The 111,258-nt window shown below is 38.0% G+C and overlaps 6 protein-coding genes across 12 annotated transcripts; 1 reads left to right on the top strand and 5 right to left on the bottom strand.

The window, feature by feature from the left end:
• The first annotated feature begins 3,350 nt into the window (after positions 1 to 3,350).
• On the top strand, positions 3,351 to 6,473 carry LOC122844318 (claudin-7-B-like). Of its 2 annotated transcripts, XM_044139625.1 has the most exons (4): positions 3,351 to 3,934; positions 5,305 to 5,469; positions 5,551 to 5,635; positions 5,720 to 6,473. In XM_044139625.1, exons 1-4 carry the CDS (start codon positions 3,712 to 3,714, stop codon positions 5,874 to 5,876), a joined length of 630 nt encoding a protein of 209 aa, XP_043995560.1. In that variant the 5' UTR covers positions 3,351 to 3,711; the 3' UTR covers positions 5,877 to 6,473. The 2 variants fall into 2 exon arrangements, with proteins under 2 accessions (XP_043995560.1, XP_043995559.1); XM_044139624.1 differs by having other exon boundaries at positions 3,408 to 3,934; positions 5,305 to 5,635.
• Positions 6,474 to 9,074: 2,601 nt separating this feature from the next.
• On the bottom strand, positions 9,075 to 15,401 carry npm1a (nucleophosmin 1a). Its single transcript, XM_044139623.1, has 11 exons — positions 15,199 to 15,401; positions 14,033 to 14,112; positions 12,695 to 12,814; positions 12,510 to 12,603; positions 12,298 to 12,416; positions 12,163 to 12,215; positions 10,877 to 10,940; positions 10,698 to 10,793; positions 10,477 to 10,584; positions 10,311 to 10,385; positions 9,075 to 10,032 (listed from the first exon to the last, which is right to left on the bottom strand). Exons 1-11 carry the CDS (start codon positions 15,245 to 15,247, stop codon positions 9,982 to 9,984), a joined length of 909 nt encoding a protein of 302 aa, XP_043995558.1. The 5' UTR covers positions 15,248 to 15,401; the 3' UTR covers positions 9,075 to 9,981.
• A 1,195-nt stretch (positions 15,402 to 16,596) lies between these two features.
• On the bottom strand, positions 16,597 to 42,543 carry kcnip1b (Kv channel interacting protein 1 b). Of its 4 annotated transcripts, none has more exons than XM_044139618.1 (9): positions 42,314 to 42,543; positions 41,637 to 41,884; positions 23,039 to 23,163; positions 22,881 to 22,950; positions 22,689 to 22,759; positions 21,931 to 22,038; positions 21,743 to 21,847; positions 21,115 to 21,177; positions 16,597 to 20,567 (listed from the first exon to the last, which is right to left on the bottom strand). In XM_044139618.1, the coding sequence occupies exons 2-9, from the start codon at positions 41,722 to 41,724 to the stop codon at positions 20,520 to 20,522; spliced, it is 678 nt and encodes a 225-aa protein (XP_043995553.1). In that variant the 5' UTR covers positions 41,725 to 41,884; positions 42,314 to 42,543; the 3' UTR covers positions 16,597 to 20,519. The 4 variants fall into 4 exon arrangements, with proteins under 4 accessions (XP_043995553.1, XP_043995554.1, XP_043995555.1 ...); XM_044139619.1 differs by having other exon boundaries at positions 41,637 to 41,820; positions 42,314 to 42,448; XM_044139620.1 differs by having other exon boundaries at positions 41,637 to 41,817; positions 42,314 to 42,423.
• Positions 42,544 to 48,888: 6,345 nt separating this feature from the next.
• Positions 48,889 to 52,699, bottom strand: hrh2b (histamine receptor H2b). 2 transcript variants are annotated; one of them, XM_044139617.1, is made up of 3 exons: positions 52,620 to 52,699; positions 51,697 to 52,512; positions 48,889 to 50,410 (listed from the first exon to the last, which is right to left on the bottom strand). In XM_044139617.1, exons 2-3 carry the CDS (start codon positions 52,366 to 52,368, stop codon positions 49,934 to 49,936), a joined length of 1,149 nt encoding a protein of 382 aa, XP_043995552.1. In that variant the 5' UTR covers positions 52,369 to 52,512; positions 52,620 to 52,699; the 3' UTR covers positions 48,889 to 49,933. The 2 variants fall into 2 exon arrangements, 1 of the variants encoding a protein (XP_043995552.1); XR_006372863.1 differs by lacking the exons at positions 51,697 to 52,512; positions 52,620 to 52,699 and adding an exon at positions 50,879 to 50,962 and having other exon boundaries at positions 50,322 to 50,410.
• Positions 52,700 to 67,683: 14,984 nt separating this feature from the next.
• On the bottom strand, positions 67,684 to 77,159 carry LOC122844313. The gene is made up of 4 exons (XM_044139613.1): positions 76,898 to 77,159; positions 72,490 to 75,646; positions 70,820 to 70,894; positions 67,684 to 69,480 (listed from the first exon to the last, which is right to left on the bottom strand). The coding sequence occupies exons 2-4, from the start codon at positions 75,573 to 75,575 to the stop codon at positions 69,237 to 69,239; spliced, it is 3,405 nt and encodes a 1,134-aa protein (XP_043995548.1). The 5' UTR covers positions 75,576 to 75,646; positions 76,898 to 77,159; the 3' UTR covers positions 67,684 to 69,236.
• A 6,413-nt stretch (positions 77,160 to 83,572) lies between these two features.
• Positions 83,573 to 109,779, bottom strand: LOC122844314 (protocadherin alpha-C2-like). 2 transcript variants are annotated; one of them, XM_044139615.1, is made up of 4 exons: positions 106,975 to 109,779; positions 105,529 to 105,587; positions 98,470 to 98,555; positions 83,573 to 87,814 (listed from the first exon to the last, which is right to left on the bottom strand). In XM_044139615.1, the coding sequence occupies exons 1-4, from the start codon at positions 109,516 to 109,518 to the stop codon at positions 87,501 to 87,503; spliced, it is 3,003 nt and encodes a 1,000-aa protein (XP_043995550.1). In that variant the 5' UTR covers positions 109,519 to 109,779; the 3' UTR covers positions 83,573 to 87,500. The 2 variants fall into 2 exon arrangements, with proteins under 2 accessions (XP_043995550.1, XP_043995551.1); XM_044139616.1 differs by having other exon boundaries at positions 87,681 to 87,814; positions 98,417 to 98,555.
• Positions 109,780 to 111,258: the final 1,479 nt, after the last annotated feature.

Genomic DNA, 111,258 nt, shown 5'->3' with positions numbered 1-111,258 from the left:
TTCCCTAACATGCTCTGTAGTTTGATGGTACAAAATGTACATTGAGATTAAAGGATTAGTCAGAAAGGTAAGATTACGGCAGTGACAGATTATGAGGTTTAATTCAAAGCAAAGTGATGGTCTTAAAAAAGTAATTAACTGCTAATTGTACACCTCAACATATCAAAGCCAACAATTTCAAATGGGTTATGGATTCTAATGAACTTTTACAAAAATTGCCCGGATTTGGCCTCAGCAAAAATGATCAGACATAAAAAAGCCACTTTTAAAAGTCCCTGTCAACGGAGCAACTGTTCTTTTCTAGGGTGAGTCACTTTCAGAGTTCATTAAACACTAGGTCACAACTTTATTCAAATGAGCTCCAGTTGGTATTGTCGAAACGATTGGAGAGAACAGAGATAGCTGATCCAGAAACACGCCCCAGAGAGGAACAAGCATGTTTAAATTGTTCCATTCCTTGTCGTCTCTTTCACCTGAGATGACTCATGTGACAACACAGGAAACCGGCGGCAAGGAGAAAACATTTACCACATATTTCATGTGTTTGTGCTGCGTGATGAATCAGAGAGTGGCTTTAGTATCAGCCTAAAAAAAAACAAAAAAAACTGCGGTGTTATGGAAGCTGAAACCCAGCATTTTCCTTACGAAGAATGTGGAGATTATATCACAAAAGTGTTTAACATGGAACAACAACAACAAAAAATGCAATGACAAGTCAATGCCTGTTATCATTGCTAGTGCTTAGAACAGGAGATAAAAGCAGGAGGCCTATGAAACCAGTTTGACCAGTGAACTAACTGAATAAGCCTCCACTGTGACTGAGAAGTCTCTCTTCCCACACCAAACAAGTTGTTAGAGATAGAAATGTTTTTTACAGGGTTTATCTCCTCAAACTATTCTAGCCATTTGAGACGGATGCTTGTTCTGAAATAGGTGAAATTACACTGACTGAAAAAAATAACATAACACACATAACAAAATAGCAATTATTACAGAGGATTTTGAGTTACAGTAGATAACATTTGAGCAAGTATTAAGAATGGAATGTATATAGAAGTTGTTTTCTCATTTGGGATAAAATGATATGTAATTTTTTATGGTTTTATTATTGTGCCATTTGATTTTAGATGAGGACTGTACCAGATACGATCGGAAGATCAAATCAGGTCATAATAAAAAGGTTTCAGTTTACAAGACTGATTGAACACAGTTTCAGTTCAACAGCATCTGTTGATGTCCAAGAGAAGTAGGTCTTCACAGTAAAACATGATAAGAAAAAGAAAAAAAGCAAAAGAAAAAGCTGATAACATAAAAAAAATATTCAGTTTAGGGTTTAAATGTGAATTTAATTACAATACCTTTTTTACTTAACAGCCAATAAATTTGAAAACTTATGTTGAATGCATCGGCCTACAAAAAAAGTTAACGAATCATGTATATTCAAAAATGATGCATATCTAAACCCAGCAGATATTAAGATCTTGATATTTCCACTTATGAGTTACTTAGGTTCAAAGAAACAGTCTGTCCAGATTTTAACCTGTTGTTTTCCTGTAAATTTACACTACGTTTTAATTTGTTGACAAACTTGACTAAAGGCTCACTAAAATCCCACCTCTGCTGCTGTTATAATAAGAAAATGTCACAACCTTCTTCTATCGGAGATATGAACAAAAAGGTAATTCCTCTCAATCTTTTTCCACATGTTGTCACGTTACAAACACAGACCTCAATCTTTTCCATCTGAATTTCATGTGACACCCTAACACCACATAGTTGTGTAAAACAAAGTATGCATATTTTATTGTATTTCTTTACGAGAAATATCTGAAAGGTGTGGCATGCATAAGAATTCAACCCCATCCTCCCCTGACAAAACATCATGATGCACCTTGAAAGGCTCATTTCCTTTCCTGGTTTTTCACTTTAGAGGGATATCAATTGGGTCAACCTCTTTTGATTCTCATATGATGGCTTTAATGAAGAAAGATTGTTTAAAGCTTTGAATATTGTTTCAATACATGACTTTGCTTTAAACTTCTCCACAGCTGAGTAGAAAATTCTCAAAATGTTTCAACAATGATTCACAGAGAGGAGTTCTCTTTTGTCCTCTCTTCTGCTTCTTCTATATTTAATAATGCAGTGCCGAGAAGTCTCTAAAAGGGAAATGACAATTGCTCATAATCAAAACACTGTTCCACCATTCAAATGATCAGTGAGCAGAACATGTACTAGGCCAAGCTGAAATCCAAATCTAAAAGCACATTTTTTTCTGCCATAGTTTTCCTTTGGAAATGTGACATTTTATATCAATAGCAACGTTAGAGTTAATTTAACATTGCTAAATTAATTCGGCTTTAAGCGGCTTTACTACATTTGATGTCCTTCTGGGTTAGAACACCAGTTGTGTTTCAATTGTTTAACCCTAACATACAGCTTTTGACTTTAGGCTTAGTTGAAAATTGTGAGGAAGTCACCATCCTTCTTTTTTTATTTTCTTTATTTTTTTATGCAATACAATACTATCACAGGCAACGAAATATACTTGCAACATAATGTATCTGCAATTATTTTTAAGTTACTCATTCAATCATTTTGAAAATGTATGGACTATCCTCAAAAACCAGATTTGTACAGGCAAACCAACACAATTAGCAGACACATTTAGTAAGAACAATGCCAGAACTTTCTTGATAGGTACAAAATAATAGGTTTTCTGCAACTTGCTAAGATATACTGGCCTCTGTAGTAGATGAATTCCAGGACATTTATAGACATACCAAATCCTGGAATTTAAATAAACTAAATATATAAACACAAATTAAAAAGCCTTTCAGAAACTTTTTGAGTCAATGACAGCATACCTGTAAATGTATTAGTCATTTATTTAAACACGTGCATAAATCCATGTAAATGAGTCATTCAGGTTGAATTCATAGGCACACATTTGAGTCTATCACAACTATAAAAAGAAATCTTGCTATTGCGTAATATTGTAGGCGAAAGATCTACATCTAATACTTGTTTACCATCGGGCTTCCGGTGGTTTCACTTGGGAAACGTGTATCTAGTAATCACCTGACGTAATTTCATTGAACGATAGGACATAAAAACTCTTTTTTGTTTCGTATCATTAGAAGGAACGCACTGAGCAAAATTATTTTGATTTAGATCGAGACGAAATAAACATGTTGAAATTTTATTTGCATGTTTTTACTAGACATTTTCTGTTTCAAACCCATATCAAACCAAGTCTAGTATCAGTATTACTGTCCGGTGTCTTACTAGAAAACTCTTACATCACGAAACTTCAGGTGTTCCTTCCTACGCCGACGAGTCGAAACTGCGTGCGCGTCCCCGCCCACCTGCCCTAGAAACCGCCTAAAAAAGCTCGCTCCCGCCGTCCACTCCCTAGTTAAGGTGCGGAAGAGGAACAGGTGCGCAAGCATTTACCGAGAGAGTTTTTAAGCCGACATATCGCTTCTGTGTGCTACTCTTTCATTTGCAGAAAGCAAAGGACCTTTTTAATATATATATTTTTAAAAAAGGACATAACTTTGTAAGGAGCAAGTAGAGTAGGTTTTTTTTGTTGTCGTTGTTTTGCTTGTTGGATTTTAAAGGAACAGGACTTTCGCAGCAGGTGGACGTCTTTGGCTGGTTTTTTTTGTTGTTGCTGTTGTTCCCAACTTAGAAGGAAAACAAATCGTCGAAATGGCAAACAAGGGTCTTCAGATTCTGGGCTTCGCTCTGGCTCTCATTGGTGTGATTGGATTGATAATTGGCACCATTTTGCCACAGTGGAAGATGTCAGCCTTTGTTGGGTCCAACATCATCACGGCAGTGTCTATGTACGAGGGACTGTGGATGTCTTGCGCGTTTCAGAGCACAGGCCAGATCCAGTGCAAAGTGTACGACTCCATGCTGCAGCTCAACAGTAAGTAACCGTAATTATGCTTTGTTTAAAAATAAGAATAATGAACGAGGGTCAGTATGTAATCACGAGTTTTGACGGAGTTAACCTAAAAATATGACCCCCTCCCACCCCCACCCCACTCCTAGTTCTACATGGGCTTTGTGAAAGGTCACCTAGACCTTTGTTCCAAGGGAAAAAAAGTAACTACAACTCACCTGTTGCCATTTTATTGCCCCTGCTTCATGTCAGTTTTTACTTTTGCCGTCTGTGGCCTTGACAAACAGGTTCTTCTTTTGAATAAGTCCCTAGTTTGACATTACATGTCTTTTTTTTTATTATTTTTTTTATACCCAACTGGCACCTCGCCTACTACTCCGGAGGGAAACTGCTTAAAACCGTTGCTAGAAATATTTAACATTCTTTGCATTTTCCACCTGAAACGCGGGGAATCGACATAACTGCTTGGACCTTGATTCATTATTGTCCTGTAAAGCCCTCCCCCCTTTGCGGAAATAGTTTTATGTTTCTTTACACAGGAGATGTAGTTAAAGGTTAAACACCTGGGTAAGCCATTGTTTAGTAAACAGACCCTATAGAGCAGTCCAAAAGGCACTTTACCTGAAGGAAGTGCATAGCAGTGGGGAAGTCTAAAATAGTCTGAATAAAATTCAGTTTTGTTGCTCATCAAAGACAGAAACGGGAAGTTTGAGAGGTTTGACGTAGAGTGTGTGTATATATATATATATATATATATATATATATATATATATATATATATATTTATATATATATATATATATATATATATATATATATATATATATATATATATATATATATATATATATATATATATATATATATATATCATATATTTTAGTATGAAAGCCAGTTGCATTTATAAGACTGACTCCAAGAGGCTGGAATATATTTTAGTATGAAAGCCAGTTGCATTTATAAGACTGACTCCAAGAGGCTGGAAATGTATTTGGCGGCTCCAAACACCCGCAGCTGAAGTTTCTCAGAAAAGCGGGCTGTGAGTTGCTTAGAACTGGGAGTGCCCTCCATAACAAGAAATCTGAAACCTGGTCAGACCTGTTTTAGCACACCTACAAAGTCTACCACCCCCACCCCCACGCCATTTCCTGAGTTTCTGGCTGAAGCCAGTTTCGACAGTGGCAAGAGATGGCAACTGTTTTGTCCCAAATGAGTTTGTTTATAACACCTTTTCCCAAAAGGGGGCATTTACATGGATACAACCGGGCACGTTTTTTTTTTTTTTTTTTTTTTTGTGTCTTGTTTGCACCACACCTGTAGTAATGTGTCCTCCTGATAATAAGTGTTTGACATTAACTGATGGCCTAATAGAATTCTTTTGTTCCTTTAACTAGGTGCCCTTCAAGCAACACGCGCCCTCATGGTCGTGAGCATAATTGTGGTTGTTGCTGGGATGGGGGCAGCTTGTATGGGGATGAAATGCACCAACTGCGGAGGCGACGACCAGGTGAAGAAGGCCAAGATTGCTATGACTGGTGGCATTATTATCTTGATTGGAGGTAAGACGCAAATCCCTAAACTCAAACCAGGATCTTTCAAAACTAGTGGGAATGTATCAAATAATGCATGTTCTCCCACAGCTTTGTGTGCCATTGTGGCCTGCTCTTGGTATGCTAACGACATTGTCCGAGCCTTCTACGATCCCTTCACTCCTGTCAACACAAAGTGAGTTTCTCTGGATTTTTGGTTGCGCTTACTTCTGTACGTGTAGAAACAGATTTTAACTTTTTATTACTCTGCTCTCCAAAGGTACGAGTTCGGCTCTGCCATCTTCATCGGCTGGGCTGGATCTTTTTTGGGTATTATTGGAGGTGCTATGCTGGCGGCATCCTGCCCAAGAGAAAAACGTTCGCCCAACTACCCCATGTCCAGCAGGCCCCCCAGCAACAAGCAGGACTACGTTTGAAGAGGATAGGAATTGGTTATTATTTGAAAGAACATTTTAATATTCATGCTGAATCCATCTGGAGAAATGTATAAGAAAAAAAAGTATCCATGAAGTACTGACTTTATTTTATATCACCTGTTTAGTTTTTTGCAGGACTACCATTGATGTTACTGTAATATTTCACCAAATGCTTTGAAAAGTCTTTTTAAATACCGGCTGTTTACTTCAGAACACACTGGTCCTGCCCTGTCTGAAACTGTAGTCTGTGCTTTATGTGTACTTTTCAGTGTACTGCGTATATAGCTGACAGCTGTAAAGCACTAAGTCAATTATGGAGAACCTTGATGTAGGAAGCACTTGTGCGCAGTACATTTGAATGGACAATGTTGGATAACATCTGTTTTACTGTAAGGTTGTTGTTTTTTTTCCTTTTTAGACTTAAGTTTTTTTTAATGCATTAGTAATGATACCATGACTTGTACTCAAATTGCCAATTTTGCAACTTGTGATACTCTGACAGTTTAAGATCTACTTGTGTGAATGAGCTTTGCTTACATTGGCTATTTTTTCTTTTTATCTTAAGTTTTTATGTTGTAAATAAAGTGAAAGATCAAATTTCTTGCTATTGACTTAAAAGTGCTTAATATAATCAAACTTCACATAATCATGAGATGGAAAGACAGACTGGCTCTCAAATATCTAATTTAAATAACTTTCTGCTAAGAAAGAAGGCACAAATAAGTGTTCTTGAAGTAGAACTGTTATATTTTTTTTTGGGTCTGTATTTGCTCTATGATTAAATGCATACTTTCACAACAAGATTGGCGCCAGTCACAATGATAAGTCAACCACCTCTTAAAGAGGCTGCAGAATCCATGCTGCATTCTTTACTTCACTCTGTCATCCTTGAACTGTGCTGAGGGGAGCCCAGCACTGGATGGTGATTAGGTCTGTACTAAGTTTCTGTTCCAAAATGAGTGCATTATACACTGCCTCATTCTGCATCAAATATTTTTGATAACCTCACATTTAAGACTGATTAGGATATGGAGTAAAGATTTCAGTGTTGGGCAGACTAAAACAAAAGAAACACATGTCCCTCTGTGGGAAAATACATTTGTACTTAGAAAGTGAAAGACAAGTTGAAGCATGTAGCTTTTACACTGACGATTCGACAGAAAGAGCAAACTTACAGTTGATGGAAAATGCCCTGGAGTTAAAAATGGCACACTCTGGGGATTAGAATTTCAAATAGGTATGCATGAAGACCAATTATAAGTGGGAAAAACCTGCTAGTAGGTTATTTGAAATGAGAAACTACAAAAACAAGGACGTAAATGAGCCATGTGTTTCTGTACCCGTGACGATCATACTATAAAAACGGCTGGGAGGAGGAACCTATGGTTATGCTTGCTTGTGCCCCTAGAATGCAGCAGTCTGGACACTAACGTCCCTGGCTCAGCAACAACTTCTTGCATTAGCAGTTTTTCTTTTTAAGCCATAGTTTTGTCTCTCTCTGCCTGCACTTGGTCAGATTGTCATCAGTGGACAGTGCAGAGCTTTCTGAGGAAATATGCTCCCTAAAAACACACCATGACTGCTTTCTAAGCGACAAATATCAACTACACACTTTAATTCTGTGGTAGAAGGTCTTCCTGTAGGTGGACGTTCAAACTGTAGCTTGTTAAAATATAAAATGTAGTACCACCTTATGGCGGTGGGGGTCTTACTCAGTGGACAAAGCTGCATTAATCTCAATTAAACATGTAGCCCAGTTTATTACATCTGGAAGTAGCACTACTTGAGATTGACAGGATATCTGTAATCCTTTAAGCAAATTCATAATCTGAAGTATATTTCGAGAAGGTGGGGTGTTCTATTTAAATTCATACCTTGCATTGGTTCAGGTATTTCGTTCATCTTCAGAGTATGTATCGGATTTATTGATCATGTGTTGTCTTGCTCTAGTTCTACCTGCAATCTGTCCTCGTTCTGGCTGCCAGACTAATCGTTAGTGTCCCATATTATCGTATTATTAAAATAAAGTGACTTAAACCCTTAGATCAGACTGCTCCAGTTCCTCAAAAGTTCTATATCCAGTCTATTGAACATTTTTTTTTTGCATGAAGAATTAAATATCTTAAAGCAATATAAGAGCTGAGGTTGTCAACTCCTCCACTGCAATTCCTTTTCTTGGAAAAGGAAAAGATATATTTTGAAGGAATTCCTGTCTCAACAAATTTGTGATTTCCTCTAATTTAATCAGCAGAGAACGTTGCTTAGTCACACCACAGGCAACCAATCAGAGCATTGCAACACTTGATCATAAATGTATGCTCTCTAAGACTTTACTGCCTTTGTGTAAATTATATACTAATAGTTCAGGCATTTCAAAGAATGGTGCAGCTGAACCAGTGACCTAAATTAAACATCCAATTCCAGTACTTAAATCGAAAAATAGAAACGTTTTCCTTAGAGGTTACATCAAAGGAAACAGTTCCGACTCATTTGGAGTACAGATCCACAATTTTAATCACCTTAACAACATAAAGGTAGTATCAGTATCACTCCTCCCTGTAAAGGGTTTATGAAATCCAGTAAACCCCTCCTACACAAACCTCTATCTATAGTCATTACTTTGACTCCATGAAACATTCCAGTGGCTGCTTCTTTTGTCAGATAGTCAAACACATATCTGTAAAAAAACTTTATATGATCAAAGGTCAGAAAAACAGTTTTTACATTCTACTCCCAACAAGAACGCTTCCTCTAACCCACCTGACTGAGCACAATAAGCTTTAATAAACTTTTTAAAACAAGGCCAAAACACAAAATTAGAGGCCAAACCCATAACATTTAGTTTAACAAATATTCCTCTTTTTGACTTTAATCAAACAGTTCTCAATAAATTCTAAATGCCAGTGAGAGGCAAGTAGACTAAAGTCAAATTCCTCGTGAACAACCTTGGTCCATAAAGTTCATTCAGGTTTTCAAACCTTAAGAAAACCTCACCGGATATTTAATGAGGACATCAGCTATCCTCATTAAACAGCTGATAAAATTGTACAAAAGTGACCAAGAAATATTTATAATCACAAATGCTAAAAATGGATTATATTAAGGAAATGCCAATACTGTAGTTGATTTGGATAGGAAGGTGTGCATTATGGGGGAATGGGAGTGGCAAGGTAAAAGAACTACAAATGACACCAAATGTTAATTTTATTTAATTGTTGTTTTAATAAGTTGCTTCAAATAAAAAAAGGAAAAAGATCAAATACTGCAAGCATCCTGAAACCTGGGAACATTTATGACTAACGGTTAAAAAAAAAGCCATGCCTTAATGTTTTAATCAATTTTGAGACATAAACAATCAAACCAGAAGTTAAAAAACAAAAAAAGGAAATAAAAAATGAAAAAAAATTATATAACTAATGGAAACAGAATGGAATTCTCATTTACCACTCCTACACCTTCATAATCTTACTTTAGTCAAATGAGCACTGAATTTGTACCTTTGAATTGTGAGCACACACTGGATTTTCAAAGATTACACAAGTCATTTGCAGACTCCCTAAGGCATAAAACACCTTTCAACGGTACACAGCCTTACTGTTGACAGCCCTAAGGGACTCAAGTTTTAACAACTTGACAAAGCTGAAGTGCATTTTATCCAACTGGTTACTGATGAGGGAAAAAAAAACAATAAAAACCCATTAATTGGACGGTAAAACATGACAAGTTTTGAATAAGTTGATCATGGTAGCGTCAACATTCAGGAATATAGGGGTAGATTATTTCAGTCATTTAACAAGGTATGTATTTTGTATGATGTGATGCTTTTTACACCCAAGAGAACAATTCAATTTGAAACAGATATAAGCAAAAACAAATTTGCATACACTTGCATCCTAACAGTCCAGAAACTTTCATTTCCAGGAATCTTTGAAAAGGCTTCAGTTTGTCTAAAGGAGGGGGAGGGGGGCCGATACTAATATTCACGCTCTACATTCAGGAAGGCAGAGTGGTTCCAAGGAAAACTGAGGCACAGATTTAGACTTGGAGAATATGAGAGGTTATGGGGATGAATAAGTCATAAAATTGGTAAAAACTACAGAGTCAGCTACTTTTCGTCCTTCAGCGTCTGTCGCCACTTCCACAGATCCGCAATGATCTAAAGAGAAACAAAACATGTCACACCCATAGAGAAACAATCAAACAGCCTCAGGGGAAATGGGAGTATCAGAGATATGTGGATTCAGTTCTACTAATCTCAAATGTTGGAAATTTAAATATGTGGCTATAGTGCCCTCTTATGGCAAAAAAAACATGCATGAAATATGAAAAATTAGAAACATTTTTGGGTTGTTTTTGTAATGCTTCGACCAACCATATAGCCATCAAAAAATATCTGTAAGCTGATTGCTTTTCATAAAGAAGTGGCTGTTTTACCTGGGTGTCGGTCACTTTGTTGGAATGCTTCACAAAGTTCTCAAACTTGGGCTGCACTTTAGGTAACGTGATACCCTAGAAAAGGCAAATTATTCGGTTAGCACACCAAAATCAGTAACGGGCAATAAGTTAGGTCGGTTTAGGAAGTATGTGTAAGTATACCAACCTTCTTCATTGCCTCCATCAGTTTAGATTTAATCTGAGGAAAGGTTAATTCCACTCTGGGAGTTGCCGGAGTCTTTGGTGACTTCTCAACTTTCACCTTGGGGGTCTTCTAAAGTAAACAAAGGTCAACTTAAATTAGCCCTGAGCTTTCAGGAATTCATCAATGCTTTGGTAGACTCCATAAATATTTCATAGAAGACGTGTTTGTGAAAAGCGTCTAACCTGCTTTAGGGCAGGTGTGCTCTGTGCGGAGTTCTTGCCATTCTGAGCCGGGCCCTTTTGTTTGGCCGGAGTTGCTTTGGGTTGGGTTTGTTTGACCTGAGATGAAGAGATAGCCATAAGAAAGAGTACACACACACACAAAATATTTTAATGCACAAAACCTCTGAATGTTTGCTCACCTTCACTGGTGATTCCTCAGTTTCACTCTCTTCATCATCATCCTCCTCTTCATCATCATCATCCCTTGGAGAAGAAAAAGAAAAATTCAGAAAATCTGATTAGTTGAAATGCAACTCCATTCTTGACACAAAGATAAAAATGCCATGACTAAATTAAAACAGCAAAAATATCTACACAGCTCTAAAAGAAATTACAGTACTTTAGGACTGAATATGCTTACAAATTTAATGGTAATTTATAGCATTGATACGGGATTTGAATCTTGATTCTTATTTTAATCTATTTTGATTAGCTCAAAATAAGAAGAATTTCAAGACAAAACCAGCCCACTCAGACTTAATCAGAACAAAACATGTCATTTCCTACTAGGAACCAAATGGGGTCAACTGTAAACTTAAGACAACAAAAAAAATAAATAAATAGAAATAAAGCAACCTTATAAGGTTTGTAAATGTATATAAATATCAGACTGGCTGAATTCATTTTCCAACAACATAGGCAACATAACCAGGTAGGTTCTTGAACTGTGGTAGGACAGCGCCATCTAGTGGTTCTTATTAAAGTTTTGTTTTACAATCTTTTTGAAATGCAGCAACCATATAAGGCTCTTGCATCTGTAACAAGAGGAGGCCTTCATTGTTAGTAGATTTTAGAATTTGCTACAACCAAACTTGATATTTTTATTTTTTAAACAAAAATGAAGATGCGTAGAAGGTTATCCAGCAAATGGACTGCTGGGATGTTTAGAGGGCAAAACGTGTTACTGTATGGCAGTGTTCCTCAATTCTGGTCCTCACTCCCCCCTGCCTGTATGTGTTAGGCGTTTCCCTTCTGCCACACACCTGGATTGAATGATGGGATTAACAGGCTTCTGCAGCACTTGATGGTCATGCAATCATTTGAATCAGTTGTTCTGGTATAGAGGCACATCTAAGACATGGAGAGCAGGGGGCCTGAGGACTGGAATTGAGAAGCACTGCTGTATGGAAGCAATTACACTGATTCTGATAGTGGATTCCCCTTTTAACATGAGCCATAAAGACGGAACCTTGTTAGTAAAGTGTTCTACCCTTAATGCTGGGGAACCTCAGCAATAAAGCTTCACATCAGAGCTGCATTCTATTCTGCTACAGAGAGACAGTAGGAGAACCCACATATATCTGGGTTATATCTTAACCCAGATATATGTGCCATTTAAAAATAGATATATTTCTGAATTCATCTCAGAGAATATCAAATTATTGCATTCTGTAGAAAAAAGAAAAAAGTAAAGCTTGATACTCACTCATCTTCCTCATCATCATCTTCGTCATCCCCTGCTTCCATTTTAATTTTTTTCTGTAGAGATCAGATCAGGTTTGGTTCACACAGACGTCTTTCTACATGGAACCTGGTGAGGTTTGTTAAATGACAGACAAACCTGAAACTTGGCAGCAGCGAATGGGATGGATCTTTTCTTTGATGCTGGAACAGCTTCTTCCTCTTCCTCCTCTTCATCTTCATCATCTTCTTCATCAAAAGACTGGTCATTCTCCATCACTTTTGGGGAAAATATTCAGAAGTTTAACATGAGCCAGCTGTAAGTACTGGAATAATGTCAACCTTTGGGCTTATTTGCCAACAAATACTAACTGATGAGGTGTTGTCCAGTGAGGTGAACTGGACCTGAACCGGTCTTCAGACGAAACACTGTTGGGGGTGTGACTGTGAACCCACCAAGACACACCTGAAGAAGAACAACATCAACCAACAGTCATACATAATATCTAACATATCTGGTAAATATAACATCAATGACTAAGTAAATGTGGACTTACGCTGGGCAGGGTGGACGGCTTGAGTGAAACTAGCGCTGCCTTGACTTTCTGACCCTCCGAATCCTGTCCTTCAACCTCCACCACGTGGAGTTCATCCTTGGAGCTGGCGTCCACACATGCCTGCAGGGGTAAGAAAAGCGGGCAGATTTAAAAACCTCAACTTTATTCCCGGAACCTTTACTGTGACTTTCAGCTCAAATCTTTGCAGAAGCTTTCTGCAGTTCAACTGGTGACACATATTATAATACTATAGATTCCAACCAAAAGTGGCAGATAAAGAGTCTGATTGCTGTGTAAGGAGATGGATAATAAAGTTTCTCAGTGACATGGAAGTACTTCAAGTTCGCATTGACTGATGGGGTTTGTTGCCATCATGCATGATGAGCTGTTAATGAAACACACAGAGGACGCTGAGGGTAGAAAAATATGTCACCAAGTAGTTTTAAACTGCTGAATGAAGTTAGACGTGCCGTTTGCTACTTGTTCTCCCAAATAACATGTTTATATAGAAACTAAAATCTGCAACATTCAACTCCTGCTCTTAAAAACGGGCATCCTTTGTGCTTCAGATCCGTTTTTGGTCAAGCAAGAAGTCAAATTCTTGATACACCCTCAACATATCAGGTACTACAGGAGCCTGCTAATAAACCACTCAGAGGTGCTGGAAATGGAGAGCATCTAAAATCCACACAGGTTTGACAGATCAAAACTGCCTTACCCTGGTGCTGTTGACCTCAACATTGCTTAATTGTAGATCATGTCAAGATCTAAACCACACAGAATCATAATGCATACAATTAATAAATGCAAGTCATACTTTTTAATCCCTACATTTGAGGCCAAGGCTGTAATAAAGATTTTTTTTTTGTTGTTGTTTTGAAGTTGGACTCTAATTGAACAGAAGCTTATTTTTTCTGTTCATTTCCAGTACAATCTCATTATGTTTAATATGGCTTTATGTCCTACTTGCCTAAACTGCCATTCTGTGGCCTTGAAATAATCAATACAGTTACTATCTGGGTGCTGCCAGCAAAGGAGCTACAGACTGCAAGTCTGATTGCCACTGAACTGTTGTTGCAGAGGAAACGTCTTCTCTAATTTCCCCAAAGTGAGTAAAGTGTTTACAGATATTAATTCATTTAGAGGCAGCGATTACCATCCTGAGAAATATTAGGACTAAACTTGTATACAAGTCTGTACTATAGCTGTGCACCGACATTTAATTAAATAGAAGAAATTAACTGTCTAAGAAAAAAATAAGCATTATAATGTTCTGTGCATCTGTTCTGAATCTTTCTTTTTCTCCTTTTGCACATCTGAGGGACTTATGGGACTCACCATTCTCAGATCTAGTTGATGCTCCAACTCATCATCATCAGGATTGAAGACCACCTCCTTGCCGGCTTCCAGAGCACACCCTGAAAAAAATAAATAAATAAAGCAAAGGAAAAAAAGTGAATCAAAATAAAAGTGAAATGCAGCTTCAGTCTTGCAATTTTCCTAAGAAATTATTTGGGTTTCAGATAAAGTTTTGAAAGTTGACACAGGAGGGCGCTCTGGAGTCCAAAAAAATTACTCATGAAGATGAAGCACGTGCAGGAAAAGGTCAAAAAATGTTGTTCAAAATGACTTTCTGCTGGTTAAACTATCAATTTATGAACTTAGCAATCAATATATCAATTGTAGTTTATAATACACTTTATTGTTGCTTTGAAACAATTTTAAAACAAACTTTTATGTTTAAGACACATTCCAAATACAAAGTAATTCACTACGCTGAAACCAACAGATATTTTAAAAAGTTAGTACTTAAAATTCCTAAAAATCAGTACTTCGCTGAATCAAAATTTGAAACTTGAATTGAGATACATGATCTAAACAAAGGAAACTAAAATGAGGCCCTGTTGGCTACATAAAATTGGCTCCATACCAAATTAGAGTAAAGCCTATGGAACAGATCGGAGATAACCAGGTGAAATCTCCAGTCAAAATTCAGTGGCTTGTTCAATCTGCGTTGCGGTCAGCAGTGTGCGTGTCTGAAGGCACGTTGTGAAGGTTTTCTGTACCCTTCATTATAGAAAACAATGTCAATTTAACCTCTAGCTTCAAGTAAGCACGCACGGAAAATGTCGAGTAGGTTTTGAACGAGTGAACTGGTTCGTGAGTTGTAGGCTGAACATAGTTAAAATTTAAAGCAATTTAATAAAATACGGGCGCCGCCATATTGACTACAAAAAGCACGTGTGCAGAAAACTGAATCCGAAAGACTCGTTTTTTTCCCACCAGGACTCGAACAACTCTTTGTTTTATTGCTGTAAAGCGTCACCTTCAAAAGGTTTTGATGTTTTTAAATATCTCATTCTGTATCACAAAACAGACTTAATTTAAATCCCAGAGGAGCGCGTGTGACTTCAACATTGGCCTGAATGTAATAACTATCACTTTAATAGTTGTATCAATCAACAACAAAAATGCAAACTCTGGGTTTTAAAACATTATCTCACCATAAAGAAAGGACTGTGGTGTCATTGGCTCGTCGTTTAGTCCGTTCATTTTCTCGGATAGAGGTAACCCGCTGCCTGCCTTCGCTGCAAATGTAATGTGAGAGGCTTTAACAAACGTGGGTTCTTCTCTTTCTTCTTCTGCTGCTTCTTCTTCTTCTTCGTTGTATGAAAAACAAAACTGAAACACTGCCCCCACAGGATAACAGTATTATTAGTTTCGTCTTCGGCGCTTTTAAAAACGGGTGGTTGACTTGCTTTATATTAATCTACTGCTCTCGACTGGCTTCTACTTACCTTTACACTGCTGTTGCTTTCTAATATACCTTTAAACAACGCATTAATACTGCGACAGAGTTCCTCTTTCGCCAGTTTATCCGTCTCTATTTCATAATAATGTTGTTGATTTGACTTTGTTGGAGAAAAAGAAAGGAGAAAACATTTCAGATCCATATTTGGTTCAATCATATTTAGATAATAAGTACTATGGATATGTCCAAGTTTTTACAGATGCGTCTAAAAACTCAAATAGCAGTAATGGGGTATCTTTCATTGTTCCAGAATTCAGAGTTAAAAAATGTAAAAGAATTACTGATGGAGTATCAGTTTATACCGGAGAGATGATGGGAATCATTTTAGCTTTAGGATGGATTGAGGAAGTCCGTCCATTAAGAAGCATAGTTTGCTCTGATTCAAGTTCTTCATTATATTCATTGAAAAATAATCACGCTATTAGTAGACCGGATCTTTTATTAGAAATTCAGTTAATAACTTGTAGAATTCAAGCAATGGGTTTATTAGTTATATTTACATGGATACCGTCACATATAGGAATAAGAGGGAATGAGTTGGCAGATAAATATGCAAAACAAGCTTCAAAATATAGTGTTATTGATATATTAGTTCCATTTAGTAAAGAAGAAATCAAATCTATTATTAAACAAAAGGTTAAGGAAAGATGGCAGAGACAGTGGGAGGAAGATAGAACTGGTAGATGGCTATACAGTATTCAAAGAAAAGTTGGTGCAATGAGGAGAACGGGACGAAATAGAAAAGAGGAAACAGTTATATCTAGATTGCGTTTTGGACATACAAGGTTAAACAGTAATTTATTTAAAATAGGAAAACATCGAACTGGAAGTTGTGATTTTTGTGGTCAAGAAGAGACGGTAAAGCATGTTTTGTTGTTCTGTACAAAATATTCTGTTGAGAGAAGGAAATTAGTTAGTCGGTTACAAGAAAATAAATTACAGTTAAATTTACAAAATATTTTAGAAAAAATGTCTACTTCTAAAGATATAAGTTATTTAATTAATTATCTCAAGAAAACAAAATTGATAGAAAAGATATAAGTTGTTGTTTTTTTGTTTGTTTTTTTTGTTTTGTTTTGTTTTGCTTTGCTTTGAGGGGGGTGTTTAAAGTTAGCGTCCCGATCCACACTCCATTCCAGTAGATGGCGGTAATGCACATCTAAAAGTTGCTTGCCAACCGCCATAAAAAAGAAGAAGAAGAAGAAGAAGAAGAAGAATACTGCGACAGACTGGCGACCTGTCCAGGGTATACCCTGCCTCTCGCTCGGAACGTTAGCTGGAGCTAGGCACCAGCACCACTCCCGACCCCACTGGGGAAGAAGGGCGTTAGAAAATGGATGGATGGAAAACGCATTATAATTTAATTATACTTTTATATTTTTAACACTAATGTGCAGTCTGAAAACATTTTAAACAACAAATCAAATTTTTTTATTTTTTTTTTAATAAATTCTATGTACTCAATGGAAGTCTGTATGGTGGAATGTTGTGTGTCAATCGCCAGGAGATTTTGCAATGATTGTTTTTAATCTTATTTAGACTTTATGTCACTAATAAGGCTATTTACAACTAAATCACACTAAAAATAAATATCAGCAGGAAGGCCTTTTAAAACAGCAAACGGATTTTTCTACCACTTCAGAGATGAGATGGCATTTCCAATCAATTGTACAAGCTGTACCTGTACCTAAAACATCTTTATAATCTGTTCTGTCATTTTTCCAAAGTTGATCAGAATTCCTAGAAATGTTTAATTAATTACCTATGAATATTGGTTTCCTCTGGTCATAAATGTGACTTGACAGCCACCAATTTCTCTGACTCATGTTTCAAAGTGGTAAAGACAACTCAGTCTAATGGATGTGTGCTAATCTCCTTAAGTAGGGAAATAAACAGCAGTTTGAAAAAACTGGAACTGGAAGAAGGGCACATGTTTATCTTTCCACCACACACATCAAGGAGGGTGCTAAGTGTGGTAATATAATTTCTTACTCTTATAGAACTGGAGCAGCGAGTGACAAGTCTTCATAACAACCATTTATTTTAAGGCACACATCTTTGTTTGGAGTGTTCAGAACTCTGGAGGACGCCATAGCTCAAGCAAAATCAGCTGCTACTTGTGAGTGCACAAATTGTAATATTCAGAGGAAGTCTTATTTCTAAAATGTATCTGGGATTTATTTCAGACACATCCTAGTTACTGTAAATGCAGAGTTTCTGTGTGGTGTTCATCATTTATTCATTTATGCAGTGTGTGTTGCAGAACGTTGCATATTCCCTTGTCCAACACAATGATGTGAATAGCTTGAATATTTTATGATGTTCAGCTTACGCAAAGTAAAGTAAAATACAACAATCAAATAATTTAAATATTTATTTTATGGCTTTAAATGAATCTTCTGTTAATATAATATAGCAACTGTTTCAACAAAGGATACTGTACAGCGGGGGAGGGGATGTCACACAGATGAAGCACACTCTAAAGAACTGCTCCACTGACTTTAAAAAGCAAATAGTTAATATTTCAGTGATTAAAATACTGTAGGCCTGTGAGTTTTCTATTATCTTTCAAATACTGGAAAACTCACAGAAAGCAATAATAGATGTGCTGTTCTGTCAGTACTTTAGGTGTAAAATCATTGTTTTGGTCAGTGTCACTTGTTCATTAAGTCAGGACATATCATTTCAAAGCTGACATTAAATCTGACTTCTGACAACCTTCACCCTTCTATACTTAGCAAAATGAGCTATCCACTACCATCCAAATGCTGGCCTCTGAATTAATATCACAAGGATAGCCCAGACATTTTGAGGTTAGGTTATTTTAAAGATAAAATCTGTCCTCTGATCTGCAGAAGATAGCTCATCTGGAGTCTTTTAAACAGTATAAATTCAGGTAAAATGGTCCAGGAGGCTGAAGCTAATAGCTACTCCCAAATGGCCCAAGACTAAAGTGGGCCGTCATAAACAACTTCAATCTCAAAAACATCATGGTGGTTTATCTAACAGATATAGTCTGAACCTCTAAACATTGCCATATTTCTATTGGGTAAGTATGAAGAGCTAAATAGATGATTTTTTTAATGCATTAATCTTTGCTAGGAGGCAGTGTGACACTGATGGGTGTGAAACACATGCTGAGAGCTAAACATGTCAGCGTTTTCACTCAGAGTAAATATAAAAAAGTAAGGCTGTTTTGAAATCAGTCAAATATTTTTCACGTAAACTGCTATAATATTTTTGCTTTTTATGGTGCTTTACCAAACTCTGACTGGACAGAGTTTGGTGCATGATTTTCATGTACTAAACTCCGTTTTCAATACATGATTCGGAAAGGAAAATCACTGGTGCCTTACAGCGTCCATTCTACTTTGTATAAATAAGAATCTGTTTCTTGGGAAATCCGGCCCAGTCCAAACATGACAAAGGTTTAAAGGTTTGTAAGATTGTGTTCTCCTGGCCTATAAAGTTTTTGAGATTGGATAAAATATTTAGATGTTTTTGGTTTTACAAATCTTTAAATTGGTCCAACACCCTCCAACCTGGATTATTATTAAATGAAGTTGCTAACTAACTTCCACATAGTAGATAAAACTCCAATAATCTTCATAAAATATAGATTCGTAAATCTGCTACAATCCTAAAAACACCATACTGATTTTTTTTGTGAATGCTTTCTTATGTTACATGGATTTTTAACTGAAAGCATGCAGTCATTTAGAGCAGAAATGCAGAGAGATGGCTGTGTGCTCCAGTGATCTTCAGACAGTGTAATCTGTCCAAGAGAAAGGACATTTGTAAAAATTTCTAGTCAGTGTTAAACTGCAAGCAGTTTAAAGTTCATGCTCTGGCCAGAAAAACAAGTTTTTTCATAAGTACATGCTATGATAATGAGGATTGTTGGCAACACTCCACTACCTAGGCTACTTGTGTTTCTTTGGTAAATAACTCTTGCATCAGTTTAATTGTGACGAGGATTAAAATAGTTCTCACTATGACATTTATGAAAACTGGAGTAGAAGGATATAGGACTAGCCGTTAGCTTTAGCCTCAGGGGAAATGCTACTACTAACTCGACAAAAGTGTCAAAAGAGTTATCTTCAGCAGCTGAAATATTTAGAGCACATGACTATTTTATCGCAACTTAACTTTGAAAATCACAAACTATTGGTTAAATAATGTAATCCCTGGAAATTACATATATTTCTTTGCTTTGCTTTGACTTCACCTCATAAAAATGCTATCAATTAAAAATCATACACATTTGATTTTTTCGACATGAAGTCTTTTGAAATACAAAAGACATGGAACTGACACAGCATGTAAGGTCTATATAATTTACAACCTTAAACGTTTGAACTCTCTAATGCAGGCGTTTCACAGAACAACAACAAGCAAAAGACAGAGAGGTCTGAGCAGCAGCCAAGTCGACACGAATGTAGAAGCATCACTAAATCCAGAGACTCGCAAATTAAATTTTTAGATCCTTCCAACCACTGGATGTATGAGTCAATTAATGTGGATGTACTTATGGCAAACGTTTCAGGAAAAATTTGACAAGTATCAGGAAGTTAGACATTTGTTTTTCTTCCCTCAAACACATGCAAGTAAGTCTGGATAGAAAAAAGCCAGAAAAAGAAAAATAGGTCCACCTCTGGAAGGGATGTTTCTTCGAAGGTCAAAGCATCCTTTCAATGTCAGAGCATCTTTATCTATAAACGGCCAATCTGTTTGACAGAGCTCAACGCCTGTCACATTAATCACTTTGCTGTGTGGCCAAACGCGGCGGGAAGGCTGAGGGCATTCCACTTCAGTCCCCTCATTAGTGTCATCACAGGAAGCTCTGGCTGCATCCAGAGCTCAGCTGGCGAGAGCAGAAACAGGAAGATAGACTGGATGTACGGCACATGTGCACGCCAACACACATACACACACACACACACACACACACACTCACACACACACAAAGCCCTCTGGTTTGCCATGCTCCTGTCTTCTTCATTTCAAGCTGTCCTACATCACGTTTTCAAACAGCTGCATGGATCTCATCATGTTTTCATCCTGCAGAGAGATAGAAGGTGGATAGATGAGTTTTACCGTCAGCACTGCTTTAAGAAATAGAGTAGATGACCACTACTGTGTGTTGAGTAACTGAACATTTACAAATATAGGACATACTGTAAGTTGACAAAGCAAGGTCACTTAAGTCGGTCTTGGATAACAACCTGGATTGATTTTTATTGTAATCCTCTACATCAAACAGCTCCTGGTTTGGGGTCATATAGAAGTTATCTTTACATTAAGCTGCTTGTTTAAATTTTTCCACAGGTTTTCTTTAAGCACAGTGATGTCTAATGTAAAAAAAAAAAAAAAGAAGCAAATTATTGGAACTTTGACACACAAAAGAAAAATTTCAAAACTGGGCATTCATACCAGCATACATAGAACTGCTGAAGAATTGATCTTTCCCATAAAGCTGTGCAATGTATGATTATCAGAAAAATACAAATTCAAACTAAAATATAAGCAGAGATGACAGGATAGCTTTCATTATGCGTTTACTTATTGTTCTTAAGCATATGCCACACAGATGTTGGAAAACGCGTACCTCTTGGCAGGCAATAATAAACTCTTCCATAGTCACCACTCCGTCTTTGTTCTTATCCATCTTCTGTAGGGAAATAAAGGGTAATTAGTGGTAATTAAAGGTTGCTTTGAAGTTTGCTGACGTAAAACAGTGTAAAGAATTACATAAAATGCAAAGACTAAGCAAAGAATAAAGAATGTGTGCAGGGGGTTCCAGACTACTGTCAAGCAATGCAAAGATCTCATCCAGAAGCTTTGTTGAATAAGCAGCTTAAAAATAGGTTTATGAGTCCAGTTCCTCCCTCAAGAACACTGGACGTCCACACATTTCTTTCCTCATGGCTATGTCAGGCTGACAAGCTGTTTTTCTTTTTTTAGCATAGAGACTCATGTTGAACTTGGTCTTTGTTTATTCTCTTCTGATTTGTGTCATATTCAGCCCTAGAAAAGATGTACTCAGGCAGCTTAAACAAACTGAGCTATTTATTTCAGTCATTCAACAGCAAGTTTTGGCAGGAGGAAAAATCATTGAAACTGTTTTTTTTTTCTTCATTGTGAAAGAGTCAGTTTTAGCTAAAAGTCTTGCCTTGTTCAGTCACTCTAATAACAACTTGCCTCTTCTATGTTGTGGATGTATGTTGGAAACAAACCTGAAAAAAGGCGTCCACATGCTGCTGTGGGACATCTCCCTTTAAAGCAGGGTAGGTGTACTTGCCCATCATGTCGTAAATGGCTCTTACAATCTCCGTCATTTCCTGAATGAACACAATTCAAGCCGTGTTGAGAGAAACATTTTAAATTCTAATATAGCCACAATGCTCAAGTAGCGAGGTCTCACCTCTCTGTTTATGTATCCATCTCTGTTGATGTCATAAAGATGAAACGTCCACTCCAGCTTTTCCCTCAGGGTTCCTCTCAGCAGAATGGATAAGCCCACCACAAAGTCCTGCCAGCAGGACAAGCAGAAACAACAAGAATGCACAAAAAATATATATTTTTACCAATTTTGTAGGGTGTCTAAGGCTACAGAGGTAAAGTAAGTAGTAAAGCAGTAGTATTTTTTGGATCCCAAATTATCTCTTCAAAAACACTCGATGTAAATCAATATTTGTAAAGTAAAAGCATCAAACAAAATTTCCTTTAACCAAACTTGTTTTGAATGAGATTTTGCCAAGGTAGCTGTACGACATACTCTGTGTTTGAAATTAAAGGAAACCAAAGACTTTTAAGATGATCAATGCAGACTGAATACAAGGAGTTGGGAAATAACAGAAGAAAGGTATTTCTTATAAATTGCTTTTCAGCATAATGAGAAACTTTTCATTCGGTTATAATGAATTTATAAGCCCAAATGCTTCCTCTTGAACTGTTTTGTATATGAACCTGCAACTGTATTGACCATTTTGTTAATATTTTTAATGTGTTCAGTCTGAATACTAAAACTGTTAGTTCTGGGTTTGTTCTTGAGGTACAAACCCAGCCATTCAACCAGTACTGCTTAGGGAAGGAAATGTGCCTGGAAGGACGTGTGCCATGATGGAGTTGTTACAGAAAAACATTAACCCATATTATAACTGCTTTCAGTTGTAGTTTTACCTTAAATTTGATGGAGCCATTGTTTGTTGTGTCAAAAGCATTGAAAAGATAATGTGCGTACATGCTTGCATCTGCAAAAAACAATCACAAAATCAATGTTTAAGCATACAGTACATAAAAACCAACACCAAAAAAAAATGAAATGGAAAAAAAAAAAAAAAAAAAAAAAAAGCAGTGTAAACAACTTTTTACCTCCATGAGGGAAAAACTGTGCATAAATGTGCTTGAAGGTCTCCTCATTTACGACTCCACTGGGACATTCCTTTGGAGGAAAATAATATTTAATAATAATGTCAGTTGGAGGTTTGCTGGAAGGATCCATTATGTAGCAAAACAATGTGTGCAAATACATTCTTAAAGCCGCGATAGAGGATCTGCAGCTCCTGCTTGGAGAAGTTAGTTTGGGCTTCCAGTTGCTCGAGACCCTCTGGCCTGTGACACACCATGGTCATCTCAAGCTCATCATCTGATTTATCTGCAGCAAAATGTAAAAAACAAAAAACAAAACAAAAAACAACCCACAAAGATATTAATTACTCTCAAAACCTGTGCCCTGCTTATTAAACATATGGTCCTCTGAGGAAAATTAAAGCTTTTCAGACACTCAAAATGAGAAAAATCTGCAAACTTGAGGCTGTGAAGTCGGCATAAAACATCATAAATCTGATTACGCTGCAGAAAATCGTGTTTACAGAGGTAGAGAGAAGCAGAAGAAGGAGGAAAACACCAGAGATAAAGACAAAAAAAATAAAAAATGAAGGATTCATTTTTTATTGTTTTGTTGTTTTCCCTGACATGAGGAGTCAGGGAGAACAACACATGCTTGCACATGAAAAATCCGACTGCTCCCTCAGGAGTTGAAGCGTTTCATTGATGGGAAAGCGGTGCTCAGTATCGGGTGTGCCGGAGATGGATGGTGGTTAATGATGTGAGGAGATGCCGGTGCTGTGGGGTCCTGTTTGTCACTGTCGCGCTGTCTGGACGCAGGTCAGCGCTCACAGCCAAAACATCCAGCGACGGGCATCTCAGATGCGTTCACAAGGGCGAGCAAATATCCAGAACACACTTATTGGCATTTCTTGTAAAGATGTGAAAAAACCCTTTAGAAATGATCTTACAGATAATTTCATACATCTACAGTCAGAGCAATTATTAAAAAGTTTAAAACAACTGGACTGGCCTCGCTCTCCTACCTTTAAAATATGAACATGTAGATTTTGTTAAATGCTACTGGGACTTTAAATGGAGCTGTATGAAAGTACGACTACATTTTATGGCAGCAGGTTTGGTATGGGACAAAAATAGTGGATTATTTAAAACCTCACCTCATTCCCACTGTTATATACAGCATATATGATGAAGGATCGAGTAGGCTGATTACTCAAGGAACCGTATTTGAGTAAATTTCATCATTAGGTTTTTAAAAATACCAGGGGATTTGAAGATAAAAATGGAGTGAAGTGTGTGAGAAAACAGAAAACTGGTTCTTGGTGGGTCTTTTGGCCCAGTGATAGCATTTATGTCATGTACATTCTCCAATGAACCACAATATATAATCAGATAAACACAGAAGTAATTTATTAGACCCAAATTCAACTTTCCTCCATGGCCACCCCAATGTAAATTTGATAAACAAACTTTCCCATAAACAACCTTTGAGAGAGAAGAGAGCATGCATTTGGATGAAAGAATGAACAATAATGAGGGATATCAATGGGGCAGTCATTTTATATATAGATTAAAAAAAAAAACATAAATTTGAAAGTAAATCTTTCCCCACGCTGAGTAAATGTGCTTAAATGTTTGCCCTTCCAAAAATGTTTCAAAATGAAATCATAATGATGGGACACAATATCAGTTCCTCGCAACCCAAAGACTCCCTCAGTGTTATCTCCACCTCCAGCTATACTGTCCTAGAGCTTCTCGTTCTCACAGAGATTGCATTTCAACGCAGCTTGCGCCTTTGCTTCTATTATGCCTGGCTGTTCGATCTCACAACACAACAAAACAACAAAGGTGTCGACGCACCTACGAACCGGCTGTCAGCGAAGCTTTGATTTACGGGAGAAGAAGCAGATGAAATGTAACGGGGTTGTGAGAAAAAAACAGGAAACAGAAGTACTGATTAGATGTCGGCTGCAGCACTACGCTGGTGAGAGAAGACAGGCGGAGGGTGAGGGATAAAACATGAGGAGTCAGGGAGAACAACACATGCTGGAATAAGAAACATGATGTCTTTGACAAGAGTAAACATGTTTATTAAAACAACAAAAAATAAGGCACTGATTTCAGAAAAAAACACTGCCCAGGGAGGCGCCTAACACCAGATCAGATCATCTTCTCCTTGTAGAGTCTCACTGTTTAATAGTGCAAAATGCAAGCAGGGAGATTATGCTAACATTTTCCCAACTTTAACTGTGTTGATTTCCAAAAAGGGATTTTTAAAATATATTAACAGTAAAACAGCTGCTTGATACATAAAGCCTCATCAGCCTCCCGTGGGACGGAAGCGCTATATGCTGGCACGATGATGATAATTAGAGGTGGATATCAATTCTGTTATGTTGTTAATGGCACACCCTGCTGGGATTTCAGGGTTTCAGGATGGTAGCATAATTTTTGCAGATCTGTGCAAATGTTTTCCACATTTAGTCACCATATTCAAGACAGAAAGAGACAAACATTTTAAGGGCCACAAGATGAAACAATATAGCTTTGATTGAATTTAAAATGAAGCAGAAATGAAAACATTAAAAAGCATTTGAATAAGATGTTGGGAGAAATAAATGGACTCCATTTATTTTCAACACCAAATGAGAGAAAATCAACAAGAGTGACTTTAGCTTACAACTCAAGCTGACGGCACATCAGCGAAACCTTCTGTGTCAAACAATACAGCATATTTAGCTAATCACCTGCATCATTCACATTTCTGGCATGTTTTGGTTAAAAATTTAATCTCACTGGAGAACTCTGAAAACTTTTATAACCCCCTATTTAAGTCGTACACATACCAAATATACCCTTACATTTCCAGTTACCTTCCACAGAAAAATCTGTGAATAGGTAAATCGGCAAATCTGAACCACAAATTGTACAATAATTTGTTATTTTCAGTTTTGTTTTGTGAGAATACTACTACCTGGTTAATAAATTGATGAGTAGGAAAAATAAAATAATTCACTATAAAATGCCCTAGTATTTGCAAAAAAGCAAAAAGAACTTTCTACAGTAGATGCTAAGAGTGTGTTTAGAACCGGAGAATGTTTCCATAAACCCATCCATTTAATCATTGACACCTGAACTAAACCACCTTCTGCTCTCTGAACCAAGCACAGACCAAAGGCAGCTACTGAAAAAGTGTCAAAGTAAAGTAGGTTTAGACACAGGAGGCAGCAGGAATGCCTGTGCTACTATAACAAACATTGTTCCAGCCTCCATGTTATTGACTTTAGCCTTCCCGTAATAGGCAGCAATTGTTCATTTTCAGCTGCACTGCGATGTGCCCTGAGCTGGTATCCCATTCTGAGCCAGCATGTGGAATCACGCTCCAGTGTAAATGAGTAAATTACTGTATGAATTCAGTAACTTCTGTAGTCAATTTTTAAGAGAATGAAGTAAGGGAAATATGTCTAAACCTAATCAACTCTTCAAAATATGTATTGCTGCCACTTTTTTCTGCTTTTTAATCTTTGGATTTGATTTGTTGGACATTGTCTTTTGTTCCCTATCACATGACTTCTTGGCTTTATCTTGACTTTTTTTTAGCTTCATTTGGTGCTGTTCTAATGAATGCCCTAGTTCCTGTTATTTACAATCTCTCAGCCACCTCTGCAGAATTTAAAGGGTTCATGCATTCATTTAGTTCAATGCAAACAATATTGAACCTTATGTTTTAGATTGCTGATCATGTGTAAGTTGTCTAGTACCTCATGGTACTGTTTGCACTTCGTCCTGGTTGCCTCTGCCTTCATTGCTAAAGTAATTGCTGATATTTTAACCTCATTTACCCAATTTTTATGGTGTGAAATTACATTCTGTGACAGGCTTTCCTAATCCTAAATATTTTCATATTAATGATTGCAAATCTTAAGATGATCACAGAGATAGAGTGTACCGGTATTAGAAAAACAAAGAATTTTTTTTTAAATATTGCAATGTGTAACATTCTTATTTTGAATATATTTGTACAAGCATATGTAGCAATATTCAGTTTCTCCTCACTTTATAAAAATAAGCACTCCACTGGAAAGAATATTTGCTCCAGGATTGTTAAACAAGGAAACTTGTCAAAGCCGAGGGAAAAGGAAAACACTGCTGGCTCTACAGTTAGCACAGATAGCTTGAGTTAGCAGCCAGACTACATGACTAATTGGCAAGCATATAGACTCTAGGGGTGTAGTGATACAATAATCTCATGATACAATATGATATATGGTATTCTGATCATGATACGAAATGTATCACGATATTTGGCAAACGATACAATCCGATACAATTCGGTGGAGTTTTATGATTTTCTGAAAGATTTTAGAAGCACAGAGGGATTTTAGTGACATTTTGTGTTCCATAGATTTGGATTTAATTAACTGAAAACTGATTAAAAGCACCAACTACTCAATACCTGACTCTGATTGGACAGAGTCTAAGAGTCTACAGCTGCACAAAATGAATCAAAGATGCAATGAGAAAATTAGTTTCTGTCATTTAATTCATGTGGATTTGACATAAAACGGTGATTTGAGTTTTATGTCAAATCACCGTTTTTGATTTGACATAAAACTCAAAGTTTTATGTCAAATCAAATACGGTGATGATTTATTACGCATCGGAAAATCCTTTAAAAAAAAGCCAAGCATTACTCGGTTTTACTTGGCCTATTAACAGAATTTAAAAACTGGTGTGTAGTCTATAATGTATACTTTAAGCACAAGTTGAAAGTGAGACTGGGGGAGGCAGAGTCTTGCTGCCTCATCCTCACAAACCAGACATTGAAAAGACGGTGCAAGCCTATGCAGGGGTCCATAGGCTTGCACCGTCTTTTAACTATCCATACTCCCGGATGAAAAATTGATACCTTCCAAGGGTGGAAAAAATTGATAAAAATCGTAGAATCGATATAATTATACAGCCGTAATAGAATCTGAGGTTAGCAATTTTTTTTTCTTTTTCTGTTTGTCCTAGAAAAAGTCGCCCGATGACTGCAGATCTTGATATTGAAGAAATCATTTAAACACTCTCTGAACATTCCTCCTGTAAAGTACACTGGCAATAACTGTTTGAGCCAATTGGCTTGTACATCAGCAATTGAAGTTCCCTTTCAAACACAAGTTGATCAGCATTAACTCAAAGAAACATTTTAGGGCCAAATGACATATTGTGATGAGGAAATAAATTGTAGACAGAGTGGGAATAATGTTTTGAGATCTGTGTTACAGTGCTATAGTTAACCCCTCACAAGTACAATGGTCCATTTACACAGACAAATGTTTGACTAGTGTTGTGGTAGCATAATGTAGGCTATGCTAATGGCAAAGTTGCTATAGCAGGATCACTATGCCCACTGGCAAAAGTAGCAACTTTAGAAACCCATGGAATTGCAATGTCTAGCTGTAATGCCGGAAGAATTTAGAGTTTCTGTCATAAATTAATAATAAATTAAGGTTGTCACAGAGAGCTTTTTTATTTCTGGGTAGGATCCCGGCTTGTTAGGTCTCCATGCCGCTGCTCTCAGACTAATAAATCGTCACATGTTTCTTGTTTTATGAGTTTATATAAAAATGGCAAAGTATTACTATTTGCCTTGGGGGTCAAAGATGCTGCGCAGTGATGCCCTTATTCAACACTCCATAAATTAGATCATTTCTTGATGTCAACTTTTGAATGTGTTCATAGGTCCCTATTTTTGCAGTTTTTCTGCCTATTTCTCAAATTTTGGACACGCAAAATAATAATAACAAGAGGAGAATTAAAAAAAGAAAAAGTTATAAAAATGGTAATGTACGTCCTTTAAATTAGTTAAATAATTTCCTTTAAAAGTGTTTAAATTGTTCTGTTGCTAAATATCTGCCAAGGTTATCAACAATACATTTATTATTATTATTATTTTATTTTATTTTATTATTATTATTATTTTTTTTACAAATTGTGTTCTGATTTCTGGCAAATTTAATACCACAGATGTATCCACCAGTTGGACTAAATGTAGACCGGCTTTATGTTTGTGTCAAGTGAGACAAACATCCGTCTGTGCCCTGTTTCCTACGCTGGCATTGACTATTTCTCATGCAGGGAAAGAAGTCTTATCTGTCTAATCTTATCTCCGACAACTCGGTAAAAGCGGACACGACACACTTTTTTAAACTGAGTACTTTAGTCAGAGAAACAACCTGACCTGGTGTGCTAGAATGTTTTTGGAAATCTCAAAACAAGATTAAAAGACATCACAAAACGAAAACCCTCTTCTTGTGAGGTTTCACATTTGCTTTTGCTCTCAGTGCCCTTCTAATCCCCCCTTATTTTAACCTAGATCAGTTCTGCGAGCGTCATTGTTGGTGGGGCTTCTGTGTTTGCACTCTCCTTTGTGCCTTTTTACAACCCAGTCTCCATGACAACTGGCTTCTCAAGCATAAGGCCAGGAAGAGGTACGATATGTGAGCTGCCTGTTAATTTGCACGCCTGAACTCTCATTTGCTCTGTGGCGCGTTTCTTCTTCGCTCGCACACACTCGCTGACACGTTTGACTGGCAGGAACACACGCAGAATCACAGAGTCGGGGAGGGGGCGTGTGTGTGTGTGTTGTGCTTGTCAAGGACATCTCGGCATCCTGTAGTCTCATCAGCACCGTCATTACCACAACTCTACATCAGTCAAAGACTTCAATCACTTTAATTGTTGCACCTCTGCAGCCAGTGTTACTCTCTGACTAGACCTTTCTTTAAACAAATAATCATATTACACAGGCTTTCTTGTGCAAAACACATGAGAATTCAATCCAGTTGTTCAACATTTTTACATAAACATATGTAAGCGGTTCTGCTGACACACAACTATGTCCGGTCTCACAACAATTCAAGCAAACACACATTAAACCAACGTGCCTAAAATGACTTCTAGGCATCTCATAGTGTCTCTCTCAGATAAGTCTTGACGTACCTCTTGATGGTCTCCTCTGTTTGGTTTGCATGGTCAAAGTGCCCACCACTGCTCCCATGTTGTCACTGTGAAAAACTGCTTGGCCGAAAAACCCCCTCAGAGTTATCAGTCCACTATATTTTATCAGCTTGTCGTCCTGTCTCTGGCTTCCTCCACAGGTTTGCTCTCCCTCACTCTCCCTCTCGCTCAGGGCTTTTACCCCACTCTCACGTCTCCTCAGAAGCTTTCACTTCTGTCTCTGGTTTGAGCGGACTCTCTTGATTTTCCTGATGCCCTCCTCCCCACCCTTGTCCCTCCATCCCACTCTTCACCAACGAGCTCGCTCCAGCCGTTCTGCGCCACTCCCTCTGTGCTGTGCTTCTACTCCACTCATCTGTCAGGCTTGCCCCCCCCTCCCTTCTTTTTAATGTTTTCTTTCCGAGCTGCATCTTCATGCACTCGCCTTATTGCAAAGCGCCAGCTGACAGGAGAGAGGTTGGTGGGTGAAAACCCCTGTCACTGTTGCTTTCATTAATTCATTTTACCTGTCCGATCAATTTTTTCTGATGGTAATAATACCTGAATGTTTGTTTGTTTTGTTTCCCTTCTGAAAAGTTGCATACTCAAACTCTGATATAAAGGCTGACTTCCATTCAGTGCTTGCTAGAGTTGACACTTTGCTCCATAAAGGAGACAGTTAACCCAATGAGGTTGCAGATATATGGTTTCTGTGAAGACTCACTTTTGTAAGTTCAGGAACTAATTATAGGTAGACAGTCGGTCTGAACAAGTAAAATAATCAACTTCAAAATAAAAATACTTGCTTCCTTTTATAACGCTTGGTTAAGAAAAGTACATAAAAAAACATTTATGTAAACAAATGTTCAGAAGTCACACATTCCAACTGGTAAAATATTTATATAAACCTTATCTGGTGTCATTTTGTTCTATTTTTTTAAACCAATATGGACCTGAATGAAAAAGTAATTGCCCTTTTAACCTAATATCTAGCTTTGCAACCCTTTGCAGCAACAACTGACATAAAGCACATTTGCAATATGAAAATTACTTCTTTTTTTTTTTTGCACCATTTGAAATGGTTTGGCTAGGTAATCGAAAAGTTTTTCAGCCAAATTCAAATCCAGACTTTGGTGGACTGGATGGTGTGTTTCAACTTTATTGGGATGAATAAACCAACTACATGTGAGTTTAAGATCAAGCAGGGTTTCTCGTTGAGAAATAAGGTTCAGGATTTTGTAGACAAGTCGTTCAGGTCTTGAAGCAGTAAAGCAACCCCAAATCATTCATGTTTAAAACAGAATCTTGTTATGAATCTCATAACAAGATTCTGTGTTAATTTTATACCACATATATCAGGACGTACAAGTTAGTTTTTTTTATTTTTTTTTATTTTTTATTCTTCTTTTGTCAGTCTAGAAAACATTTATAACAAAAGATTTCAGGATCATTAAAATATTTTTTGGCAAATGTGAGATGGGCTTTGGCGTTGCCACTTTTGCTTTGTCTCTTTCTTATCGTTGATTCTTGAAACCTGACCTTTACTGATGCCAATGACAACTGCTGTGATTTCGCTGAAGCTTATGGCTTTTTGCTTGACCTCTTTTTTTCTTCTTTTTTTTTTCCATTTGTAGATAATAGTTCTCATGGTGGTTTACTGGAGTAGGAAAGCCTTAGAAATGCCTTTGCAACACTTTATACACTCATACGAGTAAAATGTTTTGTTCTTGAACTCCCTGAAGCAGTTGCATTAAAAAAGAATTGCGAAAACGTCACTTTGTTAGAAAGTGACGATTTGTTGATTCTGCGGGTGGGGTAGTCATTAAACGTGGGCGGACTGGTAAAACAATCAATGTAATCACTCAAAACGAAACTCATAAACTTAACAGCCTCTCTGGTCTCTGCTGGACGCCACACTCGATGGGACTCAATAGGTGGGCGGCATCTTCTATTAAATTTCAGTAATGATCTTTAATTGTTATTGAAGATTACATAAACCCAAGACGCTATGTTAAAATTGGAACAGTTTTATTGTTTTTTTATATGTTAACCATCATTAATATCAGACAGTTGATACATGGATGGCAGAGTGTCCTTGCTCTGTTTGGACAATAGCATAACCTTCTCTTCAGCTACTCTATTCACTCAGAACCATTTTGTTTAAGGAGCGTGAAGCTGCATGAACACACACAGGCTGGGATGACAGTTGATTGCAGGACTGAGACACACTACCAAGAACATGCACATTTATATAATGAAAACATTATAGTGTTGTATAATTTAGTCTGTACCATACAATAGATCTTTAGCACTCATTTGATAATACCAACACCAACATTTGAATAGACATTTTAGGGTTGCTGTTTGGACACAGGTGAAAGCCAAGGCTCAACGTGGAACAGGGGAAACACAAAAGACAGCTTAAATATTCCAAATATTCCATTCAAAAATACTGCAGACTGGGAATGTTACATCCCTGCAGTGTTTCTTTTTGTGCGTTTTTGAGGATGAGTGGATGCCAGTGTGTGGGTGTCGGGGATGGCTTAAAGAGAAAAGAAAAACTCTTGGTGAAAAATGTATGCAGGGCAGTTTTTATCCAGTGGTGTTATGTTTTATCATGTTTTTGTTGAAGACTGGAAAAGAACTACTGGTGCTAGATTAAAATTTAAGGCTTAACCTTTTCGTCACTATTCCTTTAAAGGAAATGATTACACTGACTACCAGCTAATGTTTGCATTTGCATGAGTGGTTTTATTGGGGCAATCCCTTTGATTACTGAGGTGGAGCTGAGGCACAAACTTAACACGTCTGCATCAATTAAATATAAAGCTATTCATTATTCAGATATATATGGCTCTGCCACAGTGTGTCTACACATCATTTTTTCTAAGTTATATAACATCTTTTGCATTTTTTTTACATTCAAATAAAAAAATAGGCTGTCTCTCTTTTCATTCGTCCTTTGTTAACAACTTCAACTACATGCAAAAAATTACATATATTTTCAGCTGAAATATTCATTATATTTCCTTGAAGGGAAAATGACAAATTATCATAAAATATATTGATTTTTAAACCAAATTGCTCTTCTTGCTACAAAAGAATTGCAGAGGCTCAAACAGGAAAAAAAAGTTTTTTGAGATGTTATTGTTTTCTAAGTGTTTGCTTAATACTTTGTTCTGATATTACATTTATTTATTTATTTTTGGAAGACTTTGTATGTTCAAAAACACTACACAGCTGCAAATTTGATTCCAACCTGCAGGGTACGTTAAAATCTCTGATTGCTAATGCAAAGGGTTTCTTAACATTACACCTTTAGAATCATGTAATAACCTGATAGATGAAGGTTTGGAAATGAATTCCTTTCCAAGAGTATTTATAGCTGTACACTTTTTTTTACATTTTCTCATACAATGGTCCCAAGGACAACAGCTACCTGCAGAAAGCTAAAATCTGCAAATAGCTGAGAACCCCACCTAAAAATGTTTACATCTGCCCATTTTAAAAGTTCAAACACACAAGATAGGACATAAAGCAAAACAATCTTGCCACGGCTTTGCTCCTTCTCTTGACTTGAAACTGCAAATGGGATTGGCTATTGCTTTCTTTAAACTACATGAGTCATCCATCTTTCAGGACTGGAGCCACAAGGTATTATTTTTTATAAACTAACCCTTTAAACCTCAACAGGCCTAATTAAGAGACTTCTACAGGAAGTGAGATGCACTTGATATTCTATAGAAGTAACTTTTCTCATTAGTAAAAATCCAGAACCATTTATGCTTTTCATTCCACTTCTCAGTTATGCAATATCTTGTGTTAGATTATTACATAAAGTCCTAATAAAACACATGATGGTGTTAATCACATTGGGGCTTGTAGGATGTAATGAGACTGAATATATATATACATATAAATATAAATGTTTAAAGGATTTTCCGATGTGTAATAAATCATCACTGTGTTTGAATTATGCTTGGAGTAGTTTGATCTTTTCCCCCAATTTACGATCAAGCAGTGCAATTATTGCATGTTTATATCTACGACAAACAGCGGCAAGAACAAATTTAAGATGCAATAAAGATCCAAACACCAGCTGACTGTTAATTAGCACAACTAACCTCATTACACACTAGAGACAGCGGCGCGCTGTGAATGTTGCCTCAGGTTCGGACGTGTCTAAGGAGAGGAGCTCCAAAAGTGGTAAAAATGTTTTATGCCCTCTTTTGGTAACAGCTCTGCTAATTTAAAGAGATTTACAGATGCTACTGACTTCTTTAAAGATGTCAGACCTTGCAGCGTCACGGGGAAACAGGCCTCCAATACGTCTTCCACGTTTTTTCATTACCTCCTCCATTTGTCAAAGCTTAGGACAAAGTTGTCAGTACAGCTGAACTCCCTCGCTGCTATTTATATGAGATGCTGGCGTTAGCTTGCAGCAGCATGGAAGGTTTAATTAATTGTAAAAAAAAAAAAAGTTGTGAAACTCATTAAAATCCACTTTTTTATTGATAATTGTATCTTCACAGTCCTTAGACCCTGTGGAAAGCATTTACTAAAGAGCTGCAAAGTTTGTGCTGTCATATCAAACCCTATTGATTAAAAATTCTTTGCTCCCACAAGTTCAATTTTTTTTAGGACAATGGTGTCTATTTCCTGAACTGAAAATTACATAAATAAATTATTTACTCAAAGAACAAAGAGTAAATCCTGGTAAACCCTAATACTTTAAGGTGCTGTTCTTGTCTTGTTTTTTCTTTTTTTAATATTTCATCTTCTGTGTAGTTGTTGATTTGTTGTGTGGACCTCGGGAAATACAGAAAACATGAGAGTATACACAGCTCATCACGCTGCAGTGTGACAGGCTGCAAAGTGCTCCAGATATCACACATCTGTCCAGTGGATCACTCTGGCTTACTTAGAGTAATCTATGCTTAATTCCCCCTCTGCAAGAATCTCTATGTGGGTCAGTGTGTCACTACTTCGGTTCTGTAGAATAAAATAGCTGAATAAAATATTACAAAAGCAATTATTAAAAAAAGCAACCTTCTCAAAAAAAAAAAAAATTAAAAAAATTTTTTACTTTCAGGGTTTTAGTGAAGGATCTGATTTTCAGTTAGAAAAACAGTTTCTGTTATGTAGTGTTAGTTAATGAACAACAGATGGCAGCAGAATCCACCAACTGGAGATGAACCAACGTCAAATTAAATATACAAATGAGCAAGAATCTGCCAAAGACAAAAGAAAGAAAAGAAAAAAAAAACTTATTCAAAACATACAAGAAGTAAGAGGTACGACACATAACCCACTGGTCACCATTATGTGTGTGCAATAACTACACAAAGAGAAATGTTTAACATAAACAATAAGAAAGAAAACCTGGAGCTAAAGTAAAAAATCTGAAACACAGACACAGAGAGGATGCATCTGCAAGAGATATAAATAAATCTTGGAGGGGTTGGTTACATAAAAGCATGTAGAGAGGTGTTGTAAAAAATTAAAAGCGAAGTCGCTCGCTGTTAGCTGCAATCCACTGCTGTAACAGCCTAGTGGAGTGAAAAAAAAATAAATAAATAAAATAAAAAAAAGTCTTTCTGGGGGTGGACAGAGTAAGGACTGGTGAGGCTGTAGATCTGTGTTCAACATAGATCCCACCACTGATGGGTTTGTGTCGTACATCAGAATCCGTCCGCACAAATTTAAAAGTACACACTTAAAAATATTATTTAAAACTCTTTTTCCTCTGTTGAGCCCAGCATGGGCTGGCATGTGTGTCACATTGATTTTTATGATTCTTCTCTGAACTATTCTGAAAAATCCAAATTTTCTATCAGCTAAGGCTAGCGGTGTTGCCAAAGAGTGTGGATTTCTACATGATTCCAGCATGTTTTTGCCAAAAGTTACTTCACTTAACCGGGGAATGAGAACATGAGACAGCAGGTGGTGCGTGGGTGAAGGGAGGAAAAGATGTCAAATGAATATATTAAAAGGAAGAAAAAAAAGTAGTTCTTTTAAAAGCTAATGATTTTTGCTGTGATAAATAAAAAAATACGTCATCCTATTCATGTAGCTTACTCTCACTGTTAATGACTAAAATGTGGGTTAGCAGTTGCAGGGTTCAAAGAAATTCACTTCCTTTGAATGTGCTGTTACAGTCACATCCTTCTCATTTTACTCAATAGATCAATGGGACTTGGAGCACCACTGCAAAGTAGACGGGAAAGGACACAAACCCTGCTATATGGAGAATTACAAACTTCTTCTTCTTTTTCTTCTTCATGTCACACTGAAATGTTTTGGATCAATAAACAAATATTAATAACAAAGGGTAGCTTAATTTCAAAAGGTTGTCTTCAAATCCAAATTTTGTCAACCAGAAGAAAAATAACCAAAAACAAATCAACCTGTCCCAAGGCGGAAAATGTGTCTCTTGTTTCGTTAGACAGAACGAATAAACCCATCAATCAGACCAAGTCTTTTGCAAAATCAAACTCAACACAGGCGGGGGTTGATGACGCACTCATCCTTAAATGCCCCGCTCAAAACAAATGTCCACTTTGGTTCGGGTACACCCCAGAGAAAATTAAAATTTAACCAGGTTGAGATGCCGGGGGAAGATGTAAGGAATCCTGCGAGCTAATGAACGCTAAGAGCAAACATTTTGATTTGTCTACTTACAACTTCAGCATAACTTGAACTTGGAAATTACTGCGAGGAACAAACATGGCAGATTCCCCAAACCGATTAGCCGCAAGTCCATGATCTTGTTTAGCAGTTCCACAGCAAATGCTGTGATGAAATAGACAAGAAATGTAATAGGCTGTAGAAAAAAAATTGACAGACTGGAAGAAAGAATCCAAATAGATTGTAAAGATGTCTATGCAGCACCGGGAGAGAACAAATGTAATTTTTTTTGCACTCCTAGACATCTAAAGTAAACCAAAAAATGTATTTAAGGGCTACAAAAGTGCAACCATTGCAGGTAAGTTATGCTCTATTTGAAACACACACTGATAATTATCAGTAAGGCACATTTTAATTCAGTGCCTCCCTGAATTAATCTGATGTTAGGAACTCAAATCACATTTAAAAAGCCCTAAAATTGAGTGATTTTGTTTTTGGAGGGAACCAGCTTTTGCTCTTCTAGTTCAATCACAGGTTTTTCATAAAAAAAAAAAAAAATCAATTTTGAATGAACTTTTGCTTACATGAGCAAAAATATTTGCTCAAAAACGTTTGACACCAAAGTACAAAGCACAGCATATCACCGAGAAGATAACAATAACAATGCGTGCCAAGTCAGATTCAGGCCTAAGGCAAATCATCAGCCTCTGCTCCTAGCTCTGGAAAGCTCAGCTTGCTGTCTAAAGGTCTAAAGATGAATATTCATGATGGAGAACCTAGAAGCAGGGTTTCTTTTATAAAAAAAAAAAACAGATATAATGATTACAGTTTATGCATGAACAAAAAAACAAAGAAAAGAAAAGAGAAGAAATAACACACCATGGATGCAATCGTGTTTAACTAGACGTCATAGTTCTGAAAACTGAATAGAATGCTTTTGTGTGTCGTGTGTGCACGGTTTTCTTGTTTCCTCCCATGCACATGTAATCATGTGCCGTTGCTCCATTGCAGTCTGTAGAGATGAAGCTGTGCAATGTTAAAGTGAGAGCAGGCAAAAGAAGGTCAACCTCCAATTTACAAAAGCCCCAATAAAAAAACACAGCGAGATTTCAAGCCTGCATGAATCATTTAATTTAGAATATGAATATCTATCAATCTATCAGCTAAACATTTATCACTGTGCCTTGCAAAAGTATCCACATCCCTTTAATCTTTAGCATTTTTTTTATTTTTTATTTTTTACCTTACAACCACATCCTTCTATGTATTTGATTCCAGAAGTCCAAGTAGTACGTTTAGTCTAGCTGTCTGTAGTGTAATCACAAAAGAAATGCAGCTGCTTGGAGTTTAAAGTAACGTTTAGGTCATAACAGTTAGAGAGCTTCCAGAACTCTTCAGCCAAGTGGATCATGGTAACTCTGGAGGAGCTGCAAAGATAACAGCTCGCTCAGGTAGGATAAATTTGCTGTTTGGGTGACTATTAGTTAGGCACTCTGCAAATTTAACTTAAACGTTTCTTACTATAGTAAGACAATACTTTGGGGACAAATTCAGAAAGGTTGAAGAAGAGTGAAACTAGATGTGACTTTGTTGAACTTCCATGCCCACGTGAGTTATGTCTGGAGGATAATGAACACTGAACATCGTCCTGAACACACTTTCGGTACTGTGAAACTTGGTGTTGGGATTTTAATCTTCGAACAGGGGATCAGGAAAGCTGGTTTGATCTCAAATCAGAGCATTAGCATTTGATGTTCACAAATGCTTACCATCCAATCTGACTGAGCTCAAATTATTTCTCAAAGAAGTGTGACAAAAGAAAGTCAGTCTTTAGGTGTTTAATGTTGGTAGAGACATATCACAGCAAATTTAGAGCTTTAATTGTAGCAGAGGTGGTTCTGAAAAGGACAGATGCCGAAGCTCTGAATAAAAATGCATGCCGCACTTTTCAGAATTTTGTTCCCACAAAACTTCAGAAGAACCCTGTAATGTGTTTCTTCCACTTCCCAGTCCTGTACTGCCTTGTGTTGGTTTAAATCACAATAAATACAGAAAATGTGATTGCTATGAGACAAATTTCAAAAGTTACCACAGATGCCAGACCAATTTTTGCATATAGGAACCTACAGCTCACTTTAGTAAAGTTAGAGCAAGTCATACTGTGGTTTAATTAAGTCTTTATCAGAGAGATATTGACACAGCTTTAGAGCTTTACATTTTTGACCAAGGTGTGAATTTCTCTGATATCAGGGTTCCTGTTGAATACTTTTTTATATGTTCTCATAATTTTGAAAATTGGTACTGTTAAGCAAGAACTATGCTATACTTAAATAGTTCAACTGTACACATAATCATTATACATATTATCCAATATGTATGCATATTTATTAATGAATAAAATGCGGCTGTTTTAACCAAAACCAATTATTTTATCACTATGGAATAAAGTAATTGACCATTTTTTTTGCCCACTTTGTTACTATTTGTGTATTCTTCGTTTTGCCAAAAGCACTTCATTAACGCTGGAATATTTAATGATGCAGCAGCGTAATGAAAGTCTCCCTTTGCTCCTCTGTGCACAAGTTACCGTTATTCCAGAGGAGGTCGATCGCGGCTGAAACCTCAATGCACAAAACAGTGCTAAGCGCTGACACAGAGATACAGCATCATGGCAGCAGATGTTCAATATGACTGGCACTCTGTTTCATCAGCTATTCGTGCTTAAAGGACCAGGACAGGATTACTGACAAATAAAGACAGAACATCTTTCTGCAAGCTTAATCTATTTATTTATTTTTTTTAAGCTTTGCTATTTTGGATTCCATTCTGTTTCATTTAATTACTCAGTTCCAGCAGTGATGATTAAGCTCCTTAACGCAAATCCAGGTTTGGAATTGGCTCGGCGTATATGAAGCCGCTTCACCCACATAAAACCCTGAAGGTGTGAGGAGGCTGTATCCTAGCAGAAAAGTGAAGTACTTTTTCCTTTTCATCTTTAAAAAAAAAAATAAAAAATTTAGTTTCTGCATTAAAAATCGAATGTCATGGTTGACAATGCGAAGGCAGTTTGCGAACATTGCAGTCAACTCATTAGTTTTTGTTTTTTTTGCAGGAAGCGTTGTATCAGAACCCAGTTCCATTCAATGCACACCGCTATTGTTTATATGTGGAATAATCCCCAAAGCGAAGCTGGTTTTAATTATGCACTGCCTGCAGACTTGGAATGATTTAATATGCCATGTATTTACATAGGCTGAATTTAAAAGTCAGGTTGGAACAAACAGTCTTCCCCTGAAAGCGGGCAGAGCAGCATGACTCTCTGACTCATCATTTCAGTTTTTTTTCCCAATGACACTGAAAGTAACTTTTAACTACTGGATGAGATGTCACAGGAAGAAAGGGGCCATAGCTTTTAGAGTACACCACGACTTTTGCCTCAGGGACGCACGCTAATGTGACCTAGCTGTTTGGCCTGCGAAATTGTGCAGCCGACATCTAACAGACGGATCTCAGGGAGAAACATTTTGGTGGGTATAGAGCTAGACATTTTGCACACTGAAGTTGCTGCATGGCAAGTAGAAGAAAGTTAATAAGTAACTTCGTTCGCAATCTGTACATATTTTTAAGGGGGGGATCATGGCCCGAGTTGAAGTAATTTGTGGGTTTTTGTTTCATTTTTGCTTTTTCTCTCAAAGCACCTCAAAATCTCAGTTTCATCTTGATTTCACCTGGTGTACTACTTATCATATTCAGATGGCATAAGTAATCCATAATCTGAAAGTAGAGGAAAAATCATGGATGGTTTTGAAACTTTTCATTGGGGAGATTCATGATTGTGTGTTTGTATTCAGCCCCTCTGAGTAATCACTTGACCTTTCCCTGCTGGTATGCTGCCAAGTATTTTCTCAGTTTTCTGCACCTAAATTTGCTTCATTTCTTTTTTTTTTTTTTTTTTTTTTTTTTTTTTTTTTGCAAAGCACCAAGCTCAGTCAGACTGGAAGGACGTAATTCCTGGACATCAACTTTCAACTCAACGTTCAGGGCATGAGCTCACCACTAGCTTGGTCAGCCTGAACATTTTTTGTAAGTGTGGCCAAAAACTTAGAGCAAAGCTTTCTGTGTCCCATGCAAAGCAAACAATTAGGTAAGATGTAATCCTGCACTTAATACGCTTATAAAAGACACTTGAAACATTTAAAAGTAATATAGTAATATGAATTGTTTTAGTAATTTGACATTTGAGCACCTAAGCGTTGTGTTGTGTTCCAGTAGTTGCTTCAGCTAACCTTTGTCTCACCCTGTAAAACAAACCCAAAAAGTTGATCATAAAGATTGATAAGTTTGAAGTTCAGTGGTACGTAACCCGACCATGTTGTTTCCAAACGTCTTGTTACTTGGTGTTTCATTACATTGCTTGTTATTTTAAGGCATTCTCAAAGTCAGCATAATTCTGATTGTCTTTGGTCATAGTGGAGCACTGTTCTCAACCGAATCACAGTTTTATTTTTCAGAATCATCTTGCTAAAAGCTGAAACGTTGTTCTCAAGTATATTAGTATATTCAAACTGGCTGTCTTAAAGGATTTTCACAAGTTTAGCTCCATTCATCTTTGCATCGAGATTCACTAGATTTTCCAATAATGTTGAAGAAAAGCCTCCACACAGAATGATGCTGCCACTGCCATATGACACATTGGAGGGCTAAGCTGGGCTAAAAGTTTTATAACGTCCAATAAAGATAAAATTAGTAGAGATCTCGATTAATTGCTGTCCTGCTGACAGATTCTCCCTCCTGAGCTGTGGATCTCTGCGGCTTCTGAAGACAGTTCTTCTGGATTTTATTTCATTTAGGGGAATCAAATTAAAATACATGTATTCCTATGCATATCGCACTGAAATATTTTGAAAACTACAGATCCCTTTGTCTTATTTGGAGGATTAAGAGGTACTTCGGATTGGGCTATCAATCCCAAACTAAAACAAAAAACAAAAAAAACAACAACAGGTAAACAGGAGTTTCCAATTGTAAATGGTCGCAGTAAAGAGTTGTCTATGACTCACATAAAGCTTATTTTAGGATTTGATGATAATGGGAGAACATTGAATAAGACAGACTGCATACACAAAACGTTGAGAAATTTGGAAGTGCGTAAGCCAAAAGCCACCATACCTTTAGTGAGGGTTCCTGAGACCAGTCTCTGCAGGGACTGAATTAGCTTTTGCACCCCCTGCCTGCAGCGGCTGGTACAGCCAGCCATCGTGGGGGTTGAGGCAGGGGCGGACGGGGCGGGTTTACACCAAGGTATCTGAAGAAGTCAAAAATGACCCCACCGAAATGTGGCACGCGAACTCTGCTGCAAGAAGAACCAGAGTCAGGGAATCGTGGGATCATCAGGTGGGGTCAGGGGATGAGATGTCCTTTTGGAGAGAAACAGAAATACACTTTTTTTTTCTCCTCCACAGAATAAGGTTATTAATAGCAACAATAAAACATCCTGCTAGCCTGCTTAGCTTAAACCGACTGTCACACTCATAAAATGCAAGAATCACACTTGAAACACTCATGCACCTGCACGCACACAGTGTTTGGTACACTTTACAGACAGCTAAACAAATTAATGTTACAGTTGCCAAAAAGATTCAAAAATAACTCTGAGATGGCAAATGATGCACAAACGTTCGAACAAACATGAAACAAAGTGCTGAAGGAGTAAATTGTTGCAGCAGAAACTAAAGCAAAGGAGAAGTAAAATATTTAAAGAAACTCCAAAGGGAGAACATGCTGAATCCGCCTCAAAGTTTGTTCGCCAGGAGATAGAAACAGTCGTCCCATCCAGTTTTACTCACCCTGCCAGCCTTCCTCTTCTTGTTTTCTGTTCTAAATGTTTTCTCCCCCGTGCAGCTGTTATTTCCATGTGAGGATTTCCCCTGAACTGCAGAGGCAGCCCTGCAGGCTGTGAAGGTGCTCTGAGCAGAACTAAACTGCATAAAGCGCCAGCAGCCACCACCGTACCCTCTCCTTCCCTCCCTCCTTGGTGGTCCCTCCTCCCTCCTTGCGTCTGTGCTCCCTTGCTTTCAGTCTGGTTGAGGCTCCTTGAGTCTCTTTTAAAGTGCAAACGCAGCTACACGATCCGGTAAACAGTCTGGGTAAAGATTGGCATTTTATGTGGTAAGACTGCAGGTTTAAAGCTTGTGAAGTATAAAAGGTAAACTTTTATTTTTAATGTTTTTATTTTTTTTTTACATGTATTAGCTTCAAAACATTAACTAGTTTGCAATAAATAGTACAAATTACATGTTTGAGCACTAATAATAATAATAATAATAATAATAATAATAATAATAATAATAATAATAATAATAATAATAATAATAATAATAATAATAATAATAAACATCATCTTTGTTTAAATGACCATTTGAAAAATTAACAACAAAAATCTTGAAACATTTTTAAAAAATTTTTTTGTCATTTTGGTGACAAACTAAGAGACTATCATCCTTGAAGCAGTACCAAAGTCCCACTTGCGGTGGAACACAGCAGTCTACTCAGTGTTGAAGTCACTCTTAAAACAGATTATGTAAGTCTGCAGTGTGCTTTTTGGAGACAGAGCTTTTTATTTCTCACTCCAGTGAACTGGGGAAACGCTCTGGGAAAGCATGACGCAGTGCTGCCTCTGTCCATTTCCTCCCCCCTCATCTTGTCTATATTTAATGCTTATAGATTCTATTTATCCGCTCACAGCCACTCTTTCTGTTTCAGGAGGCCGCAGTCTGGCAGTGTTTTCACCCTGAATATCAGGCAGTAAAAAAAGGACACACACACAAAAAAGTAACAAAGTAAAGAATGAAAATAGAGGTAAAAACAATCAAATTCAGGTAGCTAAGTTTCAGTACATGTACCTTTTTCTGATTCAGAATAAAATATTGGGTTAAAATATTAGCACTGTTTTCATTTTCTGTACCCACATTTTCCTTCCAGGAAAGTTGGTGCAAATATTGAACATTGCTAGCAGAAACATGTACTAACTACTGAGCAGGTGAAAAGGCAGGGAACAATGAAGACTCTCTGAAGCACCATAAGAACATATGTTGTTTAGCATAACTTGGAGTTTTGAGTGCGTTGTGTTTATCTAAAAAAAAAAGAAGAAAAAAAAATATTATCATGTTTTTTTTTTTTAAAGTGATAGTTCAAGTTCACACCAGCTAAAAACTTTAAAAAATGTTGTACATTTTAGCATTAGAAAAAACACAGCAAGATATTTTGTATTTTCCATTTTCAATTTCTTTAAATATTAATAGTTTAAATCTTTGGTTTTAGACCTGTTAGTTACGGCTGTGTGATTATAATGTTAATGATTTGTAAGTCCAACCTGCACAGCATGCCTGACAGTAAAGGGCACATATTTGCATCTGTCAAGGTTGATCACTATGGTTATTTAGAACCAAATGAGTTTGTCTCAATGAAATGCTATTGAACCCGACTATGTATTACAGGTTCTACTGTACAATCCAAGTACCTCTTGGCCCATGGGAGGAATTGGTCGGCAATCTCATTTGCTCCTTGTAATCATGTCTGTTTCAGAGAAACCATTCAACAGCCAAGCAGGGTCAGCACATAGATACCAGCAGATGACTGCTTTACAATCTGAATCACTTCTGGGGTCCTCTCTGTGTTTCTGCCTCCAGGTATCCATGTAATATGTCACCCAAAGCCTTTATGGTTAATGTCAAATCATATTATGAAGAGTAAAATACTACAAAACACATGGAATGACACTCTAAAGTATAGATTACAGTAAACTCTCAAAAAATAGGTTTCTTTACTTTAAATACAACCTTCACAACTTTACAAATGTCAGCAAGGGTATAAACCAGGACAAGAAAAAAAACATTTAGTGTCCATGGTGATTAGGGGATATTTATGTGATCGGTTTTTCCAGGAGGAAAATGTTGTTGCTATAGTGAAGCACATTTCTACAATTAGAGAAAAAAAAAAAGTGATGCAATCACTTAATAAATTCAGCTTTTCATCTGAGGCTTCTTTCATTTCCTGATTTGAAGGGTCAGTTTTGTTTTTGTGTTTTTCTATCTTTAGGGTTACCTGTGTGGCATCATCAACATAAAAACAACTGCTGTCAGGTGGAAGCGGATCACTACAGCAGCATTTCAGTGCCTCCCACGCCTTCAAAACCCCCGCACTGAGCATGCTCAGACTAACCTGTTCCACGATTCTCTACACATCATCTGACCAGGGAATAATGAGAAGTAAGAGCATCAGAGAAAAACCATTCTGGTACCTGACCTAGTCAGGCAGAGCCAAAAATACAGAGGAAGAAGAAATTAGTGGTGAAAAACTTCCATAAAAGCTCCCATTTGCTCTCATAGACATTTTGCTCTGATCAAATGACAAGAAAAGGAAGAAGAGAAAAACCGTCCACATCACCCTGAACACACCACGTCAACTATGAAACATGGTGGTGGCAGCATCATACTGGTTAGAACCATAATTACACAATTACTGCAAAAGAAGAAACCCTTTGACAGACTTCATAGAGATGGATGGTTTTATGCATCCATCAGGAACAAGTATTCAAAATGAAACACAAAGCAAAGGTATGATTTAAACATGGCGCTGCTTTTATCTTTTTCCCTCCTGTTTAGACCAGATGAGAATGTATAGCTCCCACTGCAATCAGCAGAGGAAATTTCTTTAATTATCCATGGCAACCGCTCTCCTGTGGTGGTACATTAGAACATGTGCTTTTACAAACAACAACCTGCTCTCCAGTCACATCCCTCAGCTCCTCTGTAAGCTCATGCAATGTGGGCTTGAGTAGCTGTGAAGAAATCACAAACAAAATTATATTTTAAGTTTGGCTCCTCACCGCCCACCTCCCGTCCTACTCACTCGCATATTGTATGCGAAATGTAAACACTTTCCTTTTCCCTCTGCGAGAAATAAATAGCATGCAATTAAAGCCAGCTTGGCAGAGACGATTTCTAGCTTGCAGAAGGAAGCTTTTTTATTTTAAACAAACATATTGTATTACTCTATTATAGTCATAATGGCTTCTTGCATTGTAAGTTCTTCTCTCTGCTCTGCTTGATTTTCGAACTGAAAGCTTTAAGTGGAATAGACCAAAAGCTTCAATTTGTATGTCAAAAGTATGTATGCTCTCTTTTGGGAAGTTATAAATTTAATTATTTAAGCATTCTCTAATAATCAACCATAAAATTAATTAAGCTTTCAGTCTTACTGCAGTCCTTTTCTGAATAGTTCCAAATGTATCTTAGCTTTCAAAGAAAAAAAAATAAATTTTTTTATCTCGGTTATGAATTGTCTTTCATAACGTGCATTACTGAGCATCTGTCATGAAAAAACTGAATGTTGATTCATACTGCCATCTAGTGGAAGTTTATAGCATCTGTCTTCATAGTTGTGACTGTTTTTTGTAAAGGTTGTTTCTAAAACATTATTACTACACAATTTATCACGTCTGAGAATTTAAATTTTCAGTTTGAGGTGTGGTCTCAGCATTTGTATAAAACATTTTGCTCTTGTGCCACAGAAACAATTTTACTTGAGACTTAAAAAAAAAGTCTTCAGTTGCATTTTTTTTTCTCATTATTTTATCCAACTTTGAGCAAAAACAGTCTTATGGATGCTGTTCTTGGCCAACTCACAGGTCTATGATGGGATAATAGTACCCAGTTCAAAATGGAACTGTACATATAGAACTCATTTGGGTCCCGCTTTCTGTCTCATAAACCTACATAAATCACACTTTGTGTCCATTTTGTGCCACTATCCGCAGACAATCCTATCCATTTTGCACTTTTCAATCTATTTCCTACCAATATATGTCCCATTTGAAAAATTATAGTCAATTTCAAGCATGCAAAAAACTTTGTAGCTGTTCTTCTGTGCATTGTTTCTCTATTCGGTGTGCCTGAGCAGCATGTTTGACCATGGACCAATTCAAATGAATTGGCACCACTTAAAAAATCAAAATAGATCAATGAGGCAACAGTGACTGCAAAACATAAACACTCTCTATTACTTTTGTGAAAGCAAACATCCTCAGAATGTTATTGGAGATGAGTGATATATTAAAAAGTGCTGTTTTTGCCTGGCCTGAGCTGTTAACCTGTGACTCCACTCTTGTACTTAATGCAGGCTGTGTTCTCTGAGGAGATACAATAAATCCCTACTCATTAAATTCTTTCATCTCCAGTGGTAAGAAAATCTTAATATTTCACTTTAAGTAAACACAGTAATGTTGTGAGAGTTCTTGTTCCCATTAAAGGTCATGGGTTAGCATGCAGTGCTATAAAAAATGTTCACACAGATTTGTCCACCTTTTCCTTTATGTCACAGTTAAATATGAAGGACCCTCAAAGGTTTTTTTTTATTTCCTTCATTTAACCAGGTAAAATCACATTGAGATTTAGATCTCATTTTCAAGAGGGACCTGGAAATTTTAACAACAAAATAGATAAACTTAACCAAATGCAAAATGAGTTTTTTAAACTGTCCTATCTGAAAAACGTAATTAATCCCTAAACATATTAGTTAGTTGCTCCCCACTTGACTGTCACCAAGCATTTGAAATCAATTTTAAGATTTCTGGAGGAGTTTTTTTTTTTTTATCCACCTTCTAAATTGTTTTATTCAGCCACTGGAAAACCTTTAGGATGGATAACATTTTTAAGGTTAATGCCACAACATCTTAATTGGCTAATTCCAGATTTTGAAAAGACCACACCAAAATCTTTATTTTACTTTTGTTTTGAGTCATTCAGTTGCTGCTATGCAGTTTGTGAACTTAAGTTCACGAACTCATGGTCAGACACGCAGTTAAGGCGTTATCCAGGTACTGCAGCAAAGGCAAACATCCGTCATCTATCACCATGTTTGACTGTTAATATGCTATTTTTCTGATATGCCTTGTCTGTATTTTACCAGATGCAATGGGATACACATCTTCCAAAAAGTTCCAATTTTGTCTTGTCAAACCACAAAACTTTTCCCCCCAAATAGCCTAATGTTTATACTCAAAGAAAGGCTCAACACTTTGCATTTGTGGAGGATCAGGGAGGTTCTCTTTACTGAATCAAATCAAAATTATTTCGGCACTCCATTGCGTATTTACTCAGGTTATCTTTGTTTGAGATTAAAATTTGACCAATGAGCTTAAATGTTTGAAATTACGACAAAACAACTCAATTTACTCTAGTATATCGATGCTCCTAGAAGGAGGGGTCACATCATTTGGTGCTAATCTCAGAGCACCATAGTGTCTGTCTCACTTGAACAGGATTGAATTTACAAAAGTCATCCTGCAAAAACATAAATCTCTATCAAGATGTTCCTCTGCCATTTGAGAGCTGGACAAAAACTCCTGTTGAAAACTGTTTTACAAGAAACATTAAATCAACCACAGCATTAGTTTGCTCTTTTGTATCATCAAACTCGATCAAACTACATCCTGTATCTATGATGCATCTCTGTGCTGCTCAATATTGCTAGTTCGTTTCATCATTTACATTTTTCCTTGCTGAAAATCTATAAAAACTTTTTTTTTCATAATAAAAAAGATAAAAAACCCCCCATGTAAATAATTCTCTTTCTGTGACTTGAATAATTCATAGTCAAACACACCAACTTAATAACAATGCAATTATTGACATTGAGATAAAATTCCTGCTTTTCATGCAGCAGATGTGATTTTATTAATCTTTGTGCCATTGAAATGTAGCAGAGGAGAACACAAAGTACAAGTAAACAAAGATAACCTCAATGAAAATGACTAAGGATTTTAAATGACAGATATGATCTTTGCATCAGACTTTGTATAAACAATGAGACAAGTACTATATTGGATTGGCCTGATGGTGATGGGGCAATATATTTTCACCAGGCATACGATGACGCACTTTGAATGGAGCAATCGTGGTATGTTTTTCATCTTACTTGAAAAACAATGTTAAAAAAAAAATATATATATTTTGGTCCCATAAAAAACTGAAGCAACAGAGAGACTAGTCGAACAATTCTGACCTTAGAGCAGGAAACAATTATTTCCAGGTTGATGTTCCTGTTGTTTCCTCTTACAGGAGTTCAGTCTATGTTAAATGCCACCTCACTTTTTGACCTTTATTATTCACAAAGGCATAAGGACTCATACTGACAGTGACAAGTTATTAATAGGGTTTGCATTGTTTGATTTAATGTTATATATACAATTACACGTGATATTTCGGCTTGAAAACCTAACCTGTATTTTGGGTCCAACCCTGTTGGGTTAAATCAACCCAAGGGGGAATCAGTCCATATTTAACTTTGCACCAGAGAAGTTTGTTCACCTAAACTCGGTAGCATTAGCCTTTTGGATGCTAAGTAGTCAGCACAAGTTAGCACTGTCTATGAGTAGCATTCACTTCTACCAAAAGAGCTGCTTTAACAGGTAATATGAACAGACCAAGAAGAAATCTTTATGCATACTTTTTTAGCAACTGCATATCCATATTACTTGCTACAGCCATATTACTTTAATTATAAAAGATTGTGCACTGAAGCTAAATAGCTAAAATTTAGCATGATTATTGTTATTCATATGTAATCTGTAGTCTATTATGTTTTTTTTTTTCCTAACCCAGTAATTTGGAATGTAGGAATAAACTAGGCATACAGTTTACTCATTTTAATATTACTTGTCTTGTAACTCAAGATATTGATTATTTTTAACCCACTCTAGTTCTTAGCATTAGACAATAATCCATAATCCAGTTTTGGGGTTGAAAACATAAACAAGTTTGCCTGGTCAAACTCACAACCCCAACCTTGTTTCAAATCAGCTTAAACCAGGACCAGTTTAGCAAAACAACTCAAATCGGATTGTTTTCAATCCAGCAATTTGTTTTTAGACAGCTATGCTATGTGTTTACATAAACAAGATTATGAGAACAACGCTCTTCATTCCACAGTAGCTTTACATGCTAAGAAAGCATTCCTTAAAGGATTACTTTATTTACGGAAATTCTGTTAAGATGTCCAGGAAGTCCTTGAGGTCATTCTGCTCTGGTCAGGTGAAGCATAAACCGGTTATGCATATCAAATCAGGTTGTTGGTCACATATTCACTATGACTTGCAGGGTTGTAGGGAGAGAAAACAAACAGTTTGCATCCTTTAGCACCGGTGTTCCCATGCCTTTTGCAGGAACATGTCCTGGGATATATTATTTTATTAAACTCACCTAAACAGTACTTCAGATACTTCAAAACTATGTACAATAAAAACGATCCCTTGGACCTTGGATTTGGCTTCATCTTCATATATAGCCCCACATATTGAAGCACAAAATGATTATCTAAGTTGAAAAGTCACTTAAGCTGGTGCTGTGTGGTGCAGTTTAGTAGATTTATACCCACAATGTTTATACAGGCTGTCATCCAAAGAACTTTTACCCTGAATCATCTGCACCATGCCTTTCTTCACAGGGCAAAGAAAGGCTCTTCTGTCTTTCAACCATGACCGCAGCTGTGCTTTCCTTAGAGTTTTGGGAGACCCTGAATGGCTTGAAAAAGGTCAGTCGTTTGTACAGAGTCACATGAGTAAGCTGCAGTGTCCTGCGTGATGATCCTCGACAGCGAAGCAGTTCCCCATAGGCTCGACGGAAATCCCTGTTGAATGCTGGATAGAGGATGGGATTAAGGGTAGAGTTTAAATATCCTAGCCACAGAACTACAGAATGGAAGGTATTGGGAGGATTTCTCTTTTCCTTTACACCCATGCAGGTGAAGTAGCTGAAGTAGGGAAACCAACAGATGATAAATGCACCAAGTACAGCGGCTAGGGTGACTGTAGCCTTGTGCTCTCGGGCTATGGCAGCAGTCGCTGAGCGTGCAAATGAAGGAGTGGTAGCACGGATACGTCTAACCTGAAAAGATTGGTGGTAGGGTAGGGATGGAGAGGCAGAGAAAACAACAGAATTTCTTTCATTAATCCAAGGAACTGATTTCAAAAATCTACATTCAAAATCACAAAATCTGCAACAAGCATTTTTGACAAGAGACAATATGATGTGGTGCCACACGAAGTCAACAGCCCAAAACATAAAGTGCAAAAATCCCTCCACAAATATGTAAATTATTGTGAATGATTATTGTTCATGTTAATTACATTTTACATTCTGATTCCCCTGAAGTGTTAATAGCATAAAACAATGGGCTGTTTGTCTAACCACTCCACAAACTGGGACAAGAGACCACACCAATAAGGTAAGTTAAGTAGTAAATTGCTGTATGAAAACAGTGCAAAACAAAGAGTGTGAGATTAAGATTTTCAGCAGGAAAAACACCTAGTATAAAACAAGAAATAAAAATTTGGAAAAGCACCTCAAACCCACACTTATTGCTCATTCAAACGGAAATTAATTACAGTGCAGTAGTTTCCAACCCTCTCCTGCATGTTTTCGATGTATCTCTTTTCCAGAACACCTGTTTCAAATGATGGCAGGATCTCCTTTGAGATCATCAGGGGCAGCTGAAGCCTGTTAATCACCTATTCATTTAAGTCAGATGTGTGGAAGCAAGAAGGAACCTAAAACATGCATGGCAGGAGTACTTGAGGACCAGGGATGTGAATTTGTATGATTGGCTCTGTGCACAGTAATACTTGGCCATGTAAGGGAAAATATGTGACATACTTTCACAGCTTTTGAATGTTTTGTGAGTTTTAATATGATGCAAAGGACTAATCAAAACATAAATGCCTCTTTTCCCTAAGTGAAAAGAGGCATTTATGGTGAGTGCTGGACCATGTCCAGCACTAACGTGGTTCGGCATATTGTCTCACCAGGAATTAGCACTGAACCCAAATACCTAACATGGCATCATATCAGTTTTCAACAACAAATGTGATCCATGTCTATGTCTGGCATTTATTTATTTTTTGCCATCCAATCAATGTATTGTGTTGTGTGATGCTAGTAGCTCCTTCCTAACCATAGCAGATTATTGCGCTATGGAGCTCCAACTGAAAAGGGTCCAGAAATACTGCAGTACAGGTTGGTTGTTTGGGCCAATGAAAAAAGACAAAATGATGTACCAAACCATTGACCTGTGCCAAATCACTCAGGGAATATGTGCTGTTAGAACTATCTGTCTGGTTTCCAATGGTTTCAGTTTATGGATGATTTAAGATAAATCAGTAATTGACACTAACCTGTTCACGTGCCACTCTGAAAATGCAAAGATACATTCCGCACATGACCATCAGTGGTAAGTAAAACGTGCCAAAGGCATAAATAAGGACAAAGTTGTTGTTCCATTCAAACTGGCAGTAGCGTCCTTTACCAGTGCCCTCATCCCCAAATTCCCAGTCCAAGTTTTGCACCATGTAGTCTGCTGTATTCCAGCCCAGGTGGACGGGGAAAAAAGCCACGGCCAGTGACAGCAGCCAGATGAAGATTATGGCAAGTGACACCCTTCGTGGGGTGACTCTTTGAGAGTGGCTGAGGGGAGATGAAATGGCCAGGTACCTGTTCACACTGATTGCCAACAGGGTCAGGATGGAGCATGTGCACAGCATGACATCCATTGAGATGTAAATATTACACAGTGTTCCTCCAAAAGGCCATTTACTGTTGCGGAGCTCCAGCGTGGCAGACAAGGGGAGCACCAACATGCCAAGCAGGAGATCTGCAACTGCCAGCGACACCACAAAGCAGTTAGCTGTTCGCCACAAACGTCGGCTGAGCCCCACTGCCAAGCACACCAGAATGTTACCGCCGATGGTCAGAAGTATAACGAACATGAGGAACAGCCAGCGGAGAACTGTGGTCACAGTCATTTCCACCTGGTTACTGTCAATTTTAGCTAAGTTAAAATGAATCATCCACTTGGCCAGTTCAGTTATTCAAAATACGATTCTCCTTTTAGCGTCTCTTTGAGGCATCTTCAAAAGCACATCACTGCATGGAAAGGCCTTTTTCGCCATGTCTTTTCAAGCTCTGAAAGTGTTGCTGAAGTAAACAGACCCCTGGGAAAGACAGAATAAGAATGTATTACTTATAGGTTAAACATTTCATGGATTCACATTCATTGAAAGCACAACCACACTAAATCTCACTGATATATATTTTTCACCTAGATCCTTTCAAATATCCTTCATGGACATGTTAGATTTATCAAATATGGTGTCCCCAACTTTCACCAATGCATGACTGTTTTTCGGACCTTGAAAAGTCTAATTAAAAAGACGATTTGCAGATTTTTTTAGTAGAGTATATCTGAAATATTAGAAAGAAAGTGCAACTTGAGAATCTGGCTAAAATAGGCCAGTTGCGACGTAGTGCTGCCATGCTATTGGCTTGTGTTTTCAAAGCAGCCAATCCAGGAGTGAGTTTAATTTTTCTTGGTGCTGATTGGCTATACCCTCCAAGATGGAAGACCTTAGATATTATGTTCTGTGGTAGTACAAGGGTGGTTTCTACTGTGAATGCTAATGAACAGTAAGGTATGTTTGGTGTTTGAATTCTTATAACAGAAATTTATACAAGTTTTATGAGGGGGTCTCATATATTTGCTGAGGTTAGAAATTCACTGACAGTTGTGGTCCTTAACCCCCATAGATACCAGGTTCCACCATAGTTTGTAAAAATCTGCTTTTGCCTTTATCATTAGACTTCTCTTTAAATATCTTGTGCCATTGAAAGTGTCAAATTATATTGATCATGGCTTCTTTTACAAAATAATAATAATAAAAAAAATAACTTCAAATAGGGCTGCATACTTTTATAGGCATTGTATGCATGCAGTAAGTTTTTCTATCCTCCATATAGTTCCTGGTTTCCAACAAGTTACTTCCTCAGCATGGTTACTGTGTTACTTTCTAGCATTTTGTTTGTCCCATAAACTAATTATTTTTCTCATATAGATTGAAATACTGTATGTAGTGCTGTCATCTGGCTGCAGAGTAAACTAACTAATGACCATCTGGCATCATTAGCACATCTTGCAGATTCTCTTGCAGCACCACAAGCTATACCAGATTTTATTTTAGTAGATATAACAATTCATAAAGCAAATATGCATTCAGGAGTCTTCATGGGAATTTGGAAGTGAATGAAGTAGATTTATCCATTCAGTAATAGAAAAAGGGGGTGGACTTTAAAAGATCCCCAATACAAACACTATAAATTGTCAGGTTCCATGTTTTTCTGTGTATTTATTTCAAGTTTCCTGTGTGTCTGAGTCTCTGTGTTGTCCTGTCTCCCCTTGATTAGTTCCCAGGTGTGTCTCGTTCCCTGATTACCCTCTGTGTATTTAGTGTCACCTGTGTGTCTGTGTCTTTGTCGGGTCCTCGTCTGATGTCACTACAGTCCCTGTCCATTCATATTACTTGTGCTACCTGCGTCGAGCCCTGGATTCAGCTCAGCAGTGCTGCCTTGTTTGTTGGACAATTGTGGATGAATTCTTTATTAAATACACTTATTCTTCAAATCCTGGTTCTCTCAAGCATCTGCCTCACCACCTCACATCAAATTCATGACATAAATAGGTTAACCCCCCTCCAAAAAACCTCATAGATGCTGAGGTCAAAGAGTTGGTCTCTGGAGATTTATTGGAGAATGCGTAGGCAGAGCAGTAATTACTCACCAGTAGCGAGGTCACACAGCTATCTTTTCTAAACAATCATAAAACATTCAGTGTATATAGTGGTTGTATAAATATAAACTCTTTTGAAATAACTTGATGTAAGATGAACAATTTATTGTGTCCCCTCACATGGTTTGAAAATAGACTAAAGAGCTGTTTTATTTTTGTCTTTTTCTCATTTTTACATGCTAAAGTCGTGTCCTATTTGTTAATACCCATTGCCTGAATTTACAGATCTATGTTGTTCATGTCCACCTTGTCTCAAAACACAACACCTTGTGAGAAATCAAACAAACACAACGTACTAAATGCGCTCGTGATTATTTTTGTATCTTCTGTCAAGGCCCTAGCTGTCCCAACTGGTGAGGCTAAGATAATGTGGATAAATGATATTTATGACACACACAAATTATTTGGTAATCAAGAAGCTAAACTAATTTTACAGCAACATCTAATGTAATTGGATGATGTCAGGCAGTGCTTTCTTGGCATCACACACAAACACACACATGCGAGTCTTCAATCTCTGAGAGGAGAAACAGAAACAAAATACTTCATTCAATACTAACATTCATCAGCGGCTAAGGAGCAGAAAATAAGATTTAATGTTTCTCAAACCACAATGATTAATAAAGGAGCCACTGATGATGAACTAACAGGTAAAATTTCCAGCCAGTGCAATTACATTATGTCTGTTATTTATTTACTGCAATAAATTCAACTGCCACCTACAGATTTTTAGACAATTGTTGACATTAATGTAGGTTAATTCTCCTCTTTACCTTGCACTACACAAAATGGCAAACTACATATTCTGCTAAAGTTTAAACTTGTTAAAATGACAAAATAACATGTACTAAGCATGGAAACTTTATTTTTGTTGCTGGTCATGTATCTAGGTAGAAACTTCTCACGAGTTTACACAGCATCGTTACTAATCTGTCTGTAAAATAATAACACAGTGGCCCAACCAATATTAAGTGTAGTCCATGAAGAAGAGAGATAAGACATTTGCACCTCTGGCTTTATGGTGTATGTTTAACTGGACAGTCTCATTCATGTGGTGTTTGTACAGGGAATATTCAGTAGCTACCAAAGCTGAAAAAGGAAGCGCCATGTTACCTGGGCTCCACTTTGCTTTGCTTCATGGAGGTTCCTGTCAGTTTTCCTAGTAGAAGACTAATCAGAATTTTTTTTATTACATGGTTCATAAATGAATGACTGTGATAGCATCTATTTAAATTAACAACAAAAGATATGGAACATATACAAACAAAGCTTAAGTTAATTAGAACCACAGATTTAAAGTAACTCGAGCTGTTTAACCAGTCAGCTCCTTCCTGCGCTTTAAGAATCATGGTGTAGCGTGGTAAAACAGTGAGTTGACTCTAAAAGTAAACTGTCAGAATTATGTCCAGAGCTAAGATAAAGTAAATCACTTTTGTTATCATTTCGCCGTGTCCTGCTGGTGAGGTGCCAAAGGAAATTGGCAACAGGTGAAATACGACACTATCATATTATGAATGATCTGAGCTCATTTAACAAGTCATTGCATAATTTAGTTTCCTATTTCTAGCAAAGTCTGATCCAGAAGGGAGAGAAAGGCTGAGTAGGAGAAAGGAAAACATTAAGTGCTTATGGGTCTCTGGAAAACTATCATGCCTGAAATGATGAAAGGCTGCATGTGTATGCACTTAATGCATAATCACACAGACTGCATAGATGGCTGAGCCTTAGCCTGTGTTAACACTTTATGTATGACTTGCTAGATTACACCTCTGAGCGCTAATACTGTCTTGTTATTTGGCTAATACCACACGATTACTTTACTGCTTGATACCATGTTCCAAATGAGTGGCACAGTCACATGCTGATCTGCACAGCACACATGAACAAAGGCTCGTATTTCCTGTAATTAAATAGCGTAGCGTTTCGACAGCACACCTGTACATAGTAGTTTGAAAACACACTGCGTAATGAAAAAGTCATATGAATTGACAACAAGAGCGAGCTTCACATCATAAATCACTAAATTAACATGTGAAGTGGGAAATTAGCAGCAGCACAGCCCCATAAAAGACTCTAAAGGAAGTTATGCAACTTTTATTGAGTTGATTTGTTTGGGGTTTTTTTGCCGTTATTTATTAATCCACACTTCCATGTTCACTTTGTAATGGTTTTTGTTTATTTACAGTAAAATTTTTCAGAAGTTTTTGTTTTATTTAAAGTATCCTCATAATCACATTTGACATAAGTTCCCTTTAGAAAAAACACCCAGAATACATAGAAGTAGGTAAACAAAAGATTTGAACTGTTAACTTGAAATAAAGTAAACAAGCAGGAGTTTATTGCTAAGAATTTCAATGAGGTGAAAATGCTCAAATGTACAAAGTGTTCCTTTGTGTCCCTTAGATGCTAACTACCTTTTGGTGGCAACTGACCCCTTTTCTTGTTGTCCTTCCATCACATTTTTATTTTTCCATACTTTATGATCCCCTTAAGACGTACCTACATGCTGTCAATGTTTAACCACAAAAAGTGACATTTATGTATCACTAAGCAACTCACACATCGGTTCAAACTACTTATGTCAGTCCAGCTAGGTAAGCATACCAATTTTATTGTCATTTTTTTGGAAGACACTAAAATTTCATCATGGAAATTTTTAAATATGAGGAAAAAAAATGCATGCATTTCCCTTAGTTTAAAATTTGCCATTAAGAAAAACAAATAAAAATCTTATCGACTTACCATATTCGCTGCTTTTTTTCTTCTCCTAGATCACGAATGTTCTCACGTTCCTCGATCCTGCATGAGTATATTTATTACCCACTCCCTCTCTTCCTCTGTCTCCACCCCCACTCATGTTTCCTCCCATTAACATGAAAGTGCCATCACCAAATACACTTTGAACTCCTGCAGTTTAGCCTCTTAATCATTTTGTAGCATTAACTGCAGAAGTACATGATGCTCAACTCATGCACATGTCGAACCTATTTATTAGTTTTTATCTCCTTATTTTCATGTGATTTGCTACACATAAATGTTTCAAGTTGCTTTTTGATAAAACAGTTAAGGCAGTTTTTTTGTTGTTGTTGTTGTTTTGTTTTAAGGTTTTATTGGCTCTAGTGGCCTTTATTTGAAAGTAGTTTGACTGGAAACAGGGTAATGAGAGAGGGAAAGACATGCGGTAAATGTCGCCAGGCTGGGCATCGAACCTGCGACCACCGCCATGAGGACTAAGGCCTCCACTACAGCACCCCAGTTAAGGCAGTTTTTAAATTAGTATTTTATTGATGAAGAAAAAGAAAGGTTTCCAAATCTTCCATCCTCTACATGGAATAATTAATAACTAAGCCATGTCAGGCAGGTATTTGTAAACAATAACTAAGACTGAACTATAGGAATAATGTTTTCCTAATGATCAGGAGGAGTGCTGACTTGGTCATTTTGATTTCAATTACCAGTACAAATTTTGTTAATAATTGCCCTAGACAGTTTTTTTTATGGATATTTGTAGCCACATTAGGCTATGTCGTCACACAATACAGAGGTGAAGTAAAATAATTTGATGTACATCCAAGAATTTTGAACAACAAATAAATATATGTGTAAATAGTGAATCAGGCAGTAGGTGGCATTCAACTGTACACAAAAGAATGGTGCCGTTATTCGCTGGAGAATGGTGACATCTTACTTTTAGATGACAAATAATCTAAACTGAATACAAAGAGAAACTTGTAAAGGAAAAAAAATGCAAAAGCATACAAAAGAAGACTGAATTGTTGCACTAGATGAAAGGTAAAATTAGACAAATAAAACCACAGTTACTACAAAATGAAACAGATTTAATCCGAGCTCATTTTTATTCATCCACACGCCAGCCTTCCCTGCCCCTGAATCAACAAGTTAACAATTAAAGTCAGACTGCAGAATCCTGCTTGTATAAAGATTGAACAGTAACATGAATTATGAAGAATGGGTCACAGTGCTTGACTGCTGGAACACCAACTTCTCATTCTTCAAATTCTGGCCTGTTACTTGCATATATGAATGAGAAAGTGAGACAAGCACATTAACTACCAAATGAATCATCAACATTTACTGGATTAAATTAGCAATGATAGAGAAGTTGGAAAGAGTAAGAGAGCGTCAGTGGGGTACTTAAACTCCTCAGCCCATCAGTCACCCATATTACAGTCGGAAAAGAAAGGCTGGGTATCTCAGAAGGTTTTGTTTGTAAATGGCATTGTGCTGTGGTTTATAAACCCTAGTTAGGTCAAGCTGAGATGTAGACACTATCAAAATTATCCGTACGCCCTGCATATTCAGATTTAAAGTAATTATACTGATATGTTTATTCTGAAGAAGCTTTGGAATGGTGCACCTAGTCCTGACTTGAAACCTCAAAGATTTGGAGCTCATTGTGGGGGATGTGAGGCGTGTGTGGAGGCCTAACTCAGTATGTCAGTTCTCTTTTGCAAGTCTTTTCTCCCATCTGCTGGACGTTGGTGGGAAATCAGGTGAATATAAAAATACACAGGAAAAGCAGAACTGCCAACTGGACAGTCAATACGTGCTGCAGACTTGCTATGCAAACAAAAATAAGTTCGAATAACCATTCAATTTGTGCAACAACTAATATTTACTGTAGTATGTGTCAATGTGACATAAGTTTTCAGTCAGTTTTTCATTTGAGTCACATTATTTTATGAGAGCAGTCAAATAACGTGACTGCAATCAATTTAAAAACTATCTTTGCTCTGTAATATAGCGCTGTTAAGCATTAGTCCATCCTTACATGTACAGCCTTTTGATTTAAAAGAAGCTTCAAATTGGCAGTGACCTGTAATGCTTCCCAGTCACAGACGCTCCCCTCATCTTTCGTATATTTTACATCCTTGAATGTTAGGTGTTAAAAAAATAGTTCTCCAGCTCGGCTGTCAGTCGTCATCAATCACAACGCTGTGCTAATGAGATGAGCCTGAAGTGACGATTCTAACAAGCTTTTTCCCCTCACTGTTCTTGACCTGCTTTGTGTTGAATCCCTTTTAATCTCAGGCTTTCTTCTGTCATCAAAGTAAATCCCATCAAAAGCGACGCGCAGGCAGCGCCGAGGTCTAACTTTTTCAGACATCATACAGGTTTGCTAATGATTTGCTGAAGTTAATATTACTGTAGGTGGAGCTGATTTTTTTTTTCTTTTTGCTTCTAAATATCAGAGGATTTAAAGTATAGGAGACATGATGAATGTTTCTTTAATTAAATTAGGGGGAAAAAAAACCCACATGAAGCTTCATTAGGATGCATAGAGCTATGTGCTGTTGTAAACTCATTTAAATGCCAACCTACAGATTCAATATCTCTAATTCTGAGATGTCCTCTAAGTGTTAAGCTCACATTAGATTTTATAGACTCATTTAATTAACTTTACTTCTGAAAATCATATATTAGAAATGCTACAGTCCTGGTCATTAAAGCCCATCCCACAATTGTTCCAATTTTAAGAGACAGCTCTGGCCATAGAAAGCTATCACCGAAAGTGTATGATGTTTAAGATTATTTTTTTTTTTGCTATTTAATTAGCTTAGATCAGCAACTAACTGTAAAGTCAAAGAGAACTGTAGTAAACGCAAAATTGGGTTTTCAGACAGTGGAGTGATCGCTGCCAGAGCTATAGAATAATATTTTTTAAAAAATCCTTAAAAGCATGGTGCAAGCTTATTTGCTTATTTCCGAGACTTTGGGGATTGACAAGACAAAAATTGAGCACTTTGTAAGGTATGAAATGTGTCACATATGGTCTAAAACTAATACATATTTTAGAAAATGAACTATCAGATATGACAGTGACAGTGCGATGTACCAGTATGGCTTGATAGAATCATGATTTCTGCTTTCTAGCAGAAATCACTGAAGGCCAATCCAAAATAGCTCAGTGCCAACCTCTCTTCTTCTTCCTCCCGTCAAACACACAAACAGTAATGAAATGAAAATAAACATCAGTTGGTAATTTTGACGCATTTTTACTTATCGGACCGAAATCAAAATCTTAAAAAATAACTACCAACTGCCAATACTGATATTAGTGTCAATATATTCCTACTAACACCTTTACTCATTGTTTCTATATAACCCCTTAAACGTTGAGCCCAATGCATCACAGTGGAGTTTGCAAAGTGACATTATTTAGAACAAAATATATTTGCTCCCTTGTGTAAACACCCAGCTCTCTCTTCCCTCTACCATTGACCGTTCTGCTGTCATATCGCATTTCTGTCCCAGAGGAAGTCCGTCTCCCACATTTCAGTGGATTATCGCTCCTCTAAAGCCCCTCTGGAAGACACTCAGCCACGAGAGCAGGAGTAAAAGCTAAATCCTGCTCTGGTCGCTTTTGCCCCATTCGTAGACCCCAAGGAACGTTGCCACTGAGTCTCCACGTCAAAATGAGTCGTGGATCCTGCCTGTGATTCAAACCGGCAGCGGTGTTTCCATTTATAGAGAGCAGTAAGAGAGGAGCGATGAATGCTATTATTTGGTAAATAGGAAGAAAAGAAAAGTATTAACAGGCAACTGAGGTGAGGACCAGTTCACCAGAACAGACTTAGAAAACGCACATGGAAAGCCTGGGGACTTACATCAGCCGCTGTTGTTTGTCTTTCTTTAATAAGGTCAGAGTTAGAACGTACCAGCTGAAGCATGCTTAATGAGAAACAGTAGTACTCCATGCCTCAGTGCATTATGGCCACTGCTGCAACTGAAAACTGCCCTCCCAATGCATTTACTTACACGCTGATCCTCTGTTGTACCTTATCCAATAAATCCCAATGAGGTTTGAAAAGGTTTCTCGCCCGTTTTTGAAACGTCCCAAAAACAGATAACGTTTGTCTCTTGATTCGTTCAACAGCAAAAAAAAAAACAAAACAAAAAAAAAACAGATTAGAGCATGCGGCGTAATAAACTTTTCATTTCACCATTGACACACAGAGTTGAAGTTAATATTATTTAATTTAACAAAATAATAAAATATACACACTCATACATCATTTAGATTTCCACCTGAAATATTAAACAAAGGAGAGAAGTGGATAGAACTTTGTTTTCCACATTGCACTGAATTTGGCGATTATTCGCCGTCACCGTGCCGACGTTGTCAAAATTCATTTACTAACTCTAGCATGCAAATTATCACTAAAACACACACTGCAGCAAGCTGCTTATGTACAAAATAGCAATAGAAAATTTTATTTGACAATAATATTGCACAGAGAATTAATTTAATGAAGAACTTTTAGATAGCATATGCAGGGAAAAAAATATATAACTGTCACTTCTGCATGAGGTTTTAGATCGCCATACTTGTTATTTCACATCAAACTGTCCCTGGAGAGAAGCAGCACAGAGGAATGATTGATGCATGAATCTCATGGGAGAGTCACTCTCACAAGAGAGTGGCAACAGCTGAGACAATCCTTTTCTTGAAGCTTATACAAATGATACATTTTTTCTTTTGCTTAAATGTTTGTGATTTTTTTGTTGAGAAATATCCAACTAGGAGAAGGCCTTGTTTATTGCTCCTAACTAATCTGCTCTACGGCTCAGTCACATAATTTGCATATGTTGTCCTACAGGATTAAACACAACTATGAATCACTGCTGTCACATAAAGCTTGTGGTGATGCAGGGGAAAAAACACCCCTGCAAATCAACGCCAATTGCATTTAAAAGGACTGTGGATGTTTTCACGACTGTCAGCTTAGAGGGACCGAATCGTTTGGAAGAATATTTATTTATTTTTTTTCCCAACCTGTTTGGAGGTCTAAACTTTTTTTCCTGTAAGTGCAGTTAAACTTTTATTGCATCATTCTGCAGACCTGTCTCTTGTCTCAGTGCTGCTTTTGGAATACTCTCTCGAACAGGATTTATTCGTAAGTTCTGACAAACCATCACTTGTAAGGCTTGACATAAATACATATGTGATATTCCTTATGTTTAGTCCAAATCTCAAGAATCATTGAAAATCCAAGTCCCTGCAACCATATTTCACATGCCATGGCATTAAAAAGTTTTATGTCAGAGAATACCTGGGAATTATTGGATTGATTTAGATTAAAAATCCTACATCGAACTCTTGTTATTTGTGTGTCAGCTTCTTTATTCTGGAGTTTTCAGACAGGGATTGAGTTGCTGCGTGTGGCTTCCTTATGCAGAGGCTGCTCAAAGCACTAAAGCCCAACCTGATGGACCAGTGAACCAAAATAATGAGCTGAAAACCACTAAGAGGTTGCAGACAGGGTGTTACTTCTGAGTTGGGTAAATGCACTCATATTAATTTATCCCCCTTTGCCAAATCATGGCCCCATTTTGAACACATTAGTGCCAATTTGTGCCTTTCTGCTTCAATTTCTTACCATTACGCTTAACTAATGACATGTATTTCAGTTCATTTTTTTTTTAAATAAAGTAATTTTCATGAACTGTGAAGGTAATCATTGAGATGCTCAAATCTAACAGTTCATTTATTGAAAACATTTCATTTTCTGTAGACTTTACACTTTAGTATTTTGCCTGTTTGAGCCAGTTGACTCTTTTGAAACACGACCTTGAATCAAACCTAAACTCCTCCTGCTGAAGTATTTGCATTTTTTTCTGTTTGGATCGAAGTCTTGAGTTGAGCTTTGAATGCAAAAATAAAAAAATAAATAAGTAAATAAATAAAAGCAACAAGAGACCAAAATGAGTAAGAAAGTGATTTTAAAAAATTGCGTTCAAACTCAAACAAGCTCTTCATCTGCTGATCAATGGCTTAAATTTATAACTCTCGCTTCACCATGATGGCAAAAATAGGAAGACTTTCTGTCGTTTTACGAGGCAGGATTAATGAGCTGCACATTCAAGGCCTCTCGCAATGAGTCATCACTGCCGAGGTGGGGCAGAGAGAAAGTAATTTTAAATGTCATAACACTTCAAGACTCAAAACAATTTCCCTTGCTTTTAGCTTAGGTTTTCAGCTGGTTGTCTTTAAAAACAGAGACAGATCCTTGACCCAAGTGGTGGCCCCCTACTGATGAAGAATTTTCTGTATAATGGCGGACTATAAAGTCTCTACAAGGGCTGTGCCTTCTACGGTGATACAAATGTACTTGTTTGGACTTTGCAAAACAGCGTTCTACAAGCAACCCTATCGGATGGAGGAAATATTTATTTTCTGACGGGGAAAAAAAGGACAGTCCTGATGGTTTCCGGAGCTTGACGAGTAGATCCCAGCGGAGATGTTTTCATTGCTGCACAGTCGACGTGGCCTTTCCTGATTTAAGACGCTTGGTTCCACCTCATTTGAATAATGGACCTCCAGGTTGTGCTGAGGTGTCAAACTGCAGCCGGCTGCTGCAGCAGGTCTCCCTCTTGACAGAGGGGCTTTTTTAAGCGGCAATGACATGCCAAAGCAGTTCAGTGCCCATTAGCCAAAAGACTTCTTCCCATGACCATCCTGTGTAGAACCTCTTTACTAATTCCCATTGAAAACATGTATTGTATAGATGGAAAGGGAGGTACACAAAACTGGATTGGGGTCCAATACCAGGGATTTTGTGATTCCATGTTCTCCACATGGAGCCACCTTCCTACCAACCTACTGCAACCAGTGGCACCAAGCATGCCTTGAGCAGTGGGGGTTAGCCACGAGACCTTTCTTTGACAATATTTTTTTTCCTCTGTTGGGATTATTTTTGGGTTATGGTCTTAAACGTTTGATCAGCTACCTTGTGTTCATTCTAATGTCCTCCTCAAAACAATAGCAACTGTATCCTTTGATTCCCTGTTCCTGTTTCTTCATTTTGCTTTTCAATTTACAATCTGTCTACAATTCAGCAGAATGACATGTGAACCTCATATCTAGATTTCCCTTCAGTAGAATGTTAGTGGATTATTAATAGTACCTGAAATAGATGGTTGTCAAAGTGGACGTGAAATGGTAAATGGCCTGTATTTGTGTAGCGCTTTATCAAGTCCAGAAGTAGGATTGGGGCTATGTGATACTTCACACTATAGTCAGTCATTCAGGCATTCATACACTCGTATGACAGGGCATACGAGTGTATGTGTCCTTGCATGCTTGTTGTGTCCAAGCATGCAAGGACACAACAACAAAGGCAGACAGAGCAGGGGTCAAACCGGCAACCCACCACCATCATTCCATGGTATGTAACCCTTTAGAGATTATTTAGATCTCCTTTGTTGCTGGAAATCAGGGATTTTGGGATTTATTACCATTTGTTTGAACATTGATAAAAGTACCAGAAAAAGAAATCTGAAAGACTATAATTTCACCAGTGTTAAAGAAATGTCTAAAAAGCAGTAGAGTGTAGCGTACCAAGACTTTTTTAAAAAATTAGTACAGTTTTTCCACCATTGCTTAAGATTGTTTAGATTTCCTATTGAGTTCTTTCAGTTTTTCTCTTATCTAACTCCATTTCAGCACCCTACTTTAACTCCCAAAGGCTTTTTTGCCTTTTCCTAATGGTGATCTTTATTTGTTATGTCATCCACTGCTTGTTGTAGAATCCTCTTCAAACGTCCTCAGTAGTTTGCATGGTGGATGTGAAAGTGGAGGATATGAAAGTCACCATGTCCACCACGGAGTGCCAGGGACAGAAACTGTGCCTGGCAGGGGGCCAGTGTGAGCTCACTTTAGCAGCCTGTTGTCTTTTGTCTCCCGTCACCATTCACTGCTTTAAATTAAACACTTTTTCAGACTCGGTTCACAAGTAGGAAAGTGTTGCATTTTTAATGACAGACCAATGCAAAGTAGTACATTCTGAAGATGAGGTAAAATGTAAATTTTTATAAATATAAATATGAAGATTCTGTCATGCATTTGCAGTCAGCACCCAGAGTTAATACTTTCCATTAGTAAAACCACATTTAGCCACGATCATTATGGGTTACGTTTCTAAGTGATTTGCACACCCAGGTCAGAAAATTTACACCAATTCCTCCTTTAAAAATGAGTCGCATTAGACGGATAGCATCTTTCAAACTTAGTTTTCAAGTCTTGTCATAGATTCCCAAATTAATTTCGGTCTGGACTTTCACTGTATTCTTTTTTTTTTAAACACATGACATGAATATGTTTTGATGTAAACCATTTGGACACAACTCTGGATGTTTGGACTCATAACTCTGCTAGAAGATGCATTTTCTAGTCTCTTTGTCTCTTGCGACTGTCAACAATTTTTTTTCTCTTCCAAAGTATTTTTGCTCCATTCATATTTCACGAACTCAGACCAGATGCTGCCGTCACCGTGTTGGGTCTGGTCTTCCAAGGTTTTATGAAATCGCAACTTAAAATTAGGGGTATAATTGTTGGCCTTATCTCAAGCTTCATTAAAAAAAACAAAAGAAAACAAATGAATTAATAAAACATTATTAAAAAGGAGACATAACATTTTCACAATTTAAAAAAAAAAAAAAAATGGTTGACTATAATGTAGCACTTTCTTGTTGGATATGGGCAAAATCTAGAAATTTTTAAGTAAAGAGGTGCAGTAGTATAGCAGATGCGGGTTATTTCAAAATTGGGTTCACAGATGTTGTGGCCAGAACCAAAACTGTTTGCTAACATTTTTAATGAGCAAACTACATTTAGTTGTGAGCTAAATAATCTTAGCTATAAGCAGCATATAAACTATGAAAACAGTAACATGGTACAATGCTAACAAGAACAGAGAAACAAATGGAGAAATTACTATTAAATGCAGCTAAAAGTCCCACCACCATGAAAGATGCAGGCTGCTTACATGCACCTCCAATTACTCTGATTTTCTAATGTCTCATTACGTCCTAATTCTTCCCTGCAGTACAACAAATGCTGTTACTGACCAGATCATTCTTTCCAGTGTCTGTCTGCAGCTCTAGCAGACAGATTCACCTCAAGGGGAAAAAACAGATCTCCACCATCTCACTTTTGCAGTGATTGCACAACCAAAATATCTCTCTATATATGCAACTTATAGGGTAAAGTTTTAGTTGTTATTTTAGAGGAGATTATCTCACTAATCTCTAATATTTAACTAAATACATTTGTTGTTTACTGGGATATTTTCTTAATCATTTTCTTTATTTTTTTTGTCCTCTGTGATTTTTATTAAAGTAATAAAATAGGATATATTTATATATTTGCTTTATTATCCTTAGATTTTTTTTTTTACAGCATAGTTTTTGTTTGAGTATCAATTCTGCCTATTGTTTTTGCAAAGCAATAGGCAGCTTTTCAGTTTTCAGTTCTCAAAACTGAAAAATCTTTTTTTCACAAAACTGAACATGTTTCTTAAAATTAGTCTTCATATTCACTCCATACACTCTCTTAGGGGTTTAGCTTGCTGGCCGTCCAATTAGGTGACACCGTTTCCGTTGCATCAGGCACTGGCACTTCTGGCTGTGTGAGCAGATGCCAAGTCCTGCTGGAAAATGAAATCAGCGCCTCCATAGAACTTATCAGCAACTTGATAATTTGATAGCAGCAACAACTGCCATAAAGTATTTGTGATAAGTGGCGCGATGGGCTTTAACAATGTCTTTGCAGAATTGTTTTAATTCAGCCACGCTGGAGGGAACACGAGCCGCCTGTTTTAAGGTCTGAAATCTCATTCAGATTTAATCTGATTGACATGCTCCCTTCTAGGGTTCTAGATATGGAAATGCATGTGCCCCAGTGTTCCTCTGTTTTTAATCGCGCAAAGTTTTTTTTTTCTTTACCTCAGCATTGAGCTGGATTAACCCGAAATTATACCTGAAACTGGAAAAATATAACCCCTTTCTTTTAGCTTAAATGCTTAGAATTTAATTTCGTACTCAGATAACGCTTCCCTCAGAGCTTTGAATTAGTAAGTACAATGTGTGTTTTCAGTAGATAAGAGTGATTCATTTCGTGTGAGGCCGATTCGTTTCTTAGTCTTTGAGATACTTTAGTGGAGGTTATCAATCTGTTACGTTTTCTTTTATTGTGCAGGCACACAAAAGGCCTGCTGAAGACTGTGTATGATCGCTATGAGCCCATATTTCCCTCTTGTTCCATTGATATAGCAATCAATTTTCTCTCTTGTATTTCTTCTTTGGCATCTTCCTATTAAAGGACAAGGGCAACTCCTGCTTTCTGAGTTCAGGAGCTAATACCAGTGTTGTTCCTCTCCTTTGTTTCTTTCCAGTTCTCACACTAATTTCACTAGTCCTGCTGCTTTAGCTGGAATATAATGTCAGCGAGTCTTTGTCCATGCCGCTCTTCAGGAGCGTGTTCCCGCGCTCATGACCAACCCGTCTGTGACTCATGCTTCACTGCAGCCTTTGTCGCATCGTTGTTTTCCTCAGAAACCCCTTATGAACTTCAGATTGTTTGGGGATTTTGAGACCATCGCACGATTGACAGAGACATAATGGAGATCACTCTATTTTTCTGGGGCCCATGTGGCCATTTTGCATCTGCGAAAATCGTTGGACGTGCTGAATCTTTATTAGGAATCACACACCACCAGGGAGAAATCAACAGTCAGTGAAACAAATCCTGTGACGTTTATTCTAAGGGGAACAAGATAATAGGTCAACTTTCCGTCAGCTGCATTAATCTCAATAGTGCAAAGACAACAGTCATATTTAGAAAATTAGATATACTGCAGAAATCTGGGATTGTGGTTAGTCATCAAATACCACCAGGCATATTTAAATATTTACACTGAAAAGCAAAACAAAGAAATCCTTCAGCCACTTTTGAAAAGCTTTTGGAGAAAACCAGTCTTTCCCAGTTCCACCTGTTCTGTCAGGAGGAATCAACCAGACTCCCAGCAAACTGTTACGAGAAGCTCGTGGGAAACATCCCCAAAACACTTGACCAAAGTCATACACTTCAGAGGTAACACCACAAAATACTGAGGAAATCTATCTGAATTTCTGATTTCCTTTGAATACATAAAAAATTCCATCCCTGACATATTGCTTCTCTTATTATCTCAATGTCTCAATAAGCAAATGTGAATAATTTTAATAATTCTAACTGACCGAAAGAAAGAGAATATTTTTTCTGACTTAAGTTCAGACGGTGGGAAATGGTGTTTTCTCTTATTAATTTTTTTTTTTACATTTTGTTTTTCTAAGCTTCTGGTTTCAGTTGTATGTGATGACAGCATGCATCAACCAGGGATACATTGAGAACAAAAAAAAACAAAAAAAACAACCACAGTACTCTCTTGGACCGCTCTGTCTGTTAAGCCATAACGATGTTTGGTCAGCTTGTTCTGCCGTACGCTTTCAATTTTGAGATCAATACACAGTATCCTGTGGGATATGTTGCTCTGCACCAGAAAGACACATCATCTCAAAGTCTGAGGTTCTGGTCAAAGGCTGCTAATGGTTCCACAAAGACATTCTAAGACATGAGTGGAAACATTATGTAGAGTGATGACCTCATTTACACAGCCAAGCTTTCAACAGGTTTTCAACATTATTTGTATGCCGTTTTGTCCCGGAACAGTTTATTTCTACTGAGATTAAATTTCATGCATTTTAGGTGTAATTTATTACTTAGGTGATTGCTGAAGTTTTGTTGCTATAGACTTTGTTGTGGGTTTGGAGAGTAATGGGTTGTACACAAATGCACTTGTTTGGGTTAAACTTGGTTTAGGTTAATTTTTTTTTATATATAATGCTGAACTTTATCTTGCTCTGTCACATAAAATCCAAATATTATGCACTGAAGGTTGTTGCTGCAATAAGGCAGAATTTGAATTTAAAGTGATTTGAAAACTTGTATGTCTGCTCTGAATAGCCCAGTGCAGCAGCTTTTAGAACAACCTTTGATAGCATTCTGCAAAATTCCACTTTTTTTCTGTTTTACCTTTAAACTTGTCTTGTTAAGAAAACTTCTAAAAAAAAAAAAAAAAAACTAAAACAAAAAACTATGTTACAGTATCATAGCCAGTGGTACCCTAGTACTGGTTGATTAAATGATAACCCAATGACCTACTGTCTCTTAGTAATGGGTAGCTGCCAGTTTTGTGGTTAGTTTTTATTAAGATTATTCCAAACCGTAGTTCAGGGTGGACTCTTGCATGCTGGTCACATGCTGGTAACACAGAGATCTACAGTGGATGATTTTTTTCTTGGAATCCACTTGAGCAGAGTCTTACACAGTTTTTTGCTCTTCAACTTTGTCTTTGTGAGGTTCCTGGAGATTGCGTTTCGGAGGAGGCGGAGGTTCAAAGGCTCCGCCAGATGCGCGGGGAAACTGTTGCTGTCACCCGGTGAGTGATTCAGAACCTCCAAGAAGTGTCGCTCCTGCTGCCTGAAGTCATACTCAACACTGGATAGAGACATGGCAAAAATAAAGAAATTATTAATTAAACGTAGTAAAGGTTTAGTTTGTCCAAACCGAACCTCAAACTTGAGTTAAGGATTTCCAGATCATTTATATGGAGGTTGAAACATCTTTGTGGCATATGTTACTAAAGAGCTGCTACTGACAAATTGCATTGTGTGACGATAGTCTGTATGTGCAACGTCTTTCCTTATGAGATTTTACAAGTCTGTAATTACTTTGGACATGAGCACATTTTCCAGTGTGGCACCCATATTCTTCTAAAGACACGTCTCATGTAAATATGCTCATGTCTGACTTAGCCTCTTCGGGCCAATCGCCAACATGCAGCATTTAACACTTCAACATCTCTCTCTCTAAAACACAAGCAGTTTTGAAAGTAAGTAGATCAAGGGACAGGTTTTGAATATTTGAAGACGGCTTTTATTGTCAGAATGAGGAGGAGAATACTTTTAGATATAACAACCTCACTTAACCTCCTTCCTGCTTCCAATATTACTGGGGCAAATTGTTGAAGTTTTACCTTTTGTGGTGCCTATGCATGATGCAACATTTCTGCAAATGAGTGCAAACCAAGACAACGCACAGACATGGGAAGTACAACAAAAAAGAATGACAAATTCTTAAAACATTACACGAGCAACAAAAAAAGCCAACATAATTCAAAAACAATTCTGTACATTGAAGTTGAAAAAAGGGTTTTAACTCCTTCAGCAAAATGTAAAGTTTATCCTTTACAATGATGCATGAAAGAAACTTACATATGTAAATAACTTTTCTTGTCTAAATCCTGATCATACTCTAGGAGTTTGCTTAGAAATAATCACGGGAAAGAATGAAATAGCAAAATGTGGGGAAGTAATTACCGATGAAGTTCTCCTTTGGCGCATGGAGCTACTGTTTGCATTTACTGACGTTTCAGAAGATTTGTGGTGTACACACTCTCTTTCTGTATTATGAAATGAGACAAAGAAGTCTCTCTCTCTCAACTGCAGTGGCAGCTTTTCATTAGATGTGATGCAAATCCATCAAGTTTTCAGAGAAATGAAAAACAGCAGGCGTATCCATAAACTGAGTCCTTAGCCAATCCCTCTCAACAAAGTTTTTATGTTCACCCTAAGTGTTTGGGTAGATACCGCGTGTTAATCAAAGCCCATGTCTTGCTTTTCAACGTCATCTCTACTTGAGCAAACGAAACACCAAGAAGCAGCACAAATTCACTAAATTGATCACACACCAGAGGAATATGTCACCTGTAAAAAAAATAAAAATAAATAAATAAATAAATAAACATGTCAGATCAAAGATTTCGCTATCGCCTCACCTGTACACAATACAAGCAGTCTTCTGGCAGGTCGAGCAGTTTCTCAGGTCGAGTCCACTTTTATGATATCTCCGACTGAAACAAACAAAAGCAAATGACTTCCACAGCGCTCATCTTCTGAGATAAACAGCTCAATCATCTTTGCACTTATCCTCTCCTTCTGAATTCGTTCAGGCTACTGCTGGCAGTGACGAGCTGCCTGGCATGCGTTTTGTTAGACACCCGTCTCTTATTAGGAGTCTGTTATTTTGAAAGATGACCTTAGAGGCAGTCACAACTTATTAACGCACAGCAGCCAGTGAGAGTGACTGACAGAGACACTTTGCCAGAAGGGCGTTTTAATTCCCCTTATTTTTCCCAGAAGAGCCGGGTGGCTAAAATAAATCTCTGTGAGACGTGGCCCCTTGAATTGCCCAAGTAGGTTTCTGTTACACTCACACACACGCACACGCAAACACACACACAGTCTCTGACCTGTTTGCAGGCTTTTAATGATGTCGCAACCCCACATCATTGCACTAACAACCATGACTTATTATGCAATTGTCACCTAAAGTCACCTCTAAAACACATTTATGTGACCTGTTACGTAATTGTTTTTGGGGGAAGAGGGGTTTGCAATGACAATGGCAATAAACATTAAAAATTGTTGTAAATATCTAATATTTAAAGAAATCTGTGCCAGTGAGGTATGGTTCCCCTTTATATTGCCTCGGGAAACAATCTAAACTCCTGATTTACGCAGTTAACCATTTTAACCATTTTAGAGACCTGAACACACAAATAAGTTTTACACTAAGACAGAAAAATATATACATCTTTTTTGATTCTTAACTCCCAATTGGTTTCAAAAACATGCAAAAGTTGAACAGTAGTGGTTTTTGGGAGGACCATTTTGCTAGGAGTCGCTTGAACACTTGAACATCTGAAAGTGTTTTATATTGCTTATTTCCATGACCTGTCAAAGTGTGAGGCATATGTTCTGCAGGGGTGTGGTGCAATAACCAATAACCACACCCCGCAGAACATATTCAGGGTGTGGTGCATCCTGTTTAAACATGGCCGTACACGACATCTGGCCAAGGATGTAAAGTTGATTTACCTTGAGCTAAATTAAAATGATTCCATTGTTTTCCTTTTATATATATATAAAAAATGGTTTGTGATTATGCACCTCTGCTCCAAAGTCTAAAATGTTTATTAAACCCAAACTTGTTTTTTGTTTATCATTGAAAAAGATGTTCATAAGTTGCTCTTGCTATACCTGTAGTGAATAACACTTTTTGAAATCTTCACAAAGTGCAAATGCACAAAAGATGGTTTTAGATTTAAAGCTAATGGGTGACCCAAGAGAGGACAAAACCAAAGTGAACTTCTAATGATTGAAATCAACTCAGGACCAATAAAATGCTAGACTGGTTAAATCAAGCCATATTTTAATAACCTTCAAATCATTGTTCTGTTTGCATTGGGTGCTTATTTACAGAGAAACCAATGATTAGTCACACAGGGAATAGATGCAGAAAGTGGTGCTTCACCAATAATAACCTTTCTTTGGAATATATGAATTCAATTAGGTTTGTTCAGTTGAATTCAAGCCCTGTGCATGCACTATCTACATGTTGGACAAGTTATTTACCCAGCTGCCACAGTGAAGCACACAGACTTACAGGCTGTTGGGAGCATTGCATGTCTCCAGGTCCTGAATGATGTTAAGCAGGGTGGTGATCCTGTCCTTGTTGGCCGCCAGGCTGGCCTCCACAGTCTTGAGCCTCTGCTCCAGGCCTGCAGATCTGCAGCACTGTGGGGAAGGCGGCAACAGCAGTGCTGCATCGGACGGGTGGGAGTGAGACAGCCCGGTGCCCTCAGGGCCCGACTGAGGAGCAGTGGGGCTAAACTTTAAATCTGGCCTGCTTATTCCCTCCACCTCTCTGGACCGGAGGGGGAAACTCGATTTAGAGAGCATTGCAGACGGCTGTAGGTCGAACTCCCGTTCAGGGCCTGTGTGTGCTGAGAGCCCTCCTTCGTCGGTGAATGATGCTGGCACGCTGACAGAACTTTCTGGACTTGTGTGTGGTTGCCTTCGTAATGTAATATCGAAATTGGAATTTTGGCAGTCACCAGACTGGGTGATGTGTCTCACCTCTGTGTTTGTTTGCGAGATATTGGGTTCACAGTTAGTTTGTGTTGCGACTGGGGGAGATGAATAACCGAGATGCTTCTGCCCATCTGCATTGGATTCAAACGTACTATTTGCACGGCTGGCTGCTGCACCCAAGGCAAACACTTGTGCATTTGAATCGGGGTGCTTGGCTGCTTGTCCCAGTGGACTTGCTGCATTGTGTCCCTCATAGTCTGCTTGTGTGCATTCTTTATAATGTTTAAGTCTTTGTTTTTCTCTGTCCAGACAACCCTGTGGAAGAAAGGTGCTTGACTTAATTGGGGAAAAGCAATTCTGAGGGTTAGTGACCCGTGAATTCTTATGCTCTGCAGACTTGTGCACCACTACTTCATTGACAGCATGGTCGCTACATTTGTTTTTATTACATTGCAATTCCACAATGGCGCTGATGGTTGGATTAGTGTGGTGGCTTTTAGTTTCACTTCCTTCCTCAGCGGTTTCTAACATATTTGGCAACTTGACGAGCGGAGTTGCTATGGAGTTGCTCTGCTGGTTGGTAACGACACCCCAAACACGAGGTTTATTACTGTTTTGACTGCCGATGTCTGGTGCTTGTGTGCGATGAGCTTTGTTTTTGTCGTGCGCATCACTGTTGCTTAGTGCCTCAGTTGGGTCTGTTAACTGAAGCAAACATGTACCGGACGCAGCAACATTATCTCGTCTTTCTCTGCCCAGAGATGGCAGAGAACTGTTCAGGGATGTGACTTGTTTCACCTCGGTGTTGACGGTCGTATTTTTATAGACTGTGCAACGACCAGCAATGGAGTTCAAGAGAGCTGCGTGCGACTCGCCTTTTGCTTCTGGAGACTTGGAATCACTAGTTATTGTACATGCAGAGGATGCAGAAGTATGCAGCGCAGTTCCAGAGTCTGAGCAGTTAGGCTGAACCGAGTGGATTTGCGGAGCCACAGCTTTGTCTGTGCTGGCTCTACATGTAATTTGATCTGGATTAACTTTATAATTCAAAGTGATCTTCGGGACGGCGGCACTTAGGAGTGAATGCGGTGCAGGTTTCTGAAGCGGATTAGCAGACGCAGGGAATTGAGCTGCATTGTCAACGAGAGATAGTTTAGTTGACGATACGTCGGCAGCTCTTGAAGGGAGCTTTTCCTGGCATTTCTCTAAATCAGATGGGGAGCTTTCCATTGTGAGATGTGAAGAAGGGTCTGATCCAAGAATTTCCGCTTTTTGTGTTGAATGCAAGGCTTCTGGCGCTGGACTGGCATTACTATGCGGACACATCCTCTCCAAATTAAAAGTTGCCTGTGCAACTGGACAGGATGTTCTTTGAGTTCCCATGGCTACAGTGTACAAAGATAACGGTGGGCACTCGGGCACAGCATGCACAGAGACACATACATTTTGAGTAATATTATCTTGTGGGGAATGGTGAGGCGATGTCTTGAGGCGCTTAGGGGAAGTTTGAAAAGTTTTGGTTGCCGTGGCCGTTTGAGGTGTCGAGTAAAAACTTGAAAGGAGGGAAATTTTATTGTTCTGGTTGGGTTTCGCAAAAAAGTTTATAGTGGAATTCTCCTGCCTGCTTTCAATTCTTGCTTTAGCAACTGTAACAGTTTTAGTATGGAGAATGGCTTCCGGTTGGATGGATGTCACGTCGCTTGAAGCATGTGTATGATACAGAGTTCCTGGACCAACTCTCGAATGTACTGGACATGCAGGGTGGGGTGTTCGTCTATATGTTATCTCTTCATTAAGATAATACAAGTGTGGGTTACTTGCAATCTGTGTGTTTTTTACTCCACTGCTCTGAGAGTTTAGCTGGTTTTGTTTCAGAGTATGAGGAAGTTGTAAATGTGTGGCAGTAAACAGAGATGTGAGGGCTGGCTTTGATGCCTTCTCCCCAAAGACAGCTTCGGAAACGGGGCTGGTCTCCCCCGGGACGGCGCCTCTGGATATTACAGACTGCTTCCCGCCACTGTGGTTGCACGTATTTTTTGACAGGTCTGCGCACGGATGGTGCGAGACCGTTCCATTAGATTTCACTGCCTTTGAGGGCTCTGCGTCATCCTTGACTTCAATGATCCCGCCGATTGCCTCAGAATCCACTACGCTTCCGTTGATGTAACGGGTGGAAGACTTCAATCTGGATCTGCCACTGCTGGTGGTGCCTGCAGTGAGGGGATTGGTTTTAATTGCCCTGGCGTAGCAATACGTCCCACCACTTCTTTTCTGACAGCCGGCAACATCCTTTGAGTCGACACCTCCAATTGGTTTGAAAGTCACTTCCTTTTTGATCTTGGTTTCCTCAGTTTTCTGCCTTAAAATAGCCCTTTTCTCACTGTCATTCTTTACATGAAGCAATATAGCCCTGGTTTCCTTGGTGGTATATGTGTTAGATGTTTGAGTAACATTGTTTGAGACGCTAGCAGGTAGCTGAACAAGTGGTCTGCTAATCCCAGGAGACGTCTGAATGCCGATGCTGCATTGTCCCCAAGTCTGCAGCAGAACTCCTCCGCTTCTGTCTCCTCCTGTTGTCTTCCAACTCCGCACCCCTACAGAGGCGGGGACACCCAACACCGGAACCGGCGTCGTCAGGTCAGCCGCTCGCCTCCCCATCCCTTGTTTGGCTCACTTAAAGGTCTGAAAAGTCAAGGAAGGGACACTGCTTTTCGCATCATTTTGTCCGTCTGAAAGTAAAAGAGGAACACATTTACAGTGAGAGGCACTCAAAATGGTGGTGCAAAGAAAATCCACAAGCAAGCAGGATTATCTAGCACAATGCAAGAGTTAAAGCAGAGACCAAAAGCTGCTTCAATACAGCAGAAGTGATGAAAAGATTGAGCTGTCAAGGAATCAGTTGCAGACTCGAAATAAGACAGAAAGAACTGTGCACCCAGTTTTCAACATTTTTCATTGATAGCAGAAAAGAAGTAAGAAATGAGATAACTTAAATAACTCATTGAGATCCAAGGCCGGTCTCTCATTTACAGGAGAGACCCGTTTTAATAAAACAAAAACTATTTACAAACCACAACAATATAGTTAGTTAAGATTAAATAAGCTAATAAAATGAGAGGTAAAAACAAGAGCAAGTTTCATAAGAAAATGAATAGTTACTGGAATAAAAACTACAATTTATAATGGGAACATTTTAAGTCCATCCCTATGTCTGATTAATAGATTAGAGCCGGTCAAGCAAACTAAAGCGTCCAATTCCAGGTCAGCAGCCACTTTCTTGGCGCAGCACTTCTATTATTGTGTATTATTATGAATCCACACCACAAATTTAATTCAGACCAGAATTCAAACTGTGACTTCTGGGATGCAGTTCCCTTCACATCTTTTGTCACATTTTTAAAAATATTCTTATTATATTCATGTGCCAGAAATCTCATGTCATTTTTAAAAAATCTGTACCAGAGTTTGGCAACAAGGCAGCAATGTGTGGATTTTGGCAGCAAAGCAGCCTTTTTATTTATCCATGAAAAAGCATCCAGTCTAAAGTGTGTGTGCGTTTTTGCTTTCAAGTGTTGATTTATGACAAATTCTTTATGCAAACACATTCTGACATCCCTTCCCTCTTCTTCTTCTCCTTTGACGAGTTTTCTGCACACACACACACACGCACGCACCCACACACGCACACACACACCAACTTTTAAAATTGCAAGAAGATCATTTAGTCAGCTATACCAGGAGGGAGTATTATTTTGGATTGTTGTGTTTAATGTTACTTGAGCTCAGTCAAGTGACCTATGTCTTCCTGCCCAGTCTAATGATAAGTGACAACTGTCATGTTCTGTTAATACTTCATTAAATCCCCCTTTGCAGAGCTAAATAAAAGAGGCAAGAAAAAAAAAAGAAAAGAAAAAAGCCATGGAACATTTTATAACAACTGTTTACTGCAAATTTATGGTTACTCTGATTCCCACTCTTACCTGAATATTAATGCAATCCAGCTTCAAGTTTGCATTAGTCCAAGTTTCTGTAGGTTTCCAAAGATTGGAGAGACTTTATCCTTGTAATGTCAGTTCTTCGAAATTCCAAACTCAGGACTCAGTATGCAGTCAGATCGGCCAATGCATCTTAATAATAAGGTTTCCACTCCATCGCCTGAAGTCTGAACTCATCTACTGTTTATTGATCCAGCATACAGCTGAGCTGTGTCCTGTTTTGGTTGTGCTGCTCCATGCACACCCCGTTATCAGAACACAGCAATCTGCTACACTGGGCTGCAGCCCCCTTCTCTGTCCTACCCTCTGTCTTGTCCTTTGTCACCCCCGCCACTTTACTCTCTCCTTCTTTCACCCCTTTCTTTCTGCCACTACCCTCCTTCCCAGCACGCGTGCGTCCTGGTCTACAGCTGGGTGAAGAGACAGCAAAGAGAGAGAACGAAAAACAGACAGGAGAGGGAGGCAGTGACTTGCATCAGCAGAGTAGGGAGCGTCTGTAAATTACCATGCATTTTAAATGAAGCATAAAATGGAAGTGGCAATTAAAAGAAAATAAATGGAAAACAACACGTAGCACCTTGAAAGGTATGAAAAAAAAGTTACATTGGATGGACACTGTGAGGCAGTGATGATTTGTTTCCATCATGCATACAGATAAGGCTCACTTTTCCATTATCGCCGGTGTAAACAGTGTTCGGTTTCTCACGTAATTCTCATCTTTCGGCAGCAGCTGCAGGTCCATTTATTACGTTTTCTCTGAACAAGTGTATTTTTGTGCCACTCCATCAGAGTGATAGAAACAAAATTTGTGAGAATACAGTAATTTCACCATTAAAGATTGTTACATTTGTTGCTGAGCAATCTTTAAGTACTTTCCATATGTGAACATGTTCTCAATATTTATCTCAACTGCAGCTCTATATCTGAACAACATCCATCCATTTTCTAATCACCCTTTCTCCCGAATGGGGTCGGGAGGGTTGCTGGTGTCTATCCCCAGCTAACGTTCCGGGCGAGAGGCGGGGTTCACCCTGGACAGGTCGCCAGTCTGTCGCAGGGCAACACAGAAAACAGACAGGACACACAACCATTCACACACACACACTCATACCTAGGGAGAATTTAGAGAGCCCAATTAACCTGACAGTCATGATTTTGGACTGTGGGAGGAAGTCGGCGAACCCGGAGAGAACCCACCATGCACAGGTCGAACATGTAGAAAGACCCCAGGCTGGGAATCGAACCCAGGACCTTCTTTCTGCAAGGCAACAGCTCTACCAACTGCGCCACTGTGCAGCTCTGAACAACATATTTTTATTTATTTATTTTTTTAAAACATATGTTTCAAGTGGGGCTGCACAGTGGTGCTGTTTGTAGCACTGTTGCCTTGTAGCAAGAAGGTCCAGAGTTCGATTCCCGGCCCGGGGTCTTTCTGCATGGAGTTTTCATGTTCTCCCTATGCATGTGTGGGTTCTCTCAGAGTTCTCCGGCTTCCTCCCACAGTCCAAAAACATGACTGTCAGGTTAATTAGTCTCTCCAAATTCTCCCTAGAGTGAGTGTGTGTGCGCATGGTTGTGTGTACCTTCTGTCTCTGTGTTGCCCTGCGACAGACTGGCGACCTGTCCAGGATGAACCTTGCCTCTCGCCCGGAACGTTAGCTGGAGACAGGAAAAAGCACCACTCCTGACCCCACTAGGGACAAGGGTGAATAGGAAATGGATGGATAGTAAACAGTACTGAAAAATAAGCCCAAGAAGTCAAAATACTAGAAAAACCCCCAAACATTTTCTGATTTTGAAAACGAGAACAAATTCTACAAAAGAAATTGTAGAATTCTCTACAGGAAAAATGTTCCATTTTCTCTCAGAAATTTGAGAGAAAATGTAAATTCCAAAATGAAATGTCCCCAACATGCATCACAACCAAGTCCTACATTAAATATTTAGAAATACATTCCGTTTTCATGACAGCAACATGGACCTCAATGTAGCCCTTTCACTTTGCAGTGCAACCAGTAACAAAATGACCACAAAAACTGTGCTATTCTTGCTGAAAATGTTGGTTGAACAACTTTGTTAGCTTTACCTCTAAGTTGTTTTCTAGATAAATAACCTAAATCTAAATTGGAATTGTGTAGAATAATTTTATTAAGCTAAGCAACCTGCTCTCACTGTATAGAGAAAAGGAACTTATACCTGAAAGCCAGAGATAAACTTATCCAGCGTTCTCTGGACCTGTTATTATGACAAGTGAAACTGCAGCATTTATATAATACACTCAAATAGCAGGGGGTTTACAGCACTGCACACGCATCACTTTACTCATAGTGCTGTTAAATAGGTCTGTGAGCTTACTGATGGTGCCGCGTTTAGTAGGCCGATCTTAAATTCCATTTCTGGATCCCCGGGGATCACGAAGCTGACTTTCTGGGAAGAATACAACCCCAAAGCTGCTGGGGATGTGGGTTGCGTTACATGATATCAGCGAAAAATGCCTTGAACGCTGCTTTATTGGCGCTGCGAAAGTTTTCCACGTCTGGTGTGTATTCATTATTCATTCATGTATTTCTTGAACATACTTCCACGGCATCAGCACTCTGTTTCTTTTCCATTCAGATAGCTTTTAGAGTGTGTGGCTCCTTGTGAAGAGTGATGTGTTGCTGCTGCTGCAGCTAGTGGCAGGACAGGCTGCAAATGAGGGGTCCAGGTGGAGCTGAGAGCAGCAGTTTTTTTCTTCAGGTTAATTATGAAACACTGGAAACAGGGGCGAGTTCACACCTGCACACCAACACCAGCGGACATGATCGCAGAGTACAGTGGGTCGTGGTCTGTTGTTTCACAGATTCAGAATCGTCTTTAATTGTCAAGCGTATGAGCACAAACAAGGAATGTGACTTGTTAAGCAACACATAAAAGAACTGCAGCACTTTTCCAATGTGACAACGGTTTTTGCGAACCACAAATAGAAGTTTTGTGCCACAGTTCCCTCTTTGGTGGAGACAGCATCCCTGTTTTTTTTAGTCCAGGAGGCTGAAATCATTAGAAGTTCTTAATATCAGCTGTTTTGATCCAAAGTTTATTAGACTGAAGGTTAAACTGAAGATGAAGAAGGATTTAGTTTATTTATTTATTTATTTTTTCAGCACCATGATGAGTTTGGAAGAACAACAGAATGGGTTTACCAGTGAAAATAAAATAAAGTTTTAGAAAGGAAACCACATCACAGTCTGACAGATTAGAAAATTCTTACTTTGTTAAGACGGCGGCTGGTTATAGGCTCTGGAAAAAAAAAAATTCACGAATTTAGAAAAGGTGTTTCTTAAATTAGGTTTTCAGTTGAATCATACATGCATGACATTGGTGGAAAAATGTTCCTCTTTTGAGAGTCAATTCATCAAAAATATGAAAAGTAACATAATATTTTAATAGAGACTATTAAGTACTTGTTAACTTTAATGGTTTGGCAATCATGGCACAAGAAAAAAGGGTCTTTGATAATATTTTAAATGATTATATTATTGACCACACACCTCAACTGACTTCATAACTAGTCATAATTCGAGCAAATCATAACATTTGTAAGTATCAAAGGCTTCTCTTGCAACTGTTTTTACAATAATAGAAAGCCTGCAATTTAACAAAGTAGCCACTGAGGGGCAGCATCAGCAAGGTCTTATCATCACTTTCTTTCGTTTCCAAGCAGTCATGCAGCTGCTTCCATATTCTGTGCCAGGATCCTTACTGCAAAATGTTATTTTATGATATCTATTAATACGTTATTGTCCCACACGTCAACAAAATAAATACAATGTCTTGTGAAAAAAAATGCATAACCCCTTGAATTGTTTACCAGTTGTTCATGTTGCAACCATAAACTTAATAAAATTTGAGTGGCATTTTATGAAAGTGAGTCAGTAGGAAATATATAGTTGAAATGATTAAGTTCCAAAAGGCATGTTAGATACACAGTAAACATGTAGAAGGAGGGGCTCTGGTCAGAGGACCAGCATATAGTCTACATGTAAATCCTGATTTGGATTGAGTTGGAGAGAAAAGTCTGACTTTTTTTTTTTCTTTTCAGTTACGTAAAAAGCTTGTTTAGACTCCAGACAAAGTACTTCTTGGAACTTTGCTCTGTTTATTCCAAATTCCTCAGGACATCTGGAAGGGAGCTGGTTAGGCAATAACAGTAAGTTTCGTTTTTCAAAAGCAGATACCAAGGATCTTTTCAGAAAGATCTTTTCTGAAAAATTTTCTTTTACATATTTTTGACTCCTGTTTAAAAGTACTTAAAAAAATAAACAAGAAATGAAATTATACAGGGTATTTTATTAGGACGATATTGTCTTTATCAAAGTAGCTGATTTTAATAATAATAATAAAAAAAACCCCAACAACCTGACACCAGATCCATTCCAAAACATTAAAGGAACTTGATTATTCTTAAACTGACATAACTGCTGTGTAGAGGCGCAAAAGACAGACCTCTTAATTGTTCGTTTATTTCTTTATACACTGAAAAGTAACTTGAAAATGATTAATTCCTTTTATTAAGGTTATGAAGCTATTCAAAACAATGTGATAAAGTATAATAACTTCCTTGGAAATTCCTACAATAATTATTAGCCTCAAAATCATGTCAACAATGTATTGTACTAGTGGTATAGTGATGGTATGGGACATGTTTGCTAGTGACAAACAAACAAAAACAGAAGGAATTTGTAAGGAGGTAAATACTTTCTTACATCAATGTACAGGCCTCACCGTTCCTTCATTGTGTCTGTTTTCATTCTTTATTTAACTCAGACCTAAACTTTTATTATTAATCAAATTATGATATTTAAAGCTACTTTTCTACCGCTGTTGTTGAGTTATGACATTGGTTGCATTAGCACTAGCCATGCTAACACAAACCATCTTGGAAACAGTGTCATCTTCTTGGTGTTCTCGATCCTTAATTATCAAAATGATTTGCTTCCAATTGCAGGCAAAGGTGAAATCTAGACGTGCAAGTAAAGAAATTACTATAGTTGAAAGACTTTAGTCAAGTGTGGCACAAAAATGTATTGTTCATGACTTTCTGTACGGCAGAAAAAACTACGTAATCAGATCTACACAATATAATTCATATCATTATTTTCTAAATATGTGTTCACATGAATCTGGAAACGCATGTTAAAAAATTCCCCTTCAGTATAAATGGTGGTTTTGATTAGACCAGCATTAGCTCCACACTGTGTCTTTGATTGCTAACCCTGACCAAATTCATCATTTACAGCCTTTGCAGCTTGGAACCATAAAATAATTAAGAATTTAGATAATTATATGCTTGAGGTAAGGTAATTAATATCTTAATGAATGATACACCTAATTTGTATGTAATTAGTTTTTTTATGTATTTATTTCCCATTTAAACTAATTAAGGAGATCTGGAAATAATTAGTTAGCTGATGTGATAATTTATTAGAATGTGCCCCTTATGATTTGCGGCATTGTCATGTCACCTGATCAACTGAGTTCAGAGAGCTGCATCTTTGGTAATCCAAGGCTTACTGATAATGTTTTCTGGTATATTTTTCAGCAGTAACATTTGTACATAAAAGGAGAACTAGCTACTCAAAACACAAAGCTGAAGTTAAATGTTTTGAGAAACTCTATTTCTAGTGTGCTTGCCTGGATTTCAGCAAGGGCCTAAAAGAGCATTAGATCAGGGCCTTAGTGTTTTGTGGACAACAATGGAGTATTTATTTTTTGCTATGTTTTATTTTTTCAAAGAAATTATGTGTTGGACTTTCACTGAGATAACTAACACAAAATGTAAAAATGATGTCACATCTAAGATAACCATGCTTTAAACAGATCTTAGACAATTGCAACAATATTTCTAGGTAATTTTCTAGATATCTCTGGAAAAAAAATAAAATAAATTTTTAGAGAAGACAAATGTGGAAATGGTTAAAACAACATGAAGTAGATGTGTACCTAATTGCAGAACATTAGTTAGTAGTGCAACTTGCATATTGCCACTTTCCTGAAATAACAAATTTTTTGACCAGAAGTGACAATTTTTTTTGCCTAAAACATATTTTGGGCAGAAAGAGGTTGTGATATTTGCCAAATCCACTTTTGGCAAAAAATGACTTAGGCCATTCTTTTAGGAAGGTGACAATATGGAAAACAAAGAAACTCCTAAAGATATGGTACGAAAACACGCTGAGCCCCAGAGGCTCACACTGTCCTTAGCCTGACCTTGCTAGTGTGTTGTAACGAGGAGAAGCGGCATTTAGCATCTATGCACCAAAAATCTGGAACAAACTTCCAGAAAACTGTAAAACAGCTGAAACACTGACTTCCTTTAAATCTCAACTAAAAACCCACTTGTTTAGAGTTGTATTCAAAACGTAATCAATTGCAAATTTATTGACGGAATCTGACTATGTTGTGTTTTTATTGTTGATTCTATGTTGCATTGTGTTTTTGTGTTTGATTTGATGTAAAGCACTTTGAAATGCCTTGATGCTGAAATGTACTATACAAATAAAGTTTGATTGATTGATTGATTGATTGTATTTATAGTTTCAGACGAAATCTCGAATTATTTGTAAATGTTAGTTGAAACAGAAACGACATCTGACACCGAAATAAACGCTTGACAAGTTGTAAGATATGTAAGAAAAAAAACTTTATTTGTGACTTCTTAACAAAACACATTACCAGATTGATGAAATCATAAGAACCACTATTATCACTGTAACAATGATTAGCAGGTGTACAAAAAAGTCATGAACAGATCTGTACGGACACAGTGGACCGGTTTGAGCCAGTCACAGCTCCCGCACCCAGCGACTGAGGAACATTCACTATACACAAGCAGAGAATACATCAATTTTATCGTTATTTTTTACAACATTTTATGTTTTTATATACATTTTTTTTCACTTTTTTTTTTTTTTACTGAGCAACAGACAGATATGCAGGATGAGTAAATGGTTCTATTTCACATCAGTGTTTGGTTGATCATTACAAAGCTCAACACAAGTTTAAGAATTGATTTTCTTAGCTATGAAAATCGTACGGGTAAAAACATTAAAAAAAAGGCCTTTCAGAATATAACACAACAGCATCGTGTATATCTAGTAGGTTGAAGTTGTTTTCAGCAGGATAAAAATGTGAATCTTTTATTTGTGTTTCCACAATTTACTGTTCGCAATAGTCTCTTTATGAAATAGACGTGTGTTTACTTGGATGGATGACTTTCAACATGGGTGTATTTTCTAGTATCGGATCTATATGTATTCCAATACACATTGGAGAAGAAAAAAAAAACATATCTATGTATATATAGTATCTATATAGAATCTGTTTCCTTTGCTTACAACATGCAAACAGCCACTTGGTGATCTGACAGCACAGAAGTATGTCTGCAGAAAGTCGCAGAGGGGGCAGGAATCAGGGAGAATGGGAGGGATGGGGCCATATAGCAGCACCTACGTACATACCCCAATGGTGATTGGCAATACGATGGTCTAAAGAAAGGAACACTGAGGTGAAATTTTCTGGCGCTTTTAATCATTTTTGTCCTGATGCCTACTGCTTCGAACAGTCTGGCCAACAGTGGTTCACATTTCACCGCTCAAGTTTGGTACTTGACATGGCACTTCCGGGCAACCTTGTTTCAGCAAAAGCAATAAAGCAATAATAACAACAGTAGGAATAATAGCAGAATTTGTTTCTTTTCTTTTTTTTTTTATTTGACCACCAATGACTTCACAACAAACACTTTCACCCCCAGTTAGTTTGATTCCCCTCCCCCAACTCCCAACCCCATCTCTTAATTGAATCAAAACCTTAGTCCATTTCCACTGGCGATGAACTGTGCTTCACCCTCTTTGTAAGTGATTTGAATCAACCCAAGTTGATCAGCTCTTATTGAGGAACTCCAATGTCTTTCCTCGCACAAAAGTATCCCACCGATTTTGCTTTCCTTTGCGCTGGACCAAGGCTTTTTGCTCCCCTCCATCTCCTCTTTTTGCCTCTCCATCACATCCAGAAGGGCATAATCTGAGGTCCTGCTGACCTATCAGGCGTCTTCACTATGCCAAGCTTAGGAACCCACGCAAGAGGTGACAGAGCTGCCAACAATGAACAGTCAGAAGGTGAGAGTCGCCCGCAGAAGCGCCCAAGCTCGCTTTGAGCTGAACCCGAACCCAAGGGAAGGGGTAGCAAACGCGAGTGTGTTGCATTGTATTCCTGCGTCGTTATGTGTGGCTATATGAATATACACAAATGTTATACGATGTAAAAACTGCACAGTTCACTGAAGGAGGGCGACTCGAAAGAGGCCAAACCATGTAGATCTGAGGAGTCGAGGGAGGAAACAGGCAGCGGGGGCAAGCAAATCCTACAAGCACTGAAGCAGTTGAGGCAGTGGTGCAGAGCTTGAAGAACAACTACTTAACATTCAAAGACAGAGGCGGAGGGATTGAACAGAAATGAAGCGACAAGCAACCTTTCTGCTTCTGAGCCATATAATACACTCTTTTATTAAGCACTGGCCTTCAGTTCTTTAGCTTCCAGGAAGTAGTGTGGGTTCTTGATCTGAGCTTGTTTTTTTTTTTATGTGTCCTATTTGGTAGACAGTGTTTGTTGCTTTTTTTCTATGTGTGAGGCAAGAAGAGTCTGAATTTTAGTTTGAGTGGGTGTATCATTAAGACCATATTGAGCCTTGCCATGTTTTAAGAGGATAGTTTGGAGGCCGTCCGTATAAGCTGCATGTAAGTTCCCTAGTTATTTCCAATTCCCACTTGACAAGCAATACCACAACAGTCTGATTCAGCGTTACCCTATGGAACAACTATATAATTAGGCAAGCAATAAAGCAAGTGCAACTGATACATAAAACACAACTGCACTCACGAACAGTAAAGTAGCATTTTTCCCTTTTTTGTTTGCAAACAGCACATTTTCGCATTAGCAATTTAGCAAAAAAAAAAACCCTTAGGTGTGCATTTCTATGTTTCTGTCCATTTTCTACAGATTATCTTTCACTGTCAACCAGCTAAAGGTCAACATTTAGTGTATTTTTTTCTTTGAAGCTGGTAAAATATTATTGTGTTGACAATTAACTTAAGATGCTGTATTTAAGCCAAACGGGAAAAAAAATAATAAAATAAAATTAGCTTTCAATGCTGACTCTAAACAATCATGTCTATTTTAGACTTGTTAAAAATACAACAGGGGCATGTAAAGAAACATGAAAAATGCTCAACCCCTTGTAGCAAAAAAATCACCTGAAATAAATTTCAGTCTTAATGCCACCAATGTGGCATATGTATCATAATATTAGTGCCAGCAGATGCCTATCCCTCACATTCCATAATCTATTGGAAGCATTGTGCTGCCACCTAGGGGTTGGAGGTATACCTATTAATCCCTGATTTTATTCCTTTTCAGACTATAGTTCATTTAGCATATGCATGATAGAGAAAAAGTATTTTTATTAACCGTAAATCAATTTAAGGCAATAAACCCAAAAGCTCCGCTCACTTCCAGGAGTTTTGAGATTAAGCATGTTTAAGTTATAGAACAGTCCAAAGAAGAAAACACATAAATAAAACAAATAGGATAAAAAAATCACAGCAGCTTCAGAAAATTGTTAGCAAAGAATAATTGGCAGAGAATGGACAAAAACAGTTCTTTTATCTTTTAACCGTTATACTATTTCCCCATCAGTCTAGTCGCATATCTGTTTTAACAATTACCATAGCAGCATATTGCTATTGCTGACAAAATACTCATAAAACTAACTCTGTACAATCAATTTCAATAACTTACTAATTCCCAAAGAACTAGGAGTTATGAAGCCCCTTACTTATAAACTAACCTGGGGACAAACTTGCAGGACAGCGAGTGCAACTCAGTGCAGGTCTTCAGCCCGTCCAATGTGCTGTTCCATTAAGACAGCTCTGTCAAAGCGTGCTCCAGCTACTCTCATCTACCTCATACTCTCAAAGGTCCTTGTCTGATGAAAGATACATAGGAAATATTATAACTTTTTTCTTTTTTTTTTTCTTTTTTACAAAAGACTTCATGTTCTGAATTCCTATAAGCCCTCTGTAATACTGAAGAGGAAAGCTTCTACTTCAGTCGTTTTGTTAGTTTCCGTTTGGCTTTCACTTCACATTGGCTTGGCAAGAAATAAGAGTGCCAGAGACGTTGACATCAACTGCTTCAGCCGACAGTGGTCGGATACAAATAGAGCACCATCTATGGCGCATTTCTGTTGTCAAATGTATAAAGCAGATAGCGGCTTGGGGGAGTGGATGGTAAATCACAGGAAGGCTACGCTAATGAATAAATTGGTTTTCGTTTCAATTTGGTCCAGCCTTTGGATTAGGAATATTTGTTGTTCAGTTAATGTGAGAGCCAAGGCTGCTCAAACGAGCCTTTGGCCACTGTACAAGGTCTATGCAAACATGGCACAAGGGAGACCCCTTGGTTATATTGTGCATTTGGTTTATTTTTCTGGCTCTGAAACTGGTACGGTAGATTAACTGGTAGCTCTGCTTTTTGGTCACCTCCTTCTCCTCTAATCATCCCCGCTGTCATCCTTTCCCTTATCCTTTTTGTCCTTCTTGTCTTTCTTCTTCTTCTTCTTCTTCTTGGCCTCGTCCTTCTTGCCAAAGCTTATGAAGTCACCCTTGTCATCCACGGGGCCCGGGTCATGGCGGATGGAGATGATGGCTGGAGATCCGGGGATGATGAAGGCCTCTGGTGGAATTTCTCCAGGTTTCAGAGGCTGAGGAGGGATATAGCCTTGTCCAGCGCCGTATCGGAAGTGCCAGCTATTGCTGTTGACTCCAGCACCCACCGGGGGAGAGAGTTCCCCACCGCCCTCTCCATCTAAAAAAACCCACACACACACACAAAAAAAAACATAATAAAAATGAAAGATGTTCAATGTGAGTAGCATTTGAACTGCCTGTTTTATCAAAGAAATCTGCTGGACATCTATGTGTGAAAGTTCATGAAACATGTCACCACAATAAATATGATGCTTCATGTTACGAGTAGTTTCCAGCTAATGGGCAGAAAATTCAGAAAAACGCAGACCATATCCTAAAATTAAATGGTAAAAAAAAATACAAATGTAATTCCCATTTTTCATATAATAACCTTCAATTAGAAAGCCAAGCTTGCTTTACGCCCCACACTTTAAGCTAGCCTTGAGAGAGTTGTTGTGACAGTCGTCTCAAAGACTGACCTTCTGAGTAATTAGTTGATATTTTATCATTTTCAAGTTTTTTTGACAAGCTACAATTTCCAGTGATTTAAGACTAAGTGTTCCGAACAGTCAGACTGTGTTAGCAACTGTTAGCGAGTGTTGAATTAGGAGACAAGTGGTTTGTCCAGAGGTTGCTGAATTGTGCGCTTAGCAGCTCCCATCTACAGTATATTCTGAATCCTTGCTTTACTCTGAATGTCTTTTATGAGCTAGAGCTATTATTTTTTAGAGGCCTTAGAGGCTGTTCTGCTTTGGTTAATAGAAAGGTCATAGAATAATCTTAGGAAATTTTAGCAGCACAATATTTTTTGTGAAAGTGCGGTATGTTTCGTAAAACACTTTCAAGTTACTGTTATGCTCCGAGGTAATATTTATGGCTCCTGCATGTGAAGGTGAGTGCTTTAGGCTCTGCACCCTTTATCAATATTTTAGACACTTGTTTTGGGAGTAAAACAAGAAGCAGTTCTTGAGTTTTCGTTTGGATGTATTACCGTGTCAGATAATAACGACTGCACAAACTGGTAAACATTACTTGACTACTTATGTTATTTTTGTTGGTATGACTGTATACCTATTGCTGTTTAGCTGTTATTTAATAGATATTTAAAACTTCATATCTTTTGAAACCTGTATTTTTCTAGAAGGCAAAATGCATTAACAGCTTATCCCCAAAATACTGTAAAAAAAAAAAAAAAATAATAATAAAAAAAATCCTCAATCTCATGAATGAAATATTGTGTATTTTCTTATGTTGGAATATATAATCATACTTCAAGAAAACCATTGTTAAAATAGAGGCAGCTGGTTGGAATTCAATGTAGGCTAAGATCTGATCACGTGTCTTTATCATATTCAAGTTATTCTTTAAGATTTGGCTGATTTCAACCAGAATTTTGTCCTTGAAGAAATAAGAAACTGAAAATAATAACTAAAACAAATAATCATCCAGCTTAAAAACGTTTTGATTTGTCAGTGTGATATTTTGAAGCATTTTCAACTTTCAGACTCAAGACGCGGAAATATCTCACCTCCCACTTTCCATTCCTTTAGCTTCATAAAAAAATACCCAAAATACCCAGTTTTTTTTCTTTTAACAACTTAGTGCTTTTGTCACAATCACAGAAAATAAGGCAGTGGCTGAGCTGAGAGTTAAAGTTGTACTAAAAAAGTACTGATAGTAATCAATTAAATGGTACAGAGTACAGAGTACCATTTAATTGATATTTAATGGTAAAACTGACGTGTGTACATTCTCCCTTCATGTGGGTGTCCAGTGGACAAATTCATGCATCTTGAGGTCATGTTCATGGAGCTGGAGATAGATGGTCAGTCTAGGTGTAGAGATTTTACTGGAAATTTAGAGCCAGCTCTTTGGAAGAGTTCATCGAGTTCACAGTGCCCTCTCACCTCAATAGAAACAACACTTTATCCATTTATAAGCTTGAAGAAAAATCACATGGCATACAGTCTTACAATATTAATAAGTCATCATATTTAGGTCAAGTCTACCTCAAAAAGTGCTCTCTGGTGGCTATCAGCACACAACTTCTGTCTGGTGAAATAGGGCCGCTGTACTATTTGAGTTCTTTAAATCTGATAACTAGATGTTTCTATGTTTAAGAGGCCTACTTTGAATGAAGAAAGAAAGTTCTATATTAGCCCTGCTCATCTGATGACTAAGTTGTATAATACTTTGTTTTGAAGCAGCAAGACTTTCTTAAATATTGAAGGTTTTTCCACAACAGTTGTTTGTGTAGCAGCATTTCGGAGATTTGATATTTAATAATAATAAAAAAACAAACAAAAAAACAACAACAACAACAACAGAATGACAGACAATATATGAATGGGCTTTCGAAACAGAATACCACAATTGATCATTAGGTGATAGCAGTGTTATATTTGGCAACTACATTTTGTCCTTAAAATACTTAAACTGACCATGCATGAATAGAATATTGTTACACAGAGTATAGTTTTGTAAGATAAATCTTGTCATTTATGAAACCTCAAAGACACATTTTTACTTTTTTTTTTTTTTTTTTGGTTTTATAACGACCTTGGAATCGGCTCTATTTAATTTATTTACTAAGTTTTATTACTTGCATTACAATTTGTTAGAAGTGACAGCAGTGAGTGATTATTTTTAGAACTGCAATTTGGCCCCGATGACTAAAAGCAAGGTAAGGCAAGGTAATAACCCAGAGAGCTTTTTAATGTGCCAGTGTGATTGGTTTTTGTGTTTAGATGATGCCAGCTACATAATCCCACCACGTAGGAGGCCAGAGACAGGGATTCACAGCCTCTAATGCAAAAAAGAAACTAACCCAGCTGGCAAGCCAAGAAAAAATAAATAAATCCTATTTTGAAGGAAACAAATAAAAATAAAAAAAAAACCTCAATAAAATATACCTGTTGGAGTCAAAAGGTCAGACATTTCAGAGTGAAATGCAAAGGGGTTATTAGATAAGATGAAAAGAGAGAGAACGCGTGAGAGCGAGGCAGTCAGCAGGGATGGGGGTGGGCGGGTTTTGCAGACATGGTGCTCTCAGGCCCACACCAGTTCCCTCAGCGCTGACCTACTTTCAATCTGGATTTTATTTAGATCAAACATGAGCCGTTGCAAAAAGCTTCTTCTTCTTCTTTTTTATTTTTTCAATTCCTTTGTAGGCTATTTATGACATTGCTGGAGTGCTAAAATTGTTTTAGCCACCGTCCCTCCAGGACAAAACTATAAAAAAAAAAAAAAAAAAAAAAATCTGCTACAACCGGGTGCATGTTCTCGCTTTAAATCGCCTCAGCAACAGGAGGAATATCATGCGCTGGCTACAAAAAGAGCGGGCGATATGGACATGATTGCACAAGTCAATAGATAGCCCTGCGTAACTGCCACGTTTATCCATTCAATGAAAAGCTGGGCGCATCACAGAGAGACCTGTGGCAAGATATTGAGCCACAACTCACTGCAAATTGATTATCTCGCCCCCTAAAATGCAATGATGGAAGCAATTGATGTTTCCAGATTAAGAGAGGGGAAGGGTTATTGTATGATGCAGCAACGTAGCAATGCAATGTGGCTGCACCACAAGGAAGAAAAATAGACAACAAATATATATTTCAAGGCTTTAAATAAATTCCAAGAAAATGAGAAGACATTGAAAAAAACACGTTAATTTAAATCACATTCGTCTTGTGTTTTTGAAAGAAAAAACTTCAAAGTAATTTTAAAAAAATAAAATAAAATTTTTACTTAAAAGTCAAAATAATCATGTTAACAGTGTGATTGAGGTAATTTGATGGATCAACCATTACATCTCTCATGTCACTATAAGCAGACTCATTGCCGTAATGCCTTAATGATGTCTGTTTCTGAGGATTATGAAATTTGAGAACATGGTCTGTTCGTCTGCACTTAATCTGGGTATTAAACCCAGCAAAACACAGCGGCGTTTGGAACCCCTATTTAAATGATATCCATGGTTAGCAGAAACAGATTACATCTGTGGATGATCGCAAACATTATTAAAATAAACATCAGATTACGATCTGTAAAATACCAGAAGGCAATTGGAATAAAAAAAAAGAAGATATGTGTAGAGTTGGGCTGCTTACCTATAAAATGAAGCTAAACTGAAGTTATTGCAAGTTAGGTTTTGAAAACTGCTAACATTTCCCACTTTGCAGTTCATAAGGTATAGTAAGCCAATGCAGGTTTGCTGTGTGAGCAGATAGCTTGACTAATTAATGAGCTAATGTCAGCTTGTTATACTTATTCTTGAATTACACTATGCAGAGCAGAAAAAGCAAAAAAAATATTATAATTCTACAGGATAAGCAGTTGAAAACAACTGGCAGCTTTATTGTGATGATAATTATTACTATAAGTTTAATATTTAATGCATTTCAGTGGAGGTACAAACATTGGTTACTTTTTCTGTTTTACATAAAAGTGATTAGATCATGTTACCGTGTTTAATTTTTTTAATAGCTATAATACGGACAATACGATTTCTATTTTTTACCGTAAACTTTAGTGACAATGCTCACCGTGCCACAGGAGACAATTTAAAAATGACTTTATTGCAACACATCAGTTTGCTGCACAGAAGAATTTAGCACAAATTATCTACATCATGTCTTTCAACATGCAATAGTTCTCACTCTCAAGTGAATGAAGGTAGAAACTTTGCGTTTACTTTTGACGCGCAGGAATTCTCTATAATAGTGCCAAATATTACACGCGGTCCAGATGTTACATCAAAATCTGCTGATGAATTCACGGCCTGTGAAAAGTCTGTCACTGGAGCTGCAGTGTGCTTTTTTATATTTAAGCTTACATATTGGAGCTCAATAATCAATTGACTAAATCATTTTCCTCTCTGAAACCCGTGATATCGATGAAACATAAACGTTTTAAGCAGTTTATTGTCAGTCTTTTGCTACACTACAGTAGATTTTCTTGGCTTAAATCTTTTCTGATGTCGTGGGGATTATTCATTAACACGAGGATATAGTTTACAATAGATAAAACTGAGAGTAGTGTATTTGGGTGGACAATTATACATATGTGATCATCCACAAAGTACATTTGTAAACAAATTTTTACCACAAATTTTAAAGCACATTTGTCTTTTATTATAGTAGCACTCTAAAAAATGTAGACCAAAAATAAGGTTAGTGGCACAATATTTTGGTACCCATTGGTACTAATTTATAGTTCTTATTCTTATTTGCAGAATAAGAAAGTGTTGCATTTGCACATACTTATCTCTAGTTTCACTAGATTGTTTCGTTCTCTATTTCATCTAACCAAAGCGCCACAATGCTGGTTAAATGCAAAATTTAGTAAACTCTATGTTTAAATTGTTAAATTAGAAAAGACTGAGATTGCCACTGAAGGTTGTTATGAAGATGAAAAGCAAGTTTCTGAGATGATTTTTGATCTTCCTAACCATTCTGCTCGCTCTTCGTGCCTAAAACAAATGGGTCTGTCATATTCATAATACAGGGAAACAAAAAATCATGGATTATTAATTAGAGGTTTCTAAGAGCTGTAATCAACTTAAAAGTAAGCTTCCCTCACATTTATTTCAACAGCAAATTTTAGCTTCAATAACTGAGTCACCAGCGAAAATCAAAACACAGCAATCACAAGGATCAAATGGTCTCTTTTAGACATTTATCTCTACTTGCAAATGCAGTGAGTGGACAGTTGGCAGGTCAAAAGCAGTGCTTAACAAGGAAAATTACTTATTTTATATAAAATTCCTCATAACATGTGTGAAGGATGGTTTTCTGTTTCTCCAAAACCCCCAAAGATGGAACAAATGCCTCTTTATCTCAAAAACACTTTGTTTCAGTAAAAGAAAAGAACTTATGAACTAAAGATACTATGAAGGTTTTGATATGCATGTTTCTCTTCAACGTCAATTTGTCACGTTATTCTGAAACCAATTTCAACGGCAATAAATGATAAATCTAATCAACAAATGTAAATTTTGAGGAACACAAAGCAAAACAAAAAAACACTTTATTTCTAAATATACCAAAGTAAAATGTCGGCTTTCATGCAATTTTTTCACAATATAAAAAAGATCTTGCTCCTGCCAGGTCAGGTTTGACAGTAAATGTGGCTTAATAAGACATGGAAAAACAAAAAAGGAAAATAAAATCAAGGGAAAAAAACAAAAACAAAACAAAAAAATTTTAAACAAGCTTTGCTTTTATGTGCAGGATTCTGACACTTCCCCCCACATGTGGGTCTTGGCACAGGCAAGAGATTAGTCCTTAAACTGATCCTTTGGGGAACGTTTGTTATCAGCCAGGTAGGATTTTGCTGGATTGCCAGGGTGGAAGGGATAACTATTAAGCTGAAAAATAAGGTTATCACCAAAGGCACTCTATCAAGAGCATATTTCATGATAGACTATAACCAGCTGGCACTTTTCTGTGCTGAATTTTGATCCATCAACACAGAAGCCAGAAATGCAATTTAAAATGGGTTCAGCTCCATTAACTGCTTTGTGCTGGAACAACACTGGATAATCTATTGATGTTTATGCTTTTTCCAGAAAACTGTAAAACAGCTGAAACACTGACTTCCTTTAAATCTCAACTAAAAACCCACTTGTTTAGAGTTGTATTTGAAACGTAATCAATTGCAAATTTATTGACGGAATCTGACTTGGTGTTGTATTTTGATTGTTGATTCTATGTTGCATTGTGTTTTTGTGTTTGATTTGATGTAAAGCACTTTGAAATGCCTTGCTGCTGAAATGTGCTAAACAAATAAAATTTGATTAGATTTTTTTTTCTACGCTTCAGAAAGTAAATAGTGTGGATAAAAAAAAAAAAAAATAAATAAATAAATAAATAAATAAATAAATAAATAATGGTCATGTTAAGAAGGTCATATATAAGACTGGAGATTATCTGTAGATTTTCTTATCTTCTTATGAATTAGTTTGTGACCATTTTGTCTGTGTAATCTAATTTATTTGTTGACGCAGTATATTGAGCACAGTATATTCAATCGGTAAATTAATATTATAACATGGTTTTCAATTATAAATTTTTGAAAATTGAGTCTGTAAGTAATGTATTTCATTAAATTGAGGTAAATAAGTTTTCACTTTTTCCTACTCCTTTTGAAACCGAAAAACAGTGGTAAACAAGTTATTTTGTTCTTGCTTACGTATGCACATGTTTTCTCTGTCCTACTGATTGCTTATTTTCTTAAATAAATCAAATCGAATCTCTTGAAAAATCAAATTTATAAGAGAGTCCTTCAAAGACTTTCAGAAAGTCAGCTTAACTTTTGCATAGGACCACTTCCAAAGATTCTAAGAAAGTCTGGCTCCTTGGAAGTGTGCACTACCAGAAATAGAGGGGTGATTCAAAATTCTTACACAGTGCTGCAGCTCTAATCAAGTATTGTTGCAGTACCTTGGAAAAACCCTGGAGCTTCTCGGGTTGCTATGACAAACCCTCATCCCGGTCATTGTTAATTAGGATATTGATAATAATCAGAACTATTCGTCTGTGTCCATGTGTGTGTGAGAGCAGGTCCTGCTCCAGATTGGTACAATCATGACGACATTTGTGCCTTCTGTGCTGCCGCTTCTCTGACACGTTTAGAAAATTTCCGGAGATAAGCCTATTTCAGCATATGATGAGCTGAAATGGATTATTGTGTAACTGTTGGTAAGCAGGTCAAGCACAGCTCCTTGTGAGGATGTTGCCATGACACCTGAGGAGGATGTAAGAAGCCTCATTTCGCCTAACCTGATGTCCTAAATATGACAAAAAAAAAAAAAAAAAATAGGGTACTTTAATTTCAGTCTTGACACAGCTCTATTTTTCAAGTGAATCCCTCAAGAGGTCAGGCATGAATGGGAACACGCATCGTACGTATCCGAGGCAAGATAGACCTAAATAAGCCCCGGTTCTCCACAGAGAATCATCTCAACTTCCCATTCTTTCCGCCTAATATCACACTGGCTGAGTTTTCTTCCTCGTTCTGCTCCCACTCCTGTCTGCAAAAATTCCATTCAGAGATACACCCGGTTGCGATGGAAACTGCCTTCACCCGCTCCCCACTGATGGTGGGTGCGGCTGCTGCAGCAATCTCTCAGTTAGACAGTGCGTTGCCAGGCAACAAGTCACATGCCGTTACCTAGCAACAACACCACTGCAGGAACCTGACAATCCTCTTAACCTTTCTCTTCCTCCATCCCCCCGCACCTCGCATTTCCCTCTCCCCCCCACCCCTCCCTCATACGCCTCCTTTGCTCTTTCTCTTTCGAAACTGCTTTTAATGGATCTCTGTCTCTTTCACCCCCGATATTTGATAAGAGCTTGCCTCTCCCTCTGGCATGAAACACATGTCTCCCTCATCTGAGCCAAGGATCGCTTATATAAAACGTGAGTTTAAGGGATGCTGCACTTCGGTGCACAGCAGCACACTGGACAAGTTCATCATTGCAAAAGATTAACTGTAGATATGATATTGTAGCAACTACAGAAGATGAAAATGTGTCACAAACAAAAAAAAAAAAAAGTCTGAACCTCTGCTAAAAGTATGTCATTGCCTAAGCTCTGAAAATATTGCCAAATTCAACAAAAAGAAATATATATATACAACTACTGACAGGGAGGAAGAAACCATCTGTCACTGACTGTCATGCTACCCTTCACCTTGAAGTCTCCAAGCCTGTTCAAGTTCCTGAAGCCGGACAGAAAATCAATGAAGGGAAGCTCAGCTGAAGGGAAGGGAGCACTTTGCAGCGTTGCAACAAATTCACAAACATATTCCAGTCAATTTTTTGCCACTTTCAACAACTTGTAGTAGTACCAGATGGTCTTAGTCATTAGCTCAGAGGTATACGTTTCTGCAAATGACGCAACACTCTGCAGGTCAATTCTGGGGCCAAATGTCTTTGCCTGTAAAAAGAAAAGTAGTTTGGCCCTGTTGTTGCACCAGAGGCAGAGATAAAAGAGGGAAGACGGGCAGCAAAGAAACCAGGCTGGAAATCAAATGCAGGGCAGCTTCATCTAGAACTGTTGGTCTCCTCACGTGAGGTTCCTGCTTTATCCAGCGTGCCACACAGTGCACCATAGTTAGTGAGTTTTGAATTGTGGTCAAGCAGAACCTCAGAGCCATCCTCAAACTCGACAGTTCACTTTATTGACCAAGATTGGGAGCTTGTTAGTCCATGCATCCAGACAGCATATTATCAAGGATCACACAGGCGAAGATGCTGCCACTGGACTTAAGGCCCCAGCACATTTCATGCAAAGTGCTGAAATCGGTACAACACTCTGTGCAAAGTGTTGTCTAATTGGTCAGAGGTTTGTTGGACAACAATTTTGATATTTCGTTTCAACCGGTCCGCTTCCACTTTCCGACTGATGAAGACTTACGTACATTTGTACTTTTCTCCACTAAATAACTCCTTTAAAACCAAGACGGGTGAATGGTTAATAACTCCTGCATTGGTTTGGAGTAGGATACGTTATTTTATTTTTTTTTGTGTGTGTTTTTTTTAGATTGTTTAGAATACCTCATGTGGTCAGACAAGTTCAACATGAATGAATCCATGATTCTACAAGTCAGACTGTAACCAGGTCTGGGTGTGGCTAGAAAAAAAGATGGGAAATGAGGCTTCCACATTGGTTTGGACAGCTTCTTTTTGTCCTGAACACTTCATCTTTCTTTGCAGTTAGTGGCTATCTTTGTCTGATATTAACATTTGTTTGATCATATGAATCATAGAGCTTACAAAAAATAATAAAAAAAAAATAGAAGAAAGCTGGATGGGGCCAAATGCTTTTTTCACTGGACTGAAAGATGCAGAACCTCACTCCAAAGATCCTCCACTACTCCTTAAAAGTTGAAATGTATCTTCAATGTTGTATCCAACTCAGGAAAAGTGATTTCCAGCTGAAAATAAGAGCATTTGTTGAGCAGCAGCTCACCATGCTGCCGGCTGCTTTTAAGGGAGGAATCTGTTGTTTATCTGTGGCTCTCCATGAGCACCTTGGGCATTTGGCATCTCATCTAAGATTTGCATCAACATCAGCTTGGAGTTCCAGCTGATGCAGACTTCCAATCAATAATTCTGTCGAATAACCCGTAAAATCAAAGCAAAGTTTAATTTTAGACATTAGAGCAAATTCACAGCTGAACATATTCCTGTTTAAGGATGTCATATCGTTTGCGTTGCAAGTTTTATGGAGCTACTGTTTTTCCCTGTAGCGTTGCCTCAGATAAAGGTTATTAAAAGAAGAAGACTGACATTTTGGAGCGTTCACTCATCCATATAAATGCTCAGAGTTAGATAAAAAGAACCGTTCCTTGATTAAGCTGGTAGCTTGCCTTTGAGATTGAAAACTTACCGCGGTAACTATGGCCGCTAATCCAAGAAATTAATAAAACCCAATTTGTAAAGTTTCACGCTTTCTTTACTTGTTTGTATTTGCAGGAGTTTTAAGCTTTTTTTTTTTGTCAAATTAGTGATGGTTTTTTCTCAGATATTTATCTGCTAAATCTGCAAGAATGCTTTTTTTCTTTTCTAAATGAAGCATTACAATATTTTAAATTAAAGATGTGTTTTCCTAAATACCTCTTAGAATCTTAGATTCAGGTTGTTGAAATATGTTGAATATGTCTTTTTGTTATTGTTCTTTTTTTTTTCTCCCAGACTTGCAGCAGAGATTACCTCATGTCAAATCCTGTGCATCGCCTTCTGATTACTGCAGTGCTGCCACTCACCTGCAGCACTGGATACAGTAGGCCAGTTCTGCACCAGCATCCCTTGGGCACCCTGCATCACCGAAGACTCCTCCATGTGGACAGAACTAGAAGACAGATCCAACATCCAAACAATCATTTGACAAATTCGATTTTTTATTTTTGCGTGTGTGTGTGTGTGTTTCTCATTTTGATCTACATGGGTCTAAAGTAAATGAACATGTTTTAGCAATGGGAGCGGAGGAAGCAAAGGAAGTCGTTCAGTTGGTGTTCGTTATGCTTCCAAATATTGAACTACCATTAGCCACATCTTTCTAATCGGCACTTCTCCCTTTGCAGTGAGGGACGGTTGTTTACAGCATTGCAAACGTTAGCAACTGAGTAAAATTTAAAACCCTGACAAAGTCCACGCCTCCAGGAAACAATCATTTCACAACAGCCGAGAACCCAGACCCTGCATGACACAAATTGTACGACAAGGGTCTGAGTTTTACCAGGCTAGAAAGAGGAACGACATGCTAGAATTTCCTGGCAGATGGCAATGTTGAGTACAGACTTGATAAAACACAGTGAACCATAACAATTAGATGATGTCACACCCGGAAATCATCAATGACTGTGGAAAGTTCTAGATAAGCTGAAGAATTTATGAAGTAAACTCTTCTTCTAAGCCTGTGTAGTCTTCCTCCAGTCTTTGACACGTTAGCTTTTTTTTCCCACCTAATTTATACTTTCACCTCCAAAATATCTGGTTAAGGAGTGGCTCAATCAAGGAAAGCAAGTTGTAGTCAGTGTTCTGGAGGCTGGACTGCAGGGAATGGGGTTTCACTTCACAATCTTCTAAAAGATGCACAGTATGCACAGTCATGTTCATTACTGAAAAGTTTGCTTGTCTCAGTAAATTACAAAGTGAAACAAATTAGTTAACATAATTAAACACAAATTGATTTTTTAAGGCTGTCTTCTAAGCATAATTATTTTCTCTACGCAACAATTCTGATTAGAATATTACATAAAGATGAATTTTTAAAAAATCCATAAATCTGGGCATAGCGAAAAGCATGCTTAAGCCTGCTGAAAGGTTGTTATTTTCAAAAGATACTTGTAATCTGAAAAACAAGACTCATTAGAATAGTCATTCTCAATTACAGAATATGACAATATTCAAATTTTATTAGAAACTGAGTTATTGGTTTTCATCACTCGGCAGCCACAATCTTTAAAATATTTCACGCTGAGTGTAATGAATCTATATTATACACGATTTGTCTTTGCGTCAAAAGAATTACCTAAATCAACTCCTTAATGATATTTTAATTTACCGGGAAATAGTTGTATTTTTGTCAGCTTAGGTTTTTCTTCCCTTCTGGCTCTGTGTTACACAAATAGAAAGGTTTTCCTCTGAGAATTTAATGCTTATACTAACACCCCAGTCGTACACATTTTCATAAGAACAGCAGGGTGCACTAATGGAAAGAAGAAGATAAAAGTCAAACCACTGTTGATGGTATAGTTTGCTAAAACAGATTTGCTAGGAAGTTTGTGAAAGCTCCAGCGAAAGCACTTAAACTTTTAACTCCATTCTCGGAACATTTGTTTTTCACTAAGACTGTCCAATATGGAAGTTGAACATTTTCTTTTGACAACGTCAAATAAAAAGTGCATTTATTGATTATCTTGTATGCGGCATATGTAAAACAATGAATTTAGACATTAGAAACACGGGAAAAAGTAAACAGTCTATGTACTGACTAAGGCCTGAAAAGTGACTGGACAATATAATTCTTGTATAGTTCTGTGTTTTGGAAATTTGTTTTGTTTTTGTTTTTTCCCCCCAATTTATAGTATTACTATAAGGGCTGGCTTTGGGGCTCAAAGCACCAACAAGTCTACTGCTGGAAAAATGGAAAAGCATTTTGCAACGCTGAGGAATCAATTTCACTGTTTAACGACAGAGTTTAAGTAGGTGGAAATGTCTTAAATAGCTTCCTAAGTAGATAGGCAATGACCTCTACAGTCAGTAGTGATGTCTTTTCTACTTGGCATTGTGTTAACATACAGTAAAGTGCTTCAGACTAGTTAATTATTGTAAGTCCTGCTTGTACAGAACTGGTCACACGTGCTAATAATCAATAGCATCCTCAGTCACTATTGATTTTTTTATAACCTACGGAAAAAGGCAAAGGGTTACTTGTTCTCTTTTTAACTCCCTGATTATCTATTCATTAGACTTTGCTACTGTTTGAGAAATAATACCATCTATTTTGTGTTTTCTGCATGCATGAGATAAATAATTTTAGCACCTGATAAAGTGAATGTGTTCTCATGGTAAAATTCTAACAGTAACTGTATGTTAAAATTAGAACAACCTATATACAGGTTGTTTAAAATGAAAATGTGTTTGTTTTTTTTGTCACTCAGATATATTACATATACAGTGAAATATTTCAAGCCTTTATTTCTCGTCATGTTGATGATTATGAACTCCCTGCAGAAAGTTGCCCAGGACGTTTTTGCAAGAAGGTAACTATGCTAACAATTGTCTCACCATGAAGTCAGATTATTCTACTCCGCCGACAGCAAATCTAAGTTTTTTGTTAAAGTTTCTTCTTGAGTACATATGTTTATTGATTTATCTAAAGTAGACAATCAGTATAGAGAGCTATGTAGCTTCAGCTACTACGCCAACCCTAAACCCATCGTGTGTATATACATTGCTACGTATGTACAAATAAAATAATTAACCTTATGAAAGTGTTATGTGGATGCATACTGACAGGTATGACCGTTGGTCAGTACTGTTGGAGCAACATGCAGAATGCAGAGCGACACGTCCGCGCCCTTGTTGGGGCTAAGGGTTAATGCGTGCAACGTCTGCATCTGCGTACGTTACAAGCGTTGTCATTTGAAGAGATGGCAGCGGCAAATTGCAGAGATGATTTATGTTAATCCATGTCGTGTTTGAAGGCAGCGTTTGCGTTCTGATCTCCTGCTCACCATAAAAAATTAACACTAATAGCCAATTAAATCAACCTTAGATGGAGCAGATGACGGGACAAGTCTGTGGTAAGCACAGATAGCATGAAATTAGGAGAGTTTTGCACAAAGCGTGGGGATGTGGAAGGGAGACTCATTAGTTCCTGATGTTCCAGCTGTCCTCATTTCCAAATGGAGAAGCTCTTAATTTTATGTTGCTATGGGACTTCAACCATTTTAAAATTCGACTCCGGTTGTTTCAATATTTCAATTTTTTTTTTTTTTGAAGAGTGAATTGTTCTAGTAAAAATTGAATCAAGAGTCTTTTTTCAGTCTAAATGCAATTTTAATATTCTGCTTGTTAGTGTGTGTGGAATATGTATTTAATTTAGTAATTAGGACTTATGAGAACTTAATAGAAGACATAGTTCACATAAGTTCAAACTGCCCCCTGATAGATGCACACATATGCATGGAGGGGAGGCTTTAAAGCAGAAATTGATGCATGTGTGCATCTCATAATCTGAGAAAGGTCATCGTCAGCTCATTTTGTCCTTCATGCTTCCTGCGTAAAGACTGAAAGGGGCGGTGGGAGGGGGAGCGACACTCTGAATGTTGATGACCTATATAATACTACACTGCAGAGGAAGATGATTACTGGATCCACAGCTGGAGCTGCTCAGACTTTTTTTCTCCAACGGACGAGGACAGAGGTTCAAACAAACTCTGGGGCGTACCCAGAAACGGTTACTGAAAGTGAGGAAGGGGAGCTGGGGGAAGGAACTGAGCAGCAAAATGATGCTGCTGTGCCTTTTTTCAGTTTGAGTAGGAAGATGTCCGAAAAGAATTTAGCTTCTATATTAGAATACCCATATTGGTTGGTTAAACCTAGGTGAATCAACAAAACCAATAAACTATTATTGGTAGATTGCTGTGGTACCAGGCAGTTATTATAACATTGAGACACTAAGGCTTATCTGACTTCTAGTTCAGTTTTGTAGAAAGGCACAACAAAATATGAAAATAATGCTCTGACATTGCCCTACTATGCATGTGACACTGTAAGATCGAAGTGAATGTGAAAGTGAATGTCAGATAAGACTCTGCAGCAAAGTTCAACTACATGAAAGGCCTTTGTGTCATTTCTACAGAAATGTTGCAACTGTAACCCAAATATCACAGCAATAGCCCAATAATAATATTACTTAATATCACGGTTAGTTGGCTTCATTGATGGAGATTCCCTCAGACAGACAGCATGACGTACTTTCTGATTAGTTAGTTGTAATCAAGTAATAAATACACAACCATTTCAGGAAACTCATTCCATTCTCAGAAGATCAGTTGGTTTTAAAATTTAATAAATATGCCTGTTTTGATGCAACAGAACACTGTGAATTCCACACCCATGATCCCAATACTGAGGGACCGTTCAGAATGGAAGCGCATTAAAAACAATGTGATGTGAGAGGCATGGATAGTCCGTTACTCCCAATAGGACAGAGATGCCAAGATAGGGAACTCCTTTTAGATGTTTTCTTCTTCTAAAAAAGCTTTCAGCTGCCAATGGCCTCACACCATTTCATATATCAATTTCATACCTATACCTACGTAATGCTAATTTGTTCCTTTCAACTTCCACTTTGTACCTTCATGCAGAGCATTTTGTTCAGTTCATCTCTCTTTGCAGCTTAGTATTGCCATAATTTACAGGGATAAATAGAAAATAAAATAAAAAATATATGTATAGTTTGATTTAGCAATACATTTTATCTTTCTGAAAAGTTATTGATCCATTTACAATGTTATTATTTATTTATTCCTTATTTAGGCCAGTTGACTCAAATTATGAGAGGTTAAGCCCTCTGATCCAACCCTTCAGCTCTAAGCAGCCTTCTGCTGCAGATATTATTTACACACATCCACATTTTTTTGTTTTGTACAATAAACTATAAGCATATTCTGGAAAATTACTTCCATCTACAGGCTACGAAAGTGAGCATAAAACATTCTCCTGGTGATAATGAATTGCTTTTGACAATGTAGTTAATTTTTTGGGCTTTTATACAAATACTTTGAGTAATTTCCTGCCTCAATTCCCAGTAGCTTAATCCCAAATTTAGTATTTCAGCACGGCCAAACACACTCTGCTCCGCTTAGGTAATTTCTGAGTTCATAACTTGATTTATTCATTCAGTGCTTTAAGTACAAGGGGCCTCCATCATTTAATAATGTGTATGATGTTCTGTTCCTTATTGGCTTCACTGCATTACCTCCCCATCGGGCTCTGCTTTGATTCCTTCTGTGGGTACAACACTGTGTTGCTTTTTCAAAAGTAGCTTGTGCTAATAATATTATGATATTGCTGATACTATCTTTTCCCATTAAGTGTGCTCAGTAAAGAGGGTATTTCATATAGCTTAAAGTCAGCGTTAAACTCTACTAGGTTGCTGTGCTTCATCAATAAATATCCCATGTTATGTTGGCGCCAACTGCACATTTCGACAATGGTGCCTTCAGTTTGCACACTGTTTCTTGCCACACACAACACTTTGCGTGTCGATCAAAAAGTTCAATTTCTACTTCTCATCTGATGAAAGATTCTTCCTTGACATGTTTGCCTCGTCCCCTAATTTGCTTGTAGTAGACTGAAAACAACTCTTCCTTCATTTTTGTTAGTTTTACATTAAATTGATTTTTCTGTAAAGCTTTATATAAAAAGCCACTTTTTACATAAAGTGTCTGGAAGTCTAATTATTTGTTATGTTAAACCAGTTCTTCCACACTGAAGTCCCTCATAAGTAACCGTGCTCCTACTGGTTGTTTTTTTTATGCTCACCTGGCCTGGCCTTGATGGCAACCATTTTGTTTGGTTTGAAACCATGTGACACAATAAAGCTTTGGATAGTATTTTATAACATAACCAAGCTTCAAACTTTATCCTTGACCTGTCTGGATAAATTGATTGATATTCTCTAATAATCCTTCATATGCCTATATGGGGGCTGCACAGTGGCGCAGTTGGTAGAGCTGTTGCCTTGCAGCAAGAAGGTCCTGGGTTCGATTCCCGGCCGGGGGTCTTTCTGCATGGAGTTTGCATGTTCTCCCTGTACATGCGTGGGTTCTCTCTGGGTTCTCCAGCTTCCTCCCACAGTCCAAAAACATGACTGTCAGGTTAATTGGTCTCTCTAAATTCTCCCTAGGTGTGAGTGTGTGTGTGAATGTTTGTTTGTCTTGTATGTCTCTGTGTTGCCCTGCGACAGACTGGCGACCTGTCCAGGGTGAACCCCGCCTCTCGCCCAGAACGCAGCTGGGGATAGGCACCAGCAACCCTCCCGACCCCATTAGGGTTAGGGTAAACAGAAAATGGATGGATGGATGGATGCCTATATGGAACAACTTCATTTTTTCTGAATTTAAATTGCACGCGAATGAGCTCTGTATAGTAATTGCATGCCTTCTAAAGTTAATCTGGAACAGTGGATTTAATTTCGTGTGATCCAGGTGGCCGTTTGGAAATACATTGCACATTTTCAGATTTTTATAATCTTTGAATACAATCTTGTTTAATTTTCCTTTTGGTTTACAACTATACACAACTTAGTGACTGTCCAGCCCCTAAAATCTCAATAAAATCTATTGAAGTTGTAATTTAAAAAAATGTGACAATGTTTAAGTTACTCTTAACAAAATACTCTTTGTAAGCCTTCACTGAAGTAGAACCTGAAGGTAAAAGGACTGTAAATGTTGCATTTATTTTTTGCACTTTACCTCAAAATTGCCAGTTCTGAGATAGGTTCCTGCCTGTATTATTAATAAAGGAATGTAATAATCATCTTTAATGCATCAATCTGGTATCTAAAGACCAGTTGTTCTTCAGTACCAAACATTGCATCCAGCATACATTTCTTGCTTTTACATTTATAAACTAAAATCCTTGTCACCATCGCTGAACTTCTTTTGAGAAAACGTTCAGAATGTATTCATAAGTTCACTTGCAGAAACTATGCACTTGCATGATAATGGGACTATGATAAAAATTTCAAAATAGGCCTAACAGCTGAAGAGAACATAAAAAGTTGGAGGGGGAAAAAAAATGCTTACCTCTGCACCCCTGCTCTCAAAGACGCAGAGTATCGCCAATCAGCATTCGGGGCCTTCGGCTGAGAGATCGAGAGAAAGAGGAGAAGAGAAGAGAAGCAAAAAATGGAAGGAACACACAGAAAGAGAGAGAGACAGGGAGGGTTGAGAGTGAGTTTAATTTGATCTCATACTGTGCAGAGGCAGGCTGGGCCATGGTTTCATCAATTATTTATGATGCACATCCCAGGTCAGGATGTGGTAGGAGGCTGCACTTGTGTCCACACACAAGCAGACACATTAGCATACATACACACATATTTTAAACATGTTTGCTTCTCAAAGCCAATATGACAGATTTTTGACAGATCGTTACTTAATCTTGCTCAAATGTGAAAGCTGGAAGGGTTTGGCCGTGTCCCTGAGTGCTCATGTATTTTATTACACTGATGTGTGTGTGGGTTTATGTGTAACTCGAGCTAATATGTCTGCTAGTGATGAAACTGGTCTGAAAGCTGGAAGATCCTTGAAGACGTCCCTTACAGTTGAGACCAAGAATGCAAGAAACTTCATTGCCAAAACAGTTCCGTTCCGTGGCATTATTGGGTAATATTCCAATACCGGTTTACGTGTTGGTCAATGAAGGGAATTTATTGGTTCATCTCACCCATACTTTTTAGGCTGACTTTGAAACATTTATATCTAATAAACAACTTACTGATTTTATTACATGAGAATTACAGAAGTGAAAAAGGGCTAAGTGGAAATTTGGGGCAATGTCAACAAACGTCTATCTTACAATCAGTCGGACCAGATATTTTAGTAAAATTAAATGCTAAAGCCAGTTTCATTAGAAATCAGGTGAATGGATGTGACTCAGCTCAATTCAGATGGAGTCTCTTGTTTAGGGCTCTGCTAAATCTTTTAAATATAATGGATTCTAACATCCCACGTCTGTACAAATCAGGTAAAATTCTATGAAGCGTGAACAGGGTGTTTAACTCTACTACACCATAACTGCGTCTTTTACCCTCTAGCAAGCTGTCACACTCAGAAATGGTTGAGACACTAATAAAAGGCAAAACATAGCTTTGTTTTTGTTTTTTTTCTGAAGGTGTAGATTTTATGTCAACCTCAAAGTCTGAAGCACAAATCTCTGAATCATCAGGAAAAGCACTGGTCCCTTGCAAAGCATCAGGAGTGACACTAATGCAGAATGAGTGCTGAGCTCGGCATGGCTGTGTGATTGCACATTACAAAGTGGGAGGTGAATGAAAGCAATGAAGTCTACAGGGAAGGATCAAACTTGACATAAAGGAATGACATCTTACTGGTGAAAAACACAGCCCCACTGAAGGTAGTCATACTGCCCTCTCAAACATTTCCTGTTTTCATTGAGCAGCAACATGGAAAGACAGAACACAAACCTAATATGTACAATTACATTTAATATAATATAAACTGACCCACCTCTGGGCATATCTGAAGTGAGGCATCGGGCATACTCAGTCTCCTTACAAATCCACTTCCACTAGTGAAGAAACGGTCAGCGCCACTACCCCAGGTGCCGCTGATAGGCCGACCCGTGTTGTAGAACATGAAGGTGTCGCTGCCAGAGGTGGCGGTCAAGCAGGTCTTGTAGCAGTACGTTTTTGTCAGGGAACCATTCCCACGCACCTCTATGTAATGAGGTTCCACTTTAAGGTCTCTTCGAAGCACAACGTTGTTATTAGGCTGTCCCGGGGCCCCTGGACCTCCTCCCCCGCCTGCATTCACACTGCTGCTCCCGCCATCTGGAGGAGGCTTCTGTGACCCACAGCAAGAGGAGCATGAACCTGGCTGTGAGCAATAGGCATGGCAGCGGACAATGGCGAGCACCACCACAGTGACCAGGAATACAAATGTTGTGGCACTCAAAGCCACAATAAGGTAAAGAGTCACGTTTGACAAAAACCATGTGGTATGAGGTCGCATGACTTTCTTGGTATCAGGTGCCACTTTTGGTGCCACCTCCATGACTGCCACATTGATGGTGGCCGTAGAGGAGAGAATTGGCTCGCCATGGTCTTTCACCACAACTGTTAGAGCAAAAGAAGTGGAGTTGTCCTCCAGGATCCTTCGAGTGGTCCGGATCTCTCCGGTGTGCTCATGCACTTTGAAAAGGTCCAGGTCAGTAGCAGTCTCCAACACGTAGACCAGCCAAGCGTTCGGCCCAGCATCTGCATCATATGCCACCACTTTTGTCACTAAGGCACCAGGCTCTGCATTCTTCTGTACCGTCTCTAGGGAGCGTGTCCCATTGCCAGCAGGACTGACTATCAGTGGAGCATGGTCATTCTGATCCATTATATAGATGTAGACGGTAGCAACTCTGCTGAGCGGAGGAATGCCCCCATCCTGGGCTTTGACCTGGAAGTGAAACTCTCTCAGTGACTCATAGTCGAAGGCTCGCAGGGCATAAGCCTCCCCTGTATCGGCCTTCACAGACACATATGAGGTGACAGGAATGCCGTGGTTGTTGTCATTGAGCACTGTGTAGGTGATGCGTGCGTTCTCTTTGATGTCTGCATCTTGAGCTTTCACAGTACACAAAGAGGCCCCATGGGCATTGTTCTCAGTCACATATACCGTGTATGAAGTCTGCTCAAAGCGTGGCGGGTTGTCATTAACGTCCGCCACATCCACCTGTATGGTCTTCTGGGAAGACAAGGGAGGGTTTCCTCCGTCCGTGGCACTCAGAGTGACATTGTAGGCATCAGTGGTCTCGCGGTCCAGGAAGGCTGAGGTAACCAGGGTGTAGTAGTTTCTGAATGACTTGATCTTGAATGGAAGGCCTGCTGGGATCTCTAAGGTCACCTGCTTGTTAGTGCCGGAGTCTCGATCAGTGACACTAATGAGGGCTACTACTGTGTCTGCACGGGCGTCCTCCCTCACAGGGCTCGAGAGAGATGACAGCACTATCTGAGGGACATTATCATTTACATCCACAACCTCTACAACCACCTTACAGTGCGCTGCAACGGCACCTGGGCCTTTATCCATTGCCTGGATGTACATCTCATAAGAATTGGTCTCCTCATAGTCAACATTGCTCCTCACTCTTATTTCACCTGTATTGGTGTCCATGCTGAACATCTGTCTGACTCTCTCTGGAGTGTAGCTGCTGAAAGAGTAATAAACCTCTCCATTTGTGCCTTCGTCCAAGTCAGTCGCATTCAGTTTTATCACCAGGGTATCTTTGGGGGAGTTTTCTAACAGTTTTACCTTGTATACCGAGTTGTCGAACACCGGAACGTTGTCATTTGAGTCCAGGACCCGGATGTTGATTTTGGCCATGCCTGTTTTTTCAGGTATTCCACCATCTACAGCACTTAGAATTAACTGGTGGTAAGGCGTCTGCTCACGATCAAGGGGCTTTTTGAGCACTAGCTCTATGTGCTTTGTGTTGATTGAAGGTTTGTTTGATACCAGCGCGAAATTCTCGTTTGTGCTGAGCTGATACATGCGGACAGAATTGGACCCAATATCTGGATCTTGAGCGTTTTCAATTGGGTAACGAGAACCCGGCATAGCAGATTCTGTTATTTCCAGTTGATACTCGTCTCTGGGGAACTGCGGCGCATTGTCATTTGCATCCACAATCTCCACCTCGACGTGGTGCACCTCTGTGGGGTTTTCTACCATCACCTCCAGATTAATGAGGCAGGTGCTAGACAAATCGCACAACGCCTCTCTGTCGATCCTGTCATTGACGAGCAGTTTCCCATTTTTGGGATTGACAATCACGTAGCGCTTCCCGCTGTTGGAGGTTAACTTGATTTTTCGGGTGGAGAGCCTTCGAATATCTAGCCCCAAATCGTGCGCCAGATCACCTACCAGAGCTCCGTTTTCCAGTTCTTCTGTGATCGAATACCGCAGCTGTCCAAACCCAAGGCCACAAAATAAGGAAAACAGCACGAAATAATAAAAAGGCACATTCCTCCCTGTCCAGTTGCATGTCCCCGTCACAGCCATGGCAAGCTCACAGGATCCGCAGACGGATTAAACGCACCCTTCCGCCTTTTTTGCTTGCAGTATCTCGCATCCCAGCACCTCATGAAGGTGGGCTAATTGGTCTCCCGGTGAATGAAACAGGAGCGGCTCATCCATCGCGTTGCCCAGCTGAAATCAATGCTCCACGGAGCACCCATATTTTTCCTTTGTCTGTGATGCGTTTTTTTTTTCTCTCCTCTCTCCAATGCGCGTTGCTGACGGGTGTGTTTCCCAGCCGCTGGAGCTGTGAGGCCGTCAAGATTGATAAAATGCACGCGCAAAACCGGAAACGACAACGTTAAATTTCAAAGTAAAATGTTATTATTATTATTATTATTATTATTATTATTATTATTATTATTATTATTATTATTATTATTATTATTATTATTATTATTATTATTATTATTATTATTATAAGTTTGAAATTTAACATGATTGTTAAATATTCCAAGAAACCCCATTTCTATTTTTTGGGGGGAAAAAGATATGATTCATTTTTTACAGTTATAAATATATTTTTTTTTGCAACTGAAAAAATATATAGGCAGTTTCCAGGCCCAGATTTAGAAAAACCTATTCTTAACTGCCATATCCATTCATGTTTACTAACAGGTCTTAACAACGCAGTTAAGCAGTTTTCTGCATATAGTTCACCCAAAATGAATTCTTCCAAAAAGGTTCTTCATACCACAGCGTTAGTCAGATATTTATGCTTCTTCCTCCATGTAGAAAAGTCACCCAAAGCAGAGAAAAGGCTTAAAATTTATTGATTTTATTATTATTATTATTATTATTATTATTATTATTATTATTATTATTATTACTTTTTTTGCTGGAGGAAAGAGGGGAGATGGAGTAGTCTGTCTGTAGTCTAAGGTGAAATGCGCGATGCACTTATGATTTGGACTCGGTTTATCGTAGGGATATAAGATAAAGGCGAACAATTATTTTCAATCTTAAAAAAAACCCCCAAAAAAACAATTTAATAGGGTTGCGTTGATAAAACAAGAGACGGATTTCTCTAGCAATTTGTGAAAGCGCAGACTGTTGTAATGAGTATAAAGTTCGACGCAGCACAGAGGCGGAAGTGGCTTGGTTAACTGACGCAGACTTGATGTTGGAAGGAGCGCAACCCACCCTGGCGTGCGCGCTCAGACCCCGGCTCTCTCCTCCTCTCCGCGGTGGTGCAGCTTCCATCCACACCCATTTCGCTCCTTTCTCGTCCCTCCATTGCTGGTTTTCAGAGCTACAACCAACAACACCTCCAGTCAAAAAAAAAAAAAAGAGAGAAACGGAGTAAATGAGGCAGAGGAAGGAAAGAGAAAGAACTGGAAGGATTGCACCAATCGCTTTCACACACATGCACCCAGTGACACCAGTTGGGTTATAAATTAACACTAATTACCGCATTAAAAATGTGGCGTTAATAATCTCAAAATTTAGTTAGAATTCGTTTTTATAGTTGGATCCCACCCACCCCTATATTATTTTATTTATTTATTCCCTTACAGAAACGACAGAAGAAGCGTCTGCAGACGCAGACACATGTTTGGGGACTGAGCTCATCCTTTCTGTCGTCCCTTTGTCTTCCTTCGCTTGAGTCGTAAGGACGGTTTATTTCGCCGGCAGCTATTCTGCGGCGAAGGCGGCGTACCGCATGGCGAGCGTTTTGGGGAAGACAGCATCGTCCTGACAATCGCAAGCTTCCCTCCTCGTGGA

The sequence above is a fragment of the Gambusia affinis genome, linkage group LG15 (genome assembly GCF_019740435.1).
Source record: "Gambusia affinis linkage group LG15, SWU_Gaff_1.0, whole genome shotgun sequence".
NCBI classification, from domain to species: Eukaryota; Metazoa; Chordata; class Actinopteri; order Cyprinodontiformes; family Poeciliidae; genus Gambusia; species Gambusia affinis.
This window is presented reverse-complemented; position numbering and strand designations above follow the sequence as displayed.

Coding starts and splice junctions, on each gene's coding strand:
- LOC122844318 (XM_044139624.1), top strand. CDS start 3,712: ATGGCAAACAAGGGTCTTCAGATTCTGGGCTTCGCTCTGGCTCTCATT. Junction 3,935..5,304: donor CTCCATGCTGCAGCTCAACA/GTAAGTAACCGT, acceptor TCCTTTAACTAG/GTGCCCTTCAAGCAACACGC. Junction 5,636..5,719: donor TTCACTCCTGTCAACACAAA/GTGAGTTTCTCT, acceptor TGCTCTCCAAAG/GTACGAGTTCGGCTCTGCCA.
- npm1a (XM_044139623.1), bottom strand. CDS start 15,247: ATGAACGGACTAAACGACGAGCCAATGACACCACAGTCCTTTCTTTAT. Junction 12,604..12,694: donor AGCCGTCCACCCTGCCCAGC/GTAAGTCCACAT, acceptor GTTCTTCTTCAG/GTGTGTCTTGGTGGGTTCAC. Junction 10,794..10,876: donor CTGAGGAATCACCAGTGAAG/GTGAGCAAACAT, acceptor TCTTCATCTCAG/GTCAAACAAACCCAACCCAA.
- kcnip1b (XM_044139618.1), bottom strand. CDS start 41,724: ATGGCTGGCTGTACCAGCCGCTGCAGGCAGGGGGTGCAAAAGCTAATT. Junction 21,848..21,930: donor ATGGATACATAAACAGAGAG/GTGAGACCTCGC, acceptor GTGTTCATTCAG/GAAATGACGGAGATTGTAAG. Junction 21,178..21,742: donor ATGTGGACGCCTTTTTTCAG/GTTTGTTTCCAA, acceptor ATTTCCCTACAG/AAGATGGATAAGAACAAAGA.
- hrh2b (XM_044139617.1), bottom strand. CDS start 52,368: ATGATTCATTTTAACTTAGCTAAAATTGACAGTAACCAGGTGGAAATG. Junction 50,411..51,696: donor TCAGAGTGGCACGTGAACAG/GTTAGTGTCAAT, acceptor CAATCTTTTCAG/GTTAGACGTATCCGTGCTAC.
- LOC122844313 (XM_044139613.1), bottom strand. CDS start 75,575: ATGGGGAGGCGAGCGGCTGACCTGACGACGCCGGTTCCGGTGTTGGGT. Junction 70,895..72,489: donor TGCAATGCTCCCAACAGCCT/GTAAGTCTGTGT, acceptor TGTTTGTTTCAG/TCGGAGATATCATAAAAGTG. Junction 69,481..70,819: donor ACTGCTTGTATTGTGTACAG/GTGAGGCGATAG, acceptor GTCTCTATCCAG/TGTTGAGTATGACTTCAGGC.
- LOC122844314 (XM_044139615.1), bottom strand. CDS start 109,518: ATGGCTGTGACGGGGACATGCAACTGGACAGGGAGGAATGTGCCTTTT. Junction 105,588..106,974: donor CACTTCAGATATGCCCAGAG/GTGGGTCAGTTT, acceptor TCGATCTCTCAG/CCGAAGGCCCCGAATGCTGA. Junction 87,815..98,469: donor TACTGTATCCAGTGCTGCAG/GTGAGTGGCAGC, acceptor GGGTTTTTTTAG/ATGGAGAGGGCGGTGGGGAA.